General features: G+C 48.6%; 3 protein-coding genes across 9 annotated transcripts in view; 2 read left to right on the top strand and 1 right to left on the bottom strand.

Moving 5' to 3' along the window:
- The window catches only part of ANXA6 (annexin A6), a 66,895-nt gene extending 18,479 nt beyond the window's left edge, over positions 1-48,416 (top strand). Inside the window, exons 2-27 of one of the 3 annotated variants that reach the window (XM_049874092.1) lie at positions 554-598; positions 1,739-1,782; positions 10,113-10,203; positions 10,965-11,059; positions 11,542-11,655; positions 12,525-12,615; positions 13,592-13,671; positions 14,419-14,475; positions 15,247-15,340; positions 16,097-16,192; positions 17,466-17,524; positions 18,745-18,867; positions 20,013-20,071; positions 21,922-22,000; positions 23,720-23,801; positions 25,057-25,151; positions 25,858-25,971; positions 29,180-29,270; positions 30,116-30,195; positions 30,780-30,833; positions 38,040-38,057; positions 38,826-38,919; positions 40,087-40,182; positions 44,112-44,170; positions 45,190-45,312; positions 48,000-48,416. In XM_049874092.1, coding sequence (XP_049730049.1) covers positions 592-598; positions 1,739-1,782; positions 10,113-10,203; positions 10,965-11,059; positions 11,542-11,655; positions 12,525-12,615; positions 13,592-13,671; positions 14,419-14,475; positions 15,247-15,340; positions 16,097-16,192; positions 17,466-17,524; positions 18,745-18,867; positions 20,013-20,071; positions 21,922-22,000; positions 23,720-23,801; positions 25,057-25,151; positions 25,858-25,971; positions 29,180-29,270; positions 30,116-30,195; positions 30,780-30,833; positions 38,040-38,057; positions 38,826-38,919; positions 40,087-40,182; positions 44,112-44,170; positions 45,190-45,312; positions 48,000-48,059 — 2,055 coding nt within the window. In that variant the 5' untranslated portion in view covers positions 554-591 and the 3' untranslated portion in view covers positions 48,060-48,416. The remainder of the gene's footprint in view (positions 1-553; positions 599-1,738; positions 1,783-10,112; positions 10,204-10,964; positions 11,060-11,541; positions 11,656-12,524; positions 12,616-13,591; positions 13,672-14,418; positions 14,476-15,246; positions 15,341-16,096; positions 16,193-17,465; positions 17,525-18,744; positions 18,868-20,012; positions 20,072-21,921; positions 22,001-23,719; positions 23,802-25,056; positions 25,152-25,857; positions 25,972-29,179; positions 29,271-30,115; positions 30,196-30,779; positions 30,834-38,039; positions 38,058-38,825; positions 38,920-40,086; positions 40,183-44,111; positions 44,171-45,189; positions 45,313-47,999) is intronic. The other 2 variants (XM_049874093.1, XM_049874094.1) reach the window with 2 other exon arrangements.
- A 13,267-nt stretch (positions 48,417-61,683) lies between these two features.
- On the top strand, positions 61,684-124,141 carry TNIP1 (TNFAIP3 interacting protein 1). 5 transcript variants are annotated; one of them, XM_049874096.1, is made up of 18 exons: positions 61,684-61,750; positions 84,643-84,814; positions 86,123-86,257; positions 87,578-87,663; positions 89,556-89,639; positions 91,716-91,907; positions 97,800-97,894; positions 99,760-99,883; positions 104,859-104,948; positions 106,862-106,927; positions 107,148-107,279; positions 110,090-110,218; positions 114,867-114,998; positions 115,907-116,032; positions 116,510-116,575; positions 117,065-117,256; positions 118,473-118,563; positions 123,360-124,141. In XM_049874096.1, exons 2-18 carry the CDS (start codon positions 84,679-84,681, stop codon positions 123,392-123,394), a joined length of 1,911 nt encoding a protein of 636 aa, XP_049730053.1. In that variant the 5' UTR covers positions 61,684-61,750; positions 84,643-84,678; the 3' UTR covers positions 123,395-124,141. The 5 variants fall into 5 exon arrangements, with proteins under 5 accessions (XP_049730053.1, XP_049730056.1, XP_049730054.1 ...); XM_049874097.1 differs by lacking the exon at positions 61,684-61,750 and adding an exon at positions 69,293-69,686 and having other exon boundaries at positions 118,477-118,563; XM_049874095.1 differs by lacking the exon at positions 61,684-61,750 and adding an exon at positions 69,293-69,686.
- A 494-nt stretch (positions 124,142-124,635) lies between these two features.
- On the bottom strand, positions 124,636-133,420 carry GPX3 (glutathione peroxidase 3). The gene is made up of 5 exons (XM_049874143.1): positions 133,229-133,420; positions 128,307-128,460; positions 126,666-126,783; positions 126,107-126,206; positions 124,636-125,726 (listed from the first exon to the last, which is right to left on the bottom strand). Exons 1-5 carry the CDS (start codon positions 133,313-133,315, stop codon positions 125,508-125,510), a joined length of 678 nt encoding a protein of 225 aa, XP_049730100.1. The 5' UTR covers positions 133,316-133,420; the 3' UTR covers positions 124,636-125,507.
- Positions 133,421-141,148: the final 7,728 nt, after the last annotated feature.

Raw genomic sequence — 141,148 nt, 5'->3', positions numbered from 1 at the left:
CCACTGCCACCAAGGCTCCTTAATCACAAGTATAGGGGTTAGGATTTATAACACATTTTAGGGGGACACAATTCAACCCATACAAACCTCAAAGGCCAGCAAGACCGTGGATTGAGATCAGGGGCTGATTTCCCTAGGAGTGGCAGGGGTCGGATTTAGGGGAGGGATAGAGAACTGGGAGCTTGAGCTGAAAAGTCTCCTTGGTTCTGCTGTCTCTTCTGGTTCTGTTCCTTGAAGACCTCACTGAATAAGTCCAATTGAGTTTTTTATTTTTATTTATTTTTATTATTTTTACTTTTTAAAAGTAATATGTGACATGGTTTTTTAAAAGGTTAAACTGCACAGGCCAGCTTCAAATAGAAAGCAGTGGTCCTTGGTTTCTGCCCCTCTTAGCCCCAGAGACAATCCCTTTTGACTCTGTTGCCCTCCTGCTGAGCGTGCTGCAGAGCCTCAGCCCCTTTCCCCACTCCCTTCCCCTTTCCAGATCAGTTACATCCCCTTTGGCCTTTCCTTTTTAGGTAATATACCTTTGTTTCTTCTTTCTTTACTGTAGGCCCCATTTCCTGTGACCCACAGGCACATCCGTTTTCTATGAGATGTAAGTCGATCATGTGTCCTGTTTGTTCAAACCCCTGCAGTGACCTTTTGTCCCATCAGAAAAATCCAAAGTTTTTACAGGGGCCTTCAGGCACTGGCCCCTGCTGCCCCCTCCCCACATCCTACCAATGCCCCCCCACCCCCGACATTGTGCACCTCAGCCACGCGGGGCTCTGTGGTGGTCCTCAATCCTGCCAAGCACGCTTCTGCCTCAGGGGCCTTTGCACTTACTGTTCCCATCCTAGATCACACTGTCCTCAGGTGTCCATGTGGCTTGTCATCTCAGAAAGACCCTCTGACCACTCTACCTTATTAGATAGCACCCTCAGCACTCTGCCTTCACCAAACCTTATCTTTTCTCCTTAGTTCTTATTACAGCTTGATGTGTGCATTTAAAAAAAGTATTCTCACGTTATAGAGTAAACTTCAGGAAAACAGGGATTTATCTTTTATTTATTGCTGCATCTTCAGTGCCTAGAATTGTGCCTCACATGGAGTAGGTGCTAAATAAATGTTTATTGACTGAAACAGGAAGGAGAGCCCTTCCAATGTTTGTAGCAGATGACTGCGATCTCCTTGAATCTTCTCATCTGCAGACCATTAAGCCGTAGGTTCTGAAACCACTCTTAGTGACTTGGAGAGAGCATGTGCGTGGTATAAATAGTGTGGACTCTGAAATCTGGAAATAGTTTAATTTAATTCTGAACTGTGTGACCTTGGGCAAGTTACTTAACTTCCCTGAGCCCACACCCTTAATCTCCTCATCTACGAAAAAGGGGAATCTGATGCCCAGAAGGACTGCTGTGAGGGCTCAGTGAGGCCAGGTCCTGGAAAGTGTGTGCACAGCCTGTGTGATCAGTGGCTGGGCCCTCTCTCCCTCTTGGCTTCAAGTTCCTTTCCCACCCTGGTTGCTAGTGTTTGGACGCTGTCTTGTCTGTGATGCCTTGTCCTCTGAAAAATGCACCTGGCCCTGAGTCAGGTCTTTGGGCATGATTTAACCTAGAGGGCTGGAAGCAGCTGGAAAATGGCAGGGGAAGGACACTTTTGCTTGGGAGGAAGGAAGGGTGGGGAAAGTTGGGGGAAAGAATGAAGGGGAGCACAATGTGGGGGAATCTCATGGGTTTCTCTTTTTTCTCCACAGTGTTTTCTGTTAAAGAATCTGAGACCATGGCCAAACCAGCACAGGTAAGGAAGCTCTCCCCTCCTGAAGGCCGTGCTTTGCTTTCCTGGGCCCTAGGCTCCCTCTGGAGTTGCCAGATCTGCTATAGAGATCCCTGGTACCTTCAGCTTGAAAGAAGCAGGAGAAGTTCTTAGGCCTAGCTTGCTCCCATTATAAGTTACAGTTTTTTCAGATGCAAGTGACTGTTGACAACATACAACATCTTAAGCAGAAAGGGATGTGTATTGGCTCACATGATCGAGAAGCCGAGGGCTTCAGGTCTGGCTTGATCCAGGATGCCAAATGATATTGTCAGGGTTCTGCCTCTGTGAACTGGGCTTCCTCTGCATGGCTCCATTTTGGATAAGCCCTTCCCTTCTTTGGCAGACTAGCCACCAGCACTTCCAGACTTCCAATCCACTACCTTGGCAGTCCCAGGGGAAACAACATACCCTGTTTCCAACAATTCCAAAGGAAGTCCTAGGTTTGGTTCTCATTGGCTGAGTCTGGGTAACATGCCCTGTCATGGAACCAGGTGGTGAATCAGCCCCATCTGAACTGCATGGTCCAAGAGTGGTTCCCCCAGGAAGCCGAATGGATATAAGACATACAAAAGCCAGAGAGGGTCCTCTCGGCTCTGGAGGTAGCAGTGTTACTTGTCAACCATTTGGGATTAAATTTCCCCAAGAAGCCTTGGGAGACACTAACTTCAATCTTTTGTGGTGTATGACCAGTTTGGTAAGCAATAAAATTTGAGGCATATCAGAGCTTTTACTTCTGTGTGTGGCCAGGATTGAATTCTATCCATGGTCAGAGTTCGGGAGTCCCTCTGTGCCAGTGTTTGCCTGAGAGTGATCCTTGTTGGCCAGTGTCCTCCCACAATATGTATTATAAATCCTAACACGTATAAACCCAACCAAACCCATGGCTGTCTATTCCAACTCGTAGTGACCCTATAAGATAGAGTAGAACTGCCCCATAGGGTTTCCAAGGCTATGATCTTTTACAAAAGCAGACTGCTACTACATCTTTCTCCCACAGAGTGGCCGGCGAGTTCGAACTGTGCCACCAGGGCTCCTTCCTAACCCCTATACCTGTGGTTGGAGCCCTGGTGGTGTAGTGGTTAATAGCTATGGCTACTAACCAAAAGGTCAGCAGTTCAAATCCACCAGTTGCTTCTTGAAAACCCTATGGGACAGTTCTACTCTGTCCTAGAGGGTCGCTGTGAGTCGAAATCGACTTGAGGGCTATACCTGTGGTTATAATTCCATTTGGGAATGGGTTTTTTATTATGTTAATGAGACAGTATTAGTGTAGGGTGTGTCTTAAGTCAATCTCTTTAGAGATACAATAGAGATAAAACAAGTGAAAGAGCAAGCAGAGATGGGGGAAGAGAGAGAGAGATGCAAACCCACATGAAGATCGCCCAGGAGCAAAAGCTCAAAAGAGACAGGGACCTTTTTCCAGAACAAACAGTGAGAGAGAAAGCCGTCCTCTGAGAGCTGGTACCCAGAATTCAAACTTCTAGCCTCCTAACTATGATAAAATAAATTTCTGTTTGTTAAAGCCGCCCACTTGTGGTATTTCTGTTCTAGCAGCACTGATGACTAAGACAGCTGGCCTTAAAGAAAGAGAAGTGGTCGGTGGGATGGTGGGACAGGGAGAGAAAGAGTAAGCTAAGGGACGCCTGACTTAGCTCCTCTTGTCTCTCACTCCAGCCATGGAGATGCTGGCCACAGAATAGTAATACAGGGGCTATGTGATCTTGCATGAGTCCTTTACCCCCTCTGTGCCTTAGTTTCTCTTACTAGGTGGTTGAGCTCAGTGATAACTAAATTTCTTTCCTGTCTTTAAGACCTGCCATCCAATGAACCTGGGCCTAAAGGATATTTATTTTCATTTTTGAATAGTGTGGTGTGTTCTGTGAGAAAGGATCCATACTCTTAAAAAAGTCCTAGCCTGTCCACTCAGAAAGTCTTGGGCCCCTTTCATCCACTGAACAGAGTACTTTGCACGAGAGGCCACTCTGACCAGGAGGAGAGAGTGTTAGTGGTTATGGGCAAAAGTCCAAAGCGGAACTCATCTGTTCCCCGTTTCCTTCATGCAGTCATCCCAGAGCTACTTCTTGAGAGACATTCAGATTGCAGAATTCTAGATGACCCAAGTGGAAAGAGCAAGGCCCCGGAGATCAAAGAGGCCAGGACCTAGGTACAGATAGGTCTTTGGACTCCTGGCCCAGTGGTGTCTGGCCATGCCATCTGCCTGGCTGACCTGTGGTTTCTTGTTGCCATGAGCAGGGAGCCTGTAGAGGCCCTGTAAGCAAAAGTCCCAGGGTGTGAGGGCCTTAGGGCCCCTCCTCCCATTTCTTGGGTTGAAATTCCAGTGCACAATGATAAGTGCTCTGATGGGGAAGGATACCCTGTCCAGGTGGATGGAATGAGGAAAGTTGCCTGAATAGAGTGACCTAGAGGGCAAATAGAGCTACTAGGGTAAGAGCTAGGGGGCCAAGAGTAGTCTAGGTAGAGGGACCGGGGAACACGGCAGAAGGGAGTGAGGGAGTGAGAGGGTATAATGTGTTTAGTAATTTAGTGTGCAAGCCCTAGGGGCATCAGTGGTTAAGTGCTATGGCTGTCTGCTAACCAAATGGTCAGCAGTTCAAATCCACGAGCTGCTCTTTGGAAACTCTATGGGGCAGTTCTACTCTATCCCATAGGGTCACTATGAGTTGGAATCAACTAAACAGCAGTGGGTTTTTTGGAGTAGAAGGATTTGGGGGAGGGGAGGGAGGTTGCAGAGAGGAGTGCAGAAAAGTCTTCCGTTGAGCTGGTTTGTATCTATGCTTTCAGTTATTGGCATCCTAGCTCTGCTTCTAGGGTCCTTGCATTCCCTCCCTGTCCCCAAAACACGCACACAGAGCAAGCCACTCTTCTCTCTTCTCTAGTTCTGTCATCCCAGTTCCTTCCACTGTGATAATTGTGGTGTTTTCCCTATTTTTACCTCCAGAAAATGGGAACTTGAGGCCCAAAGAAGTGATGAAATAATGCGGTTGTCATAGAAAGGTCCTGGGAGACCGTTCTGGGGCCTGAGTCCCAGGGATGTTTTGGGATTTGAACACAAAAACCAGTTGCTGTCAAGTTGTCCAACTTTTGGTGGCCCCATGTCTGTCAGAGTAGAGCTGTACTCCATATGGTTTTCAATGGCTGATTTTTGAGGAAGTAGATTGCCAGGCCTTTATTCTGAGGCACCTCTGGGTGGATCAAACCCACCAGCCTTTTGGTTAGCAGGCAAGCGTTTAACGGTTTGCACCATCGTAGACATGAAAACATTTTGAGAACAGTGTGAGAGCTGTGGAGATGGGGCCTGCATCAGGGCCAGTCAGAGTGGCTCTTGCGGGAGTCCTGACCCGGCAGCCCTCTCTCTGGGTGACTTCTGCACCACGAGAGTCAGGGCCTGGGCTCCTGTTGCCAGCAGCAGTGGGGTGGGGCCCAAACCCTCCCAAGCCCCAGGGCCCAGGCTGCTCACCAGCTGGCACCAGGACCTGCTGAATATTTCAGGGTGGAGAGTACCTTCTCCTCTCTTCTCCCCTCCCTTTACCCCTCCCCTTGCTCCTGGGTACCTGAGGCCAGGAACCTGTCTGCCAGATAGCACAGCTGTGTAGGTGAGGTGGGGGAGGAGAAGCCTGGGAAGCTACACAGGTGGCACTTGGAGATGGCAAAACTCATGAGTTTATATGAGAATGACTGATAGTGGGAATCCTGGATTGGATGATGTTAAGGACTTGCCCCTCTGTCTAAAAGGGAACCTGTGCTAAGATACCGCACCCCTCCCACCCCTTCTGGTGGCTGTGGTCCTCTCTGGGGTCCTGGGATAACCTGGCAGGACTGGTGCCCATTCCCTCTGACTAATCCTCTGTTAGCTGGAGGATTTTATTACCTTTTTTTATCATCTCTATTATCCATAGAGAACCCCATAGGAGACCAGCATCGCTGCTTGCTAAGCTTGCTGCCTCTAAGTGAATGTTTTGGTCCATAAAGGGCATTAAACTCCCTTTCCCCCAGCATGGCATTGCCTCATCTTCCACCAGCTTCAGCCCCTTCCCAGAACACTGTCCCACCTGCACTGTATGAGGGGGAGAAGCATGGAAGTGGGGAGCAGAGATAAGAAAGAGGGTGGTCAGCTTGCTGTCAAAATCTTTGCCTTCATCCTGGGGAACACTCTTTTGTCTTCTCGTTCCCTCCTGGCAACTTACACTTTCATGATCTAAGCGACCTTGAGTCCGCCCATGAGCACTGAAGAACCAGGACGCTTGTCACCACCAATATACGTGTCCCAGCAGAAAAGTGAAAACATTCTCTAGATCCCACAGCTCAACCTTGGGAAAGGTATTAGTTTGAACCATATAAATTTGCTGCTACTCAACTGTTTATGACCTACACAAAAAGGCAAGTTAGTAACCTGGTAAAAAATGTCAAAACACTGGTGATGAGATTAGGAGTGGAGAGCTCTGTTTCATGGATAAGAAAAATAATGCCAGGGTGCTAGAGCCTTGCTGTACCCTGGAAAACCATGATCTCAGGCCCCCTGTGCTTAAATGGTATGTTTAGAGCACCACCAACTACGACTATTGCTGCCCTCCTCCTCCCCAGGAGTCTTTAACTGTTTAATCACCCTCCAATCCAACCTCATTTCTCCACTTGCTTCCCTTTTATCCCACCTGATCTGTCTTCCAGGACTTCCAGTCCCTGGAATGTCCCGGCTTGCCCTTGTCTCCAGGCCTTTGCCAAGCTGCCACCTCTGCAGGGACACCTTTCCCTCACTACCTTTTCCCTCCCTCCCCTACCTAAGGGGACCAGCTGTTATTCATCCTTATGACTCAGCTTAGACTATACCTCCAGGAAGGCTTTGAACTGCTCAGAATACACACACAGCCATTCATGCATCCATGCATCTATGAAACACATACTTAGTGAGTGCCTCGTTGTGCCAGGCCCTGCACAAGGTGCTGGAAATACAACAGCGAACAAGGCAGACACTGTCCCTGCCCTCATAGCACTTTTTAGAGGAAGTATCTCTTCTCTGGTTCCAGCGTTACTTTTAGCATGTCTACCACACCGTAACAAGTAATAAGTTGTCTTCGACTCATGGCAACTCCATGTGTGTCAGAGTAGAACTGTGCTCCACAGAGTTTTCAATGAGTGATTTTCAGGAAGTAAATCACCATAGGTTTCTTTCAAGGTGCCCTTGGGTGGACTCAAACCTCCAACCTTTCCGTTAGTGGCTGAGCATATTAACTGTTTGCACCACCTAGAGACTCCTGCCACACTGTATTATAATTGGAATTGTTATACATCTCCCCTACCTGACTATGAGCTCTTAGGGGTCCCTCGTCCTAGCACTTACTAGGTGCTCAATAAATGTTGTCTGAATGAATGAATGAATACTTGGAAAGGCTGCAGGTGGCATCAGTTGCACTGCAAGAGCGAGTGTCTAAGAGTGTGAGAAGCTCTTTTGGTCTCATGGGTTGGACAAGCATGCCCACTTATAGCCTTGAAACAGGGTCCAAATGGCACAGAGAGGACACAGACCTGCATAACAGCAGCTGTGTTCCGACGGAGGAGGCAGCGGTGGAGTGAAATAACTCGAGTGTTTTGGTTTTCAAGGGGAGGGGCACTGGACCTCTCTGGCAAGGGGAGAAACTGGGCTGGGTGAGAGGCTGGGTGGCGGTTGTCCCTTCCTTATCTCAAGTCCCTGCCCTGTATGGAATCTGGAGGGAAAGGAGAGAGCTTGGTCCATTGGAGCCTTGGATGCCCTTCCCAGCAGGGCTGCTGACTTGCCTTGTATCTTGGATAAGTCATCTTCCCTCTCTGTTTCAGGGGGGTCTCCTGGGATACAGGTGGCAATGTGAAAAGCAGCCACCCTCATTTGGTTCTCACTACATGGTTCTCATTGAATCCTGTTGGCGCAGTGGTTAAGTGCTTGGCCACTAGTTGGCAATGCAAACCTACCAGCAGCTTCTCAGGAGAAAAGACCTGGCGATCTGCTCCTGTAAAAATTGCAGCCTATGAAACCCTACAGGGCAGTTATACCCTGTCATAACAGGGTCACTGGGAGTCGGAATCAGCTTGAGGGCACACAACAACATGTGATTCTCAGGGTGGCCCCAGCATTGGAGAGACCACTGCTAGGAGGCCAGTGCCTGGAAAGGGCCCCTTCCACCACCTTCCCTTTAGCATCCTCCATCTCAGAGCCCAAGCTGTCACGGAGCCTTCATTCCTTCAACCAACCCAGTCACAGTTACTGTCCCTCTGGTCTCTGAGCCAAGCACTACACTGGATGCTGGAGATATGTGGCTATTCTTCTTATTCATGGTTATTTGTCTTTTCATCACACAGTCTCTGTCCCCCATGGAGTTGAGTATCAAGCGGAGGCTTGAACTAAGCGGTCTTTAGGGCTATAGCAAAGCAGTAACTATAATTATAACAAGGCCTCTTGCATCTCCATCCCACGAAGCTAATATTGTCCGCTCTATTTTTCTGATATTGCTGGGCTGAGGATGACCTGAGAGAAACACAGAGGCTTTGGAAAGTCAGATTTCTGTAGGACACCCATTTGTTCATTCATCCATCCCTCCTTCAGTCGCTGTTTATGCTAAGAACTGGGAATATTGCAGGGCAGACCTGGTACCTGCCTTCCCAGGTCTTGGGTGGTGTGGTCAGCAGGGATCCCTGGGGCTGCAGAGAGAAGTTGTGGTGGTAAAGCCGCCATGTGGCGGGGGTGGGGGAGGACTCAGGACACCCCTGGTTCTGGTGTTAACTCCTGTTTCACTGCCCAGGGGTGGGATCAGGTTGCAGGGGATTACTGGTGGCAGGAAGAGGGCTGTGTCCCTTTCTGGTCACCTGACCCGCCAGAGCTTTAAATAGCAGCCCTGCACCCACCTGCATACCTCCAAGGAGTCAGCCTCTGCAGACCAGTCCTAAGAGGATCCAGATTCCTGGCCCAGGTCTTGTGAGCTCTGGGAGGTGGGCTTTGCCTTGGGAAGTACAGGCCATGGCTATAAGCCCACTCTTTGCCTGTCCCATCCCTAATCATTTAAGACTTGTGGGGGCCACCCCCCCAACCTCTTCTTCCATGAAGCGTCTCCTGGTTCCCTCCCCCAGCTGGAATCAGCCTCCGCTGTTTTCACATTACCTTGCCTTTGTCTTAGCTTATTTATCACAAGCTTAAGGGTAATGTGTATGCTTGTCTTTCTCCTACACTGGGCCAGAGCTCTGGCAGAACAGGGATCAGTCCTGTTTCTCCGAATCTTCAGCCCTGCCCTGGGTCTGGCCCAGATTAAGTACTCTGTCACCTTGCTGTGTGCCCAGCAACTTGGGCTCTGGCATCCTCAGCTGTCCCGCACCCGATACTCATCAGTGTCGTCTAGCTGACCCACATCTGACTTCTCTGTCAACCAGCCCCATTGTGCATTCAGGCTTGATGTCGAAGACCCCCTGGCTTCCTCCACTCCCCTCAGGACCCAGTCAGCTTGTCCTCAGAGGCCGGTTCACAGCTCAGTTTGCTGCGCCCACAGGGGCAGCGGTGTATCTTTGCACTGAACCCGAGGGTGGCTGTGAGCCCGAGACCCCACTCTCCCTAGCTGGCAGCCACAAGGTTTCCGGAGCTGGAGGACAGAGATCTGGGCTCTGTGTGACCTCCAGCAAGTAGCTTCCCTTCTTTGGTCTTGATTTCTTGGTCTCTGTGATAGAGGTAATCTGAAGTGTTTTTCCAAGTTGTTAAAGCCGTCACAGTAATGGAGGCGGGAGGGCTTTGTAAACTCCGAACTAGGAACACACCAGTTACCTTGGAGCCAACTCATGGCGGCCGTGTGTGTATCAGAGTAGAATTGTGCTCCATAGTGTTTTCAGTGGCTGGTTTTTTGGAAGTAGATCACCAGGCCTTTCTCCTGAGGTGCCCCTGGGTAGACTCAAACCTCTAGCCTTTCGGTTAGCAACCAAGTACGTTAACCATTTGTATTGCCCAGGGGCCTCTTGTGAACTGTAAAGTGCCATAAAAATGTGAGGGGCTTTTGTTACTCTTGCAGGAATAATTTCCACCCTCTGTACTCAGCCACCCTTTCTTACCCCTCTCCTGCGTCCTGCAGAAATTGGTGTAAGGCCGTGGGCCTCGGCTGAGCCACCCTCCCTTGGGGAAGTGGCACCATCCTTTGAGCAGATTTCAATAGGTAGTATGGGAAGTTGTCTGCACCCTTACTCAGGGTATGTGTAGTCAGCTGCTTGATTTTGCAGGGGAAGGGAACTCAGCCCTGACTCCACCCAGGCCAGGGTTAGCAGCTCAGCCTCTGTTCTTCTCTCCACAGGGTGCCAAGTATCGGGGCTCCATCCATGACTTCCCGAACTTTGACCCCAGCCAGGATGCCGAGGCTCTGTACACCGCCATGAAGGGCTTTGGTAGGTGCTGGGAAACCACAGGGGGTGGGGCCTGCAAAAAGGACGATTCATTGAGGGTGTGGGGTGCTCCCCAAATGGGAGTATAGCCCAGAACCTTTAAGTGCTCATGGAGGAACGAGATGTACTCACTCATTCTTTTGTCTCCTCTTTTTATTAATTTTTCACTTGATCTTAGCCAAAAGGCCAAGAAGCAATTATTTTTAATAATTTTATAAAAATTTCAGACAAATAAAAAGTATAAAGAATAATAGAAGGACCCATAGACTTACCACCTAACTTAAGAAATAGAGCTTCTTCAGTGTAGCTGAAGCCTGCCTGGTAGGTACCCCTCCGGATAACGTCACCCACCCAGTCCCTCCTTTCCTCTTGGAAGTAACCACTACACTGAATTTGGTGCTCATTATTCCTTTTATCACTCTGGAGTTGAAAGAACCCTGTGCTGGGTGTTAGAACAACTGGTTTTCTCTCAGCCAGACTCACTGTGAGATCTTGCTCCTCACTGGGCCTCAGGTTCATTGTTTGTACAACGAGGAGCTGGGTCAGGGCCTTCGGAGCTCAGACAGTCTGTGTTCCTTGATCCCTCTCAGTACAGACCTGATAAGTCCTCATAGGCTCCCCCCTTCCTCACACCACAGCTTCACGAGCAGAAGGCTCATGCCAGGACTGCAGAGAGCTGTGAGGCCTGTGTCCAGGACAGGGGCAGCCCTAGTGGGCTTCCTGGAGGCAGGTTAGTAGGGTGATGTGTGCCCTCCCTCTTCCAGGCAGTGACAAGGAGGCCATACTGGAGCTGATCACCTCCCGGAGCAACAGGCAGAGGCAGGAGATCTCCCAGAGCTACAAGTCCCTTTATGGCAAGGTAACCATGGCAACGGGAGGGCAGATGGGATAGGGGAGTGGTTTTACCCACTCATGTGTTCATTCAGGTTTTTTCCTTAGCCCTTGACTCCGGGTCTGTCCCTGGGTTGACACTCCCGCCCTCTGCTCTGTGTCTTCTCTCAGCCTGGCATCATTTAGCCACAGATAGGTCCAGAGCACGCGCTGTCGGCTGGGCGACATTGGTAACAAGACCAATGAGGTCTCAGCCCTATGGACCCAGATAGTGGGGGGACAGATGGTGCACAAGTGGACAAGCAGACAGTGGTGGTGAGAGGTGCAGTGCTGTGCACTTGAACCTGCACGGCCACTTACAGCTGTGTGACTTCAGACATGCCTCTGTGTCTTAGCACTGATGGTAGGACACACCTCCGAGAGTGATGATTCATGAGATGGAGCCGGTGCCTGTGCAAAGTTATCCTATAACTACTGTCCCCCTTTCTTCTCCACCCCCTCCCTCCCCAGGACCTCATCGCTGACTTGAAGTATGAGCTGACAGGGAAGTTTGAACGACTGATTGTGGGCCTCATGAGGCCACTTGCCTATTGTGATGCCAAAGAAATTAAAGACGCCATCTCAGTAAGAAGCCTGGGGGGTGGGGAGTGCGGGCAGGGGGTGGTTAATGGGAAGATTCCTGGCTCTGTGGCAAGCATTCAATGAGCCCTGCATCTACCCAGCTGAGGCACCCTGCTTCATGAGGCATCATGCTAAACCCTGCCCTGAAAGGGCACCATAGTCTCCTCCAGGTGGACAGATGTGGGACAAGTGTTGGTGTGAAGCTGACCCCATGCAAGGCGGCTTTTGGCCCACACTCCCACATCAGGAGCTTACAGTCCTGAGGAAGCAAGATGTAGGGATGTGGAGACAAATAGTGTTGAAATATCCAAGGCCAAGGGCATTGTAAAGGAAGCCAGGAGGGTGAGACGTGGGCCTGGGATGGATTGAGAAGGTTTCTTAGAAGATGGGGGATCAAGTTAAACTCAAAATCCTGGAGAGGATTTGGTTGATAGGCGTGGGAAGATCGTTAAAGACTTGGGGGAAAATGGCAGGAGAGGTTGTGGCAGTGTGTCCAGGAGTAGCTCAGTCTGCCTAAGGTAGAGGGTTGCCCTCTCGGAAGCATGGAAAAAAATAGCCCTTAAATGTACCGAGCACTTCACAGTTTACAAAGTTCCATGACCTTTGCCTCAGATGAGCTACTCAGCAAGAATTGATTTCATAATCTGATACACTTGGCAGTGGTAGAGATTAGTATGTCCCCAGTATTCTCGTGGGTTTGGCAGAGGCACTAGTATCATCTCCATTTTACAGACGAGAAAATTGAGGCCCAGAAAATAAAGGTTTTTCATGCGAGGTCAGAAAGCAAGCTGGTGGCAGAGGCGGAACTAGAACCCATGTCTTTTATTCTCAGTGCAGGTCTTGATTCACATGTGCTCCTTCTCATCTTCCAGGGCATTGGTACCGATGAGAAGTGCCTCATTGAGATCTTGGCTTCCCGGACCAATGAGCAGATCCACCAACTGGTTCAAGCATACAAAGATGGTGAGATGGGCAAGAGGGGCCATTCAGGTGCTTCAGATATAAAATGAAGGCAATTGCAAAGTGTGGAACCTAAGACTATCCATCTGTTTTTCCTTTTCATTGTCTCTCATCCATCCATTATTCCATCCATCCATCCACCCGCCCGCGCGTCCATCTGTCCATCCATCCATCTGTCCGTCCATCCATCCAATAAGCACCGGCTCTGTGCTGGGCACTAAACTATGTTCTGGGGATATGGGGGTGGATAAACCAGTGCAATCCCTAGAGCTTATACAATAATGAAAGAGACAGACAAAAAACAGATAAACATGATGATGCATTGTGCTAAGTATTATGGAGCAAGCAAACAAGATAAGGAGAGACGGTGTTTAACTAGAGAGGACCTACTTCAGACAGGTAGTAAGGGAAAGCCCGTCTTGGGAGAAGACAGGAAGCAGCCAACTGTATAAAGAGTGGGGAGAAAATTCCTCCAGGCAGAGGGAACAGCAGGTCCAGAACCCTGAGGCTGGTATAAGCCTATTAGCCAATATGAGGCTAGAGAGGTAGAAGACGGGGCAGGACAACACGGAGCCTTGTAGGCCAAGGTAAAGAGACAATGTTTTATTCTAAGTCCTATGGGAAGTAGGGAAATATTATGATCAGATATAGGCTATAAGACAGTCACCCCTATTGCTGTGGATTGGAGTGGGACCAAGAACAGAAGTAGAACAGTTAGAAGGTTGTAGCCATACTGTTCAGGTGAGAACAAATGGTGTCCAGATCAGGAAGGTACAGAAAGCAGTAGAGAGAAGGGGAGCAATTCCATTTCTTCACGTCATGGGTCAGTACAAAACAACTGAAGATACACCCTGGGTCTTGTCATTAGGTGGTGTCGACTGGGTCTTGGGCTTTGTAACATATACCTCATCATTTTGTGGGGCAGCAGGCTCTTTTCCCTCCTGGGGATGGGATCGGAGCTTGTCTTTCTTCCCTGCAGCCTATGAACGGGACCTGGAAGCCGACATCATTGGCGACACCTCTGGTCACTTCCAGAAGATGCTCGTGGTCCTGCTGCAGGTTGGTCCACCCTGGAGCTCTGAGAAACACCCTGGAGCCCACTTTCCTCCGCATTTTACACCAAACCTCCCAATTCTTCTCCTCCCATCACCGTAACAACCCACATCCCATATTAAGCAACTGAGGAATTAGCAGGAGAGACTTCAGGAGTGGGAAAATGTGACCTTTGCCCCCATTTTCAAAGCAGTTTGTTCTGGAGAGGAGAGTTCCATCCTGTGATCTTTTTCTCTTATGGGCTCTTGGCACCTTATGGCTGCCCATGACCACCGGAAAAGCGCTAATTGCCGTGCAGGTCCTCTTAGCATCTTTTGTGTGTGTGTGCTTTAGGTGAAAGTTTACAGAGCAAACTAGTTTCCCATTTGGTATCATTCTTGGGGAGTGTCATGAACAATGCCAGGATCTGAGGCAGGGGCCATGCAGAGCACAGGGCCCTGTCCACCAGTATGTCCTCAGTACAAGGCTCTGACTTCCTTTGGGATGAGGGCACATGGAGGGACCTTGGTTATTCTCAGGACTCCCCTATTGGATCCCAGCACTAAGGATGAAGGGAGAGGCCAGCAGGGGGACGCTTAGAGTCCCTCCAAAACAGGTGCTGAGGTCTTGATCCAACGGCAGCTGTATGTCATTGTTCCTGGACACCTCTGGGCCACCAGGGTTTTCCCAGCCCTTCCTGTCTCCACCGCTGGCATGCAGACCTTGCCCCTTGCTCTGCTGGTGGAAGCATGTATCCCTTGTCTCTCTGCCCAGGGCACCAGGGAAAATGACGATGTGGTGAGCGAGGACTTGGTCCAGCAGGACGTCCAGGTAAGCGAGCTCCACTGCAAGTCACCCAGCACAGCAAGGGAGCCTGGAGAGACGGGAAAGGTTGGGGGCCCTGGGAAGGGCTGGAGGTGAAGTAATTTGTATCATATAGCGGAAGTAACTGACCCATGGTGCTTTGTTGAGGAAAGGGTTTAAGTTATCTTTCAAAGTTATATAGCATATATAGAATTTGCAAGATGTGTATTCTGGAGCTTTCATCATTTGTTCATTTATTCATTCAGTTAGAAAATGTTTATTGAGCACTTACTGTGTGCCAGGCACTCTGCTCAGCAGTGTAGAATCACTAATGAACGAAATTAAACAGTACTGGGAGAGCCAGGCATAGATTAACCACACAAACATATTCTCTATTGATAAACTGTCCATTCCAGATGTTTTCAGCACCCATATATGTGCAGGGAAAGATATAGAGGGTACTAAAATATAGCCCCTGTCCTTGAGGAGTCCACATAATAGTGGGGAGACAGACATATAAAGAAATTATTATAATGTATATGGGAGCCTAGAAGAGGGAGGGAGGGAAAGACTCCGGAAGGGCTTCAAGAAAAGGGGAAACATTTAATCTGGGCCTTGAAGGTTGAATAAGAGTTTCCCCAGAAAGGGAGAAAGGCATACTGGTGTGTGCAGAAGTTTGGAGGCTAGCAGTTGCTGGTCTGTGTAGGGATCAGGCAGCAGTTCTGAGTGGCTTGGCCGGTATGTCCTGTCTCTACCGAGATTTCCTCCTTTAGTAAAGTCCCATCTCTTCCTCTTCAGGACCTGTACGAGGCAGGAGAACTGAAATGGGGAACAGATGAGGCCCAGTTCATTTACATCTTGGGAAATCGCAGCAAGCAGCATCTTCGGTTGGGTAAGCTCCATGGAAGACCTACAGCTTGCCCCCTTGTGTTGTGCCAAGAATTCTTTTCTCTTTTCCTTTTCTTTTCCCCTAAGGGAACATGATAGCTACTTCATCCTCAACCCAAATACTAGCCCTGATTTTTTTTTCCCCCTTTTTAAAATAAATAGACCTTATTGTTTAGAGGGAAACTCTGGTGGCGTAGTGGCTAAGTGCTACGGCTGCTAACCAAAGGGTCGGCAGTTTGAATCTGCTAGGCGCTCCTTGGAAACTCTATGGGGCAGTTCTACTCTGTCCTCTAGGGTCACTATGAGTTGGAATTGACTCGACAGCAATGGGTTTTATTGTTTAGAGCAGTTTGGGGTTTATAGAAAAATTGAACCAGGTAATTGGGTATATCCATATACCCTACAATTTCTTCTTTTAACGTCTTGCATGTGGTACATTTGTTACAGTTGATGAACTGGTTTATATAGTCCTTCCCCAAGTCCTAGTTCCATTTATTAGCAGTATGCTCAGCCCTGCCATCTAAGTACCTGTCCCATCTTCCTGTTGGAGAGTGGGGTGCACAGTCCCCCACCAGCTCCCCCCGCCCCCAGGGTGTTCCATGTGGCTGGTGATATGTGTGGACCACCATTCCACACGTACCAGCCTTAGCTAAATGTTAGGCAGTCAGGTCCTGGCCAATGCACCCTCCCCTTTAGCAAACTTTGTTTCTGCTCACTGTTGGGACACTTCTGGACATCCCTGTCTCCCTGCCCAACTCAGTGTTTGATGAGTATCTGAAGACCACGGGGAAGCCTATCGAAGCCAGCATCCGAGGGGAGCTGTCCGGGGACTTTGAGAAGCTTATGCTGGCTGTGGGTATGTCCTGACACTGCATTCCCAGGGGCTCTGAGGGGTTCTGGGAAGACTAGTCCAGGACCCAGGGGCTGAGAAAGGAAAGGGGGAGTTGTGTGGAGACAGGAAGAGAAAACCAGATGGGCAGTGAATTCTCAAGGTGGAGCCAGGGCAGGTTGGCTGAGGCTGGGGAAGGGAAGAGAGTTGGGCCTCAGATACAGCTGTCCTCCCATTCCTGTCCCCAGTGTGTTAGGGAGAGGAAAAGCACTGAACTTGAGTCAGCATAGTAATGACCAAGAGAGTAGACTTTGCCGGGCATCTCCTGTGTGCCAAGCACTGTCCTGAGTGCTTTCCCGCATTGCCTTGTTTAATTTTTTAAAGACCCAGGAAGGGCCACAGTCTTTATCCATTTCACAGAACACGATACTGAATTCCAGGGAGACTGAGTCACTTGCCCCAGGGGTTGTTTTGTAATGAGTCAGAGGTACTCTGAGCATGAGGGATGCCAGAAACCAGCTGGTCAATGGTGGATTCAAGATTCAAACCCAGGGCTGCCTGATTCCAAAGTTAGCATGCTCGGCCCCAGTAGGACATAGCCCTCCATTAGTCCTTCTCCCAGATCTCTTGTTGACTTTGGAGCAAATCAGTTACCCTCATGGACCCTCAGTTTTCTCATCTGTTAAATGGAGTGGGGAGGAGGAGGATGGACTCCCTAACCCAGAGGCCCTTGTAAGTCTGGCATTCCTTGTAAGTCAGGTTGTCTAAGCCTGGAGTAGGTTGTGTGGCTGGATGTCTTGGGGGTGACTTAAGTTGCAGGCAGAGTGAAGTTATAGTCTAGGCCTTACCTACATGCCCTGAGCTGTCCCCCCACCAACCATATTTTAATTAGTTGGGTTCTGGCCCACTCTGCCAGTAGGTTCCAGAGAGATTCAGCTAGTCACCTCTCTGGTGTAGCAGAATCTAAAACACTTTTCCCACCTCCACCCTCCACCCTCCACCCACCCACAATCTGGCTCAGTTCTTTGTAAAATCCAAAAGACGCTGAAAAGATGGATTGAGTCTTTGAGATCCACTACCCAGATTTCAGTGGGTCCATTTCCAGATTTCTTTATCCCCTGGTCTTATGGTAAAAGGGGTGCAGTTCTGGGGTGCTCTGGGACTGCAGGCTATAAGGAGCCAGGGTTCTTCCTGTGCTTGAACTGGATGACCTCCGAGAAATAGAAACAAAAAGGGGTCAGGCCACCCGTTCCCCTTCTGAGGCCATGGAATAATTCCATCTCTCCATCTCTCTTTTCAGTGAAATGCATCCGGAGCACCCCAGAGTATTTTGCCGAAAGACTCTTCAAAGCCATGAAGGTGAGTGGCGGGGTTGATGTGGACAAGGTTGGAGAAGAGCATCTCTGCCCACTGCCACAGGACTATTGAGGCTCTTTGGCAAGACCTTGGGGTCCACTGGCCAAGAGAGTCTTCAGGCATTGGCTACAGAACTAACTGTGGTGATGGCACCATGTCCCACGTGGGCTCCAGAGCCTGGGATGCTGCCTGGTCACATGCCCTCCCATCCAAATACCTGCCCTTAACCTATAATAGGTCAGAGGGTGCTGTGACAGCCTGCACACCATCCATCCAGCCTATTGGACTTTCAGCCCACACTTTTAAAAAATATTTATTAACCGGAATGCCTATACGTAGCGTAGGTAGGTACAACCACTTTGGAAAACATTTTGGCATTATCTGATGTAAGACTGACAGTGCACATCTATAGCCTAGTAATTCCACTCTGGATGTGTACACAAGAACTGTGCTTCTCAGTATTGTACACATATGGCGCCCATAAATTGGTATTTCAGTGGCACACTAGGGAAAACAAGTGTAGTCATTTGCTGCCAGCACCTACACGCCTAGGAACTCAGGCCTTCCTGGTCCTGTTTGGCCCTCCCAATGGGACAAAGTAGACTGTAGCCCATTCTCGGTCCACCAGCATGCCATCGTGAGGTTAGCTAGCTCTGCCCCAGGGAGATGTGTGCACATATTTACAAGAATGCTCCTAGCAGTATTGTCTATGTTAGGGGAAAAAACTAGAAACGACACAAAGCCCATCAAGAGTCGCATGGAATAATAAATAGGAAGTGGTATGTTTACAAAGTTCCAAAATGTGCAAACTGAAACAATGTATTGCCTAGGGATACAAACTTAGAATAAAATTATGAAGAAAATCAAAGAGAGGAATGGTGCATGAGGGGAAGAAGGGAATAAAAGCAGGCAGGGCCACACAAGGAGCTTCTGAGGGAATGGCAGTGTTCTGCTTTTTTTGTTTCTTTTTTTCATTGCTTTATTGTGATAAGGTATATATAACAAAACATTGGCCAATTGAACATTTTTTTAAGTACGTTTCAATGACAGTGGTTACGTGCATCATGTTATACAACTGTCACTACTCTCTGTTGCCAAATTATTCCACCACCATTTCCTATTGTTCTGAATTTAAGCTTTTTGCTATGAAAATAGTATTTCCAACTAAGCTTGGGGTTGTCAGCACTCTGGCCTCCTCAAACCCAAACCCACTTCTCTTCCAGGGCCTGGGGACCCGGGACAACACCCTGATCCGCATCATGGTCTCCCGTAGTGAGCTGGACATGCTGGACATCCGGGAGATATTCCGGACCAAGTATGAGAAGTCCCTCTACAGCATGATCAAGGTGAGCGGAGCTAAAGGGGGTAAAGAGAGGGACAGAGAGCTTTCTTCCAAGACACAAGGCTTGGGAACCACCCATAGTAGAAGAGTAACAGTCCTAGAAAGCTGGAGTCTCTTAGAAATTCCAGGAGCCCCTGCCTTGTGGCACATCCGGGGAACCTGAGGAGACTCAACAGAGATACAAGCATTAGGGGGTGGGGGTGCCTGTGAGAGGTGAAGCGAATGAGGAAGGCAGAGCTAGATCAGGAAGGGCGTCCAAGCTGAATTAAGAATGAGAACCCGCCCTGAGGGCAGTGAGATGCCAGTCTCCTGGAGGAAGGGGGAAGTCTGAGGAACACCAGTGAAAGTTCATTTGGGGTCCCTCAGCCCTGGGGTTGGTGATGGCTCTAGGACTTCCAGCCCTTGAGGCTTTGCCAAGCAATAGATACAGAGTTGGTTTTCCTCACTTTTATAAAGCTTTACGAGGGTGATGGCAGAAGAGTTTCAATCTGTGTTCCCCGAAGTGTGTTTCCAAGGAGGAATATTAATAGGTATTACAAGCAGAAATGTCATATGGGAAAATAAGTTTGGAAAAAACTAGAATAAATAAAGATAAATTGATTTGTTTACTTCAGAGGATTTTGAAGATATTATGAAGCTTCGAGAAGAATTAGAATATGCCACATCTATCAAATGTACATTTGTTTGATTTTGACATTCCCCAATGTTTTTGCTTTGGATCCCTGTTTCCTGGAATATTTCACTTGGAAGCTGGACTGGGGATCATCTGGTCATAGTGTGCTGAGGCCAGCTCCCACAGGCTGGGGGAGGTAGGGGGGCAGCGAGCATCTCTTCTCTTCTCAACTCTGTGTTCAGTGCAGTCACGTTGGTAACACGAAATTGTCCGTGGTTGGAGTATTTACACCACAGAAATTGGCAAATGCTACACAGCAACACTCCCACACCGCTGCCCCCAAGCCAGTTGTTAAATATTTACCAGCACACCACTGTCTGGCGGTCTCAGAACTTCCAGGCAGGAGGAGAGTCCAGGCTGCTCTGAGTAAGTGGTCAGTCTTCCCCTAGTTTGGGCTCTGTAGAACTGTCTCTCTCTGTGTGAGTGGGGCCCAGGGCTGGGTGACAGGTAACCTTTCCCCCCGTCTTTCTTCCCAGAATGACACCTCTGGCGAGTATAAGAAGGCCCTGCTGAAGCTGTGTGGGGGTGATGATGAGTAAGTGGCTTCTTAGCCCCGGGCCTGGGAAGGGGGCTAGGGGTAGCATGCTAGGGCTCTCCTGGCCCTCATCCCAATGGATGGATTGAATGAGCTTGGGAGTCATCTGACCCAGGAGCACTGCACAGGTAAAAGGTGGCCTTTCTGATGTCTGTGGTTCTTACAGGCCTATGTGCCTGAATGTCTATGTCTGAACATGAGTGTGGTCTCCTATACATGGAAATGTCTGCTGTCATGAACTTGGAAAGTCTGGGGTTGTGGATCAGGAATCAAAATGTGAGGGTCCAGACCCTTCTGTGTCATAGCTGTTCCATCCTGTCAAAGGAGAAAAATAAAAACTCCTGCTACTCGTTTATTGCACACGTTTGTATTAAGTGCTTTCTGTGTGCAGGCACGGGGAACAGTCTGAAAGGGTATAAAGGTCATTGCAGGGCAGTGCTGTGATGGGGAAAAGTACACGTGCTTATGAAAGCGCATATGGGGCCACTGACACAGACAGGGGAGGCTCTTTGGAAACAATGAGGTGGAGACCCAAGGAGGAAGATGAGGAGGAACCAGGTGAAGAGAGGGTCTGGGGAAGAATGTCCTGGATGGAGGAAACGGCCTAGTGATGAGAAGGAGCAGCCTGAGTTTTTTTATGTGACTAAGGTCACACTTTCAGACTGCTGGAGAGAGAGATGAGACGGGCAGGTGGGCAGGGTCTGGTAGCCTCATCCCTGAACGTGGACCTCTGCTGTGGGTAGTGGAGAGCCAGAGCCATTGAAGAGATTAAATTGGTACATGATTTCACAAATTTCTGTCTAGGGAGGGAACTGTGGGTGCTCTGATTCCCTCCTCTGGGGCTTTAAGGGACCCAGTTAGGTAAGGAATATGACAGTCTTCTGTTACCCTTTATTAAGTGCCATATTAAGTGCCATAGGGGCTGATTAAGTCAGCATTTACCCAGCACCTTAGGTATTCAGGAAACCCTGGTGGCACAGTGGTTAAGTGCTGCAGCTGCTAACCAAAAAGTCAGCAGTTTGAATCCACCAGATGCTCCTTGGAAACCCTGTGGGGCAGTTCTACTCTGCCCTGTAGGGTCACTGAGTCAGAATTGACTTGACAGCAGTGGGTTTTTTGGTTTTTAGGTACTTTGGAGGAGGAAATGTGGAGATGACATGGCTGTAGTCTACTTATTGGCTTGTTTGAATAGGGAGAGTTGGGCAGAAATGACTCAGATTATAAGGAATAAAGGGGAGGTTGAAGGATTGGAGAAATCCTGTCCTGTTCAGGCCCTGGAGCCAGGAAGGGTACTGAGAGGATAGGTTTTCAGGAGGGCTCGGGATGAATGGATGAGGCAGAGACTGGAGAGAAGGCAAAGCTAGATAGATTTACTTAGAGTGGGGCCCTCCGAATGGCCATGTATTTGTGTGTGTGTGTGTGTGTGTGTGTGTGTGTGTGTGTGTGTGCGTGTGTGTATTGATCGCGCTCTTTGCCCCCCAAGTCCTACCCTCAAGTTGTCCCACTCTTCTCTGAATCCCAGTTCCCCGACCTCCCACCCCTTCATTTACAGAAATATTATTTGCATCTCCTTTCTTTGTATGTTGGGAAGCACACCCATTTGTCCGTCTGTCTGTCAGGATGCATGAACATGTGCGTCTGGGAGAATTTTTATCCATTTACGCGTTTTCCTTGTCTGCCTGGGTATGCATGTCTTGGTTGGGGCACTGTTCATCTCTCCCTGGCATGACTGTAGATTTGGGTGGGTCTCAGGGTGGTTGTGTGTGTGTGTGTGTTGGGGACATGCTAGATGGGCATGTTGCCCACCATGATGTTCCCTCCTATCCTCTCCCCAACCCCCTCCATTCCAGTGCTGCTGGCCAGTTCTTCCCGGAGGCAGCGCAGGTGGCCTATCAGATGTGGGAGCTTAGTGCAGTCTCCCGAGTAGAGGTCAGACCCTCCCCACCTCCTGCTTGACCTCTTGACCACAAGCTTCCACTCCTTTGCTAAACCTTGCTGCTCCTCTGGTTGGCACATGGCTGCCCCCTGGTGGCGAACCTGAGACATCGATTCTCACACCTGAAGCTTCCTTTTCTTCTCTGGAGTGATGAATATCGGGGTGGGAGCTCCATGGGGGCATCTGATTCCTGCACTAACTTCTAACACGCTGGGAAGTGTTCTGGCCTATTACCGCTTAACTGAGCTTGCTGAAGTGGAGACCTGCTTGGTCCAGTGGAGGGATCTATCCCATCCTGGGTCCAACAGTTGGGTTTTGGAGGCATGAAAACTGAGAACAGCGGGCACTCCAGGGTGCACTAGAGGGCTCGTGGGTCTCCTCCTGAGCATCCTCAGACTCTGGGTCCACAAGGTGGGAACAAAAGTCTTCGCGGAAGTATTTGGGGCAAACCGTTCCAGGGACTGGTAGCACTTAGTCCATGGAAAAGCATTTGGGACCTTGGATTCTCTGTTACTCACTTCCTGTGCAACCTTTGCAAGTCCCCACCTCTCTCTGGGCCTCTGTGTCTCCTCTTCAAAATGAGGGTGTTAGACATGATGATTTCAGCGGCCTGTGAGGGTTCTTGAGCTCTGATGTTCTATGACAGCGTTTCCCAAATTATGTGGCAGGAACCATCACTGCAGGTGATCTTAAGCTGTACAAGAACTGAATTTAATTTAGGGGGGACCGACATGGCATTAAGTAACATTGAATCTCACATAATGAGGAAGTCACTCCTTTTGCAGTTTCATCAACTTTTCTGGATTACGTCAGAGTCCTGGTTTGGTGCCATGCCACCATTCTTCTAACATGTCTGCCACACTTGCTAGTTTTCCTTTTTCACAAAGCGAGAGCCAACTTTCAAGTTCAGAGTTTTTGGCAGGCAGTGGCATCATGCTGAATTTAGCGATGTTTAACAACATCGTTTTGTTTTTACTACGTTTCTTTACATGGGTTATTATCTGTTCATGGCACATGATACAGATTTTTGATTCATGGTAGTGACATGAAATTATTTTCATTGATCAGGCCATTTAACAAATACTTTTCGAGTGCCTGCTACGTGTCAGGCACTATTGTAGGTACTTGGGGTACGTTAATGGACAAAACAGAAAAAAAGATTCTTTAGGAGTATTTAAATACATTTCAAAATGAATGCATTTAAATAAAACAAGTCGAATTAAATAAAAATATTAAGAAATAACATTATAGGGTATATGCGAATATGGAAGTCATTGCTAATGTCATTCAGGGGTGTCTAAAACTTGGAAAACTCTGTCTAGCATTTCAGAACATTTCTGTTGGCTTTTCTGGGGGAGTGGCTCTTTAAGAGGCAGAGGGTGCTGGGGGCAGGTCAGGATTCGGAGGGACTAGGGAGGCTCCAGTGGATAAGCAGCCACAGGGGAGCCGGACAGAGCTGACTTCTGGGGCAGGAGCCAGTCCACCTTTCCCTTGACTGTCACTTGCCCTGCTCCCAGGCCCTGGGTGTGTGTGCGTCTCTCTCTCAGCTCTAGGGCAGGGATCTGTCTGCTGTGCCTTCACCCCTGCCTCTTTCCCTCAAGCTGCTTGGTTTGGGGCTTGCTGGGAAAGCACTCCCCCATGCGCATGCACCTCTCCCAGCCTGGCCCCTGGGGGCCTCCAGACACCTGCTGAGTCTGTCTGCTTTCTCACAGCTGAAGGGAACTGTGCGCCCGGCCGGTGACTTCAACCCAGACGCAGATGCCAAAGCACTGCGGAAGGCCATGAAGGGGCTTGGTAAGGGGGGGTGAAAGGGGCAGAGGGTGGCAGGTTTGACAGTGGGCTGGGCAGGAGGGGAGGGGAGAGGCCTCTAACTACAGTCTGTAGGATGAGGATGACTTTCCCTGAGTCTTCCTGAATATAGGGAAGAGGGGAGTGAGGGTTTGTAAGACTTAGCACAAGCTGTTCTGGGAGACCACAGTGCCCCAGCCCCTCAGAAACATCATCCTGGTGTGAAAGAAGATGCTAGGTCATAAGACTTGGGTTTTTACCTTGACTTTGCCACTGACTCACAGTGTGACCTTGGGCAAGTCCTTCAACCCTTCTGGGTCTCAATTTCCCCATGCATAAAATGAGGCTGATGGACCCTATAATCTGAAAGCCCTACTTCTGGGCGGGAGCGCTTTCATTCAGCAGCCCCCCTACGCCTCCACTGGGCAACCGTGGGAAGAACTCCTCAGCAGGCGACTCCTCTGTGGGTGGCGGGGTGGTCTTGACCACTGCCCCCAGCTGGACCTGTCCTCAGAAAGGCTAGCTGAGGACAGAACATTGAGAGTTTGGCTCCATTGCAATCTCTTCTCCCACAATTTGTCCAACACCAACTCCCAGGGTCATAGGTTAAGTCCTTCCCTTCCTGGGCCCCATTTTCCACATTTCTCTCATGGGAGTAATAATACCTGCCAAGCATATCTAGGGCTATAAGGTGATAGATGTCAACATGCTTTGAAAGATAGAGTCCGGTGCCGGCTCTGGGGTTGATGGTGGTAATCTGAGAGGCAGGAAGTAGGATCCTAATACCTCTAAGAGTCAGCCTGCTGTGATTAGAGGGACTTGTGGTCCAGCTTTTAGGGCATAGGGTCCCTAAAAGGACTTAGATTGTCCAGGCGGGAAGGATTCCTTAGTAGGTAACTACTCCAGCCTTTTCATGTTGTGATATGGAAACAGAGTCCCAGAGATGGGAAAGGACTTGGCCAAGGGCAGCAGCCATTGCCAGAGCCAGGACTAGAACTCAGAGACCCTGACTCCCAACCCAGTGTTCTCTGCTCCCCAGGGGTCCCCTTTTCTCAACCAGCAACATGCCAGAAGGAAGGGCAAGGAGGGATCCAGGGGGAGTTAGTGGCTTGAGTGGAGGCAGGTTCCCAAGGGGCTTGGGCACACCTGGCTGTTCAGCCAGGCTTCCGCCCTGGGACAAGGCCTGACAGGTAGCCTTTAGGGGCACTTGAGCAAGCCGACCTGTGGCCTTCCTCTGAGGTGTGTGGCTTTGTTGATTCAGGAACTGATGAGGGAACCATCATCGACATCATCACACACCGCAGCAATGCTCAGCGGCAGCAGATCCGGCAGACCTTCAAGTCTCACTTTGGCCGGGTAAGAGCCTCAGCCTGGGCTCATGTCCACACTCTTTCTCTGATGGAGCTCAGCTGGTCACAGCCAGTTCTGCCCAGCTGGGCACCAGGGTCTTCTTGGCAGTGGGGCCCCATGTGCTCACCTTGGAGTGTCTCTAGCATTGGGTTAGGGCTGCATGCAAACACCTCTCTCTGCTCCCCCAGCTCCTTGTGGTCAACAACACCATGTGAGCTGGCTCATTGGAGTAGGAGGCTCAGCTCCGGGCCATGATCAGGGATAGGAGTTATTTTGATGCAATAGAGCTGAGCCCCCCACGGGCTGGATTGCTGCGTTGGGCTTCTCACAGTTCCCTCCACACAGAGAACTGGACTCAAGGTTCCAAAGCTGAGTTGGTGATCGCTGTGGCTTACTGGCATCTGCCTGAAACTAGTGAGCTTTCCCAAGGATGGAACCATTGCCCTTCAGTGCCACCCCTTCCCTGTCTCTTGCCTCCAAGGAGAACAGATCTTCCTCCTGGTTGGTTCCCCCCACCTGCTGCTTCTTTAGCTTCATCATGATTTTTAAGCAATAAATCGAACATCAGCAAAGTCAGACTTAGGCTCCCACCATCCCCTGTATCCACAATCCTGTTGTGGAGCCTGTTTCCTCAATCTATAACTACTCCGTGTCCCGGGTCATGTGTGGGCAAGTGCTGATGTTGGCATCACCTCGGCTCTGCCCTTTGCAGGACCTAATGGCTGATCTGAAGTCTGAGCTCTCCGGAGACCTGGAGAGGCTGATTCTGGGGCTCATGATGCCACCCGCCCACTACGATGCCAAGCAGTTGAAGAAGGCCATGGAGGTATGGCTAAAGGGGTGCTGGGAGGTGCTCCTCATAAGCCCAGGTTTGTTGATTCTAACTTTGTAATAGAACCCCTTGCCCACCCAGTTCAAACTAGTGAAACACAAAAGAGAATTTTAGATCTGGTTTTATAATAATGTTGTGTGAACTCTTGTCTGTCTCCCATTCTTGGCTCTGCTTTCCTTGTGTTGGCTTCAGTCTCAGGCGGCCTTTCTCCTCGTGGTGGCAGAATGGCTTACATGTATTCTATCAGCTGGCAGCCCCAACAGAAAGAGTTCCTTCTTTCTAGGGGTTCCAGCAAAAGTCTCAGAATTTCTCTGGTTAATTTAACTTGGGCCACATGTCCTATAACCAGAGGGGTCTCACAGAGCAAACAGAGGAAGCAGGATGGATCTGGAAGGAAAACAGTAACTGTCAGAATCTGTATTCTGATTCCATCCCTGTCACTTACTCGCTGTGTGAAGTTGGGCCATTTACTTAGGCTTTCTAAGCCTGTGTGTCTTCATCTTTGGTATGGGAACAATCATCCCTGCCCTTCAGGCAGGGGCAGGGTCATGATTATAAGGTACACTGTTAACTCTAAAGATCTAACCCCATGACTAACAAAGAAAGAGCATTATGCCCTGACCCAGCTGATACCGGAGCTGCTTTTCTTCCTCAGGCACTAATTGTAATAGAGGCTACTCTTTATTAAGAACGTAGAGTACCAGAACTACTAGACGGTGCCCAGCTACCACCACCAGCTGCTCTGACAGGGATCACAATAGAGGGTCCCAGATAGAGCAAGAGAAAAACGTAGAACAAAATTCAAATTCACAAAAAAAGAACAGACTTACTGGTCTGATAGAGACTAGAGAAACCCTGAGAATATGGCCCCTCCTGAAGTTACCCTTCAGCCAAAGATTAGACAGGCCTATAAAACAAACAATAACATACATATTTCAAACAAGTATATGTGACTAAATGGGCACACCAGCCCGAAAGCAAAGGCGAGAAGGAAGGAAGGGACAGGAAAACTGGTCGAGTGGAAATGGGGAACCGGAGGTTGAGAAGGGGAGAATGTTGACACATCATGGGGTTGGCAACCAATATCACAAAACAATTTGTGTATTAATTGTTGAATGAGAAACTTACTTGCTCAGCAAACTGTCACCTAAAGCACACAAAAAAAAGAACATGCAGTACCCTAGACCTGTGCTCAGTATATTAGCTCAATTAGTTGTCTCATCACCTCCTGAGGGAAAGTTCTTACTTTTCCCGAGTTTACAGATGAGGAAATGGAGACTTGGAGGTTAAGTAATGTGATCAAGGTCACAAAGCTATGAAGTAGCTGAGGTGGGATTCGGACAAGTCTGTCTGACTCTAGAGCCTGCAGTCTTGACAAACACATGAACCACAAGGGCGTTTGTCCCCCAGAGGATTAAGAGAACAGCAAAAGGAAGTAGAGGATGTTAAAAAAAAAATTTCTTAGGCAAAGCAAATTGAGATTATTGTTCTTTTGAACTTCCTAAACACAAAAGCAAATGACCTTAACGCATGGAGTTCAGATGTAGAATTAACCTGACCAACGCTTTCCATTACTCCAGTTTACAAATGGGAAATTGAGGGAGGCTCAGAGAGTGAGTTAGGGAAGGACGGGGCTGGACCCTGGTTCTCAGGACTCTCCCATTTCCTCACCACATTTTATGAAGAGACTGTTGGGAATCTCAGTCAGGCCTCAGGTCAGAGAATCCAGGGAGTAGTTGAGCACTAGGCAGTAAACTCTGTGAGGGCAGGGGATGTGGCTGTCTTTTTTCTTATCATTGTAGTCCTAGCACCTTGAACACTGATTTGCACATAGTATTTGAATGAATAAATGAATCTTGCACCCCTCTACCCTTGCCCACAGCCTCTCCACCTTACCTCCATGTGGAGCTCTTTAGAGTAGTTGGCTCCCCAGCCTAACTCAGTCCAGAGGACCTAATGTCCATGTTATTGTTGTTAGATGCCCTTGAGTCAATTTCAATTCCTGGCAACCCCATGTGACAGAGTAGAACTACCCCATAGGGTTATCTAGGCTGTAATCTTTATGGGAACAGATCCCCAGGTCGTTCTCCCATGAAGCCACTGGGTGGGTTTGAACCTTTCAGTTAGCAACCAAACATTTAATTGTTGTCCCGCCAAGGTTCCTTATCAGTCCGTATATCACTCATCAAATGCAAATATAAATAAATCTAATACGTTTTTCCCTTAAAACACAAAACTCTTTTCTCCTGATGCAATAATATATGTTAACTGTGAAAACTCGAGAAAATATAGACCGAAACAAAAAAAGAAAGTAGAAATCATCTGTGATCCGGCACCCACCCAGAGGCCACAATCACTGTTAACACTGTGATGCATGTCCCTTTGTTCTTTTTATATACTTACATATAAAAAGTTATATTCAGATACATATGTGCTCAAGAAAAATAATCAACATAAGTGAAAATCCTCACTTTTCACTTCTCTGACTGCTGCACTCTGTCTCTCTGACCCTAGCCGGCCAGAGCTAGGTCAGATCTCACAAGTTAGAAGGACACCATCCTTCAGACCGCCAAATAGGCAGACACCAGTCTCAAGTTTGAGAGTCCACACAACGTCCTCACTTCTGACCTGCTGGCTACAGATTCAGGGGTTTCCGTCTGCCCCTTCAGGGTGCCAGCCACAAGCTTGGGAGCCCCCCCTGGACTCCCTAACTTCTAACCTGCTGCTGCCCACTACTCCTTTGGGCTCAATAATTTGCTGGAATGACTTCACAGAATTCATGGAAAGCACTATACTTATGATTACAGCTTTATTATACCCGTAAAGGATAGAAACACTTAAATTACAAGGTGTTTTTTTTAGTTACCTCGCAGGAAACAAGGGCAAAGAGCAAAAATTAAATTCTTTATCTCACATGGTATATATGCATTTTTATAGACATAAACCTATATGTTCATGTGTATATATATATGTGTTCATATATATATGACCTCAAAGTAGTTCTCATGGAACAATCTGATTGTGCCAGCATCTCTGGTCTGGGGGCTGTGTCTGGGGATGAGGAGAATGTCTAGGAAGGCGTGGTTTGCATTTCAGCCTCCTGAGTGGTTTCTTGGAGCAGGAGACTCCTTGCCTGGGCCCCTTGGGCTTCTGCACAGGGGTCAGGACTGTGGCTGAGATCCTCTTTGCCTTGACATTCTAGGGAGCTGGCACAGATGAAAAGGCTGTCATCGAAATCCTGACCACTCGGACCAATGCAGAAATCCGGGCCATCAATGAAGCCTACAAGGAGGGTGAGTGTGGGAGGTAGGGGGGAGAAGAGTCTGATTCCCGTTCCCGACCTCACCCTGCAGCTCTGCCATGGCTCTGCTGCGTCTCCCTTCTCGCAGTCCACAAGGCTTTGATAAGTCTCTTGGGTGTGCCCACCCTGTGTCTGGGGGCAGACTGCTCCAGGCAGAGGAGTCCCAGCAGGATGAAGTCCTGGAGGTAGAAAAGAGTTTGGCCAGGAGTGGGAAGAGAGAGAGCTCTAGCTGGCTGAAGAGGGCAGGGCAGCTCCATGGACCGGCAACCTGCGCAGTCGCCCAGGGCTCTGTGCTCAGCCCAGGCTTGTTTTAATGCTCTGCTGGCTCTGTCTTGAAATTTTCAGTACTGTTTGAACGTGCGGCCTCACGTTTTCATTCTGAAGGGCCTTGAGCACTGGTCAAACATGTTTACACTTTGTCTCTTGCAAGCAGCTTAGAAATGGTAGAATTTTTGAGCAGCAGGGTAACATGGTCATACTTTAGGGTCCAGCATCTGCCATGCAGGAGGGAAGGTGGAAGCAAGAGCGAAGCCAGGGAGGCTGCTTTTGCGGTTACTAAAAAAAAAAATTTTTTTTTTTTTTAAGTGGTAGAGGCAAGATGGGACCAGACCTCCACTGGAGTAGTAGCAGAGGGGATGGCAGGAGGTGATGGATTGATGGGGTTATCAGTCTTCTTACAAAGTCAGCAAGAGGATGACTAGACACCCTCAAGAACCAACTACATACTCCTTCATTGCCCCCATTCCCAGCAATACTGCTCTGGCTCAAATCTGAGCTTCTAGGGACTCCCTTGCCCCGCAGTCCAGCAGCTGCCCACACCCTCTTTCTCTGTCTCAGACTATCGCAAGTCCCTGGAAGATGCTCTGAGCTCAGATACATCTGGCCATTTCAGGAGGATCCTCATTTCTCTGGCAACGGTGAGTGAGTTCTGCTTGCCCCTCCAGAGCGCTGGGAGGAAGGGAAGGATCACTGAGTGGAAGGGGCAGGGCAGTTAGGAGCCCACTCCTGATGAAGAGAAGGTGTCCTCCCCAGTTGCCTCCTCAGAATTCCACTGCTGAGGCCATCACTGCCTCGTGCAGTGCCCTTCCTCCATTGTTCACGTTTCAGAATTGGCATTGGTGCCACCTCCAGGCAGCCCTCCCTGATAACCCTCAGCTTAGCCTTTGGCGCTCCCCAGTTACAGTACAAGGCCATGTGCGTGACCTTTTCCTGAGTTGTTACCTGGGAGCTCCCTTCTCCGTCTCTTGAATTCCCACAGCCCAGATCCCAGGCCCTAACTCACAGTGTCAGGTGTTACTGTGTGTCAGGCATTGGGCTGAATGCCTTGTGGATTTTCTCATTTAGTCCTCATGATGGCCTCCCTGTGAGGACAAGTTTATTTTCCCCGTGTTACGGGTGAGTAAAGGGGTTTAGAGAGAAAGCAACTGAGCAAGGTGCTGGGGCTGCTAAGTGGACAGGGTGGGTGTTTGAGCACTGACTTTTCTCACTGGTCCTGCTGCAGGGGAACCGTGAGGAAGGTGGAGAAGACCGGGATCAGGCCCGGGAAGACGCACAGGTGAGATCCCCACCCCACCCACCTCTCCCGGGCTTCCAAGAGAAACGGCCCAGTGGATGTCTGTCCATGCCAGGCCCTGGCTGTCTGAAAGCGGGGAGGGCTCCTGACAAGGGCCTGGCTGGTTTAACAGGCTGACACAGAGACTTTGTGGGCCCTTAGGCCCCTCTGCCTTTGGAAGTAAGACCTTAGGGTTTTCAGTGCTTTCAGAATGAGACTTGGGAGTGTTTAAGCTGGTCTTATGGGTATTTTCCTGGGCAAAGAATAGGCCTAGAGCCCTTGACCTTCAGAGCTGGAAGGGACTTCACATACTAAGTCAGACCCCTCATATTTCAGTGGGAAAATTGAGGCCCAGAGAGGATGAATGACTTTTGAAAGATTACACAGCAAGTCAGCGGCCCAGGTGAAATTGACCAGACAGGTCAGGTCTGGAGACTTGCTAAGAAGGGGGCCTTCTTGCTTAAGGTCTCAGTTTTACTATCTATAGAATGGGAACAAAGCCGAAAGGAGTATCCTGGGAGAGGCCTAAAAAATTTACTTCTTTGAGGGCAAGGATCTTTGTTTTGCTTGCTGGTGTATCCACCGTGGCACATGGTCAGTACTCCATAACGGTTTGTTGTTGAGAGACTTAATGGGGCAGGGGTTTACGAGGGTCTCCTGGCTACTCTGCTTCTGCCCTGTTCCTTAGCTGGTCTTATGGATATTTTCCTGGGCAAAGAATAGGCCTAGAGCCCTTGACCTTCAGAGCTGGAAGGGACTTCACATACTAAGTCAGACCCCTCATATTTCATTGGGAACTTGAGTTCTGAAAGTAGCTTTTAATGGAGACTGGACAACTCCAAATCCACATTCCCTGAGGGTTCCTATGCCTGGGTGGTCCCTGCTGAGGAGATCTGCACTGTCCCCATTGACCTGTGCCTGGCTCCTAGCACCCTCTGGCCTCTGCTAGTCCTATTTAATATCCCCCAGGACCCAGTACAGTAGTTTTTCCTGCAGCTTCCAAATCAGGTGGTAGTTGAACATTCCCTACTTTGGAATAGGTTGTCAGGAATAGCTGCAGGGTTCCATTCAAATGTATGGGATTTTACCTGCATTGTGGGCTAGCCTGGGAACCCAGCCACCAGATGGCACAATTCACTCATTAATTCGACAGATATTTATTAACTATTACTATGAGCAGCCTCATTGTGCTGTTGAGGGTCAGTAAACCTGGATTCCTCCTGAGATCTCACCCCAGATACATCCTCCACCCCCAAATTCATCTTTCAGGGTCTGCTTCAGCTTGATGCCTGGTCTGTGCTTCCACTTGCCGCTAGAGGGGGGACAGTGGTGGGTCGCACAGGCAGCTGCTCTGCAAGAGAGAGAAGGGGAGAGAGAGAACGGGGTGGAAACAACTAAGGGACCCTTGAGCCAGAGCCCTGCCCAACTCAGATGCTTCTCTGGGTTTATAGATGCTAGACTTGATCCTGGTGTGGATCCATTTTCTTAAAACTATTTTGTTTCACAAGTAATACGTATTCTGATACAGAAACTTTAGAAAATAATAACAAGCAAAAAAAAAAAAAAAATCCACAACCTACTAGTAATAGCTGTTGTTAATGTTTTGGTATATTTTATCCTAGTTGCTTTTCTATGTATATATAAAAATAGGTTCCTATTTATAATATTTAAAAAATATATATACTGTAAATATTGTTGCATATTATTTTTCAGAATCAATAACATCATTTAACACCTATATACTATTCCGTATATGAATTTACCATAGTTTATTTAACCAGCCCTCTTCCGTGCAGCCAACCCTTTTATCACATTCATGATTACTTCCTTAGGATAGATTCCTAGAGGTAGATTATGAATATTGGGTCAAAATGCGTACAAAAATCCAACGCGTTTGATATGCAGAGTCAAGTTGCCCTGTCAGAAGAACAATACAAAACTGTTCTTGGCCATGTTTGTTTGTTTTACACCACCTTATTTGCAGACCGTCACCTTGGACATCTGGGACAGCCTCAAGCTCATGGAAATCTGGATCTGTTACTAATAAGCTAAAAAACTAACTCATTGCTGTCAAGTTGATTCCAACTCATAATGACCCTATAAGACAGAGTAGAACTGCTCCATAGAGTTGCCAAGGAGCGCCTGGTGGATTTGAACTGCCAACATTTTGGTTAGCAGCCGTAGCACTTAACCACTATGCCACCAGGGTTTCCCTGTTATTAATAGGGCTGAATATATGCCCCTATCGACTGACAGTCCTGGTTTTCACCTGTTGCCCCAGGATAATTGTTAGTAGCTTCTCCTTTAACTTTTAGCGTTCCAGTCTGAGCAATAAATAATATAGACATCTTAGTTATTACAGATAGTCCCTGGGGGGTGCAAATGGTTAACACACTCGGTTACTAACCGAGTCCCTCTAGATTTGCCTCTTCTGGACATTTCAAATGAGTGGAATCATACAATATGTGGTCTTTTGTGACTGTGCTTCACTTACCATATTGTTTTCAAGGGTCATCCATGTTGTTGCATGCATCAGTATGTCATTCCTTTTTATTGCCCGATAATATTCCATTGTACGGATACACTACATTTTTTTTATCCGTTTATCAGTTGATGGACATTTAAGTGCTTTACACTTTTTTTGCTCTTGTGAATATTGTGCTATGAACATCCGTATACAACTTTTTGTGATGATGTATGTTTTCATTTCTCTTCGGAATACACATAGGAGTGGAATTTCTGGGTCATATGGTAACCCTTATAGTTTAATGTTTTGAGGAATTGCCCAGATTAATTTTTTTTTATTGTGTTTTAGATGAAAGTTTACAGAACAAACTAGCTTCTCATTAAAGAGTTAGTACACATATTGTTTTACAACATTGCTTAACAACCCCACGACATGTCAACACTCTCGTCTTGACCTTGGATTCCCCATTACCAGCTCTCCTGTCCATTCCCGCCTTCAGTCCTCGCCCCTGGGCTGGTGTGCCCATTTAGTCTCATTTTGTTTTATGGGCCTGTCTAATCTTTGGCTGAAGGGTGAACCTCGGGAGTGACTTCATCACTGAGTGAAAAGGGTGTCTAGGGGCCATATTCTTGGGGTTTCTCCAGTTTCTGTCAGGCCAGTAAGTCCAGTCTTTTTTTGTGAGTAAGAATTTTGTTCTACATTTTTTCCAGGTCTATCCAGCATATCAGTGGTGGCAGCCAGGCACCATCTGGTTATACTGGAATCAACCTGGCGGAGACCGTGGTAGTTGTGGTCCATTAGTCCTTTGGATTAATCTTTTCCTTGTATCTTTAGTTTTCTTCATTCTCCCCTGCTCCCAAAGGGGTGAGAACAGTGGAGTATCACAGACTTTTAAGACCCCAGATGCTACTCACCAAAGTAGAATGTAGAACATTTTCTTTGTAAACTATGTTGTGCCAATTGAGCTAGATGTTCCCCGAGACCATGGTCCCCGCAGCCCTCAGCCCAGCAATTCGGTCCCTCAGGGAGTTTGGATGTGTCTATGGAGCTTCCATGACCTTTCCTTGTACAAGTTGTGCCGGCTTCCCCAGTATTGTGTACTGTCTTACCCTTCACCAAAGTTACCACTTATCTATTGTCTAATTAGTGGTTTTCCACTCCCATCCCCTCCCATCCTTCGTAATCATCAAAGATTGTTTCTTTTGTGTGTAAGCTTTTTCATAAGTTTTTATAGTAGTGGTCTCATACAGTGTTTGCCCTTTCGTGACTGACTTATTTCACCCAGCATGATGCCCTCCAGATTCATCCATGTTGTGAGATGTTTTGCAGATTCATCGTTGCTCTTCACTGCTGCGTAGCACTCCATTGTGTGTTATGTACCATTGTCTGTTTATCCATTCATCTAGGTTGTTTCCATCTTTTTGCTATCGTGAACAGTGCTACAGTGACCATGGGTGTGCATATGTCTATTAACGTGACTCTTTTTTCTCTAGGATATATTCCTAGGAGTGGGATTGCTGGATCATACGGTAGTTCTATTTCTAGCTTTCTGAGGAAGCACCATATCCTTTTCCAAAATGGTCGTATCATTTTGCATTCCCACCAGCAGTGCATAAGAGTACTAATCTCCTCGAAACCTCTCCAACATTTATTATTTTCTGTTTTTTTGATTTGTGCCAGTAATGCCGGGGTGAGATTTTATCTCCTTGTGGCTTCGATTTACATTTCTCTACCGGCTAGTCATCGTGAGCATTTCCTCATGTGTCTTTTAGCAGCTTCGGTGTCTTCTTTGGTGAAGTGTCTGTTCATTTCCTTTGTCCAGTTTTTAATTGGATTATTTGTCTTTTTGTTGTAGAGGTGTTGGATTTTCCTGTAGGTTTTAGAGATTAGATCTTTGTCTAATTTGTAATAACCAAAATTTTTTCCCAGTCTGTAGGTTCTTTTTTTTTAATCTTTTGGCGAAGTCTTTGTATGAGCCTAAGTGTTTAATTTTTGAAGATCTCGGTTATCTAGCTTATATTCTGGAGTTTGTGTGTTGTTAGTTATGGTTTGTATCCTGTTAATGCCATGTATTAGGGTCTCTAGCATTGATCCTATTTTTTTCTTCTATGATCTTTATAGTTTTTGGCTTTGTATTCAAGTCATTGATCCATTTTTAATTAGTTTTTGTATATGGTGTGAGGTATGGGTCCTGTTTCATTTTTTTGCAGCTGGACGTCCAGTTTTGCCAGCACCATTTGTTAAAAAGACTGTCTTTTCCCCGTTTGATGGACTTTGGGCCCTTGTTGAAGATCAGGTGACCATAGATGGATGGATTTACATCTCAGTTCTCAATTTTGTTCCATTGATCAGTGTATCTGTCGTACCAGCACCAGGCTGCTTTGACTACTGTAGCTGTATAGTAGGTCCAGATTAATTTTTGCATGGAGTAGCTAGACTACTAAGGAAGAGCTTCTGAATATTTTAGTACCCCACTTTTTTTTTAATGTTACAGATATTATTGTCCTAAAGATGCTTTGAAAAAACAAATATGTCTGGGGTCCTCTGCTCCAAATCAATGAATAATGTTTGGCACTTTAGGTTTTTTTTTTTTTTTTTTAAAGAAAAAAAAAAAAATGTTTTAACCTTTTTTATTTTGGTGGTAAATATTTAGGTAACAAAACATTTGCCATTTCAACAGTCTTCACGTGTACAGTTCAGTGACGTGAAATACCATGTTCTTACACAAATAAAATGTACCTTCTACATCTGTTTGCCAACCTTGCCCTCTCTCCATGAGGTATTTTCATAAGTGGGCTACGCTAAGTTTTTTGTTTTTTTTTTTTACAGCAACATGTAAAAAAATAGGCAAGCAATGCTTATGAAAATTCCTCGCAGGGTGAAGGCATCCTCCTCCAATGAACGTAGAAGGTGTGCATTATTTGCATAAAAATGTGACATATTCATTATGTTGTTCAACCATCACTGTTAGCCATTCCCAGATTTTTCCATCACCATTAACAGAAACCCAGTATCTCCCAAGCGTTGGGTCTTCCCTTCCTGTTTTATTTTTTAAACATCTCCCCTCATTTTTTTTTTTCAAATAATGCTAGGTTGTTTTTAAGATAGAAAAGTGTAAATAAAAACCAAAAGCAGCCCATAATTTTAATAGCCCTGAATGCTATTTGACATTAACGTAAAAAGTGAAAAATAAAATAATGCATTCGCATGTTAAGAAAATGTAAACAAAATCTTTTGGATAAAATAAAATACAAATGTTTTTCCTCACAGTCTCTCTCCCCAAAGGTAACAACTGTCAATGATTTCTTGACTATCCCTCTAGAAAATTCTTTATGAGTTTCCCAATAAGCATGTAACAGTGAGTGTATGTTCATCTTTTTTTTTTCTTTTTAATCTAAATAAAAGGGACTCTCTTACACATGAAAACCTTATGGCGCACAGCTCTACTCTGAAACACTTGAGGTTGCCATGAGTCAGAATCAACGGCAACTGGCTTAGCTTGCCTATATATAACATATTATACTTTTTTACTTAAACAGAATCTGTCTCCATATCAGCACATGTAGATCGAGCTCATTGTCTTTAACAGCTGCATGGATTTCCATTGATAGGGTGAACCACAGTCTTTTTACAAGTCGTCTACCAGTAGTGGGTCCCAATTTTTTGCTATTACACAAAGTGCGGCAGTGAACACCTTGTATATATCTTGGAACACTTTTGCCAGTATATCGCTAGGGCATATTCTTAGCAATACAACTGCTTGATCAAACAGTATATGCATTTAAAATTTTAATAGACATTGCCAGTTGACACAGTACAAAGCAGAAGGTTTCCACACAGAAGGTGGTCGTGATATTTACAAAGAGATTGGTTTCAGTCTGTCTGGTAGAAAATGTAGTCAGCAGAGGTTCTGGAAGAAGGGCAAAGGCAAAACTCAGCCTGTGGTACGTCAGGGCTGGCTCCATTTTCTTCCCAAGCACCCCAAGCCACAGCTGCCTGCCTAACAATACTGTCCTAACAGAATTTCGTGCTCTGCATAATGCAACAATTAAAATTAAACCTTGGAAAATGATTCTGCTTAGCTGTGCGACCCCAGGCGGGTCACCTTCTCTCCAGACTTCAGCTTTCCCGTCTGTGACACGAGGGGTCAGATGACAGTCTCCTGAGGACCCTCCCAGCTCTGAACACGCTAGTGGGTATACAGAATTTCACACTTGTTGCGTTTTAACTTCTCAGTAACTCTGTAGGGAAGTGAGAGGGATGATTTCTCCTAGTGTTGCTGGTGTGGGGTAGATTTCCTGGTTCCTGTATCCTTCCCTCATCCCTCAGGTCAGTACCTTTGTAGGCACTCTCAGACCTGTCCTCCATTATGACCTCTGACCCAAAAGATTGGGGAAGGTGTTTTTCCCTCTTCCCTGTCCCACATGATGGTCTCGAGTTTTCTCCAGGGCCTCTTGGTGGTGCAATGGTTAAGAGTTCAGCTGCTAACCAAAGGATCTGCAGTTCAAATCCACCAGCTGCTCCTTGGAAAGCCTATGGGGCAGTTTTACTCTGTCCTATAGGGTCGCTATGAGTTGGAATCAATTTGATGGCTATGGGTTTGGCTTTTTTGGTTTCTTGGGGTCTCTGCCACCCTGAGCCAGGCCCCCTCGCCCTGCACCCCAGCCCCCACAGCCAACCTTGCCAGGCCTCTTCTGACTCTTGCCTTCCCCTCTCTCCTCCTCTCTCTGCCCTACTCTCAGGTGGCTGCTGAGATCTTGGTGAGTGTCCTCTTCATGTGGATTTTAACTCTTCCTCTGAGGGAAGTCTAGCTGTGCCTCTGGGCTGAGTGGGGCAGAATCAGGCAGTGATTTGGGGGTTTGCTCTGTGTGTTCTCTCTCTTCCCTTCAGAGCCCTGTAAGGACCCTGCTGGGTAAGAAATGGGCTTGGCAAGTGTTTCTTAAACGTAATCCTTTCACCTTTGGTGCGAATTGTACTACAAACTACCAGCTACTTAATATTTCTCTTTAAATTGACTCACTTTCTTTTTAAACTTAAAATAAGTTTATTTTAAAGGGAAATTTATTATCAGTGTAAACAGAACTAATAGCTGGCTAGAAGATAATGGAATAGATAGATAGATTAGATCAGATTGATAGAGAGATAGATAGATGACAGAGAGATAGAGAAATATATGTGGTGTGTTAAGGCATGTCTGCCTATTTTCCGCACTTGGGAAAACACTGGCTAAGCCAATTTTCCTTCCATACGTGCGTATACACACTTCCCGGGGGGCATTCAGAGAAGTTTGAGCATGGAAGGAGCACTCCAGGTCTCATACCCGGTGTCTCTTGGGCCTGAGCCCAGGGTGGAAGTGCCCAGGGCTGAGCTCGTCTGTGTCAGTCCACAGGGCCCCGGGAATGGAGAGGGGAATGTGGGGGCTAGGCAAGGAAGAAGGGGCCAGTCTCAGCCCAGGCAAAGATACTAGAGTGAGTAATAACCATGGCTTTCTTGTATCTTCCCTTCCAAATCCTAACCTGGCTCTACAGGAAATAGCAGACACGTCCAGTGGAGACAAAACTTCATTGGAGACGCGTTTCATGACCATTTTGTGCACCCGTAGCTATTCGCACCTCCGGAGAGGTGAGGCCTGGCCCCTTCCCCTTCCCAGTTCAGCAGAAAGATCTCCAGATTGGATGAGACCCTCTCAACTCTGGACAAGAGGAGCCAAGTGCCCACACACCTACCCTTGCCCAACAGTGGAGTATTGTGGCTGGTGGGGACTCAGGGGCCCTGGGTTCAAGTCCTGGCTCCAACTCATCACGTGGCCTCTGCCAACTACCTTCACCTCAAAGGCCAATCTTACATGCTGAGAGCGGCTGCCTAGAGTGCTGTGTTAAGACAACTCTAAGTTCTGTGTCATAATCCGTTAGTGATGTCTGCCAGGGGCAAGGAAATGAGGGGCGGAGATAGCATCAGGATCACATACACAGGCTACCACATGTACAGTCACACCTGCATGTAGTGGCCTTGACATGAGATGATCATGAAGTGCCCTTTCCACTAAGACATTGACATTTTAACACGCACTTACCTGGCACTTTTCAGTAAAATGCTTAAGATGCTTTAGCATAAAGTGGCTAAAAGCGTGGACTTAGGAGCTGGATGGTTTGATTCGAATCCCTCACTTACAAGGTGTGCAATCTTGGGCACCTTACTGTACCTCTCTGCCTTAATTCCTTTATCTGTAAATTGGAATTTTAGTTCCTACCTCACAAGGTTGTGAGGATACAAAATATGTAACACACATGAAGCACTTAGCACCGTGCCTGACACATAGTAAGTTCTTCCTCAGTGCTATCGTTATGATTATTTACATTAACCTCTATCCCCACTTGACAAAGAGGAGGAGGAGGTCTAGACAGGGATAGGGGTTCCCCCAAGGTCACTCAGTGAGCTGGGCAGAGCTGTGACTGGGACCCATGCTCCTTCTGCTGCCCCAGCCTGGGTTCCTAGAGCATGTCCAAGGCTCCGGGGCAGGTGGCCAGGCTGGGTTGGAGGTGGGGATCTCTGTCTTGGTACAGATTTGGCCCTGAGCCTGAGGCAGCCTTAAGGTCAGGACTTCCCCCTCATAATGACCCCACTCAGTGCAAGTAGACCTGGGCTGAGGCCATACCTGCTGCCCCTTTCCACTTTTCAGGGGCACAGCCCATGGGTGGAGCTGGGTGGAATATGGGAGGAGTGATCTTCCCCCCACCACACCCCTGAGCTGGAGCTCACCCCCCAAATCTGGGGCTTCTCTTGGGCTAGTCTTCCAGGAGTTCGTCAAGATGACCAACTATGATATAGAGCACACCATCAAGAAGGAGATGTCTGGGGACGTTAGGGACGCGTTTGTGGCCATTGGTAAGTAACAGGACCAAGGGGGAGGGGCTTGGAGGCCAAGGGAAAGGGCTGGGGCACTGGGAACTTGGCCAGACTTCCTGGAAGAGTGTAGCATCAGTAGCTTCCTAAGCTAGTAAGTAGTCCTGGGGAATGAATACTGCCACAGACAGTTCCAGGCGTCCTGCCAAAAGTGTGATTATCAGAGAGTATCCTGAGAACTTGTTCCAGGCTACAAAACGTAGTCAGAAAATGGCTATTCCAGGGAAAGTAACAAGAAAGGTGGTGGCACGCAGGGTAGGGGGTATAGTGTCGTCAGCAACCAGAGTGTGTACACACACACACACACACACACACACACACACACACACATGCACGTACGCAGTCTCCACCTCCCAGAACCTGGATCTCTTTGGTTACTCTTTTCTTGCATAATTTGGGTTCTTGAATTTAAGAAAGTCTTTTCCCTTTTGGATCTCTATTTCCCCATGTGTAAAAAGGGCTCAGCCAATGGGAGCAAGGTTAAACTTGTTGTTTTTATTAGTATTAATTATTATCCATATCTTACTGTAAAATACAGCTTTTACATTGATTTTTTAAAAAATCTTACCAGGGTGTGATAATGGAAGATGGAAGGTTTTTACCTAACTGCCATCAGTTATAAGATGCATCCTGATTTTAAAGATGTTAAAATATTACGAAAGGTGTTTTAAAATAGATGAACCCAAACCCCCTGCTGTCAAGTGATTCTAACTCGTAGTAACCTTATAAGATAGAGTAGAACCACCACAGAGGGTTTTCAAGACTGTAAATCTTTATGGAAGCAGACCGCCACATCTTTCTCCTGTGGAGCGGCTCTTGGGTTCGAACTGCAGATCTTTCAGTCAGCAGCCAAGCGCTTAGCCACTGTGCCACCAGAGCTCCGTCCATTAAATGGTAAATAATCATAATAATAATACCTCTCTTTCATCTAATAAGGAACCCAGGAAAAGATTTATAGTCTTGGAAACTTATGGACAGATCTACTCTGTCCTATAGGGTTGCTATGAGTTGGAATCAACTTGATGGCCGTGGGTTTGGTTGGTTTTAGTTACCATCTAGGAGGCAATGTGTATAGTGGTAAAAAGTACAGAATCTGGGTTGAATCCCTGCTCTTCACTTACTAGCTATATGTCCTTAGGGCAGTTACAAAAACCATGTGCCTCAGTTTCCCCTTCTGTAAAAACGGAGATAATAATTGTGTCCATACCATGGGGTGGTTTTTGTAAGGTCTACATGAGTTAATTATACATAAATCACTTAGAACAGTCCTGGCGTATGGTGCGCACTAGATAAATGTTAGCTTTCATTATCCCGTCCCGTCAGGCCTTGTGGTAAGTTATTTGCATGCAGCTTTGGTTGACTCCTCACCTGATGCTATTATTCTCACATTTTACAAAGGAGGGCACTGAAGTTCAGGGAGATGAAGTACCAGTGGTGGAGCCAAGACTCACACCAGAGGCTGAGAGTCCAAAGTTCATGCTTTTGATCACTAGCGTAATGACTAGAGTAATCAGTAATCACTAGAGTAACTCAGATCTTACCCGCTTTGTGTTTCTCCCGCTTCCTTCTCTCCTGACTTGAATGTGTACACAAACACGCACTAACACACACATGCACACCCTTCACCACCATCACACCATGCCATCCATGGAAGATGGAAGGTTTTCACATAATTGCCATCAATTATAAGATGCATCCTGATTTCAAAGATGTTAAAATGTAGGAAAAAGTGTTCTAGATTAGATGAACCCATCTAATCTAAGTGTGTGTGTGTGTGTGTGTGGGATGGATGGGCTCCAATTTCTTGGAAGGCTTGTAGGGTTGGTTACAAAGGAGGGACATTTTTTTTGCTGTCTGCTCCTTAACTGTCTGGTTAAGCCCCAGGCTTGGAGTCAGAAGAGGCTTCCTGGAGGAGGTGGCCTGACTGGATACATGAACATCAAACACAGCCTTGCAGGATGGGATGGGATTTGTGAGTAAAGTAGTAGAGGGGGCATAGGAAACACATCCATGGTGGGAGGACAAAAGGCACAAAGGGACTTGCAGTATATTGGGAGAACAGGGAGTAAGGGAGATGAGGTAGCAGAGGGAGGCAGGAGCCTTGACTTTCAGGCTAAGGAGGTTGGGATGTATTTGGGGAGGTAGTAAGAAGCTACATAAGGAGCTAGGGAAGGGAGATGCATGATGTGGTCTCTCCTGTGGGGTTCCCGAGCCTGTCACAGGCCACCACAGTGTCTCCTACATGACCGTGTCCTCAGGATGAGCAGCCCTGGCCTCATCCTCTGCCCTCCTCATGGAAATACTTTTATATCCAGAGTCAGTCTGCCTTTCTTATAGCTGTGCCTGGCCGCTCCTTCCTGAGCTGCCTGAGATGCCCTCATCTGTGCTTTGGAGCCTTGAAATCAAGCACCTGATGAGGGCTAGAGAGCCCTAGGCCTGGAGAAAGCCTGGGGTTGGTACATCCAGGTAGACATTACCTGGGGCAGGGGGCCAGGGGCTGCCAGTATGACAGGAAACCCTATGAGGCAGTTCTGCTCTGTCCTATAGGATCTCTGTGAGTCTTTGCCCTCCTCCTAGAAATACTTTTGTATCCTTCACCCTTCACCACCATCACACCATGCCGTCCAGTCTACCTTTCTTTTAGTTGTGCCTGGCCGCTCCTCCCTGAGCTGCCTGAGACACTCTCATCTGTGCTTTGTAGGCTTGAAATCAAGCACCTGATGAGGGCTGGAGAACTCCAGGCCTGGAAAAAGGCTGGGGTTGGTACAACCAGGTAGACATTACCTGGGGCAGGGGGCCAGGGACTGCCAGTATGTCAGGAGTGTACAGGAAACCCTATGGGGCAGTTCCGCTCTGTCCTATAGGATCTCTGTGAGTCTTTGCCCTCCTCCTAGAAATACTTTTGTATCCTTCACCCTTCACCACCATCACACCATGCCATCCAGTCTACCTTTCTTATAGTTGTGCCTGGCCGCTCCTCCCTGAGCTGCCTGAGACACCCTCATCTGTGCTTTGTAGCCTTGAAATCAAGCACCTGATGAGGGCTAGAGAACTCCAGGCCTGGAGAAAGGCTGGGGTTGGTACAACGAGGTAGACATTACCTGGGGCAGAGGGCCAGGGGCTGCCAGTGTGACAGGAGTGTACAGGAAACCCTATGGGGCAGTTCCGCTCTGTCCTGTAGGATCTCTGTGAGTCGAAATCAACTTGATGGCAGTGAGTTTGGATTTTTGGTTTTTGGTACAGGTCCTGGGGCGACACTCAGCCCCAGCGGTTGTTGTGGTGCTTTAAATGACGCCAAACCAGTGGTTCGGATTTGGTTCCCTTAGGTGATCAACCGCCTTGGCTTGCATGGGGCTTTTAGTTCTAAAATCAGGAAAGCCCCAGGCAAACTGGGAGAAATTGGTCATCTACCACCAGAGTTCCCTGGAGGGCAAGTTAAAACACCGATGCAGCACTTCTGGGGTGAGGTGTGAGAATGTGCGCGTTTCTAACAAGTGCCCAGGTGATGCTGATGCTGCTGGTCCGGGGACCACACTTTGAGAACCACTGCTCTAAGTAGCTCTTGAATCTGAGCCTTTAGGGTGGAGCCGAAGAACCTGCATTTCAAACAAGCTTCTCCAGTGATTCTGATGCACTTTGAACTTGAGTTCCTGAGGGGTTTATTCCTTTTGAATCCACTACTAATCTTGGTCAGCTGCAAGCACCTTGCAGGTGCAACCAAGTGAGAGCCAGGCCTTCAAGGGAGGAGGCCTTGGAAGGGGGAGGGAAGATGTAGCCCCTGAGGATGACCCTGGAGTTGACAGTGATTCGTGGGCCCCGGTTAGGGGAGAGGAGATTGGGGGTGGGATAGCCCAGCGTCTGGGTGCTTATCCTCTGACAAGTTCCCTGCACCTTCTTCCTCTTTCTGCCAGTTCAAAGTGTCAAGAACAAGCCTCTCTTCTTTGCTGACAAACTTTACAAATCCATGAAGGTAAGAAAACTCACTTGTTTTTTCCTTTCCCTTCAAACGCTTCCGTACACACAGACACAGATGCCTCCACCCCCAGATCAGCACAGTGGTTGTTGTTTCCACTCACTTGATACTAATCAGTACCTGGCCTGTGTCTGGTCAGGATGATTCTGCCTCCAGGGGACATTTAACAATATCTGGACACATTTTTGGTTGTCACGACTTGGGGTTGCTACTGGCATCTGGTAGGTAGAGGCCAGGGATGCTGCTAAACATCCTACGATACACACGGGACAGCCTCCTACAACAAAGAATTATCTGGCCCCAAATTCCAAGGCTAAGAAACATTGCCCAGGGACCCAGGGCTGAGTAGGACAGCCCCTGCCCTCTCAGAGCTCACATTCTGGCAAGGACACAGTGTCTTCTATGACAAAAAATCATAAAAGGCAGCAGGTGCTCAGCTCTGGGACCAGCTCTGCTCTTATTGAAAACTGGGGCCACATTGGCCACCCACTCAGCCCAGCAACCAGAGTCTCAGCTGCTGACAGAGCCCAGGCTGGCTGTTTGGTGGAAATAAGCCTGAGACCTCAAATATGACAACCATTTGTAAATCACTCATCAGGTGCCAAGCCCTGTGCTGATGGCTTCACTTCTCTGAACACAGTTGACCTGTGGCAATCCTTTGAAGTAGTTGTAGTGTCCTCATTTTATAAAGGAAGAGACTGAGGGCTAGGTACATTAGAAATTTGCCCACGCTCACATGGTTCTTAAGTGCCAGAGCTGGGACTTGAACCCAGCTCTCATTCCAAAGCTGGTGTTCCTAACTCCCCAGGGCAGAGATGGGCCCTTCCTGCTTTTCTGTCTGGCCAGTCCTAAGCCCTGGGGAGTTTTGGTCAGGACTGCTTGTGAAAAACAGAGGTGGAACATCCAACCCTAGTTTTAAAGGACAAAGGGAAGAGAGCCAGATGGACACCCACTATTTCTGGCCTGACTGGGCTCTGTCTCCCTGCCCATCTCTCTCTCACATCCTGCTCCACCAGGGCGCCGGCACGGATGAGAAGACCCTCACCAGGATCATGGTCTCCCGGAGTGAGATTGACCTGCTGAACATCCGGCGGGAGTTCATTGAGAAATATGACAAATCTCTTCACCAAGCCATCGAGGTAAGGGGAGTGCTGGGCTGGGGAGGAGCTAGAGGGCAGTGGGTAGGAGGTGAGTGTCAGGTCCCTGACATAAGATTAGAAACCTTTTTCATTCACATATTCTTTTTCTCAATGGGAGTTTCCTCTTAGAATAGCCAGGATATTGCCAAATGATAGGAGACTTGCCTGTTTACCAAAGTAAATTTGGACCAAAGGTTTAAACCTAAGATTTGAACTTACAACAGGGGCAAGATAAAAATTTGAGAATGGTTTTTTAATAAGCTGGGAATGTGGCAGGCTTTTTTACTCAAGACACAAAATCATAAAAAGATTGACTATAATTAAAAAATTTCTAATAGACAAATTAAAAATTTCTGCAAGGTAATTCTGTAAACAAAGCCAAAAGATACAATAAGTTAGCAAAAAACATGCAAAGGGCTAGCTTCCTTGCTATATGGTATTATTGGTTGCCATGGAGACCAACTGGCGCTGACACCATGTGACTCCAGATTAGAGGGCCCCCATGTGACCCCAAATTGGAGGATATGAATGTATCCTTCACACACACAAAAAAGAAGTACAAGTGTGGGGTTTTTTTTTTTTTTAACATAAAACATGACTTACTCTTATTTATAGTTAAAGATAAAAATCCAAAACCAAACCCAGTGCTGTCGAGTCGATTCCCACTCATAGCAACCTATAGGACAGAGTAGAACTGCCCTACAAAGTTTCCAAGGAGCACCTGGCGGATTCCAACTGCTGACCTCTTGGTTAGCAGCCGTAGCACTCAACCACTACACCACCAGGGCTTCCCATAGTTAAAGATACATAGATTAAAACAAAAGCCCCCCCTCCTTTTGAAAATAACTTCATTGGAGTATAATTTATAAATTTTGCCTTTTTGAAATAACTGCATGGAATATAGTTCCATGAAATTCACCTGCTTTCAAATCATAACATTACATTTACATATCTTAAAATTTATGTAAGGTATATGATAATTTTTAGTACATTTACCAGGTTGTGCAACTATCATCACGTTCCAGTTTTAGCCTATTTTCATCACCCCTCTAAGGTCCCTCATGTTCATTTATCTGTTCCCACTCCCACCCCCAGCAACCACTAATCTATTTGCCTATTCTGGACATTTCACAGAAATGGAATCATACAATATGTGACCTGTATGCTTGACTTCCACTTATGGAGCCCTCTTTTTTTTGGTCTGTGAGATTGGTCAGGATCTAAAAGTGTAATACTATGCTTGGCTGGCAAGACAATAGGGAAACAGGCAACGTCACCCAGACTTGGTGATAATGTATATTGGTAGCCCATCTTCACGGGGTAATTCAACAGTTTTGAAAACTGAAAGTGCATTCATTTTGACTTACGGTTCTACTTGTAGGAACTTATTCTACAGACATAGCCATACGTGTTCCCAAAGACATGTAAGAGAACATTTATGCCAGCATTGTTTGTAGTAGCAAAAGATTGGAAATCCTCCATACAGAGCCAATTAAATAAATTGTAGTTCCTCCATATGATAGAATATTATGCATCCATGAAAAAAGTATGAGTCTCTGTGTGCTGATTTAGACTCTTCTCTAAGTCCAAAAAGTATAACCCAGTGCAGTATGAATGATATGTGTCCATACATGTAGAGAAGGAACACAACATACACATGTGTATTTGTCTGTGCACAGAATATCACCAGAAAACCATGTAAGAAACTAGGTACCATGGCTAACTCTTGATTTGAGGAACTAGGAGCCAGGAATGGGAAGGAAATTTTTACAGTGTAATCTTCCCTTTGGTTTGAATTGTTTATAATGAACATTTATTATAAAAAAAAAAATTATGTATGTATAAATTATAGGGGAAACCCTGGTGGTGTAGTGGTTAAGTGCTACCGCTGCTAACCAAAAGGTCAGCAGTTCGAATCCTCCAGGTACTCCTTGGAAACTCTACGGGGCAGTTCTACTCTGCCCTATAGGGTCGCTATGAGTTGGAATTGACTCGATGGCAGTGGGTTTGGTTTTTTGGTTTATAAATTATAGGATCCCCTCCAAAGGGAGGGAACATACCATATGGGAGTAAGTCTGGCCTCTTCCAGCCCTATATGTTGTGATAGACCATGAACACAGTGATGTTCATATAAATTCTTAGCAAGGGCCTGGTACCCGGTAAGCGCTCCATATGTGTACTCTAATAGGGAACCCTATAATACAATGTCGTAAAAGCCATGAGGGGTGTTAATAGAGTAGAAGGGGGACCAAGGGAGGTAGGAATTGACTCTGTTTGAGGCAAGAAGGAGGGCAGGAGCTGCACAGAGGAGAGAACATCTAATGGCACGTGGGATTTGGGGAGGTGCAGGAGGGCATGCTGGGCAGAAGACCTGGTAGGTATAAGGGTAGAGAGAGAAGCAAGATGCTCTGGGAAAGCAAGGGGGAAGGTGAAACTGCAGAGGTCTGCAGGGCCCAGATCACAAAAGGCCTTGAATGACAGGCTGAGAACTTAGACATTTTCCTGAGGGTAGTGAGGAGCCACAGAAGGGACATGGTGTTAGGAAGATCCCTGTGGCCTTTGTGTGACAGCTATGTTGGTGACTGAAGAAGCCCAAGGAGACATGCAGGCTGACAGGCAGCTGAGAAGAGTTGGCGTTAGGGCCATGCGATTGCTTTAACTCACTCTGCTCTCCCTGCCCCTGCCAGAGCGACACCTCCGGAGACTTCCTGAAAGCTTTGCTGGCTATCTGTGGCGGTGAGGACTAAGACCTCCAGCTTTGGTGGGCATCTCTGCTGAGAACAGTCAGCAGCCCCAGCCGCCATGACCAAGACTGATTGCTCCAGCTCCAGAGACTACGGAAGGGGCAGGGTTGGAGGGAAGGGGTTAGGGCTGGGTTCTCGTCTTCAGTTGGGGCTTAGGAAAGGCTCCCACCCCCACGGGCCACAGAGGGCCCAGCACGGTCACAATCCTGTCCATGTCTGATCGGCAGAAGAGCCGTAGCCACAGATACCGTCCACCCCCACTCCCCATCTGCTTCCTCAGCCTTTTCCCAGCTTCTGTCCCTCACCGCAGCCTTTGCCCTGGTTTAGGCTTTATGAAATCCAAAAACATATTGAGCCTTTCTCTGTAAAATGAGTGATGTGTGTGCTTTAAATGGTGAAGTGGCCAATGGTGGTAGGTTCCAGTTGAGTGTGCTGGGTGGGATGGGAGGAGTAAATGCCTTCAGGCAAACTGACAATTACCCCCACCCCCATTTTACCACCCACATCCATCTAGGTTGTGCCAGAGCACAGACTGGGAGTCAGGATACCTGAGTGCCAATTTGCATCTGCTACTCACTCATTCTTTGACCTTGGGACAGTCCCTCTCCCTCCCTGAGTCTATTTTCTTATCTATAAAATGAGAGAGTTGGACTAAAAGATCTTAGCTTTCCATTCCAGCATTGACATTCTAGGGTTTACCTTTAACTCATCCCCTTTTACACCTCTTCTCTCTTTAAAATTAAATAATAAAAAATAGACAGACACATAAACACATTTCCAGTGAGGGCCTCTGTCTTCCACTTAGAACCTGCAGCCTGGATTTTCTCCATTAGAGTGTGAGGTTGTTAAATCTGCCCAGGACTGAGTTGTAGCTTTAAACCCTTCCCGGGTGTTTCCTGGGAATCCTTAGCAGAGGCCAAGCTTGCAACAAGCCTGGGAAGGTGTACCCAGCCCTGCGCTGTGTCTCGGGGCCCCCTCTCCCCTCCAGCTGCTTGGACATTTCTGTGTGCCTTTTATCCATTACAACCCAACCCAAACTTCCTCTTTTGAACTCTTCAAGGGCACCAGATGCAATTGTGATCTGGGGAGGCCCCTGGAAAGTTTCCACTTCATGAAGGTCACTGATAAGCAAGTAGACTCAACTGAAATTTCTCTGTCTTCCCTTCCTCCAATTCTGCTTCTGGCTTGTGACTTGGGCCTAAAATTGTCCAGTGACTATGAGAAAGAGGGTGCCCGTTGGCTAAAAGTCTCTGCTTCCTGCTTGACTAAACAGTGCGTCGCAGTTGAGTGCGTGTTTCTTGCAGTAGCTGGGCAGAGAGCAGTGCCCAAGGAGTTGGAAGATTGCTAGTTCTGGTCTTGTGCTTCCCTCACTATGACCTGGGACAAGCCCTTGTCCTTGTTGGGTATAAATTTCTCCATTTGCACAGTGAGAGGTTGGACTCAACAATTTTGAAGAGACCTCTTTCCTCTCTGACATAATGAGTCTGAAGCTAAGAAAATTTACCTTGTCATGTCTTCTCCACTTCCTTCTCTCCTCCAGGCTGTGAGCCCAAACCCCCATGAAGGTCATCTGAGGGCTTTTTTGAGTACTTGCTCGATTCAATTTAACCATTACCAAAACATATTAACAAAATAGAAAAAAGCTTTGGAGCTGGACTCTTGCCACTAATTGTTTGACCATGAACATGTTAACCTCTCTAAGCCTCAGTTTCCTTATCTGGAAAATGGGTCTTCTAATTCTATCCACCTCATAGCCTTGTGGCACCCTGGTGGCATGGCAGTTAAGAGCTCTCCTGCTAACCAAAAGGTCAGCAATATGAATCCACCAACCACTCCTTGGAAACCCCATGGAGCAGTTCTACTCTGTCCTATAGGGTCACCATGAGTCGGAATCAACTGGGCGGCATACCACAACAAAAACATAGCCTTGTGGGGTAAAAATGAGAGGATGCGTGAAAGTACTTAGCACAATACCTGGCTGGGAGTCAGCTGTCGTCATCACCAGTAATACCCGACAGGTGATTCCCAAGATGACTTGTGAACTTTGTTTTCAAGAAGCCACTTGGCTGCCAAAAATGAGAGAGCCTTAAGGATGTGTAGCCAAGGGGAAAATGTTGGGCTGGGGGTAGAAAGGAAAGAGAGATGGATTCTGAAGGGATGGAAGTGGGAGGCTCCATGAGGCTGAGGGAGGCACACAGCACAGGACTAGAAACCAGGAATAATCATAGCTAAAATTGAGTACCTACGAAGTACCAGATGCTGTTCTAAACTCTCAGTGCATTTTCCACTAAATTTTCAGTTAAGGTGGGTCGTGTTCTGAGATTGGCCAATAGTAAGAGGGGAATCCTAAAGGCTTATGGATTGATTAAAAAGAGTTGACATCCAATTAGAGAGAACCTCTAATACCATGATTTTATCTTTAAACCCAGGGACAAGCCTTAGGAGGCTCTTGAGCAGGAGAGGCATGCATCTAGTGAGCTGTAAGAAAAACATGGAGGAAGGGTGGCCAATTGGGAGCCATTGCAACAATCTTAAGACCCAGCCTACAGGACAAACCACATTCCATCTGAGTGTCTCTCCTGCCAAGCTCTCTCCAAAACACCTTGTTAAAGGACACTGGAGATAGCTTCTGTGGCCAGAGTTCAACAGGGAGAAGTGGCAGGGGCTAAATTAAAACTAAAAGGAAAGAGAAAGCAGAAGCCCAAACCACTGCCGTCTCAAACTGGGAGAAAAGGAGGGCGGTTGTGATGTTCTGAATGTGGAAGGGGCCCTCAAAAATTCTCACCTCCCTCCCTCAGTTACAACTGTCACTTCCACAGAGGAAGCAACTGCCCCGGAGTCATAGCTAGTTAGTGGCAGAGATGAGTGGAGCCTAGAACTCTTGGATGGGGTCCAGTGCTCTGATGAGCACCCTGTACTGTCTCCTACATTGGTCTTTATTTCTCTCCCCCTTGAGGGTAGGCTTTGACCCCAGAGTCATCCTCTGGCTCCTCACTGCCTCCCCCCCCCACACACACACCGCCCCCTCGACATTAGCCATACATTTTCCCTTCAGGAAACCCTTTCCAGAAGCTCTGGGACTGTGATGAACCAGTCCTGGTCTTTGTGGTCACAAGGGAAATACCTGAAGGAAGTGGCCGGTTGGGAGGGGGGTTGCCCTTTTATCCAAGCAGAAAGCAGGTAGTTGGGAATCACTCTTGCCACGTTTCCTGCTGGTAGAGGGCAGTGTGGGAACTTTCGTCTTTTTAAAAATCCCTAGCATTTACTGTGTACCCAGTTGTGAGGGCAGTGAGTTGCCACCAGAGTAATCCCACAGGGGAGAAGCTTTGTCAGGGGTGGTGGCCTCCATTTTAATGAAGAAATTGAATCTCCTGGTGGTGAAATAAATTGCCTGAAGATAGAACCAACAGAGTGTGAATCGACTGAGCTGGAAATGACCTTAGAGATTATCCAAAACCAATGCTCTTGCTGATTTCTAGGCCTGTGCTATATGTCTCTCTTGGTCTCATGGAGCTTCCCCACTTCAATTCCTTCAGGATCCGTAGAGCTTTCCTTTCCACCAGAGAGCAGGATTGTGACCATGGGTATTAGCAAGTGCTAGATCCGGGGCTAGAATGCGCGTCTTCTGATTCCAGGCCTGTTCTCTCTGCTGATACTTCCTCCTCTACCTCCTGATGGCGGAAGCCAGACTGAGCTGAGAATGGGAGGGAGAAGTGTCAAGTTGCCCAACCCGAATTTCAGAACCTAGTAGCGGTAACTCAGCACTCTTAACTTGCCCCTCCACTCCCCACCAGACCTCGGGTTTCCCAGGGAGACTTCCCCCACTTGACAGTTGCAGTAGGCATTGGGAAATTCTGTTTACATAACCCAGCCTTTTACTCAGTTGTTAGATCTATGGAGTCAGACAGACCTGGATTTGAATCCCAGTCACCCACTTAGGAGTAGACAAGTCACTTGACCTCTCTCTGCCTCGATTTCTTCATCTGTAAGATGGAGATGACAATAATTTCTGCCTCACAGGGCTGTTGAGAAGATTAAATAAGCTCATGCATGTAAAGCTCAGAGCACACTGTCCAGAACATAGTACGGGCTCAACAAATACCAACTATTTATTATTAATAATAGGCTTGATTCCATTTTGTAGAGGAGAAAACTGTGTCTGAGAAGGGGGAGTCTCTTTCAGCAAGCTCTGATAGCTGCTGAGTCTTTATGCCCCCTACCCTTAGAAAGTTAAGTGAGGAAAGAAGATAATTAAAAAAAAAGTCAACCAAGCACACGGTATCAAGGAGCAAGCAAGAGTGGAGGCCATAGATCAACCACAGAGAGAACTAGAAAATGGGCATTTGAGAGGCACTTCAAAAGACGGATAGAAAAACTTTCAACAGTAAAAACTACTGAAGGAGGAAGGAAAATCCAGGCAGAGGCAACAACTTGGGCAAAGGCACAGAGGTGGGAAAGTCGAGGCCATGGGGAGTAGTTGCCGACCTTGAGCACCCCACCCAGTGTGAGAGGAGGTCTATAGGGGAGGTCATGTAGAGTACTGAGTCCAGTCTAGAGTGTGGATGTAATCCTGCATGCAATGGTGAGCTCCTGAATGTGTTAGGGGTGGGGAGTAGCATGATTAGAGGTGTCCTTTCAAAAAATGGCTGTGATAGCCAACATGGAGGAGGAGTCAGGATCAGCAGCTGGGAGACCAGTTGTTAGATTTCAAAGTGTGGAGAGATGGGGACATGAGCCCGGGTAGAGGAAGCAGAGGTGGAGAAAAGAGGAGATAGTGAGAAGCAAGAAACCAAAGAATGGCCCTGACCTGCTAGGAGAAGGGGATGTGGGGGAGATAGATGTGAAGCCAGGCGTCTAGAAGGGTGAGGCATCATTACCTGGGAACTGAAAGGCAGGAAGTGCTTTTAAAAGCAGGACATGAGGCCAAAGGTCCTTGAAATAGGCTACCCCACTGCCTTTCTCTCAGCTTGGTTAGGCAATGAAGCCCTAAGCCAGAGCCATCTGAGAATGGGCCCTACCCTGAGGCCCGGCAGTTCTAGGAGTTTCCACAATAAGCATTTCCTTCTATGGGATGCTCCCACTCCATCCTCCCAACCACCACCATCTATCTGATACTTTCTCTCTTGCCTATTGTGCTGCCAGCTATAGCCAGAAGCACCACCACCCCAGCTACCCCATCAGGGCAGCCATGGACCTCTACCTGGAGATAGTAATGGGCAGGCGTAGGAAGGCCTGGTGGGAAAGCAGGAGGGTGAGGGGTTGGGAGTTGACATGGAGACCTTAAACCTGTGCTGGGCCAGCAATTTCCATTCCCGTTTCCCACATACCCAGCATCCACTCAAAGTATGTAAATACTGCTTGTTACTCACACAAAATTCCGAATCACCACCAGTCATACCCACAGGGATGCACACCGTGTATACACAGAATCAGAAACACACTGCTGGTAATACAAAGGCACACACTGTTGCTAACACACACACATGCAGAAATGTACATTGTTTGCCACCTAGAGAAAACTGAAGTTATTAGACTCACAAGGACATTGTCGTCCATATGCACACTACTGGCCACACAGGAAACATCTCACACAAGTACCCAGATTAGTTCTTTGCACACAACGAGGCACGTCCACACTCACACTTTACTGGGCACGTTTTTGTGTTGGTTTCTCAATAGGAGAAACAATCAGACCCTATCAAGAGCAGACTTTGGGCCTAACTGCCCTGGCTTGAGCTCTAGTCCTATTTGCTGTCCTGCTCTAGAGGGACAGGATCAACTCCCTGGAAAACCAGCAATAAGTGGGAGCAAGGCTTCCCAGTGGTAGTGAGGCTCAAGGTGAGTAAAACTTAAAGAGGCAGGAGAGAGAGAATCTCCTTCAAAAGCATGGACCTCGTTCCACTTACTTTTCCAGGAGTGTTCTAGAAGCTGGCAGCTGCCACACCCCTTCCTGTTGGGCCCCGGGAAACCAGAGTGATGGGATTTGCCCAAGGTGAGTCAGGGTCACTATCTTCCCGATGCCTTTTGGCTATTCCTAGGGTAAGACTCCCCCTCTGAGTGAGATGGAAACCTAAAATGAAACTTTGCTAGACTTCCCGGATTGAAGCCTCATCACCATCACCCTCAGCAGCAGGAGCAGCACCAAATCCATCATCATCATCACCCCTCCTGAGGCCTGGTTTCCCCTTGAGGTTGGAATGCACGGCTTTCTCATGGGCAACTCACCTTCTCCTCACTGGGCCTCAGGCTCCCAATTTACCTACCTTGGAGGCTGTTTAGGGGCAAAATGAGATTAAGCATCTACAAACCCTGGCATGATGCCTGGCACACGGGACGCTCAGTCCCTGCTACTCGCCTTGCCCCTTCCCCATCTTTCCGAGTATCCTCTCCTCTTGTCCCTCTCCCATCCTGGGGTCCAGGTTAATTGGAGTGCAATATTTGCATAGACATGAGATCTCACCCCGGGGAAATTCCCCCTGGTGACCAGGCTTCCTTTCTGAGGTCAGGCCGCGTCATCAGACACTGCTTCTTCCTCTGGAGTGCGTTCCAGCCGCCTGCTGGTCTCAGCCCCTGTCATCTAGCAGGTGTAGATCCAGGCTCACAGATCTAGTTCCATCCTTTCACCTTGGGTGCTGTTGAGGAAGGTGGGGGTATAGAGGGTGGGCTGGGGCTGGGGACCAAACACTGTGAGGTGGTACATGACTGAGGAGTGGAGGAAAGCGCAGCAATCGAGAGGTGGTCAGGAAGCCTGAATTGTAGCATTGGTGCAGTCAGCAGCTCCCCGCCCAATCTTACACACTTGCCTTCCCCTCCCTGGGCCTTAGTTTACCCATCTGTTAAGTGAGGCGGTTGGCCAAGATCATCTCTAAGATTTGTTCCAGCTCTGATGGGGCTAAGAAGTCACTTCCTTTGCACAATCTTGCAACATTTGTCTTGGATCCTTTTCCTTTGACAAGAGTCTTGCAACATCCCGCCCCGTGTCTGCTTCCTTGGAAAGCACAATTTTGCAAAACGCATCCTTGAATTCCATTTTTCAAATGCTGATAGAAGCACATGGACCTCTTCTCCCCATATTGACTTACTTCCAGTTTTAATTTTTCCTTTTGCATCCACTACGTATGATATTCTGTGACCCACAAAAAGTGGGATAGAGCTCTCTTCTCTCCAGATTCTAGAAGATTTGTTGACCTCACGGTCTTTGCCCCTGGAGCTGAGAAAACACCCTTCCTGGTACAAAAAGAGGAACGAATGGACAGGACCACAGTGGCACACGAACAGTGAGGTTATGGAACTATCTGCATTAAAACCAACTGTGAAAAGAGCAGCATCTCTGGCAGTGGTCCCCACTTTGCCCATTTGAATCACCTGGGCAGCTTTTTAAAAATACCAATGCCCAGGCCACACCCCTGGAGATTCACAGGGTTTCTCGACCTTGGCCCTATTGACATTTGGGACCAGAAAAGTCTTTGTCGCAGGGATCTTTCCTATGCATCATAGGATGTTTAGCAGCATCCCTAGCCTCTCCCCACTAGATGCCAGTAGCACCCCACCCCCGAGTTGTGACAACCAAGAATGTCTCCAGACATTGACAGATGCCTTCGGATATTGTCAAATGTCCCCTGGGAAGCACAATGGCCCCTGGTTGAGAAGCACTGCTCTAGCAGGAGAGTCAGGCATTAAACTGCACCAATCATCATTTTATTACAGTTGCTGTGAGAGAGAAAGAGAGGAGGCCTTGAAAGTGCAAAACAAGGGATCTGTCATAGCCTGGAGAGGGGCCATAGGGTTGGTGAAAGTCAGAAAAACTTCCCAGAAAAGGTACATTCAGGTTGAGATATGAAAAATAAGTAGACATTGGTGAAATGCATAGTGGAGGGGAGAACATTGCAGCCAGAGGCCAAGGCAGGTGCAAAGCCCCTGTGGCAGAAAGGAGCTGGCACACTTGAGGAACAGAAAGCTGTCAAGTGTGATTGGTTGAAGTGGAGTTGGGAAGGGGTGATGAATAGAGGCCAGACCACGCAGGGCCTTGTAAGAGTTTGTCCAAGGAGCAACCAGCAGCCATTGAAAGGGGGCAGATCTGAGCTTTATGTAAGGGAGAGCTGACTGACAATGCAATGGACCACCTGTGAGGTAGTGAGATCCCCCTCACTGGAATTATATCAGCAGAACTTGGGTGACCACCAGCGAATGGGGAGGACACACTTGCTCTGGGTGGGCTATTAAGCCAGTGGACATTTGAAAATCGATGATTCTATGACCTCTTCTAGCTGCCTGCCCTCAAAGTTTAGATAAGAAGTTTACTTCACTGGCTTGAGTGGGTCTTTGCAAAAGTCATGAATTTGATGTCTGGGTGACCGGGAAAGTACAAGCACAACCATTACCTCCCACTGGTTCATGGCAGTGAGTTCTCATTGGCTGCCTAAATGTAAGCATGTAGTTCTCACTTTGGAGTTGGAAGACCCAGCTCAGGGAGCTGCAGCTTCTCAAACTCCACTGAATACCAGGGTCACCCAGGGAACTTGTTAAAAATATAGCCTCTAAGAAAATGTTCTGCATTCTACTTCTGTGAGTGGGTTCTGGGGTCTTAAAAGCTAGCAAGCGGCCATCTAGGATGCATCAGTTGGTCCCAACCCACCTGGAGCAAAGAAGAACAAAGAATACTAAAGACAGAAGGAAAATATTCCAAGAGACAATGAGGGCCACATAAACAAAAGGCTCCATTAGCCTGAGACCAGAAGAACTAGATGGTGCCCAGCTACCATCAATGACCGCCCTTGACAGAGAACACAACAGAGAGTCCCTGACGGAGCAGGAGAAATGTGGGGTACAGAATGCAAATTCTAGTAAAAAGGCCAGACTTAATGGTCTGACTGAGACTGGACAAACCCCAGAAGACATGGCCCCAGGACTCTCTGCTAACCCAGAACTAAAACCATTCCCAAAGCCCACTCTTCGGACAAAGACTAGACTGGACTATAAGACATAAAATGTTATGAAGAGTGTACGTCTTAGTACAAGGAAATACACGAGACTAAAGAGGCAGCTCCTGTCCAGAAGTGAGATGAGATGGCAGAAAGGGATAGGAGCTGGTTGAACGGACACAGGAAATCCGGTGTGGAACGGGGAGCATGCTGTCACGTTATAGGGATAGCAACTAGGGTCACATATCAATGTATGTATAAATTTTTGTATGAGAAACTAACTCAAGCTATAAACTTTCACCTAAAGCACTGCACACACACACGCACACGCGCACACACACACACACACACACACACACAACCCTCTAGGGTCCCACTCCCAGAGAGTCTTATTTCTTAGGTCTCTTGTGGAGCCCTGCAGAGTACTTGAGCTAGGTCCTAATGGTGGGAGGAGTTCTTGCCCTTGGGGAGGTTTCAACAGAACTGGTGAATCAAGAAACCCACAGAGTCCAATTCATTCATTCACTAAATAAATACTGAATGGCTGTTGAGAGACCAGCCCAATGCTTTTTCTGCAACATCAACAGCAATCCAGAGATACCGAGGTAGGAGAGGTGCGACTGGATAATTAAGTATCAAAGGAATGGTCCTGCGAGAGTTTCCCTGGGTGTATCTAAATTTCATCCATCTTTTAAGGTCCAGCATAGGTCTCATCTCCTCCAGGTGAGCACTGGAGGTGTTACCTGAGTTTGAACTCCAGTTGTGCCACTTATTAGCTGTTGACTTAAACCACTATGACCCACAGTTTCCTCGTCTGTTAAATGGCAGTATCAGTCTTGTAGAGTTCTTATAAGAAATGCATGAGGTAATGCATTTAAGAGCTTTAAAATTAACTGTTAGTGTTACTATTTCCTGACCACCTTGGCCCGCCTTGATTTCTCCTTCATCTGAAATTTTGGATTTCATTACAGTGTCAGAATGGAAGGCCCCTTGGTGATTATCTAGTCTGATTTCTCCATATTATAGAAGAAGCTGAGGACCAGAGAGGGGAAGAGACTTGCCTAGCGTCACACAGCGCAGTAACCCTAAACGCAGCTTTTTTTTAAATATAATTTTTATTGTGCTTTAAGTGAAAGTTTACAAATCAAGTCAGTCTCTCACACAAAAACCCATATACACCTTGCTACACACTCCCAATTGCTCTCCCCCTAATGAGTCAGCCTGCTGTCTCCCTCCACTCTCTCTTTTCGTGTCCATTTCACCAGCTTCTAACCCCCTCTACCCTCTCATCTCCCCTCCAGGTAGGAGATGCCAACAGTCTCAAGTGTCCACCTGATCCAAGAAGCTCATTCCTCACCAGCATCCCTCTCCAACCCATTGTCCAGTCCAATCCATGTCTGTAGAGTTGGCTTCAGAAATGGTTCCTGTCCTAGGTCAACAGAAGGTCTGGGGGCCATGACCACTGGGGTCCTTCTAGTCTCAGTCAGACCATTAAGTCTGGTATTTTTATGAGAATTTGGGGTCTGCATCCCACTGTTCTCCTGCTCCCTCAGGGGTTCTCTGCTGTGTTCCCTGTCAGGGCAGTCATCGGTTGTAGCCGGGCACCATCTAGTTCTTCTGGTCTCAGGCTGATGTAGTCACTGGTTCATGTGGCCCCTTCTGTCTCTTCGGCTCATAATTACCTTGTGTCCTTGGTGTTCTTCATTCTCCTTTGATCCAGGTGGGTTGAGACCAATTGATGCATCTTAGATGGCTGCTTGCTAGTAAACACAGCTCTTTTGAGGCCCAATCCATGGCCTCTTCTTTCTTGATGTCTATCACATGGCCTGAGTAGGGAAGGCAATTTCAGGGGACCCATAGCTGGAAGAGAGGAGAGGTGAGAAAGAAGGTAGAAGAAGCTGATTGCTCTTGGCATTTCAGTGGGGAAAGCCCAGAGCTAATCCCTCAGGATGTACAAGTGTTCCTAACTGGAGATTCTTGTCATGTTGGTCTGGCTCCTTGAACCTCCTTAGCCCTTTGAGGTCCCTCACTATTTAAGACTCTTTGGGCAAGAATGCGAGCCCTGGTGGTGCCATGGTTAAGCGCTATAGCTAGCTACGGCTGCTAACCAAAAGGTCAGCAATTCAAATCCACCAGCAGCTCCTTGGAAACCCTGTGGAGCAATTCTACTCTGTTCTATAGGGTCGCTATGAGTTGAATCAGTTCAAAAGCAATAGGTTTTGGTTTTTGGACAGGAACCAGTCCAAGCCAGGTACCCTGATTTCACAGGGGGTCTATGATGACTATGGCCTCTAGAGAGAAAACACCACATTTAGAGAGGCAATAGTAATCCAGGAACATCAGGGCTGAACTATACCTATGAAGAATCTGAAACTATATTTCCTCAAGGAAGGGACAGTCTTAAATTTCATGGAAGGCTCTGGCTGACTCCGGGGCTGATACCAGGCCACCAAGAGGCTTCACTGAGGGAGCCAGGGACCAGGTCTCTCTCCCTAACTGCTGTCTCCTGCCCCCATTCCAAATGCTTGTTTCTAAGCTGTTGGGGAGGGGAGAGGAGTCAGGGAGGCTTTGGGACTTGGAATTAGAGGGCAGAGAGGGGAACGTGTGGACTGTGTAGTTGTGTGAAGGCGTGCTTTTACTCCCTGGGGAGAAAAAGGTCCATGTGCAGTGAGGGGATCATGCTTTCCCCTCATCTAGCTCAAGGGTTTGTGTCATTTGTCCAGCAGAACTTTTTGCAATGATGGAAATATCTGTGCAGTCTGATACGTTAACCACCACATATGTGGCTACTGAACACTTGAAGAGTGGTCAGTGTGACTGAGGGAGTGAGCACTGGACCTGGAGTCGGGAAGTCCCTCCATTTACTCACTTGATAAGTCACTTTCCTGCCTGGCCTTCACTTCCTTGTCTGTGAAGTGAGGCCTTTCGACCAAGTGGTCTCCCTAGCATTCCCTTGCAATCCCAGTCTGAGGTACAGAAGCAACTGAGTAAAGGCTGAAGTCACTGGACACCTCCTCTCCAGGGCTGAATGTAGCCCCCAGCAACCTGGCCCTGCTTTTAGCTTCAGGCCCACCTCTATTACTGTTCCCTCACCCCTCTTCAAGCCCCATGCTCCACTCAGAGTGAACAATTTTCGGTTCCCTGAATGTACTCTCTCTTCTCTTGCATATTCTATTCCCTTTACTGAGAGAATCCTTCTTTATACTCTTTCTTGGCGACTCTCAGGTCTCCGCTGAGGTGTCACTTCCTCCAGGAAGACTTCACGGGTCCCCAGATGCTGACCAGATACCCCCTTGTCCAGGCTCCCGTAGTTCCTTGTGTTTCTCCTGTCAAAGCACATTTCTACCACACTTTATTGTAATTACCTATTCATTTCCCTACAGCTCCCAGAGCAATGCTGTCCAATGGAACTTTCTGTGATGTTGGAAATGTTCTGTATCTTTACAGTCCCAGGTGGCTACTGAGCCCTTGAAATGTGGCTAGTGCTATTGAAGAACTGAATTGTTAGTTTTACTCAATTTCAACTAACTTATATCTATGCAGCGACATGTGGCTGATGGCTACTGTATCTGGATAGTGCAGCCTCACAGTCTGTGAGCTGAGAGGGAGGAAGCAGGTCTGACTTGTACATTCCTGGATCCTCATATGTTGTTTGTTGCAGTTGAGTCAATTCTGACTCATGGTGACCCCATATGTTCGGAGTGGAACTACTCCATAGGATTTTCAAGGCTGTGACCTTTTGGAAGTCTGTCTTCTGAAGTGCCTCTGGATGAGTTCAAACTACCAACTTTTTGGTTAGTAGTCAAGTGCTTAACCATTTGCACCACCCAGGGACTTCCCTGTATCCTCAATGGTTTATAAACGTTGCTATAAGAATGAGGGAACTCTGGGTACCAAGGATGGTAAAGAAAGACCAGCTCAGCCAGATAGCTCCCACCCCAACCCCTTCCCAGGCATCTTCACAAAGGATGACGACCTGAGGCCATATGTTTGTTTGTGAAGTAGTCAATAGTTTACAAAGAACATCGCAAACCATCATTTAATTGCCATCAGAGGAGGCAGGCAAGGCAGGACTCTGTCCCCATTTTACAGCAGGGGATCGCTGAGGCTCAGGATAGGGAAATGACTTGCTCAGGATCACCCCCTGCTAAATACAGACTTGGGCCTGCTCCCAGACCCGTTGGTCTCTAAGGTGTCACCCAACCTCCAAATAAGACCAGGCACAGAGGGAAGGAGTAAGTTCTTCCTTCCCTGCACAGAATCCACAAGAATAAATGGAAGTAGAAGGAATAGGGATGGGGGCAGGAGGATGTGGTCTGAGCATCTGGGGCGATTTCCTCTGGGCTCTGAGGACTGGAATCCCCCACCTTAGGCAAAAGAGGAAACAGAGGTCTTTGGAAGAACCCAGGGAAGCAGGCCAGTTGCCCCTGACTCTGGTCCCAGTTCCTAGTCCTGCCAGGGATCTTCAGGCTTCCAGCTCTTCCCCAGAGCCCCCTCCCCTCCCTAGAATTCACGGAGAGTGACAGCCAGTCTGGGAGGTGACAGGTGGAGAACTGACAAAGGGCCCTGTGCTCTGCCAGGGGGCGGGATGGGGCCTCAGCTGGGCCTTGTGGGGCTGCCTGGCGGCTGGCTCCTCTATCTCGGGGAATTCCCCTCCTGCCTAAAAGTCAGCCCAGCCCAGCCCTCCTTCCTGCAGAAGCGCAGCGGGCAGAGGAGCCTTCACAGGGACAACAGCCCCCTCTACACACACCCGCCATCTCCGTTCTTCCCCAGGTGAGTGACCCAGACGGACAGGTGGGCCAGGACTACGGAAAAGTCCTGCTTGCACAGGGATTTCTGGCTACCCAACCCTCCCAGCTCTGTGCCAAGAGCCACCTGGTCTCCTTCTTTCCTGCCAGCTGGGGTCAGTTGCTCCCCCAGCCCAGCTTATTCTTCCCCACTCGGGTCTTGGGCTCGGGCCCCCTGTCTCCTTGCCCGGCCTCCTTCTCCTGGTCTCTCCTTCCATCTCTCGCTTCCTCTTCCTGCTCTCCTCTTCTTGTCCTGTCTTCTCGGCCAATCTTTTTCTCTCCAGTTGCTACTGGTTTTCCCAAAGGGGAGGAAGTGAAAGGTCTATTTTTGTCTTATCCTTCCCTTAAGAGAAGACAGCAGGTTTGCAAGTGTAATCATGGATGTGTGTGTGAGAAAGCGTGCCTCTGTCAGATTGAGGTGTACACGTGTATGTCTGTGTGAGTGTAAGTTCGTCTGTGAGCATGTTTATGTGTTGTGTGTGAGAGTGTGTCTGTGTATAGAATCTGTGGGTGTGTGAGTGTCTGGGTCATTATGTGAATACATGGGTGTTTGAGTTTTTGAGGGTGTGGGTGTATGTTGGGCATTTAAGAGGTCTAAAGTAAGACAGGAAGAGACCAGGTGGGTATCCACCCCTGCCCACCTTGGGAACAAGTTGCACTGCTTTACTCCTGGCACCGGCTTGGCTGGACTCAGTGGCTGAACCTTTAACAGTGAGTCCAAGGCCATGGAAGTGGGAGAAGGGCTGGCAGACTGTGGTGATGCGGCCTCCTTTTTGATCAAAAAGAGTCCCGATTTCCCAAAGCTGGCCAGAGGGCCTGCCCAGGGAAGTCCCTGGCTAGGAGGGGTGAGGAGTGGAGGCCAAGCCTGCGGCTTCTGGGCTGGAGAAGAATGGAGGGAGAGCCGGGAGGGGCCCCAGAAGAGGATTCCCGGAGACAGGTGGGAGGGGCTGAGAAGATTTCTCTCTGTGCCCTGTTAGGGCTTCCCAGGATTGGGAAATGCCCTGGATCCTTTGGGTCTGCCTCCCACAGTGTCCAAGCTGGGCCTGGCTGACCTTTTTCAACCTCCATAAGGATGACAAGGGGTGTGCTTGGAACCAAACCCAGGTCCAGGGTTGATACCCCCACCTGGGGACAGGGAGGCCAGAGGGAGAGAAGCTGGAGCAGGGGAGGCCCAGGGCTCCTAGGAACTGTGGGAGGGGCCTGGCTAGGCCACGTAGTCAAGAAGGCCGGGAATTTCCCCCAGTGTCACTCTGCCCTTTCCTCTCCTACAGCAGTGCCCTAGAAACCCCAGAGTAACAGGCAGGCCCAAGGACCTAGGGGGAAAGAGTTGGGATGGAGAAAGAGGAAAACAGGAAAGAAAGACACTGGAGAATAAATAAGGAGGAATACATCCTAGGTCTGGTTCTGCCAAGTATAGTCTGGGAGGTCTTGGATAATTTGCTCCACAGCTCCGGCATCATCGTGATCCTCACTGGACAAAGGAGATAAACAGCGCCTGCCCACCTCATAGGGTTGATGATCATAATTATCATTTTTTTTTTTTTTTTTTACCTTTCCCTGAGCTCTTATTACGGGCCAGGCCCTGTGGCATTTAATTCTCACTACCCCATGAAGGGAAATCCTGGTGGTATAGTGGTTGAGAGTTATGGCTGCTAACCAAAATTTCGGTGGTTCACATCTACGAAGCGCTCCTTGGAAGCTCTATGGGGCAGTTCTACTCTGTCCTATAGGGTCGCTATGAGTCTGAGCTCAATGGGGTTTTTTTTGTTTGGTTACCCTGTGAAGGGAAACCCTGCGGGTGGGGAGGGGGTGTGGCCAGTGGTAGTTCAGCAGCAGCATTCTCACTGTCCCCGAGGGAGAACTAGGCTCGATTTCCAGCCAGTGTACCTCATGTGTAGTCACTACCTACCTGTCAGCGGAGGCTTGCTGTGATGCTGAACAGGTTTCAGCAGAGCTTCCAGACTATGACAGACTGGAAAGAATGGCCTGGCTAATGAAGACCCTGTGGATCAAAACGGCGTGATCCCATTGTACCCCGGTTGCCATGAGTTGGGCGCTGGCACCAAGGCAGCTAACAACAACGGTGGCAACACCCTGGGGACCCGGCACTGCTGTAAGCTTCATGTTATTAACGAGGAGACTGAGCTGCAGAGCTGTCACAGGTGTGTCAGGGACGGGATCTAAACCCAGGTCTGTCTGCGGGACAGAGTGAGATTGTGGATGTAAAATGGTTTAATTGGCCATAAGGTGGTAAGGTACTGAATGATGTTAATCTTGGTGTTGTAACTAGTTATTCAAGGTGTGAGTAACCCAATTGCCGTCTAGTTGATTCCGACTCTTGGCGAACTAAAAATGCTTTCCCAGGCTGAGGGAGGGAAGCTGGGGCCAAAGACTCTAATCACTTACTATGTACAAAAAACACCGTGATTACCTAGTACAATTTCAGTCAAAACCATGCACTTGAGATATATTATCTCATTTAACTATCACCAAAACATCTCTTTCATACACATACACACCCAAAACCAAAAAGCACCTAGAATCCACTCTAGGTTTTACATTCCTGAGACTGTCTCAGGCTGTGGAGAGGTGGGACTAGATCTGAGGAAAGGATCCAGGAGTGCCCTTTCCCTAGTTCATTAAAGGAGTTGTCCTGAGTTTCATCAACCCCTACCAAACCAAACCCGCTGCCGTTGAGTCGATTCCTCATAGCGACCCTATAAGACAGAGTAGAACTGCCTCATAGAGTTTCCAAGGAGCACCTGGTGGATTCGAACTCCCAACCTTTTGGTCAGCAGCTGTAGCTCTTAAGCACTACACCATCAGGGTTTCCCATCAACCCCTAGCCACCCAAAAAAGCCACTGCTGCTGAGTTGATTGCGACTCATAACGACCCTATCGCACAGAGTAGAACTGCCCCCATAGAGTTTCCAACGCTGTAAATCTTTACGGGAGCAGACTGCCACATCTTTCTGCCCTGGAGCGCCTGGTGGGTCTGAACTGCCAACTTTTCTGTGTGCAGCTGAGTGCTTTAACCACTGCACCATAAAGTCTCTTTTCCCCTAGCTATAACCAAAAAAAAACAAAACAAAACCAAGCCTGTTGGTGTAGAGTTGATTCCAATTCATAGTGACTCTATAAAAAAAAAAATTTTCTTTTTTTTTATAGCCCTGTAAAAATGGTTGCATGGCGATATCTGACCTCCTCTAACTTCACAAGGGGGAGACCGAATCAGTATCAACATCAACAGCCCAAAGCTAATTCCCCGGAGGTGGAGGTCAGACATCCCTCCTCTCTCTAGCCTTTTAACCAATCCTGACACCAGCCCTCCCTCCCACGCACTCTCTACTTCTCTGCTGGTTCGATAATTCGTCATTGCAATGGGCACACAAAACTCACAGACCATACTCAGAGTTATGGGATTTATTAAGGAAGTAACAGGTAACAATTTCGGTCAAAAACAACTCCAGATACAGTTCTTTGATCAGGATAGCCCTCTCTGTGGGCCTCTGAGCCTCTTGGCCCTCTACCCCAAGGGCCCCGGGGCCAGCCCAGCCTCTGCCCTGCTTGGGCAAGTGTTACAAAGCTTTTTAGCTCCACCGATAAGTACCCAGGGGTACCCTACTCTGCCAGCAATCCTCCTGCCCGAAGGCACTCAGCTTTCTCATTCCGTGGGCCATGAAGCCCATAGCACCATTTCCTACGAGTTTCCTGGTTCTGCTGCCTCTGCTGCCGCCATTTCTCTGCTGCTGCTTCTTGCTGTATCTCGCCACCTCCCATGTTACAGCCATCTCCAGTGTTACAGCTGTCTCTTTCTCTTTGTCTCCTGAGTCTAGGTGGTTCTCAGCATAGAGACCCTGGGTCCAAAGAACACACTCCACTCCTAGCTCTTCTTTCTTGGTAGTAATGAGGCCCTCCTCTCCACCTCTGGGATGCTCATTTTTAGCCTGTCGGGATGGCAAAACTGACCAATCTCCTCATTAGGGTTCCATACAACTTATTTGCATGGTCCCATTCCCACAAGGGTGCCACGCACCTTATTTATATTATTAGCAAGCTGTCCAATCCCGTTGGTGGGCCACAAACCTCTTATTTTCATAGTCACACCCAATCTTTTGGGAGTTACAAGACCATGGCTAGAAAGGCCATGTATAATCGATTCATCGCACTGTAGCCCCATTCACTAATTCCCTTAATGGAACAAGGAATGTAAGCATTTTAATTAAGAAGCTCCCTTTCTAATTACTGGGGTGTGTGGAAATGGCATGGCTCTGGGAGCAGGTAATTTGGGTTCTAGTCCTGAATATTAACCATAAACTCCCAGGAACACCTCCTGTAAGCTCTGCCCCTCTCTGGCATTTGGAGGCTCCATTCCCAAAAGGAAAAGGCTGCCTTTGGTAATTTCTAAGGACCCTTTCAGGACTGACATTCTGAATTCTCAGTCTTGCTAGCTGGCAAGATTCCATAGTATAATGCTTCAAAGCATTAAGAGTTTAAGAGACTGGATCTTCATGCTCCAGTTCCCTGCTGGCTGTAGACCTTGGGCAAGTCACCTAATACCTCAAAGGTCCATCTGTGAAATGGGGCTATTAATGGTACCAACCTCATAGGGTTGTTGGGAAATAGGTTGTACAAAAGCGCAGGCTTGGCACACAGTAAATGCTCTATAAATGTTATCTTTTAATGTTTTTATCACATACTTGGTTTATGGCTTTTTTTTTTTTTTTGGTATTTTAAAAATTTCCCTCCAATGTGGATTTGGGTCTGACTTTGGAGCAGCCTCCGTGAAGGTGGTAGAGGGGGAGGGAGTGAGTGGCAGGAAGGAGACTGGGAATTTGCGTGCTTTAAAACAGAACAAAATAAAACAAAACCCAGGCAGTTTGGTTCTCCTCCCAGGATGGGCTTTGTGAGGGTGCTTGTCGTCATGCTGGAAGAGCAAGAGGTTCCCAGCTGCTTGAGTCACTCAACTCCTAGTGTCAGGCTCTGCTTCCTGATTTGGAAATCCCCTGCCAGGGCTGGGGTGGCGGGGGTGCCAGGCTAGGGGCCTATCTCCCACCCCTGCCCCCAAGGCTTGAGTCTAGGGTTCCATAGGGAATGGGAATGCTGGGGGGTCGAACCTGGTGTGGTTGCTTTCTGGGTTTAACAATGAAGTTCTGCCCAGTGCATGCAACCCAGGTCTATGTACCATTAAGTGTCATTTCTCCTGTGTCTACTGTGTGCCAAGCCTTGAACTTCACTTGTATATCTCATGATGACCTGAAGGTCAGGTACAATTGTTATTCCCATTTTCCAGAGAGGAACCTAAGGCTTAGAGAGGCCTCCCAAGTTACGAGCAGGGCTTGGAACCCAGTTAGTGCTCGTCATGACTAAAGGTGTTGAGTTTCTGGATGAAAATGAGAAATATCGTGACAATGTAAAGACAACACAGTGCAGTAGCAAGAGTGTACAGGACTGGGAGCCAAGGTTCTGGGTTCAGATCCTAGTTGTGTCACTCAATGTGTGTGGCCTTGGGGAAGTCTTTTTCTACATTAAGGTCTCAGTTTACCTACCTGTCAAACAACGGATTGTGATCAATGGTCTCCATAATCTCTAACATGGTGGGATGGTCTTAAAACCAAACCAAGACTTAAAATAATGGAAGGGGTAGCACTGCTCCTGACTCTGAAGAGAGAGATTTTCACACGAATGGTAACTGTTAAGAAAAAATTACCCAAAACTAGGAAATGAGGCAAAAAGATGACTGCAAAACCTTTTTATGTTATGCTAGAACATTGTCTAACAAGCCCACCTAGGAGTCATCTGACATATGGGGGAATGAAACTATTTGTCCAATTCTCTTAGGTCAGATATTTTACCAAAATGGTTGAACTAGTTTGAAGACAAAATGCAAGTAATTGGAGACCCTTCATTTTTAAAATTTCAGTGTTGGTGGGCAGGGGTGAGGGTGGAAAAGATTTGGGTTGTAATTAGGATGAAACCATCCTAGGAAGAGGCAAATGAGGATAGAGGCAAAGAGCTGAAAGACAACCAGCATCTGGGCTCTAAGGTGTGGAGGTGATAAGGAGAGCAGCTGTGTGAACCCAGTCCAAGATTCCCAAACTTCCTCTACCCTCCCCCTCTGCTGATGCTCAACGGTGCTTTGTCTGGTGTTTGCATTCCTTCCTCTCTTCCTCCCTTCAGACTGTGGAGTATATGTGTACTTATTTTCATAATTAAAATGAACTAGGATTAATACTGTTTTGAGAATCTGACAATGCCCTGAAGAAACTAAAGGTACTCTAAACCCGTTGCTGTTGAGTCCATTCTGACTCAGCACAACCCCATGTGTGTCCGAGTAGAACTGTGCTCCACAGAAGTTTCAATGGCTGGTTTTTCCAAGGATGAGGGCCTGTCAATGACTAAGTTTTCAACAGTTCCAGTGAAATGAGTCTTTTGCAATAGGTTTTTCATAAAGTTAAATTTACCTAGTTTACAGGGCTGTCCTTTATTCCAAGGTTATGTACGCCCTTCACATTTTAGAATTAAAACTTATCTTTCTTTTAAATAAAATGATGGGCTAAAAAAAGGAAAAGTGTTCCCAACCTTAAAGCGAGTTATTGCTGCTTACCTGTCCATGAATTCCCATAACCTATTGGGATCTTCTAGCCCATAAATACCGTAGGTACGGTGGGCAGCAGACTTTAGATTTCTCCACTTGGGTTTGACTCTTGGCACAGCCACTTACTGAGGTTACCTAACCCTTCTGTGCCTCCTATATTGATTACTTATCCTAACAAAGAGGATAAAACTCATCTCATTAGGGCAGTTGTGTGAATTAAATAGGGCAATGAATACAAAGCGCTTATGTTTAGAGCAGTAAGTTCGCAAAAAATGTTAGCAGTTAACAGCAATAGACCCTGAATGAGATGGTACTGACAGTGGCTGCAACAATACGCTGAAACCTAGCAACGACTCTGAGGACTGAGAGGACTGCACAGTGTTTCCACCTGTTGTACATAGGGTCGCTGTGAGGCGGAATGGAATCCACAGCCCCTAATAACAACAACAGCAATAATGAGTCTCTGGGTGGTGTTGATGGTAAACAGGCTGGGCTGCTAACCTCGGCGGCTAACCAAAAGGCTGGTAGCTCCAGTCTACTCAGAGACACCTCAGAAGAAAGGCCTGGGAATCTACTTTTGAAAAATCAGTCATCGAAAACCCTATGGAGAACAGCTTTACTCTGACACACGTGGGGTCACCAAGAGTTGGACTCAACTACGTGGTAACTGGTATTAACAGCAATATGATTCATCAAGTGTTCGTTCAGCTCGGAATTTCTTTGGGCCCTGCTAAAAAGAATCCAGGAGAGCCCCCGAAGGGACCCTGGGGATCCGAGCTCTAGTTCTGCTTTAGCTCAAACGCTTACGTGCTTTTCGGCTAGTCCCCTCCCCTCTCTGGCCAGTACCCCCCCGAGGAACAGGAAGGGGTTGGGTGGTCCTCTCCGCTCGGAAAATCAGGCTTCCAAGTTGGCCCCAGGGGCGAGGGATTTCCGGCGCGGGGAGTGCCGTGAGGGGCTGCCCCGGCCCGGCGGCGGCGCCAGAGCTGGGGAGGCTGCTACCTGACGTAAAGGTCGCCGAGGGGCTAGGCTGCGAGGTGGGGAGCCCAGCCGCCACTAGGCCGGCTCTCAGGTCCCCCTACAACCTCTGGCGGCCGCTGTTTACCCGGTTCAGCCCCACCTCAGCGGCTGCGGGCCCGCCCGGGGGCTGCGGCGTGATTGGGCGCGCGGCCTGTCAATCGCCGGGGACTTTCCCAGAGGTGGGGCGGCCTGGCCCCCGGCACTTCCTCGTCCACGGCCCACCCCTCCCCCGGCCGGGAGCGCGATAGGTGCTGCGGGGTCGGAGTTTGGCCCAGGCTGCTCTCCTCCGGAGCTCCACCACCCTCTGGTAAGCTGGCCTGGCCGGAGCGGGGACGAAGGAGGAGCTCGGGACCGGGGCCATTCAGAGCCGCGGCAGTGGCCGGGCGTGGGGTGGGGTGGGGTGGGGAGGTCAGGCCCGGGGAAGGTAGCCTGGGCCCTGGTGGCTCCGACGCGCGAGGCCCGTTGGGCGGTTGCCTCCCTAGGGCCGGGCTGCACTGGGGATCCCTGCCCCGCGGGAGGTGGTGGGGGGCGCGCGTGCGCACTGAGTGGGCGAGCGCGGCTGGGAACGGCGTGGGGGCGGTGTGCGCGGCGTCCGGACTAGCAGGGTAGGCAACCGCTGTGGGCGTGTGTCTGTTTACAGTGTGGGACCCTCGTTTACACGGCGTTTGTGAGCGTTGTACACATGTAATAATGAGGAAAACAGTAACCCTTATTAGGCGCTTTCCAAATGCTGATTTAAACGCTTTACATGTACTAAGTTCATTTGATTGTCACATCAGTCCTAAAAACAGGAATTATTATTATCCATATTTTACAGTTTAGGAAAGGCACTTGGAGATTGGGATCACACAGCTAGTGAGGATTTGAACCGAAGCATTTGGCTCCAGCATCCCTGCTGTTCTGTTTCTGTTGAATGTACCTCACACGTCGTTGGAGAAGAAATTTGTGTGCTTGTGCAGGAAAGATGTAGTGAACTTCTGGGAGCAATTTTAGGGGTGGGGTTTCTACCGTAGGACATTTTTGTGTGTGTGTGTGTGTGTGTTGTAGTGATTGCTTTATATGTTAATTAAGTGGGAGTGAGTGGGAATTTTCTGCAGCTGGGTGAGAGATTGCTGATGGGGGTGGCTTTTGTGGATGATGCAGAAGGATTAGCAGCGTCAGTCCCTGCCCCTCTTGCAGAATGACAGTGCAGGAAAATCTCTGGATTCCTAACCAGGGCTTCAGTCGGATCATTGTGGTTGGACCCCCTGCAGAGAATTTGCATTTCCACCCCAGATATACTGAGTCAGTATCTACATTTTAACAGGATCCCCAGGTGATCCACCCCAGATTCAGAATCTTGTTAAAATGTAGATTCTGATTCAGATTCTGGGGTGGAAATGCAAATCTCACATAAGAATCATCTGGGGAGCTTGTTAAAATGTAGATTCTGGTTCAGTATATCTGGGGTGGAAATGGAAACCCTGGTGATGTAGTGGTTAAGTACTATGGCTGGTAACCCAAAGGTCAGCAGTTTGAATCCACCAGGTGCTCCTTGAAAACTCTATGAGGGTGGTTCTACTCTGTCCTATAGGGTTGCTGAGTTGGAATCGACAGCAACGGGTTTGGTTTTTGGTTTGGGGTGGAAATGCAGATTCTCCACAGGGGATCGAACCAGAATGAACCCTTTCGAAGTCCTATTCCTAATGCATCCCTTTTATTTCACACACACAAAAAAAGTATCATCAAAATGGGATGTAATCAGCACTTACTCATTTTCCAAACAATGGGACGTGGTGGTGGTGTTAGGTGCCATCAAGTTGCTTCTGACTCACAGCAACCTTTTGTACAAGAGAATGAAAGACTATCCCATCCTGTGCCATCCTCACAGTCCTTGCTATGTTTCAGCCCATTGTTGTAGCCACTGTGTCAATACAATGGGTAAAGTAGAGGGGAATTCAGCAGCTGATGAGATGTCAGAAAAAGGGGACTCTAAACATTTTTTTACCCCTGACAATGAATGTTGCGTTAGGAGGGGGTGGTAGTTATTAAAACAAAGTCATAGCAACTGTGATGTTGTATTAGTATCCGTATTTTATAGGAGAGAAAACTGAGGCAACGAGAAAAACAATAATGGGGAAAATAACAGCTTACATTTATGAACATATACCATGGTGCTTAGGGAGCCCTAGTGGCACAGTAGTTAAGCACTCAGCTGGTAACCAAAAGGTTGGTGGTTTAAACTCACCAGCCGAACCCGCCAGCTGCTCCAGGAGAGAAAGATGTGACAGTCTGCTTGCCTAAAGCCTTAGAAACCCTATGGGGCAGTTCTCTGTCCTACAGCGTTTGCTATGAGTCGGAATCAACGGAAATGGGTAACCATGGTGCTTTACATTCAGTGTTTCATTTAATGTTTCCAACAACCCTAGGAGGTAGGCACTATAACTAGCCCTAATTTTCAGATGAGGAAACTGAGGCCCAAAGAGATTAAGTAAGGCATAGTGGTTGTCCAGTAAGGCTTGGACCTTGGGGCCTGTGCCCTTTCTGCTGACCAAGGTAGCCCTCCTGGCTGTGTCCTCGGGAAATAATGTGATTGGGAACTGCTACTTCATGGAACCACTTGGTATGTCCCTCCAGAAGCTGCAACAGTGAATGTCTTGTGTTATACATATGTCTGTGCTCGTGTTTTCCCCCTACTCTAGTGATCATTTTCTGGGTGTCCCATGGGTACAGTGTGGCACTCATGCTGAGGGTTGGTGCTTGCCTCTAGGTGCCCACACTAGTCACTCAGGTCCCCAGGAAGCCATGGGGTCAGATTCGTCCCTTACCCCCAGTGCTGCCTGTGACATGGGGCCCAGAAGTCCTGGGTTGGGTAGGGCCAACCTGATTCGAGCACCACAGAATTATAGGAGGTCTTCTGCCGCCTCTCGGACCCGACCCGCTGGTTCTACTTTTACTCCTGGGCTCACTGTGATTTAGCCACGCCCCTTCCAGCATTCCAAGCTTGTTCTCATCTCACGGCCTTTGTATGTGCTGTTCCCTCTGCCAGGAACACCTTTCCCCAGTGCTTCCCATGTCTGGTTCCTCCTTATCTGTCAAGTCTCAGCTCAAATGTCACCTCTTCAGAGGGGCCTTCCCTGACCTTCCTATGCAAAGTAGCCCCTTTTTTCACTTTCTGTCACATTACTGTTTTATTTTTTTGCATAGTATTTATCATACTCTGAAATAATCTTGCTTATTTGTGAATGACAAAATATACGTAAAGAATTCGGAACCTGGCACACTGTTATCAGAGTGCATTTGTTTATTGTCTGTCTTTTCCTAGAATCTAACAGTGAGAGCGTGGACCTCTTTAGTCCTCTTGCGTGTACCCTGAAAATAGAGATGAGTGTCTGGAGCAAGGCTCAGGGTTTGTTAATTGAATGAGTAGAATAAAAGAACCTAGAACAATGGTGCATTTAACAGATGTGGAAACCGAGGCCTAGGGATGAAGAGGCTTGTCCCAGGGTGTCTTGAGAGTCAGCATGAGAACCAGACCCTGCTCTCTCTCCCCAGATGGCTCCTGACAGGTTGCTGTGCCTGGCGCTGTGCTGTGCAGAGGGTGTGTGGTACTTAGGTGCAGAGGGAATCTGCTGTGCTCTCCAGGAACTTGCCGCCAAGTGTGGAGAAATGTGCTGTGAGCCCTGCCTGGAAGGCATTGATGTCCAGCGGGTGCCAGATGAGTCTGAATGGCAGTAACTCTGGCAGGAGGGCAGAGTGATCGGGAGGCATGAGGTGGTGGTGTTGGTGAGGACTTCTGGAGGGGTGAGTTCAAGGCCAGACCCCAGAAAGATAATGAGATGTTGAGTGGAGCCTGGAGGTCTTCTAGAATTTAGTAGACTGGGCAGAGGATTTGGGGTGAGGCTCCCCTGGGCAGGGGAAGCTGATCAGCTGGGCTGGGAAAGGCTCTAGCAGGCATAGAATTGTCAGGGCTTCCCTGTTGACAGCAGTGGGAAATTGTTAGAGCAGTGGTCTCAAGCTTGAGCATGCATCAGAATCACCTGGGGGCCCTTGGTAAACAGAGCTTGCTGGGCTGTGACCCTGGGATGGCTAATCCAGGGGGTCGAGGTGATGCTGATGCTGCTGGTTCGGAGGCTACTTCTTTGAAAACTGCTAGTGTGGTACTTTGGGCAGACCTGGGTGGGTGCTGCCTTTGCTGCTCTCCAGGCCTCTGGTTCCTCAGCTGTAAGCTCAATATGACGTCAGTGCCACCTTCTAGAGTGGTGCAGGTAACAAGACAGTGAGCATCAAGTACTGAGCGCAGGACCAGCACGGTGTAAGCGCTCAGTAATTGTCAGCCGCTGCTGTTGTTAGTGATAATACTAAGGAGGACAGCGAAGGGTTTTCAGCAGGAGATGGTGTGGATGACCCAGTTTTTGATGCTTCTGGAGAACTTGCCTTCAACCCTCTACCACCCTCCAGTGCTGCATTATCTCTGGATTAGTTGTCCTTTCCTTTGTCTCAAGTAACTTTCTGTCCTTGTTTGGAATAGTGGAAGCTCAGATGAGGGAGGGCCTCAGGGGGCATTTGGCCCCAATACCCTCAATGGCACCCAGCCCCTGAGCAAGCGATCATCTAGCCTCTGGTTGCCCTCCTCGCCCCAGGCTTAGAGGGCTTCCTACATCATCTGCAGCCCCTTCCAGTTTGTAAGAAATGTCTTCATTTGTGGTCCCACGTCAGTACAGGTCCCTCTTTTCTTACCTCATTCTTTTTCCCTCAGCTGCTTTGGGGGAAAGGGTGTGGTGAAAAGAGTGCATGTTGGCCTTCAGAAGACCTGGGTTTGCGTCCCCTGTGTCACTACTATCCATGGGACCCTGGGCAAGCCCCTTCCCTTTGCCAGCTTTGGTTTTCCAGCAGCAAAATGAAGGCATTGCACTAGCTAGCATCTTAGGGCGTTCTCTGCCAGCTCTAAAGTCTCTGTAATTCAGTGACTGGCTGCCCCCTCTTTGGCTCCAGCGGTTCCTGAGCTCTTTCCTCTGGGCCAGGCCTTTGTGTGTCCACTCTCCTGGCTCCTCGCTGCTGCTGCACCCAGTCTCCCTGAGACATCTCCCTGCACTGTCTGCCCCTCCTGTCCATGAACCAGTTTGCCGGGGGGTAGCTAGGGGCCCTCAGAGAGTTGCCAGAAGGAAGGCGCTGGGAAGCAGGGAGCAGTTGCCCTTGTTCTGTGGGAGTAGCTAGCTCCACAACCCCCAGAGTCAGGCCTTGGCAGTAACCATGGCCAATTGCAGGAAGTTCTGATGTTTTTCCCCGTGACTGACCTGGGACAGTCACTCCTCCGATAGGAACGGATGACTGGCCTGAGGAGAAGCTGGCTCTTTGTCTAAGGCTGCCTCCTTCCAAGGACCTCACCCTGAGGCTCTTCTTGAGAGGCAGGAGCTCTGTATCTTCGAGCACTTACGAGGTGGATGAACCTGAGAGCAGACTGGGCATCCCAGGCAGATATGTGTGTATGACGTGTGTGTGTATGTGTGTGTGTGCATGCGTATGATGTGTATATATGTGTGTAGGGGTACTGTTGGAGTTGTGTCTCAAGGAGTCATGCTCAGGGGCCAGGGCTGTTGTTTTTAGGGCTGTGTGGGCATGCCCTATGAGTCAGGGCCCTTTGGTTTGGTCTCCACCCTCTCTGGAGGGTGCTTGCTCAGCTTTCTGCTGCCCTTCAGACCGTTCACCGGCCTGCCTTTGCCCTCACCCAGCATTGTTGGTGCTTCCTGCACACGTCCTCTTCTGCCTCTGCATGTGCAGTCCTTGGCCCATCCTGACCCCTGGGAAGAGGAGGGCAGCATGGACCCTCACCAAATATTAGGGAATCTTTCGGACACTGAGGGTAATGCACAGATGCCTAGGCACCCTCCCATCTGGTTTAAGAAATCGTACATTTTTGGTACACCTGAAATTTTTCCCTGATCACTCCCGCCCCTCCAGAAGTAATAAGTGTTCTGAATGTAGCATTTATTATCCTCTTGCGTTTCTTTAAATAAATGTGGGTATCCCTAAATAATATATGGTCTTGCTTTGTATGTTTTTAAATGTTATTTAAGTGCTGTCATTACTGTCAGTATTCTTCTGCAATCTGCTTGCTTTGCTTAATATTATGTTTGTGAAATTTATCCATGTTTTTGTCTGTAACTCTGGTTCATTCATTTTCAAGGCAGTGTGATATTCTTTGGAATGAACTTGCTGCAATGTATTTATTCATTTATTTAGGAAGTGTCTAGACCTTTGCTGTTAGAAACAAGGCATATTTCTGGCTTTCATCTGAATAGTCTCCCACCCTCCAGCTGGACCTTTCCTAGTCCTTTAATCACTACCATCTCTCCTGTTTGGGTAGCACCTTAAGGTTTATAAAGAGCTCTGTGGTTCCTTTTACCAACATTTCTATGAGGAGAAACAAGGAACGCGAGACCTGCCCAGGATCACCGGTGAGGGAACAGAGCCAGGATTTGAATCCGTTAAAGCCTCTTTTCACCATATGTGGTATAAGGGGGGGGGGGGGGTTCTCAAAACTTGGCGTCTTTCCCATTGGAGGGGGTAGTTACAGGGACCAATGTTGGATAAACCAGATCTGGGTGTGTTGGGGACTGTGGGAAACAGGACAGTCAGTTCCCTATCCCTTGCCTCACAAAGTTGGGCCAAGCAGCCTTCGTCCTGCCCTGCAACTGACAGTTGAGGCAGCTCCTCCTGTGCTAAGTGGGGACCAGCTGCTGGGAGAGAAGCTGGCTTTTAAGCATGGAGTGGATTCTGCCTCTGAATCCTGGGAGCTGAGAGGACATGTGCATGGGGTAAAGGAAAGTGGGTTGGGGGTTGCTGGGGATGGCTTCTCAGCTCTTCTTAGGGGGCTGTTATCAGCAGGGGAGTTCAGGGATGGGACTGGTGTTGTGACACCCAGATTTGGGTACCACTTTGTGGATTTGGGAACTGTGTGAACTAGAGCCACATTCTCCCCTCTTAGGTGTGGCTTCCTCATCAGCAAAGCAGGTGTACTGCTGGGTGTGGGGGCCCTGGAGGCAGTGGGGTGGAGGTGCTTGCTTTCCCTTGCTTACATATGAGGGTGATCATCCAGGGTCTGGCATTTCTGTTCCTGGCTTCCTAAGCTAGATCCTTTCTGGCAGGTTCCAGGTTGAAACTCTTCTCCACACTTGCTAACCTTCCACCCACCAAATTCTTGAACACTTGCCCCTGGACTTTACCTTGTATACATACATATTTTTTAAGTCAAATCCTGATAGGTACATAGTAAGGAAGTTCCCAGCCCTTCCCACAGCCCTCTAGCTGTGTTTGGTGCCAGGCTGTCTTGTCCTCCTATTCTTTTGATCTTGTCAAGCCACTTGAGTTTTTTCTTTTTTTTTTTTTTAATCTGTCTTTTAAAAAATCACAGAATGCTCCTTTTGACCTGTACAAGCACAGGACTGAGCTACCCCTGAGCTTCCTCACAGTCTGAGATCTTAGCCCGGGGGACTTCTGTTGATAAGGGGCATCCCGGGGCCTGGTTTCAAACAAAGTCAGAGACACTAAAGGCTGGGGCTGGAAACTTGAGGGGATGTTCTGATAGCAGAGCAGCAGGAGTGATTTCCTCCCACAGGTACAGCCACTTGCTTGGCAGGGCCGGGCAGGGCAGTGGAAAGAGTACCGGTGTTAGAGTCCGCCAGATCTAGGCTGGATTTTTTGTTCTGCTACTGACCAGGTGTGTGTCCTTAGGCAAGTGACTTAACCTCTCAGAGCCTGTTTCCTCATCTCAACAATAGGGATAGTGCTGTCTAGCTGAGAGGGTTGGTTTTCTCTCTGGAAAGCGGGGGTGATAGTTTTCATCTCAGGGAGGTAAGAAGATGAGGTATGGTGCACGATGATGCGCCCAGTGCCTGGCGGACAGTAGTGCTGAACACTGGTTGGCTCCTCTCTGGCTTTAGTTAGATGCTCCTTCGTCTTTTTTTTTTTCCCCCAAATCAACTGGATGACAGTGGGTTTGGTAGTCTTCTTTTGCAGAGGTTTTAGCCAGCCTATACCCCTTTTATACCCCAGGTCCACCCTCCACCCCACCCAAGATGAATTCTGGCTCTGGAGTTTGGCATATGGAGTGTAGCCTGCTTCTTGGAGACTACTTGGCTTGGCAGTGGGGCTCCCACTGTGGGTGAGTGAGGGGAGGGGGAAGGAGAAAGGGCACAGGGAAGGCGTGTCCTATGTTTCAGGGACACAGAGTCCTCAGGCTTGGCTGGAGGAGGCAAGGACTGGGCAGAGGGCTGGTTTGTCCGCCGATGGTCTGTGACTGCTCTCCAGGAGGCAACAGCAGCACTAGTGGTACTTGTGGGAGGATTGATGGTCAGGCAAGCTCACCTGGGTGTTAGGATGGATTGTAGCCTTCTTAAGGTCAGAAGGTTACAGAGGGAAGTGATGATAAATTGCAAATTCTAGAGTATTTGAACTAGAAGGGACCTTAAAGATGATCTAGTCCAACCCTTATGTTATAGTATTATTATTGTTATAACCCCCACATTTTAGAAAACTGAGGCCTAGCGAGGGGAGGACGCTGGTGTACCTTGTGGGTCAGGGTCAAGAGTAGAAACCAGGATTCCTGAGCCCCAGTTCTTTATGCCAAACCCTGTACCTGCAGCCTCTTTGTTGATGATCTAATTGCAGTGACTGTTAAGTCCTTGGCTCCTCCTTGGCAAGGCTGCCTGAGGTGGACTCCTTTACTACTAATTTGTCTAGAGTAGGTGCTGTGTTCTCATGTCCTCCCTGATGTGTGAGCCCAGTGGCCATCAAGAGGGTACAATCTGGTCTTTGATGCTTCCTCTTATCCTTGAGTGGAATCACAGTGGTCCTGTTTTGTAGTTGAGGAAAACGAGGCTCAGATGATTCCAGGTCTTTCATGAGCATGGTGCCTTGGTTCATGGGTTTCTTGTGCTACATCTCCGCTAGCTATAGGTTGTACCCAGTGACCCTGCTTAACTGGGCCAGCAGTCAAATGGTTATTTGCAGGCTACCAGAAATTAAGTGGAAGCCACAAGCTAGCATACTGAGCTGACAGAAGAATGAAGTACTCCATTAAAAGGGAATTGATGAAGGAGAAGCCTTGGCCTTTAAATCAACTGGGCACAGTTGTGGGGGCACCTCAGCCTTTTACTAACACGTATTATGTGTCAGGTCCTGAGCTAGGTATAATACTCGTTACCATTATTTTGGAGACTCTATTATAACACTAATACAGGTTTCTTGTTAAATCAAATGTTGTTAGCTGTTGTCACGATGGCCCCCAACTTATGGCATTGCTGTGCACAACTGAACAAAACACTGCCCGATCCTGAGCCAACCTCATGATCAGTTGTGTATAAAGCTGTCGTGATCCACGGGGTTTTTATTTGGCTGATTTTAGGAAGTAGATCACCAGACCTTTCTTCCTAGTCTGTCTTAGTCTGGAAGCTCTGCTGAAACTTGTTCAGCATCATGGTAACACACAAGCCTCCACTGACAGATGGGTGGTGGCTGTGCGTGAGCATTGGCTGGGAATTGAACCCAGGTCTCCCTCATGGAAGGCAAGAATTCTACCACTGAACCAATGCCCATCAAATCAAATAAGGAAATATAAAGTAGAAGGTGAGAACTCCCTTCTAACACGTGCGCATATCGTTTCATTTAAGCTGTTTAATCTTACACCAGGCCTATCAGGTAGGTTCTATTACCATTATTTCTATTTTACAAAGGAGACCACTGAGGCTCAGAAAAGAAGAGTGCCTAGCCCAGTGTCACCCGGCCTACAGGTGTTGGTCAAGGCTGATACTAGGGTGAGGCAAGTAGTGGCGAGACTCCAGGCACAGCATTGAAGGAGGTACTCATCTCAGGGCCGCACGCTTATACTCTGGGCGTTGTTTGCCCCTCCGTAGTCCTCCTTCCTGGTGGGACCCTTTCCTTCTGCCTTCTGGCTGTATTATCTCCAGTATGTTGGGTCTCTTCTCTTGACCTGCTGCTAGCTCTCAAGGCGTGGGTCTACTTCGAACCTTCCACCGGTATAAGGCATCACCCAGTTTCTATCTAGTCCAGGCTCCTCTCTGTACATATGGGGAAACTGAGATTCAGCTCACAGCTACCTATGGACAGCAGGCAAGAGTAGATGCTAGGACAGACCCCTCTGGCCTCCTCTTCTGTGCACTTTCCTGGCGATCCCTTCCCTTCATGCCTCTGCCACCCCACCCACCAGGATCCTTGGCAATCCCTGCTGTTGCCAGGGGAGGTAGATGGCAGCTGCTGTGGTTTGCCAATTCCCAGCATCAGAGATCTGTCACAGCTTCCCCACTAAGGCAGGGAGAATGTCACTGCCTCTAGGGTCACAGGCCCCAAGATGACCAGCAGCATTAAATCGTGCTGATCAGGTCCCTGAGTGGGCCTCAGTTTCCTCATCTGTCAAACACATCAGCCCTGCCTGCCTTCCAGGCAGTGTTGATTAACCAGTAAACATGGTACAAACAGGCTCAATTGTGTTTACTTAGTAACCTGGAGTGAGCAATTTCACGTCATCAAAGACGTGGTAAAAAAACAGGTGAAACTGTGCACTACGGATTGATAAATAAGCACAATTAAGCCCCTACATACCTGTCCAGGGCTGTTGTGACAGTCCGATGGAAAAACAGTGCTTGGGAAACTAAGAATTTTGCAAATTGTTATCATTTCTGGGTCCTGGGAAGCCTCCTCCTCCCCACCAGCACATGGCTTATGGCGTGACAATATTAGATGGGTCAAGTATTTCAGTGTGGAAGCTGGAATTTAAATTTATTTCTGAATCTGGCTCTTTTCAACCCTATCCTTGGACAGATGCTGTGATTTGGGTCCCCGTTCCGCCCCCTCACCTGCCTTAGCTGCTCCCCAGCCACCGCCTCCTCTCTGGGCTCGTGGCCCCTTCAGTTTCAATAGCATCACTTCCATCTTCACGCCCTGTGGTCGCCGCCTGACCTGCTGTCTGCCCAGGCCTGTTTCTGCCCCCAGACAGGCCTTTCTGGTTCCGGCGGGCAGCCCCAGGGCCCCTCCGGGGCGGACTGTGGGAGGTTCCCCCCACTCAGCTGAGGTCTTGTTTTGGAAGAAGATCTGAGCTGGCTGCCTCTTCACCGTCTGTTTGTTTTTGACAAGGGAGGTGGTGTCCCACAGCTGGTAGATCACCTGCTGATTTGTAGCTTCTGGACCTGGCCCCAGGTGGATCTGGAGTCTGGAGCCAGACCCCATAAAGAAGTGGAAAGGGGCCCCCCTGTTTCGAAATGGCATTACAGAAACAGAGGGTGAGGGCAGTGGGGAGAGTGGAGAGAGAAGAGGGCACTCCTGGCCCAGCTCCAGCCTGACTTTTTGTGTGACCCTGCCCTACTCATGCTGGTGAGAGGGATCAGATGAGCTAATGCCAAAGGCTCCTGGGCTCTGAACTCCAGATCCCATACCATGTGAGGGCTAGGGCCAAGGCCTCTTGCCCCTTTCCACGCACACCGAGGGAGGAGGACAGGTTGTGACTAGCTCTTGTGCATGTGGTATAGGGGGATAGATGCTGCTGGCTGGCAGGCGGGAGGGTGGGGCTCCATGGCTGATGCAGCCCTGGTGCACTATGTGGCTCTGGGCAAGTCTCTCCCACTCGGTGATGTGGGACCTGCTCGTATCCTTGGAGAGTCCCTTCCAGCCCTATCATCCTGGGAATGAGTTCCCTCTCCAGGAGAGGATGAAAAAGCTACACTGACCAGGAAGAGAGTTCTGTCCGCCCTTCAGTCATCCTGGAACTGCTGTCTCTGGTCATCTGGGCTTGAGGTCAGCGGCCATGGAAATTCCCTGTTTCTCTTTGTGTCTCTTTCCCCCCCAAGTCTGAGCCCTCCATTGGGCAGCGCTTCTGACCTCCAGATAGGGTTTTCTCATGGTATACTATTCCCTCTACCCATTGTCTGGCAGCCTGTGCCTCCTCCCAGCTCTGCCCATCAAGGCTGGAGTAGGGGGAGAACACCCCTGCCTACCCCCTTTTCTGCTCCCACAAGCCCCTACTGGCTCCCCAGTGCTGAGGCCCACTGAGTGTGGCATAGCTAGGGGACGTGGAGGTCAGGCTTCTGTTCCTGGGTCCTACCTCCTGCTGTGTGGCTTGGCCTTAAGTCTGGGCATCTCTGAGAGCATGGCTCTCCAGCCCTGATCCTAGAAGTACATGGCTTTCCTCAGCACCTCTGGTCTGGGTCATGGTCAGGCTCTCTGTCCCTGATACTTGAACATGGCCTCCGGGAGGCAGAGGCAGAGCCAAGGGCCCTTCTGGTTCTTTGAGTCTTTCTGCTCTGAACTAGAGGTTTGTTGGCCGACTCTCTAAAGGTACCCCAGAAAATAAGATGGACTCTGTCGCTGCTCCCATGGAGCTTCTAAACCAGTGGGTAAGTCAGACACAGGGTGAAAGAATGACCCAAATCACCGTGTAGTGTGAATTATGAGTTCCATTCAGCGGGAGTGTAGAGCAGTGAACAAATCCCTGGGTGGCACAGATGGTTAAGTGCTTAGCTGCTAACTGAAATGTTGACGGTTTAAGCCCATCCAGAGGTACCTCGGAAGAAAGACGGGGCGATCTACTCCCAAAACACCAGCCATTGAAAATCCTATGGAGCACAGTTCTACTCTAACACATGTGGGGCTGCCCTGAGTCAGTATCAACTCGATGCCACCTTGTTCATTTTAGAGCAGTGAACGGTAACCAGACTGCTTGCTACCACTTGATCACTAAAGGAGGCTACAGCCCTTCCCAGCTCTAAGTCTCCCTCCATTTGTGAAATTCATTCAGCTTTCGATGACAGCTCACCTTCCAAGTGTCAGACCTCTGCTGGTGACAGGAACCAAGAGATGAGTCAAGCATGCTCCTGCCTGCAGAAAGCTCACAGTCAATGGGAAAATGCTTGCATCAGTCAGATATATCCCATGCAGGGTGGGAGGTGCTGTGACGACCTGAAGGGGGAGCAGCAGGAAGCTCCCCCCAAGTCTACAAACATTTACGAGCACCTTACTGTATGCCAGGCATTGTGCTAAGTGCTTTGCCCACACTGCCTCTTTTAATTCAGTGAACACACCAAGGCTTTATTGCTCTGCTGTATAACATTGACCTTTCAAGTTCAAAACAAGGCACTCCTAAGCTGAGTGATGACTTTTCTGTTGGGCATGTGGGCAGCTGTCCTTTGCCTCAGCAGGGCCCAGCAGTGTGTGGGTGCCTCCCGAAGTGTGTGTTCATCTTGTCTTTGCAGTTCTAGCACTCCATTTGCTAGAACTTTGTTTTTCTTTCTGGTCCGTGTTGTCCCATGGTAACGTAAACTGCCTTGTTATCATGGGACAACACGGATTTTGATAATCAAAATCCTTGTTGTTATGCTGCAGGGCAGGGGAAACATAGCCCAGAAATTACCTGGTAACATAACTCCGTGTTTACTGTACCCATGGACTTGAACGCTTTCTCTGTGCACATCTGGCCTGAGTGAGGGTGCTCTGTGTCATGGTGTGTGAGTGTAGCCGGGGTTAAAGTCTGTCTTCATAGGCAGAGCCAAGATTGCGTCTCGTCCCTCACTTGCTGGTTGTGTAAATAGTTGTGACTGAGTGACTTAACCTCTCTGAGCCTCAGTTTCCTCCCCTATAAATTGGAACGGTATCAGTATGTTTCTCAGTCATTGCACAGCTTAGCTGAGAGAATGCATCTGAAGTGTTTAGTGCCTAGCACATGGAAGACTAATGAATGATGGCTGTTACTATTAAACCTTCTTAGCCCTTTTCTTTCATCAAGGCACTGTAGGAGTTTGGGGCCTTTGGGGATTCCAGACGGTTTGCGCCTCAAAGGAGGTTTCCGTCCCCAAGTCCTGAGGGCCCCGGGTAGAGGCCTTTGGAGCTCTTTAATGTTGGTGAGCTGTTGGTAGGGCTGAAAGCTGGGCCAGTTTTTCAGCCTCAGGGCCTTTGCATTTACTGTTCTCTCTTCCTGGAATATTCTTCCTCCAGAGGTCCACGTGGCTAGCTCCCTCACCTCTCAGGTTTTTAATAAAATTGCTCCTTGTCCTTAAGGCCTGTCCTGACAGGGCTATTTAAAATTTAAGTCGTCACCTCTCTCTGGTACTACTTATTCTCCATGGACATTTTTTGTCCATAGACATTTTCACCACGTGAAATACTATCGTCTCCTCTCCTTGTCCATCCTTCTATCTGTCCATCCATTCATCTGTCCTTCCATCTTCTTATGGCCTGTCTCCCCATTAGAATGTCAGCTCCATTGGGGATTTCTGTCTGTTTTGTATGCTGATAATTCCCCAGAACCCAGACTAGTAACCGGCACAGAATAGATAATAAATAATTGTTGGATGGGTGAATGAAAAAATGATAGGAAAGAGAGTTGCTGTACTGGGTCACAGAACTAGGATTCTGAAATCCATTTGCAGGGTGGTTTCAAATGAAATCAAGCAATGATGGTGAACAGATTAATGTGAATAACCTGCTGCATGCGTAGGCAGGAGTTAGATGGAAAAACCTCCTGCTCATTAGCACTGGAAAGGACAGACCATCCGTGATACGAAGTTGAAGGAGAGTGATGTGTCAATTCATGTATCAAATATCAGGCTTTTCTTGTCTTTTTTTTTTTTTTTTTTAAGAGAATAATGTAAATGTAGATGGAACTTTGGATTGGATCGATTTGCTTATTCCATAGAGGGCAAGCATTTCACTTCAGAGATCATTGATTTAGTTTAAGACTTTCATTTTACAAATGCGAAGACTGAATCCTCAGATAGAGGAAGGGGCTGTCCAATATCTCTCACTGAGTTAATGGCTAGGTCATTCTTTCATTTGATAAGTGTTTGTTGGCCATCCTCTTCATAGCTAATTCTGAGCTGGGCACTGGAGATTCAGTGATGAGCAAAATAGACAGGGTCTCTGTCCTTCTGGACCTCACAGGCAGGACTTGAGCTCTGATGTTTTGACTCCAACCCAGTGTTCTTTATTGTACCCCACATTGCACCCACAGTTGGTTGCTGTTCCAAGTGAACCAGCAGTGTAGTGAGGCTGCTAAAACAAACTGGTGCCATCTTAGGTTGCATTAATAGAGACAGTGTCCAGATCAATGGAGGTGACTGTCCTGCTCTGTTGTGCTGTGATCAGGCCAGCCTGGTCTGCTGTGTTCTATCCTGGGTTATGCAGACTGCCATCTGAAGCACTAACAGACTAGAGCTTGCCCAGAGAGGATGCCTGAATGGCCAGGCCAGCCCCATGATATACTGCTGTTGTCCTTACAGCCAGGCGGGCACCACGGCAGGGGCTGAGCCACCCCCATGGAAGGGAGAGGACCCTACCGGATCTACGACCCTGGGGGCAGCGTGCCTCCAGGAGAGGCATCCACAGCTTTTGAGCGCCTAGTGGAGGAGAATTCCCGGCTGAAGGAAAAAATGCAAGGGATAAAGATGTTAGGTAAAGCAGACCCTGCACCCTCCCTGCGAGTCTCCCCCTGCGGCCTGGGCTGGCATACCTCCCCGAGCCATCCTCTGTCCCTCTTGCCCATCGTTGGTGACAGTATTCCCCAGAACCAGGATGACAGGACACAGGGTGCCCTGCGGGACTGAGGGGTGGGAGAGAAGTGGGGGAGAGGGAACTAGAAGGCCTGGTTTGCAGACATGGAACCAGAAGGGCCTCATCTTACAGAGGCATCAAGAAATGGTGAGAACTGGTGTCACTAGGGGAGCCAGAGCACAGGTCCCCAGGCAGTAGAGTAGGGAGTAGAGCCTGGCTTGAAGCAAGGTGGGAGTAGGCCCCTTGATCTCTCCTCTGGCTTTTGCTTGAGCTCTTCCCACTGCCTAGCACAGCCTCACACACCTCCTCACAGCTGCATCGTCCCCACCTATCAGCCCCCAGCTCAGAGGCTGTCTCCTTCTCATACAGGGTCTTTGATTTCCCATCCAGACAGCATCTCTCTTTTGTCCAAACTCCTAACACTCTTTGCCTTGCCTCCACCTTCTCTGATCTCAGGCTTTGGGGCTAGCATAGTTCCCTGATTTTAAAAATGCTTTCTCCTTGCTTGGCAGATCCCTGCTTGGGACCGCAGACTGTGGGGGGTGGGGGGAGAGGGTAGGGTGGTGAGATTTCTCCTCCACTGGCTGGAGAAGGAAAATTGAGGCCAAGAGCGGGTGGAAGCAATTTGCCCCTGGGTGGCTGGCATTATTCAGGGTTTCCACCCCTTAGACTGCCTCTGACTCTTGGGGCTTAGACTGTGGGTAGCCCCCAGGTTCCCTGGTGGTAGGCCCAAGACAGCCCCTGGTTTTCCCTGGAGCTCCATGACTAGGTATGGAACGAGTGGGGCAGGGAAAGGGTGCTGGGGGCCAGTTTCCCTAGATTACCACCAATCCTGTTTTTCTCAATTGCTGGGCCCTCTTCCTTCCTCTGGAAACTCTGATGGCATAGTGGTTAAGAGCTATGGCTGCTAACCAAAAGGTCGGCGGTTCGAATCCAACAGGCTCCTTGGAAACCCTATGAGGCAGTTCTACTCTGTCCTACAGGGTCGCTATGAGTTGGAATCGACGACAACAAGTTTTTAGGTTTTTTCTTTCTCTGGCTTGCTTCTGGTGGTGGGTGGGAATGGTACTTACCCACTCAGCCCTTGAAGTGATGCTGGGAGTGAAATCCAGGGTCCAGAGCCTCTGAAGCTGGGCAGAAGCAGGCTTTGGGCCATGGTAGAGTTAAGAAAATCCTTTTTGCTCCTTCCTTCCCCCAATGTCTCTCCAGGAGAGCTTTTGGAAGAGTCCCAGATGGAAGCATCCAGACTCCGGCAGAAGGCAGAAGAGCTGGTCAAGGACAGTGAGCTGCTCCAGCCACCCTCTTCCTCCTTGGCCTCGTTTGACCACCTAGCCGAGCTGACAGGTACAAGGGGTACCTTTCCCTATGCCGTAAACTATCTAAACTGTTAACAGTGAACCCCATTCCCATTCTGAAACCCACAGTCCTCTTATTTACCCCTAAGCCACAGACTTCCTCCCATTCATTTTTTTTTGCCTACAGCATCCCTCAGAAAGTCAAATTTGGAAGGGACTTCAAAATAATCTTGCCCAGAAGTGGCTGGTGACTTGCCACCCCTGAGGCCCTGGCTGACATAAGTAACGGATCACAATCTGCTGCATCCCGACATGGCTGCAGGACCATTAGCAGCATAGTTATTCAATAGATAGTTAATGAGCAACTACTGTGTGCCAGGTATAGCGCTCTAGGCATGTTCTTTCAGCCACTCAGTTGAAAGCTTTCTTGTCCAGCCCCCTGCCTTCCATTTTACAAGTGGGGAAGCTGAGGACTAGGGAAGAATCTGGACTTACCTATTATCCTGCCACAGTGTATTTCAGATGTAATGTCATATACACTTCATAGTAAAAGAAAGCATTGGCTGTGACTGAGGGTTAAAGTCCTATGTGTGGCCACCATGCATTTACTCTGGCATGTCCTCAAATCTAGGGCAAGGTCTGGGACTAGGAAGAAAGAGGTCCCCACACATGAGGTTCAGGTGCCTCCTGCTCTAGCCCTACATACATACGGTCTTGGCCCAGGCCAGATGGTGAATAGCCTTACATTCAGCTAGTGCTTACTTTTGCTCAAAGGACAGATGGAGGCCAGTAATGACCTCAGAGTCTGCTGTGCTACAGTTGACGGGCATGTCTGGCCTCTACTTGTCCATTCAGCAGTGTCCCTGCTGGGTGTCAGGCCCACCCTGAGAGTGAGACGTGGAGCTCCCACTAGGGAATCCCTGTGACAAGAGCCCCAGGAGATCAGGGAGGGAGAACTGAGTTTGAGTCTTGATTTTGCAGTTGCTGGTGGTATAACTGTGGGCAAGTTGGTGACCTTCCCAAGCCTCATTTTCTTACCTTTAAAATGGGGTGCAGGGCTGCCATGAGAGTTGGCTGAGATAAGAGATGAAAAACGCTTTGTAAATTGTAAATCAGCATCCTTACCATTGTGGCAGGTCCAAAGTAGCAAGGAACAGTGGTCATTTTGGATTTTCCCAGTAAGTCCTGGGAAGAAGTCTGTCTGTCCCCATCATTCCAGGGCCAGTCATCCTTCCAGGCCTTGGTGGGCCCACCTCCCATTTTCCCAGACTCGCATGGGGAACTCTTTCTGGCCAAGGCTGTCCTGAGAGGCGATATCTGGGCTTCTCCACGTAGCCTGCCGCTCATCCTTGCTCTCTTGATTCTCCAGGAAAGGACCCAAATATCCTGGCACCTCCCACTGACCCTGCAGACCCCAGTGACAAGCCAGAGCCAGTCCCAAAACCTCCATCCAGTGTAAGTTGCATCTGGAGTCATGGCTGCAGGCTTCCTGGACCTCAGGGTCCTCTTGACCTACAAGAATGTGGAGGATGAGGGTTGGGGTCAAGCAACCTGGGTTCTAACTTGCTGGGTGTTGTTGGGCAAGTCAGTCTCAATCTTTCTAGGGGCTCAGCTTCCCTACTTTCAGATGAAGGTCATAGTTAAAGCTTACCAGGAAGACCCTGGTATGCACAAGGGATTCCCCCCTCCACCCCATTTATTAAGATGCATAATGTTAAGTATGTAGTGACTGTGCACAGTGCTGGGAAAACAGATGGGCCTGACACGGAACTCATGTTCTCAAAGCGGCTCAGAACAGTCTTCTTTAGATGTGGCTTGAGAAGTTTTGCTTGGAATCCTAGGTGTCCTAGTTATCTAGTGCTGCAGTAACAGAAATACCCCAAAATGGGTGGCTTTAACAAACAAATTTATTTTCTCACAGTTTAGGAGGCTAGTAGTCCAAATTCAGGGTACCAGCTCTAGGGGAAGGCGTTTTCTCTCTGTCAGCTCTGGGGGAAGGTCCTTGTCTCTTTTGAGCTTCTGCCCCTGGGTGTATCTTCATGTAGTTTGGAGTCTTTCTTTCCCCCATCTCTGCTTCCTTGTTTAATCTTTTTGTATCTTAAAAGAGATTGACTCAAGACACACCCTGCACAGTTACTGACTCATTAACATAATAACCCATTTCCAAATGGGATTATAACCACAGGTATAGGGGTTAGGATTTACAACACATAATTTGGGGAGACACAATTCAATCTGTAACACTAGGGTTGGACAAGGGATTATCTAGTTTAGCATCTTCAATCTACAGATAGGGTCCAGAGAGAGAAGGGCATTTTCCAAAGTCATGCAGATTACTGGGGGAATGTGGAGGTGAAAGGCAGACTTTCCAGGGTCCAAAGGCTTAGTTTCTTGGAGGTCATAAGGCTCAACCAGAAACCGAACACAGATTTCCTCCCATTCATCCTGCCTCTTTCTGGGATTAGGGAAGGCTGAAATGGTCTTTCTAGAGCAGGTTTAATAGGAATCGCAGAGCCAACTGCCGGCTCAGTGGACCATTGGCCTACCAATTGGTTGTGCGATTAGTGGCTTCTACTTGGAGTGGTAGAGATGTGAAAAATCTGGGATTCCTTGGCCACTCAGGATTTGGGTGAACCCTGAAAAAGTCTCTCCAAATTCGTTGAAGCATCTTTGGGATTTTTCTCAGATCAGTTCAGTTATCTGGGATCTTTGGGGCTGGGAGATGGCAGGGCCAGCACCAAGACCATATTTGGTTGTGGCCATCATAACTGCTGTCTAGGCAACCAGTTGGAGGTGTGGGCCTGTGAGATACTCTGGTGCAATTGCAGGAATGCTAGCTTACAGTCCTTGGGTTTAGCCCCTGCTTGCGTATTAGCTAACTGTATGACCTCAGTTTTCTCATTTGTCCAACGGAGACAAAACCCTCTGACCCACCCCATGGGTTGCTTTGGGAAATAATGGAATTGGTGAAAACGCTAAGTAAAGGTCTTTTTAAAGAAAATACAATCCTAAAGTGTTAGGGATTTCAAGGTCAGTTAGTCCAACATCATGTTTAACAGATGAAGAAACTGGGCAGAGAGGGGATGTGACCTTAGATCGGGCAGTAGGTTATAGCAGGTTGTGGGGACCTTGCTTTGTGGTCTCACATGAAGTGGTGTGTAAGGTCCCCTGCGAGCTCAGCCTGGGCTGGCTTCCCTTTGCACAGAGCGGGTCACAGAGACAAAGTGAGGGTGAGAAGAGGTTCTCTGTCCTTCTGTACTCTGCCCCTCCCTGCTCCCAGCTTCAATCCTCTGAGGAGGGACTGAAGTGTTTAGTCTCAGGCAGCCCCTAACTCCCTTTCTGCACAGGGCACCTCCTCTGAATTTGAAGTGGTCCCTGCTGAGGAACAGAATTCTCCACCGGAGAGTGGTGGTGGCGCCAGGAACACGATGGTGAGTGGATGGACAGGGCCCCGGCTCCCACCTCTCCCATTTCCATCCCTGCCCCTGCATGAGATTCACAGGACCCACTCAGATCCCTTGGGGACCCTGGGGTCATTGGGGACACATGAGGGGCTGGAACGGGGCAGAGGGGTACTTCTCACTCTCGTATGCAAATCCCTGGACTGGTGACTTCCCTGACTCAGGCCACACGGCTGTCCAACCATTGTGAAAGCCTGGGCACTCTGCCAGCCCTATTGGCCTCTGCCGAGCCCCGGGCACCTCCACACACACTGTGACTCAGCCCTGTAGGCCTCGGGGCTTCTGGCCTGAGTGAAGTAGAAGAGATCAGAAAGGCCCAGGGTGGTTTAAGGCAGGTGATTTATTGTTTTGCACAAACTTTCAGTTCCTCCCAGGTTCCCCTCCAGGGCACGCAGGTAGGAGGTCAAACCTTCCACTTATATACAGGTTCACATGCACACACAGACACACACTCTCCATCAGCTTTGGGTGTCCACCCAGCATCCTCATTCCACACCTTACCACACTCGCCGCGTTTATCTCAACTACAACTTCCTTCTGCTGTTGACTTTAAAATGGCAAGCTTATTGGAGAACCGTTCTAAGGTCTTAAAGTCTGCTTTTCCTTCTTCTCCCTCCCCTCTTGGAGATATTTTGTTGTTGTTAGCCAAGCAGTACATGGTTTAGCCCTATTTTGATGCCTTGGGCTTCTGCTCCCTCATCCCACAGAGGATTTGGGTGATAAGCACTGCTCTTTTACTTACTGATGGCTTCTTGTAGCTCTGAATCCCCAGAGCAGTGTCCCTGTCAGATAGCTGTTGAGCTTATGCTAGCATGCCTTCAGTGACGCCTAGCATGCCTTCACCTCACCAGGCAGCTCAGAGTATTAGAAAGGTTTTCTGCGTTTTGTATTCTGAGATCTTCTGTCCCTGAGGGCTTTGAGAAGCTGGCTGAGGAGGCAGGACCCCTGCTAGAAGGTGTTCTCTCTGCAGCCTTGGACCAGTAACTTTATCTGGTTAATACATTCCTGCTTAGCTTCTCCAATGTGCCTAGCCTAGGCTGAGCAAAGAGAAGACAGCATCCCTACCCTCCAGGAGCTTATAGACCAGTGGGAGAAATCAGACGCACGAAGCAATTCGTGAGTCTTACAGAGCAGCATTGGCCACCTCGGCTCCTGTGCAGAAAGAGGCAGCAGGAGAATGAATGCAGAGTTGAATAAGTAGCATCATTTCCTGCTAGAATGAGGCGATAACAATATTAAGTGAGCACTAGCTAAATGCCAGGTGGGGCTTCAGATGCTAGGCAGGGGAGCTGGACTCGACACGGTCAGTGTGAGGCGCCACCATGGGTCCTTGGGCACAGTGTTGGTGCAACAAAGGCAGTGTCTTCAGGAGGAGTGGTCTGGGCAGAGGAGAGAGATTGTACTACCTTGCCCCCACTGTGTCTCATTTCTTTACTTATATGTTTACTAGACGGGGATTTTTTGAAATCTCTAGAGCCGTGATTCTTAACCTGTTTTGAGTCTTGGGCCCTCTGAGAAGCTGATGAATGCATGGGCCATTCCCCAGAAGACACCCACTTACACATAAAATTCAGAGTTTTGGTCCCTGCATGGCTTTCCGGTTAAGACTCCCCGAGCTGAAGAAGTAGTACTGTGTATATAGTGCTGTGCCTTTTCTGGGCTTGCCGCTTTCCTGTGTTTATTCATCCCCATAAGAACCCTGTGAAGCAGAAGGGAGAGAAGGGGGGTATGTACATGTAATAGATGAGGACACTGAGGCCCAGGGGATGAGTGATTTACCCACAGGCCCTGAGCGAGGCCCAGAGCGTGGGAAGATGGTGGCTCCCACTGCTGTTAAGCCAGACAGTGGCCTGGAAGCCCTGGGTCCTGCCCTGTGAGTCAGCTCAGACAGGAAACCTGTGTAACTGGAGAATTTCCCTGGGCTGAGCTGGGACCAGAGGGGGAAACTGAGTCATGAGGAATGGGGAAGCAGAGGGAGAAGGGACTGGTATTGCCTACCCAGGCCTTGGTGAAGAGTAACCTGTGCCCCCCACCCCCCACGAGCAGGAGCTGGGCCCCCTGCCCCATGAGGACAGCAACCTGATGCTGCACCTGCAGCGGCTGGAGACCACCCTGAGTGTGTGTGCTGAGGAGCCAGACCACAGCCAGCTCTTCACCCACCTGGGCCGCATGGCCCTCGAGTTCAACCGGCTGGCCTCCAAGGTGCACAAGAATGAGCAGCGCACCTCCGTCCTGCAGGTGAGGCCAGGGCCCGAGGAGTCTGTCGGGAGAGGCTTTTCTTGGAAATCCAGAGGTAGCCACGGGACTGCCAAGGATGATGTTGTGGGCAGACTCTGGGCCTCCTGCTCAGGGCGGTGAACAAGATAAGGAAGTGGTGAGAAGAGGAAGGAATTAGGAAATGGGGGAGCAGTGCAAATGTCATGGTCAGGGATACTCTCAGGGCTCACTGATGTGGGCAAATGGGGAGCAGTCCTTCTGCCTTTGTCGTCCACCTACAGGATGGGGAAAAGAAAAGGAACAGAGGTCAGCTCCTTATAGTTACTGCCACCGGCTCCTTAAGGTGGGAAGCACCATTATCCCCACTTTACTCGTGGGCAAATAGCCCTTAAGAGACTGTATTTTTTTGCCCAAAGTTATCCAGCTAGTACATGGTGGTGTTGGGATTTGAACCTAGATCTGTCATATTCTGAAGCCTGTGCTCTTTTTGTTGTACTTCAGATGAAGGTTTACAGAACAAACTAGTTTCTCATTAAACAATTAGTACACATACTGTTTTGTGTCATTGGTTGTCTACCCCATGACATGTCAACACTCTGCCCATCTCAGCCTTGGATTCCCCATTACCAGCTTTCCTGTCTGCTCCTGCTTTCTCGTCCTTGCCCCTGGGCTGGTGTGCTCCTTTAGTCTCCTTCTGCTTTATGGGCCTGTCTAATCTTTGGCTGAAGGATGAACCTCAGGAGTGGCTTCAGTACTGAGTTAAAAGGGTGTCCGGGAGCCATATACTTGGGGTTTCTCCAGTCTCTGTCAGACCAATAAGTCTCATCTTTTTCTGTGAGTTAAAATTTTGTTCCACATTTTTCTCCAGCTCTGTCCAGGACCCTCTATTGTGATTCCTGTCAGAACAGTTGGTGGTGGTAGCCAGGTACCATCTGGTTGTGCTGGACTCAGTCTGGTGGAGGCTATGGTAGTTGTGGTCCATTAGTCCTTTGGACTAATCTTTTCCTTGTGTCTTTGGTTTTCTTCATTCTCTCTTGCTCCAGATGAGGTGGGACCAGTGGTGTATCTTAGATGCAAAGACCATGCTCTTAGCCATCATTCCACCCTGCCTCCCTGATTGAATTTCCTTTTAAAAATCTTCCCTATGCCATTGGAATAAAGTCAGATGTCCTTCCTAGACCAGATCAGGCTTTGGAGTTATATGGTTTTTGGTTCTAGTGGTGACTTTATTGCTGTATGACCTTGGACAAGTCATTTAACATCTCTGCCCCTCACTGTCCTTATCAGTAACATGGAGCTAGGAATACCTCCCTCTTGGGATTGCTGTGAGTGTTAAGTAAGACAACATACATGAAGTACCATGTACAGTGCCTAGAACATAGTAAATGTGTGAAAAGTGGTGACTGGTATGATTCTCTGATAAAGGTCACCTATACTGGTCAGGGCATCTTAGCCTTGAAGGATTTGGGGGTAGGGAAAGATTCACATATAACTAGTGACCATTCTGCAGATGGAGAAACTGAGGCTTCTAGAGGACCTGCTCAGGATCTGAGCACTATTGCCTGTTAAACAACTAGAAGTCTCCTTACTCCCTCCTAGGCCCTCCTTATATGCCAGTCATTCATGTCTGCGCACATTCAAGCGACCACTGATACAAGGAGGGAGTCCACCTTAAGTGACTTTGAGAAGGACTTGGGTTGACAAAAGCATTCAGGCTGACGACATAGCAAGAGGAGAAATGTGGGGAGTAGGCACAGAGTACAGAGGACTCCAGAGAGTGCTATGCTCTCCTCCCACCTGGAGTGAAGGGGCATGTTGGGAGGAGAGGTTGGAGCAACCCTGTTGTCTTAGTTATCTAGTGCTGCTATAACAGAAATACAACAAGTGGATGGTTTTAACAAAGAGAAATTTATTCTCTTACAGTTTAGGAGGCTAGAAGCCTGAATTCAAGGTGCCAGCTCCAGGGGAAGGCTTTATCTCTCTCTCAGTTCTAGGGGAAGGTTCTTGCCATCAATTTTCCCCTGGTCTAGGAGTTTCTCAGCACAGGCACCCCAGGTCCAAAAGGACCTGTTCTGTTCCCAGCTTTTGTTTCTTGGTGGTATAAGGTCTCCTTCTTTCTCTGCTGGCTTCTTTTGTATGTCTCAAAAGAGGTTAACTCAAGATATGACCTAATCTTGTAGATTGAGCCCTGTCCATTAACTTAACTGCCTAAAATCCTGTCTCATTAACATCATAGAGGTAGGATTTACAACACACAGGAATCACATCAGATGGCAAAATGGTGGACAGTCACACAATACTGGGAATCATGGCCTAGCCAAGTTGACACACAGTTTTGGGGGACACAATTCAATCCGTAACAACCACGGAGGGCCTGAGAACCAGGCCGAGGGAGAGGACTTCATTCAGAAGATGTCAGCAAGCCTTTGAGGTGTCAAAGCTGAGCGTTGGGAAGGTGAACCTGATGAGATCACGGGGTGCCATGACACCGAGCATTGGCTTTTTGGCTTTGAAATGAGGATCAGTATCAGGCCTTGAAAAAAGGGGTCCCGCCAACCTCTGTTATTTTCATGCCAGGACCCTGTTTGTTTCCTTCTTAGCTCCTATCGTAGTTTGTAATAATTTTTATTTTTAGGTGGTTTATTGTTTTTTTCTTCTTGTGCTCCTTGCTAGAATGTAAGCTTCACGAGAGGGGTAGGTACCTTGTCTGTCTTACTCACCACTGTATCCTGCTACCTGGCACTTAGTAGGTGCTCATTACATATTTGGTGAATGAATGAATGAACACATGAACTCACAGGTGAGCCCCATTAGCACTTCTGGTGGGAGGTGTCAGTGATCTTGGTGACGTCTGAAGACCTCTACCCATTGGCCAGGTTGCGCCCAGACTCTGCCCAGGATCTCTGAGGAAACAGACTGGAAGGGCAGGACGGAAGGTGAGGCCTCATGCCGGCCTTCCCTTAGTGACCAGGAACAGGACATTTTGTTCCCTGGAGGCTCCGCCCACGGCCATGGCGTCCTGGGTACTTAGCCAGCCTGTGGGTGGAGGTGGAATAATCCTGTTCCTGTTCATTCATTTATTTGCTTCTTGGTTCCCTCAGCAAACAAGGCCAGGTATGGCGCAAGTCCCACCGTGAGGCCTGAGGGAACCAACAACAATAGTAGCTCATGCTGCTACAACCTCTGTGCATTTGTGCATTGTGTTTTCTCAGACTGGGATCCCTTGTGTCCAGCCACCCTCCAGTTCAAGGCTATCCGTTCCATTCAGCCTTCCCAAGACTCTCCTGCATTACTCAGAAAGGACTAGGTTTTGCTGTGGAAACAAACAGTTGTGAAATCCCACTATATAACAAAAGTGTTAACTTCATAGTCTGTGTTGGCAGGGGCTTGCTTCTGCTCCACAGTTATTTAGGGACCCAGGCTGACAGAGGCCCCACCATCTAGTACCCTTTGGAATATAAGGCATCCATTTAGCCATAGTGGGGAAAAAGATAATTGTGCATAAAACAAAACAAATAATAAAAAAAAAAACTTCCATCTGTCGATTCCAGCTCACGGCGACCGCATGTATTTCAGAGTAGAACTGTACTCCACAGGGCTCAAGGCTGTGACTTTTTGGAAAGGAACCCTGGTGACACAGTGATTAAGCACTCAGCTGCTAACCAAAAGGTCAGCGGTTTGAACCCCCCAGCCACTCTGCAGGAGAAAGATGTAGTCTTCTCCGGTAAAGATTACAGCCTTGGAAACCCTACATGGCAGTTCTCCTCTGTCCTGTAGGGTCACTATGAGTCAGAATCAACTCAGTCCAATGGGTTTGGTTTTTTTGCTTGGACCTTTTGGAAGAAGAGCTCCAGACCTTTTTTCCGAGTTGCCTTTGAGTTGGTTCAAATCGCCAGCTTTCCTGTTAGTAGTTGAGCACTTAACCATTTGTGCCACCCAGTTGTTGGCCAGTACTAGTCATGTGATCACCTAACTGCAAGGAACCTGGGAAATGGGAGGGCACAGGGAAGTGTTTAGTAAATACCACTGGCTCTGCCCCACGTGCACTCCTTTGTGTAGGCTCCCCCGTGTCTTCTGTCTCTGGCTTGTCATCACAGGGAGAGACACTGGTAAAGGGTCTGCCAGATGGAGTTTACTCTTAGTTAGGGTTCTTAACAGCTGTGTGACTTTTGCAAATTATTTTTCCTCAGCTTTCCTACCTTTAGAATAGAGATAAATTACTTAGCTTTGGGGAAGTTGTGAGGCTCCAATGAGACAGTGTCTGGGAAAGCACCTAGCCACGTACCTGGCACATGTTAGGTGCTCAGTACGCACTTGTTGAAAGATAAAATAACTTAGTCCTGGTAACATCGCAATAATGTCATCAGCACCTTATCTTCCCTGCTCATCTGGGAGGCACTGAGTCTGGCTGGTCCATCTTCCATGTCCCCTACCTCGCAGCTCTTCTGATGGAAGTCCTGAGATATTATCCAGTGACTGACAGTTCACAAGGATGTTCACCTTCAATGTCTTATTTGACCCTCACAGCAACCCTGTGAAGGAGGCAGAGAAGGGAAAATTGTCCCCATTTTGTAGAGGAGGGAACTCGGCCTGAGAAGTGCAGCCTAAGCCACACAGCAAAGACCTGGTGATGCCATCTGACATTGCATTTGACAACACGTGAAGCCTCCACACTCCACACTCTACAAATTGGCTAACCTTGTAGGCCTTCAAGGACTCACTTGTTCATTTGTTCATTCATTTATTCAGCATTCATTGTTTTGTGTTTCTTCAACTAAGTTCAACTGACCCTGTGCTAGCTCCTGAGCTAAGGTCTGGGGATCCTGGGAATGTATGTGTGTGGGGGCGGGGAGGGGGTGGTCGTAGTCCTCTGGGAGCTCACAGACTACACAGATGTGAGGGGATCGGACATGAAGGAAATCATGACACAATTATATAGCTTTAACTGTCACAGAGATGTCACTTTGAGGACTAAAGTGTGCCTCACTCAAACCATGGTACTTTCAATTGCCTCATATGCTTGCGAAAGCTGGACAATGAATAAGCAAGACCGAAGAATTGATGCTTTTGAATTATGGTGTTGGCAAAGAATATTGAATCTACCATGGACTGCCAGAAGAACGAACAAATCTGCCTTGGAAGAAGTACAGCCAGAATGCTCCTTAGAAATGAGAATGGCGAGACTTTTTCTCACGTACTTTGGACAGTTATCAGGAGGGACAGTCCTTGGAAAAGGACATCATGCTTGGTAAAGGAGAGCATCAGTGAAGAAGAGGAAGACCCTGAACGAGATGGATTGACACAGTGGCTGCAGCAATGTGCTGAAGCATAACAACAATTGTGAGGATGGCCCAGGACTGGACAGTGTTTTGTTCTGTTCTATATAGGGTCACTGTCAGTTGGAATGGGCTCAGTGGCACCTAAAAACAATTGTCATAAGTACCAAGAAAGGTAAGGGCAGAGTGCTATGAGTGAAGAGAATGGAAATGACCTAACTTAGCTGAGGTGTGGGAATCAGGGAAGACTTCTCTGAGGAGTTGGCATTTAAGCTACAACTTGAAGGAGGAGTAGACATTAGCCAGAGGAAGGCTGGAGGGAAGAGCATTCTGGGCAGTAGGAATAGCCCTGAAGGGGAATGCTCACTCTTATTTGGAGGACCATAGGGCTCTGTGGCAGATTCTTGGTCAGGCATCCTCACAGCTAATCCCCAAGGGAGAAGACATCTAGAGGGCCTGGATGGCCTATTGGCCTGGCTCCTACCTGTCCCAAAAGGGGCCCAAGGAGGGCCAGGCCAAGGGGATCAGAGTTGGGACCTGGAATTGCTGCAGCCCCTCCTCTGTCCTCCAGTGTCTACTTCATTTGGGATGTACACCCACCCTCACTCTTGCCCCCATCTACCTGTCTGTCCTGTAGACCCTGTGTGAGCAGCTTCGGAAGGAGAATGAGGTCCTGAAGGCCAAGCTGGACAAGGGCCTGGAACAAAGGGATCAGGCTGCTGAAAGACTTCGGTAAGTCCAGGCTTCAGAAGTGGGGATGGCAGAAGGAGGATGGGTGGTGCACAGCACTGATTTCTGGTCTCGGAAGCCTAGATGCGAGCTGAAAGCTCTGCAGCCTTTTGCCAGAGCCCTGCTTTGGATGCTAGGCATCTTGGTCTTTCTCCCGGGGTGTTGGTATTTCCTATTTATTGGACAGAATAAACTCTGGCCTATTTTATACCTTGGGGAGTGTCTGTAAAGTGCCTTGAGAACTTCAGAAGAAAGCCTGTACAAATTGTACTCTTTCCTTGGGAACTCTTTTCCCTCAGCCTATTAACAGCCATCCAACTGTTTGAAAAGGCTGTCAGGACTTTGCTGCCCCCTGCTGGTCACCATTCTGTTCTGCTCTGTCTTCCAGGGAACAGCCAGGGCTCCTTCCTCTGAGCTAGTGAGTCTTGAATTCAATTGTGCATCAGAATCATGGAGGGTGGGGCATTAGAAGTTTCTACACCTGCCGCTCCCTCCACTGTCAAGATTCTGATTCAGCAGGTCTGAGGTGAGACCTAGGAGTTTGCCCTGTACCAAGGGCCTCTATGTTTCTGATGTAGGTGGCCCCAGGTCTTGGCTGTCAGAGCGGGAGGAACCCTTGGAGATGGTGTAGAGCAAACCCCCTATTTTGCAGATAGGAGACCGAGGACCAGAAAGGGTCAGGGACTTGCTTCAGGTCTCAACGAGAGCATGGTCTCCTTGCTCCCATTCACTAGAAGGGCCGTAATCCCTGCCTGCACTGTGGTCCTGGATGATTCTGGTGATGAATTGTCTGGTGGGTACCAGCTGGACTCAGATACATGAGGAGGCCTGGGTTAAAGCCAGGACTTAGCCCTCCAGGTTTCCCCCCTCCTCTTGCTGATTGGAATCAACAGGAAAGGGAAAGAATATAAACATCTTGAGTGTGGCCACAGTAATCCTTAACTACCTGAGCTCCTGTGCCATTTTCAATCAGCGTGTGTTTATTTATTTTTGGATGGCCAAGTAGCTGGGGGTTTTATAGCCATAATGACTCAATTCAGGAATCTGAAAGCCCCAGGCTAGAGGAAAGACCCATGGATTGGAAAGCAAGAGCACAAGTCCCTGCTGTGTGACCTTGGGAAAGCCACTTTACTTCTCTGTTTTTCTGTTAAAGCATAACACCAAACCAAATCCATTGCCATCAAGTTGATTCCAACTTGCAGTGGTGACCCTTTAGGGCAGAATAGACAGAGTAGAACTGCCACATAGTGTTTCCATGGAGCAGCTGGTGGATTCGAACTGCCCACCTTTTCGTTAGCAGCTGTAGCTCTTAACCACTGTGCCACCAGGGCTCCTGTTTTTGTGTTATTAAGGGGAAACCCAGCTGGCAAATAGAACCTAAAGAAATGGTTTCCGTATTTCAGTTAGACCTGAATCCACTTAACCACTTTTATTATGTCCTATATCGCTTTTCTTATTTTCTTCAGGTTTTACTTCAATGTGACTCGTGTTTTTACTTACAATTATTATAAAGGCAACTTTGACTAGAGTAAACGGAAAACAGCATCACCTGTCGTACATAGACGATAACTCTAAAAATACAGTGACAATGAAACCACATTAATAAATCCTGGCTAAGGCAGATCTCGTGTATACAGACATCCTGTAGCTGGGGAAACTCTGCTGTTGAGGATCCAAGACCCCTAGGGAAGCCGGCTTGCCGGTAAGGCAGCCTACAGATGCCTTTTTTAGTTCTACTTGAGTCAGATTTCAGGATTTTCCTTAATCCCGAAGATTCAGCTGCAGCTCATGTGAGTAGTGGATCTGAGGCCCCACAGCCTGGGTAACTGAGGGCGGCATTGTGACTTCTCTGTTTGTCTCTAACCCAGGGAGGAAAATGTGGAGCTCAAGAAGTTGTTGATGAGCGGCAGCAACAAAGATGGTGCCTCCAGGCAGCCAGACTCCCCAAAGATGGAAGGCACAGGGAAGAAGGTGATGACCGGCCAGCAGCAGGTACGTGGTCAGAAATTCCTTCTACAGTATCCTTGATGCTGGTACCTAGCTTCTATTTGCTCATTCTGGGAAGTTTCTAGCTGTTAGATGGCCAGACATCCACCTCTCTGGAGCTTCCACTCTTCAGCCTTTATTCTGCATTCAGCCCCAGGGAGCATCCCATTCCCTGGCACCCACGCTCAGAGGCCGCTGGCAATGACTGGCCCCCACATTCTGTGGCCCCCACAAGCCTCCTCTTCTCTAGACTGAACAGCTCCAGTTCCTTCAGCCATTGCTCAGAGAAGGTAGCATAGCATCCTTTGCTCTGTCTTGGCACATTCCCTGAACACATTCCAGTTCATCGAGGTCTCTCTTAAAGCGTGACTTCCAAGATTAAGTTCACCATCTCAGGTGTTTCCGGCAGGGTTAGGGTGGTAGCTTGAGGAAGTGCCGTAGGGGATCTGCGCAGCACCTGTGATTAAAACCACTCATCACCCAGCCCTCTTACTGCACCCTGGAGCCTCTGAAATGCAGAGGGAAACGGCCAAGCCGACACCAGCATGGCCCTCGTCCCCCTTTTCCCTACCTCCTGTCCCAGCCCTGGCTCCTACTTAGTCCCCAAGCAGGAGCCTGACTCTGTGTTCCTTCCCTGTTTTTTCCTTTTTCTTTGCTCCGAGCTGAATCTCAGCTCCTTCAAACATGTCTTTCCCCTTTAATGAGATGCAGCATCTGCATAGCAGGGCTCAGTGTCTCTCAGGAAACTGGTACCTATGTAATGGTAGTAATTTTCTCAATAACTTAATTCCTTATTGCTTTGTGGCAATGCAGTTTACTGAGGACTTGGAAATTCAGTATCTTATTTGGGCCCCAACTCTGTGTCACATAGGCAGGGCTGGGACTATTATTCCATTTCATAGCTCTGGAAGTAGGTTTGAAACAGGCAGGTGACATCATGTAATCAAGGTTCATGCTCTCAGGCACACATGGGAGGTGGCCAGGGAACACTTTGGTATCTGGCCAGAGTGGGCTCACCCCAGTCCTCCTGAACCCCAGCTCACAGGCCTCTTCGGCCCTTGAGCCCTCACATTGAACCCTGCCTGTCTGCCCTCTCATGGCTGTGGACTCTGCTGATCCCTGTCGTGTTCTGAGTTGCTCGGGTGTGGCATTCTCTGGGCAGGCCTCTGTGCTCATCCAGGGTCCTTTAACGTCAGCTCACCTCCTCTGACTCCCACAAAAGCAAGGCGCTCCTACCTCCTATCAGAGAGTGGAAACGACTTGCCCATCTACCCCGGGAACATAGGAGGCGTGTTACACAGAGCAGGGAAGTGTGTGCCCTGGAATCAGTTCCACCATTTACCAGTGTGGCGACCTTGGACAAGTCACATAAGCTCTCTGGGCCGTAGTTTCCTTCTCTGCAAAGTGGAAATAAATCTTACCTAAAAGCATTGTTGTGAGGATTCAGTGATGTGATGCGTGTAAAGTGGGCTTAGCTCCCAGCATGTGGTAAACAGTGAGCACTAACTGTTGCTTTTAACGGCAGACCTGGTGCTGGCAGACAGAGCTCTTTGCACTGCCTTTACTCCTCCACGCTGACTCTTCTCTTCTTTATGGAGGTTAAGGGTACACCACCCAGGAGCTCAGCAGCCCCCCGGCTCTCCTTTCCCCAGTACCCCATTGATGCCCACGGCTGAACAGAGCTCCTGTCCAGGAGGCAGCAGGTTTCAAGGGGCAGGCCCGGCTCTCACCTTTCTCAAAGGAGGTGATCACACGTGGAAGCCTTCCCCAGCCCAGTCCCCCATTCTTGGTATTATGGTGTACTTCTAGACCTTAGCCCATAGGGGGCACTGGAGCTTCACAAATTCTACCTACATGTTCTGCCCAAGCAGCAGGGAAGTGTAGAGGGGAACTTGGAAGGCAGGTGAGGGAATAGAGAGAACGTGGGCAGTGGCCCCAGGACAAACTGGAGTCAGACTGTAGACTCCAAGCCAGTGCTCAGGGGAACATAGGATATCAGAGGTCCAGGTGGGGTTTTCAGAGACCATCTTCTGTTTGATCTTCTCATTGTACGAGGCCCAGAGAGGGCTTGGTCTTGGCCTACACCACACAGGGGCTTGGAGGTAGAGCCAGCACTCAATTTCTGGACCCCTGGCCTTGTTCTGCTGTTTGCTCGGCACTTTCTGTCTTTTTTATAAAACTTTTTATTTTGAGATAATTTTAGACTTCTAGAGGAGTTACACAAGTAGTCCAGAGAATTCCCATATACCCTTTACCTAGCGTCTCATGTTAACATTTTATACAAACTAGTTTTCAAAACTAGTTTTAAGTCATCTCATAGGCATGCAAAAGCTGGACAATGAATAAGGAAGACCGAAGAAGAATAGATGCTTTTGAATGATGGTATTGGCGAAGAATACTGAATGTACCATGGACTGCCAAAAGAACGAACAAATCTGTCTTGAAAGAAATACAGCCAGAGTGCTCTGTGGAAGTGAGGATGGTGAGACTTCATCTCACATGCTTTGAACATGTTATCAGGAAGGACCAGTTCCTGGAGAAGGGCATCATGCTTGGTAAAATAGAGGGTCAGTGAAAAAAGAGGAAGACCCTCGATGAGATGAATTGACACAGCGGCTCCAGCAATAGGCTCAAATATAGCAATGATTGTGAGGATGGCGCAGGGCCGGGTAGTGTTTTATTCTGTCGTACATAGGGTTGCTATGAGTTGGAATCAACTCGGTGGCACCTAACAACAACATTTTTCAGAACTAGGAAATTAACATTAGTACAATACTGTTAACTAAACTTCGTCAGTTTTTCGCTCTTTTTTTTTTTCATACCAGGACACAATCCAGAATTCCACACTATATTTAGTTACTAGGTCTTCTTAGTCTCTTCTCCAACCTGTGGTAGAGTTCCCCAGCCTCTCCTTATCTTTCGTGACCTTGATACTTTTGAGTTGTACTGGCCAGTTATTTTGTAGGATGTTCCTCAATTTGGGATGGAGGTTGTCTTATCATTTAGTGCTGCTATAATGGAAAGGGAAATACCACGAGGGGATGGCTTTAACAAAGAGAAATTTATTTCCTCACAGTAAAGTAGGCTAAAAGTCCAAATTCAGGGCATCAACTCCAGTAGAAGGCTTCTCTCTCTGTTGGGCTTCTTATCAATCTTCCCCTGGACTAGGAGCTTCTCTGCGCAGGAACCCAGGTCTAAAGGATACACTCTTCAAATGAGCATCCCAGAGGTGGACAGGAGGGGACCTCACTACAACCAAAAAAGAAGAGCTAGGAGTGGAGTATGTCCTTTAAACCCAGGATCCCTACACTGAGAACCTCCTAGACCCAGGAGACAGAGAGAGAGAGAGAGAGAGCTGTAACACTGGAGACAGTGCAAGACGTCGAGAAGCAGCAGCGGAATAAGATGTCGAGAAGCAGCAGCGGAATAACTAAGGCAGAAACAGAATAACGGAGGCAGCAGAACCGGGACTGCTGTCTTGGTGGTATGAGGTCCCCATTTTCTGCTTGCTTCTCTTTCCTTTTATCTCTTGTAAGATAAACGGTGGTGCAGGCCACACCCCAGGGAAACTCCCTTTACGTTGGATCAGGGATGTGACCTGAGCAAGAGTGTTACATCCCACTCTAATCTTCTTTAACCACAGGCAGAAATTATGATTTATAATACATAGGAAAACCACAAGATGGAGGACAACCAAACAACAATGGGAATCATGGCCTAAGCAGGTTGATACATATTTGGGGGACACAGTTCAATCCATGACAGAGGTTATACATTTTTGGCAGGAATGTTACAGGAGTGACATTGTGCCCTTCCCAGGATATCATATTAGGGGTATATGGTGTTGATAGGTTGTATTACTGGTATTGGCTAACCGTGTCACTTGGTTAAGGTGGCTTCTGTCAGGTTTCTTCACAGTAAAGTTACTATTTTTCCGTTTTTGATTAATAATTTTTGGGGGGAAGAAACTGAGACTACAAAAATATCCTAAATTTCCATCAATGTCGATTCACTAAGTTTAGCATCCATGAGTGGATTTCACCCATAGCAGTTGTTACCATGTGGTTCTAAGGGTGATTTTTCTACTCCCCTCACTCCCACCGGTAAGTGCCCAGAGGCGCCCCACTCTGCCAGTAAGCCTTGGCCCAAAGGGGCTTCGCTTTCTCGCTCCGTACCCTGAGGCACCCTGCTCCGCCAGTAAGTCTCTTGTCTGAAGGTGCTCAGCTCTCTTGCTGTGGGCCAGGAAGCCCACTGTGCCATCTTGAGCCAGTCTCCTGGTTCTGCTGCGTCCATTAATCTGCTGCTGCTTATCGACATCTTGCACTGCCTCCAGTGTTACAGCTCTCTCTCTGTCTCCTGGGTCTAGGAGGTTCTCAGCGCAGGAATCCTGGGTCCAAAGGATGTACTCTGCTCCTAGCTCTTCTTTCTTTGTGGTAGTGAGGTCTCCTCCTCTCTGCCTCTGGGATGGCTCATTTAAGCCTAATGGGGTGGAAAACTGAGCAGACCCTTGTTGGGGTTCCATACATCTTATTTGCATGGCCCCACTCCCACAAGGGTGCCATGCACCTTATTTACATTATTAGCAAGCTGTCCAAGCCTCTTGGTGGGCTATAAGCACCTTATTTGCATAGTCCCACCCAATCACTTGGTAGAGGGGTTACAAGACCATGGCAAGAAAAGCTATTTAAAAGCGATCTACTGTACCACAGAGATGGAGCAGAAGCAGGGAAAGAAGTGGTTGTGGGAAGACGAGGGGATGGTAGAGGGTACACCAGTGGCTGTGGGCCAGGGATGGGGGTTGATTACCTTGATGGACTCATGGAAGGGGAACTTAGTCATGGCTGGGATATGTAGCCGCATCTTGGGGGCGGAAGTAGCAGGGAGATGGGAGACGGAGGGATGGGGCCTTAGAAGAACACTGAGTTAGTGAGAGGATTTTTATTTTGAGGCTTTGATAAAGGCCCTTCCATGTTTCTCCTAGGCTGGTGTGACAGCAGGCAAGGTACCAGAAGTGGGTGTCTTGGGCGCAGCTGAGAAGAAAGTGAAGATGCTGGAGCAGCAGCGCGCTGAGGTAGGTGGCCGGGAGGGAGTTGAGGGAAGACCCTTCTCTCTGGGATCAGCAGGACAAAGGCCCTCCCTCACCGCTTAGCCCTGGCTGGCCCCAGGTCACTGTGGTGAGTTGCCATGGTGACCGCTGAAACATCTGCCCAAGGAAATGATTTGCTGCCTTGCCCTGGGCTGTCCTATCTTGATCCCACGCCACCCTGAGGAGGCAGTGTTTGGGGAATGTCCAAAAGACTCCCATGATAAACCCTGGATGGTAGAGAGAGGTTGTTATAAGTTAGGCAGGTCTCGGCATTAGGGATGCGGAGCCAAGGGTTCACCTGCTGCCTTACAGCTGGGTCTGAGAGGGGCTGTCTCCCAACCCCACCCCCAAGGAGGGGATCCAAAGCCCTTTTGTGGGAGTGCTTCCAGCCAACTAAGTCTCCGTAAGTTCAGGTTACTCCTTTGGATCCCATGCATATTTCTCCCCACCCACCACCCCAGTGCTGTCCAGTCTTTCCAGACCTGAGGTGCAAGCCCACTTCCCTTTTGATGGGCATTTGTTTGTTTACACTGGAGTGGAGCGCACACCCGCTCGGCCTGTCCTCTCTATTTCCTTTTCTCCAGGAAGCTACGTCCTCCTCCAGACCCTGAGCCTCTGCCCTTCCTGGACCTGTAGCCCATTTGAAAGCCAGGCTGCCATCATTCTTTTATTTATGTACATATCCATTTTAGAATTCCTCTTTGGCGTTACTATGAGTTTGTTTTCTGATTATAAAAATAATATAATGCTCGTTATGAGAAGATTAGGGACTTTTACCTCCTAGAGATAACCACAGGTGGTAGCAGTTCATTGCGTATTCCTCAGATTTTTTCCTGTATACTTTCTGATGTATAATAAGCAGAAAAATAAGATTGTATCCTACATGCACTGCTACAGATTGCATTTTTCTTTTCTTTTTTTTTTTTTACTTTATCTTTGGGGGCATCTATTCGTATCTATAATACTTCCTCAATTCTGAATACTTTTTATCATATCTTAATGCTTTTAAAAATTGGGATGCTCTTTTTCCCATTGTTTTATTTATTTAATAACGTAGGGTTGTCTTTGTCTTTTGAGAAGCTATTGTTATATCTAGAGTATGGCAGATAATTAGTGTCATCTTAGAACTGAGGAAATATATCGGATGCCTTATTCTTCTTAATAATTTTACAATGTTTATACTGAAATTTACACTGTAATTTTATACTATAGTTTATTTAATCTATTGCATATACTTAGGTTGGCCCCTAGATTTGTCTGTAGTACAAACACTGCTAAGTTGATCAGCCTTGTGGGTACATATGTTTTTTGCACACTTGTGCAAATGTTTCTGTCGGTTAAAATCTACACAGATTGCATTTTTCCTTTTTTTTTTTCTTAACTATATCTTTGAGGGCATCTATTCATATCTATACCATACGGTACCTCCTCAAGATTTGTCTGTAGTACAAACACTGCTAAGTTGATCAGCCTTGTGGATACATATCTTTTTTGCACGCTTGTGCAAGTGTTTCTGTCAGTCAAAATCTTCAGAGTGGAATTATCGGGTTAAAGAAAATGAAAACATTTTGATGTATGAATTTTAATGCATAGTCCCAAAATTGCCTTCCCAAGAAGTGTGTGTTCCATAATTGTACACCTTAATTTTATGCTGTTTCCGTGTCTTAGTGTTAGTCTTGCTCCCTGGCAAGGGTAGAAAGAGGCAGTTGATAAAGGCGAATTGCGCTGAGGGAGGATGGGTTTGAGAAGTGAGGGTTTGAGACACAGTGTCTGTAGCCACCATTTGTGTACGCTCTCAGGGAACTGGTGTGTGTGGGAGGGGGTGGGGGGACAGGGGGCGATAGCTCTTTTTGTTCTTTCTCTGTTTGTCTCCTGCTTACCCCAGTCTCTCTCCACAGCTGCTTGAAGTGAACAAGCAATGGGACCAGCATTTCCGGTCCATGAAGCAGCAGTATGAGCAGAAGGTAAGGCAGGGGCCGACAGGACTGACTTCAGGCTGAAATGGTCCCTGGCTCAGTTCTCAGGGCCTTCAGCCTCCATCTTGCTGCTTCCCGGCAGCAGCTCCAAGCCTTGGAGCTGGCAGTGTTGGAGGGCCCAATGGGGCAGAGCCTTGCCTGTGTCCCGGTGCATCCTGCACCTCTGCCCTCACACCCCCCTGGCCCTCCCCACCACCTCTGCACCCAGATCACTGAGCTGCGCCAGAAGCTGACCGATCTGCAGAAGCAGGTGACTGACCTGGAGGCTGAGCGTGAGCAGAAACAGCGCGACTTTGACCGCAAGCTCCTCCTGGCCAAGTCCAAGATTGAAATGGAGGAGGCAAGTGTGACTGCCAGTCCCTGCAGTGTCTGCTCTGGCAAACCATTCGTGGGGAGCTTAGTGGAGTGAGCAAGCGAGGGCCAGGGAGTGAGGAGGCCTGGGGGTTCTAGCTCTGGCTCTGGTGCTGAAGGGCAGTGTGACCATAGGCAAAAACATTTTCTTTTCTGTGCCTCAGTTTCCCATCTGGAAATTTAGGAAGTTGGATTAGGTATTGCTTTTCAGACTTTCCTGTTTTCGTATAGAGAAACTTTTTGCTCAGTTAAAATCTTCTAGTCAGGGGAACCTTTTGGGGAAGCACAAAATGTGAAGGAGGTCCAGTCAGGTCCACTCTCTTGCACTTGGTGGGGATGGGTGCTGCTAAGTGTTTAAGGTAGCAGGGGCTGCTTGTGAGGGGGGCTAGCACATTAGACAAAGCTTCATGCATTCATTTACCTGGTCATTATTCCTTAGAGCGTGCCCCAGAGATTCAGTGATGAGCAGCCCAGTCGTACCCTTGTGGGGGAAAAAGATGCTAAGCAACTAATTACATAAGCAAATAAGTTAGTGACAATGTGGTAAGTGCCACAAAGGAAAAGTCACAGGGATCAGAGGGCATGAAGGGGGACCAGACTCAGCCTGGGGGACAGGCGCAGGTGCCCTGAGGAAATGGTGGTGAGTCTGCAGTGTGTGTGGCTGACACTAGCCAGGGCCCTTCGGGACCCTAGGGCAGCTTAAAGAAGAATGGCCATTTGGCTCTAGACTCTCAAAAAAACAAAATTAACCCGTTGCCATCTAGCTGATTTTGACTCATAGTGATACTATACAGGACAGAGTGGAAATGCCCCATAGGGTTCCCAAGGAGTGGCTGGTGGATTCCAACTGCCAACTTTTGGTTAACTCCTAACCACTGCGCCTCGAGGAGGTCACTATGAGTCGGAAGCAGCTCTGTGGCAACGGGTTTCTGGACTCGGGTGATTGTATTTGTCTGGATCCTTTCTCCATCACGGGAGCTGGGCATGGACTTCTGTTGAACTTAAGAAGGGACATTCCACACACACATTCCATTTCAGAGTCCCCTCCCATCAGCATGTGATACCGGCCTTATCTGTGCGGCCTGAGCCTGCCTCTGTGACCACCCCCTCGCCTTAAAGAAGGGTGTGTGTGAGGGAGGACGCTTCTGTCTCTTCCCCTGAGTGCATGGGCACATCTTGTGACTCGGAGCCAGACGGCCTGGCTCGTTCGCCCCTCCCCTCGCACACATCAGTGGGTGAGACAAATCCCTGGTATCTCACAGCTCTGCGCTATCGCTCAGGGGGTAAGGTGGGACACACAGGGCTAGAGGCCATGCTTAATCCTGGCGCCTCTTAGGCGTGGAGTCCAGATAACTCCAGCAGGTCCTGACCAAGGCTGCCGTCAGCAATTCCTTGCTGGAAATAGATCACCAACCTGATTGTAGAGTATTGAGTAAGGTCACACAGAGGAGAAATAGTACTTCCGGAATGAAAACTAACCCCTGTGGCCTATTTCCTAATCCATCTTATATGAATGTTGTTGTTATTAGCGGCTGTTGGGTCATGGTGACCCCATGCACAGTGGGATCAGACAATTGTAATCTCAGAGGGTTTCCTCTGGCTGATTTTCAGAAGTAGGTCGCAAGGCCTTTCTTCCTAGTCCACCTTAGTCTGAAAGTGCCACTAAAACCTGCTCAGCATCATAGCAGCACACACACCTCCACTGACAGGTGGCTGCGCATGAGGTGCGTTGGCCAGGAGTCAAACCTGGGTCTCCCGAACGGAAGGCGAGAATTTTCCTCCTGATGCCCCCCTTGTATGAATACTTAGTTGTAAAATGTTTAAACGGTACAGATAAAATGGAAGTATCCCTGGACCACTTTTCACCCCCAACTCCGGGCCTTTCCCAGATATAGCTACTGTTACAGAGTTACCACTTGTCTTAGGGATCTAGTGCTGTTGTAACAGAAATACCACAAGTGGATGGCTTTATCAAGCAACTTTTCTCACCGTTTAGGAGGCTAGAAGTCTGAATTCAGGGCACTGGCTCTAGGGGAAGGCGTTTTCTCTCTGTCAGCTCTGGGGGAAGGTTGTTGTCACTTCAGCTTGTTTCCTGGTTCCTTGGAGATCTCCATGTGGCTTTGCATCAGGCTTCCTCCATCTCTGCTTCTTAGCTTGCTTGTTTAATCTCTTTTATATCTCAGAAGAGATGGACTCAAGATAACACCCTACACTAATCCTGCCTCATTCTCTGAGAAGGAACACTTTCTGCCTTACATTTATGTTTGTTCCTGTAAGTGGAATTTCTATACTCAGAAACTCTAAGAGCTGAATGTTCCTTTAGAGATTATCAAGTGGTTCCTAGCTTCCTGTGGGTCACAGGCCCCTGTGAGAAGCTAATGAAGCCTATGGCTTTTCTTCGTAGAAAACTGCACGCAAACAAAATTTTGCATTCCGTTTTGGGGCTCACAGACCCCCTGCACCCACCTGGGACCCATGTAAGAACCTCTTACCTATGGCAGAGGGATGATAGAGCTGAAACATTAGAGGGCTGTAATGGTGCCCAAGGTCTCTGAGTTGGTGGCAGAGCTAGTGTTAGAATCCAGGGCCTTTTACTCAACCGAGCCTTCTTCCTCGAGGGTTGGGACCATAGGGGCATTGTCCCTCTGACCCCATCTGCCTGGCATGGCACTTGGCACGTGACCAGCAGGATGGCTGCTGGATGAGGAGTGAGAGGGAAGGTATGTGTGAACTAGGGGCAAGGCACGTAGTGCAGGCCTCCTGGAGAAGCCCCCTGCCTTACCCCTGTCTTCCCTGCAGGCCGACAAGGAGAAGCTGACAACGGAGGCCAAGGAGCTGCGCCAGAAGGTCAAGTACTTGCAGGACCAGCTGAGCCCCCTCACTCGGCAAAGGGAGTACCAAGAAAAGGAGATCCAGCGGCTCAACAAGGTGAGCAGCGTGGCCCTGGTCCCTGTGGAGGGTCTTAGCGCAGTCCCACAGCTCCAGCCCCTTCTGCTGCTGCCTCCTTCTACCCACTCAGTTCAAGCCCCTCGGGTGAGGCTGTGCTGGCTATGACCTCCAGGCCTTTGCCTACACTGTGTCCTCTAACAGTGCCACTCTGCCCCTTATACTTCACTTGCCTCACCCCTGCTTGATAATTCAGGTTTAGCTTTCACATCACGTCCTGAGGAGACTGTCCCTGACTCTCATCCAGGTCCCTTGTCACATACTCGTAAAGCACCAGGACCTTCTCCTTCCACACCCCTGCTCATATTATCTGGTTGTTATGGACTTACTTGTCTGCCTTCCTGTGCCATGGTGGGCCGGTGCTCCTCTTCACCAGCATGTGTCTGCAGTGCCTGGCACCAAGCTGATGTCCAGCAAACCCTTGCTGAAGGGAGTGGTTGAGCACAGGCCCTAGGGTTCCTGCCCTTGTGGGATCCAGGGAGACAGGGCACCCCGGGGTAGAGGCTGGGTAAGGCAGAAATCCTTTGGTCTGAGCCTGTGGGTTGGGTCAGGGATGGGTTTTGGTTCTAGCCCCGGCCTGGCCACCTTAACCTCTCTGAGACTTAGTTTTGCCATCTGAACCCTGGGTGGAATCACTCCAGCGCTGCCTGGCTTCCAGCACAGGGGCTAAAGAGAACACGCTACAGGAGGGAGCTTTGAAAGGGAGTGTTCTCTGAAGGCATGGAGGAGTTACTAAGTTTGTGGAGCAGTTTTTCCGTTTGTCCTGTCTGTTTTCTCTTCCTCTCTGCCACCTGGCACTGGTCACATGGGCTCTGAAGAGAGTTTGGTGTTCACTGGTCTCAGCCCTACTGGGAGTAAATAACCCTCTCTGTTTAGTGTATTGTTTTACAAGCATTGATTATGCTGAGTCTGGAACTCTTATGGCCTGTTCTCTGAGAGGGAAAAATGATCTATCATATGCTAGGGGGGTTGGAGCCCTAGATCTAGGCAGAATATTTTACATGGCACTGACCGTAGAGATGACCATGGCAAGATCCCTGCCTTCCACTTATTACTGGAGTTGCTGTTGGGGACAGAGATACTATGACTGCTGTGAGCCAGGTGGCCCGCTTTGCTTGTGCCCTCAGGCAAGTCCCTGCCATTCCTCAGTCTTATCTAAAAAATGGGCAGAGTAGGAAAATGAAGTGGAGCCATAACTTTCCCTCAGACCATCTTGACTTCACTCTGGGTTCAGCAGTTTCCTTCATTGCTGGGGAAGCCAAGGGGGGGCCAAGGGGTCCAAGCTGAGAAGGGTCTCTTGAGCCTCCCTATGGTTGGTTCCAGAGCAGCAGGCAGTCCGCCAGCCTCTGTCTGTGGGGCTCTGTGCCCTGCCCCATTTTAGGCATGCGTGCAGTGCTGACACATGGCAACCCAAGTCCCTACTGACCAGAGGGTGAAAGTCCAGATGGCGATTATTATGGGTTGAATTGTGTCCCCGCAAAATATGTGTTGTAAACCCTAACCTCTATGCTTGTGGCTATAATCCCATTTGGGAATTGGTTGTCCTTGTGATGGTAATGAAACAGGATTAGCGTAGGGTGTGTTTTGAGTCAGTCTCTTACAAGGTATAAAAAGAGCAGATTAGGACAAGCAAGCAAGCAGAGATGGGGGAAGAGAGATGCCAAGCCACATGAAGATCGCCTGGGAGCAAAAGCTCAGAAGAATCAAGGACCTTCCTTCAGAGCTGACAGAGAGAGAAAGCCTTCCCCTTTATGCAGTGGCAAAGAACTTGGCTGAATTATGTCCAAATGTTTGTTAGAAGGTAGAACTTGTAAGTGATGAACTTGGATATTTAGCTGAGGAGATTTCTAAGCAGTATCTTTAAGCGGCCACATGGTTTCTCCTTGCTGATTATAGTAAAATGGAAGAGGAAAGAGATGGACTTAAAAATGAGCTGTGTAAAATGAAAACAGAACTTAAAGATTGGAAAATTCTGTCCTACAAACTAAGGACATGTGCCCTAGAATTTTCACCAAGGATGTGGCTACACGATCTTTTGTTCAAGAGATTAAGCCTGTGACTGATGGATCTAACCAACTACCACAGCAGAAAACCCATCAGCTTAGACTGAAGGAGTCAGAGACAGGACAAAAGGAAACTGTCTGCCTCTTGGAATTCTATAAGCAGGAAACCTGCCAAAGGAGCTACATCGGTTGTCCTCTGAGAAAAGAAAAGGACCATTACTAGAGCAGCTCAGAGATCAGCAGAACTGTTGGAAGGGGTATAGGAAGCAGAGCCTTCTTGGATTCAATGAGTGGGGCCATAGTCTCCTGGATCTCGAAGGATGAGGCCACAGTGTCCTAGGTTTCAAAGAGTCAGATCTTTGCCAACTCAGTTTTCGGAGTATGGGATTGCTGTTAAGGTGTGTCAGGAGAATGGGGCAGCTGCCCAAAGCTGAGGGTGTGGGGCTGCCATGCCCAAGGGGCAGAAGAACAGGGCCTGCTGGGGCCAAGGGGGTGGGGCCGCCACTCAGATGGACTAGGAGAATGGGCCACCCAAGACTGAGGGAGCAAAGTTGCCATCCCAGAGGGCCTGGAAGCCAAAGCTGAAGCCCAGAGCCAGGAGACCTCCGCCCAGAATCCAGAGGGCATGGCCAACACCTAGAGTCTGGAGAGTGGGACCATTGCCCAGATGGTTCCAAAGAGCAGAAGATTATTTAGAAGCCTTGAGAGCTAACGTAGATTGTTCTGCTGGGCTTCTCTCATTCGTAATGGAAATGTCTTCCTTGTGCCTGTTCAACCATTGTGTTTTTGAAAAAGACAACTTGTAGTCTAGATTTCACAGGTTCACAGATGAAGAGGAATTTTGCCCCAGGACGGAATATGCCTAAAGTCTCACCCATGTTTTATTCTGATGATTCAGAAGATGAGATTTTGGACCTGGAGTAGATTTAAGACTTTTGGGATGATGTAATGGGGTGAATGTGTTTTGTATGTGGGAAGTACATGGATTTTGGGGGACCAAAGGATAGAATGTTATGGATTGAATTGTACACCCCAAAAATATGTGTTGTAAATCCTAACCTCTGTGCCTGTGGTTTTATTTCCATTTGGGAGGGTTTTGTCTTTGTTATGTTGATAAAGCAGAATTAGTGTAGGGTGCATCTGTAGTGGAAACCCTGGTGGCGTAGTGGTTTAAGTGCTATGGCTGCCGACCAAAGGGTTGGAAGGTCGAATCTACCAGGCACTCCTTGGAAACTCTTTGGGGCAGTTCTACTCTGTCCTAGAGGGTTGTTATGACTCAGAATCGACTTGACGGCACTGCGTTTGGTTTCGGTTTGGTTTGGTATCTGGAGTCAGTCTCTTTTGAGATATAAAAGAGATTTAACAAGCAAGCCAAGAAGCAGAGATGGGGAAGATTGATACAAAGCCGCATGGAGACCTGGCTTTGAAACAGAAGCTGAACAGACGAGGACCTCCCTCCAGAGCTGACAGAAAGAGAAAGCCTTCCGCTAGAACTTGGACTTCTAGCCTCCTAAACTGTGAGAAAATAAATTTCTGTTAAAGCTAACCACGTGTGTTATTTCTGCTGTAGCAGCACTGGATAACTAAGACAGTGATAAAGGGTGACCTGTTGTGAAAGTCTTGAGGGGCATTCCAAAGTAACGTGTTAACAGTGTCGAAGGAGAAAACAACAGTTAATAGAAACCTCTCAGAAGATGTGAGTAAACTGCTAGCAAGAAGGACAAGATTTTGTTTGCCTGGTAGATTAAGGGTACTTTTCCTTTAAAAAAAAAAAAAAGTTATTGTGTTTCAACCAATTATTAGAATTAGAAAGGTAAAATAATAAATAAGTAGAAATTAATACCAAGTGTAATCTTACTGAATCCCTGGTGGTACAGTGGTTAAGCACTTGGCTGCTAACTAAAAGGTCAGTGGTTTGAATTTGCCAGCTGATCAGTGGGAGAAAGATGTGGCAGTCTGCTTCTGTAAAGATTTACGGTCTTAGAAACCCTGTGGGGCAGGTCTGCTCCGTCCTGTAGAGTCGCTATGAGTCCGAATCGACTCTCTGGCAATGGGTTTGGTTTTTTTTGTTTGTTTATAATCTGGCTACACAGGAGTTGAGGATGGAAATGTTGGTTGAGTAGAATGGGTCACTGAAGCTGAAGAATCCAAAGGAATTTGAAGAATCTTAGGTCAGGGCCTTCCCAAATGAGGGCTTATTCTTTCTAGCTGCAAGTGCTAAGAATTGAGCCACAGCTGTTTAAGGAAGGGGAGACTCCCTTCTACATGAGAGCCCCCCCGGGTAGCCTGGTGGTTAAGAGCATCCTCTGGATTTGAATCTTGGCTTTGGCACTTAATAGCTGTGTGTTCTTGGACTAGTCATTTCAGGTCTCTGAGCCCCAGTTTTCACATCTGTACGATGGGGATGGTAATTATAGTCTTGTCTTCAGAGGGTTGTGGAGAGGATCCAATGACATGTTGTGTTAGAGTGTTAATAAATAGGACAACACTTATTCAGAAGTAGTGGTGGGGAGTGATTATTATTATGATTAGTATCAGGAGGGGGTCCATGAGGATGACCACTCCAATGGGACCCGACTTCCTGGGGCTTCTGCTAATGGTCCTGTCCCCTCTCTCCCCGATTTTAGGCACTGGAGGAGGTCCTGAGCCTCCAGACTGCTCCATCATCTCCACCAGCAGCATTTGGGAGCCCAGAAGGAGCGGGGGTCCTCCTAAGGAAGCAGGAGCTGATCACGCAGAACGAATTGCTGAAACAGCAGGTGAGCCTGGGGGAGGAGGTCAGGTAGAAGGGCCTGATGGGAGCTGGAGCATTCCTGAGGGCCAGTATGGGGCTGGGAGTCACATGAAAGTTGGAATTAGTAGACCGTTGCTGGCCATCAGCCAGGACCTCTGCCTGGTTATGGGTTTCTCCTTTCTGGAAATGTATCCCTGACTTATGTCATTGCTCTACCACTTTCATGATTTGGTCATCTTGATGCCCCACCTGTGCTGTTATTTACCTAGTATTTTTTTTTTTAATTAAGGTGGAATTCACCTAACATAAAATCAGCTTTTAAAAGTGAGCAGTTCAGTGGCATTTTGGGCATTTGCAGTAGAGGTGGTGCAGCTGCCAACCTTGGTCTAGTTCCCAAACCTTTCCATCACCCCAATGGGAGCCCTGTTTAACGCCTCCTAAGTCGTCTCTCACCAGGTCAGCATCACACTGGTTGCAGGAGGCTGGGAACGACAGGCTCGGGCAGTGCGGTGCACGCAGAGGCAGGCTTATTCCAGCCCTTCTGCCCGGACAGCCCTGCAGTCTGCTCCCAGAGCCAGGAGACCTGAACTCCAGTCTTCCACCCACACTCGGTTCTGTTGACCTCTGTCTGCCTGTCTCTCTTAGCAGAATGAAAGGGCTGGATTGGTGGATGGCTCTCAGCCTTTCTTTTTCAGTCATGAATTCTTTATTCAAATAAAGTCCTACTTCAAAGGCCAGAATATAAAACAGAGTAATGCAGAACTGCACTTACTGAAGTTGGGGATGGGCGCTGGAGGTACACCCATTCCACTTTCCACAATCACCCCGAGACCTGGTGAAACCAGCCCGATGTCTGGGCCCCCCCGCAGGACGCACGGGTTCTGGGCCTGAGTGGGTCTGAGCCTTCACGCCCACCCTCTCCACTCCCTCCAGGTGAAGATCTTTGAGGAGGACTTCCAGAGGGAGCGCAGTGATCGAGAGCGCATGAATGAGGAGAAGGAAGAGCTGAAGAAGCAGGTGGAGAAACTACAGGCCCAGGTCACCCTGTCGAATGCCCAGGTGAGACCCACTGGATGCAGGAAAGGGCAGTCGCCCTGTCCTCATGGGGAGGGCGTGGTCCCTGGCAAGGCTGGGATACTCACTCACTGGGTCCTTTCCCAGCTCTGCTGCCAGAGTTCTGTGTGATCTTGGCAGACCCTTCCATTGTCTGACCTTTTGTACCATGACGAGATTTAACTCCACTGGTTCAAGATACCTTCTAGCTCCATAATCCATGTTGATGTCTTAAAAGAGCAATTTAGAAGTTTTCCCTAATCTAACCACTCTCTCCCACGATGAAACTAAAAGACGCTAGGTACTGAAGCACCGACAGCAGCAAGGCTTACCTGGGCCCTCTTGCCGTGTAGGCAGATCACCCAAGATGAGCAGAGCTCACCTGCAGCCAACAGCTGGGCCTTGCCTGGGGCTGACCAACCTCTCATGCTAGGCCCTGCCAGGCACCACCTTTGCCAACAGTCTTCTCCCTCCTTCTCTCAGATAAAAGCATTCAAAGATGAGGAAAAGGCGAAAGAAGCCCTCAAACAGCAGAAGAGAAAAGCAAAGGTGAGGCTTGAGGGAGGAAGCAGCACTGCCTCATCTTACCTTCTTCAGAGAGCTACAGTGTGTGCTCAGAGAGATAGTGTGTGCTCAGCTGTCCCACACTCTGTGCCACCGACTAATGAGTCGTGAGTACAGGTATGGTACTTAGAACAGTACTTAGCACAGAGTGAGTGCTGTCATCATTGATATTCTTTGCCTGTGTGCCAACCTCCCATGCCCATGGACCAGCCTTCTGTGCTCATGTATCCCACTTTCCATACCCATGTACCAGCCTTCCCTACCCATGTACCCAGCCTCCTGGGCCTGTGTACGAGCCTTCTGTCCTCACGTACCAGGCTTCTGTGCCCACTTACTGTGTACCTAGCCTTCTGTGTCCAGGTATCAGCCTTCAAAGTGTTGAGATTCTAAATAGAGGGGGATGACATGGGTGTCTCCAGGGATGGCCTGTGCAATCTGTTGCAAGCTGGAGTTAGACATTGGCCTTTTTTGCAGTCCTCGGGAGAGCGCTACCACATGGAGCCCCACCCGGAGCACCTGTGCGGGGCCTACCCCTACGCCTACCCACCCATGCCAGCCATGGTACCACACCACGGCTATGAAGAGTGGTCCCAGATCCGTTACCCTCCGCCCCCCGTGGCCATGGAGCACCCACCCCCACTTCCGAACTCTCGCTTCTTCCACCTGGTGAGTCTCTGCCTCCTTCACTCCAGGACGCACAAAAGCCACCCCCTGGCACTTTCCAGAGGGGAAGGGCACGTGAGAGGTCGGAAACTGCATTCTCAGTGCCTTCCTGAGGCGCGCTGGTGTGCAGACCAGCAGCCAGGGCTCAGTTCTGGCCTGCCATCCCGGGTGAGGGTTCTCCAGGCCAGAGCCGGCCAGGATTACTGGTGAGGGACAGAAAAGGCTGAGTACAGAGCAGGACAGAAAGGAGGGGTCCCTCCAACCTCCCAGGTCAGGGATACCAGCTTGGGTTTGAGTTTTTCTTATAACCTCCACACGTAACCAGGTACTAGAGAGCCTTACCATTCTTTCTCTCTTATTCCTTTTCTTTTTTGCTCTCTGCCCCCACTCCCTTTTCCCCTTCCTTCCTCTCCTCTTTCTTTCCCCCTTTCTTCACTTCCCTTCTCTTTTCCTTTCTTGTGATCTTTTTCCAAAGAGCTGCTGTTGCCTGCCCCTTCTCCAGCCCCTTGCCACAGCCCCAACTCAGGTATTCACCCGCTCTCACCTGGACAAGCACAGCAGCCACCTATCTGGCCCCCTTTCTTCATTCTCCCTGTATAACTGTTCTTTATACTGGACGATAATGTGGTGCTTAAGTGACTGGCTCTGGGATTATAGAGACCTGGATTCAAATCCAGGCTTTGCTACTTGACTAACCAGATGACCATCGGCAAGTTAATTAACCCCTCTGAGCCTCAGTTTCCTAACCTATAAAATGGGGATGATAACCTGGGTTGTTGTAAGGATGATGACCACATGTATAACAGAATGAAATGCCATCTGGTCCTGTGCCATTTTCAAGATTATTGGTATGCTTGAGTCCGTTGTTGCAGCCTCTTTATATGTTGAGCGCCTACTAATTTAGGGGGCTCATCTTCCAGTGCCGTATCAGACAATATTCTGTTGTGATCCATAAGGTTTTCATTGGCTAATTTTTGGAAGTAGATCACCAGGCTTTTCTTCCTAGTCTGTCATAGTCTGAAAGCTCCACTGAAACCTGTCCACCACTGAGTGACCCATGCTGGTGCAGCATCATAGCAACATGCAGGCCCCCACAGTACAACAGACAGGTGGTGGAAATTATACTTGCTAATATCTATTTAATATCATTTTTTGCATGGTAGCTGCTATTGTGATTGCCAGTATAATTATTGATTTCTAAGCATCAACTTTGTTCCAGCCAGAGTACACCTGGCGTTCACCTCGTGGAGGGATGCGGAATCAGAGTTCCCAAGTGATGGACACGCCTGCAGCCAGGCCTGTGGAGCCAGGTGAGCTCGCTCCCCCGAGTACTGGGTGGTCCCCACACACCCTGAAGAGAGAACTTCTGTCAGGGTTGCCCCCGTTTGGGAATGATATTGTTACCTTATGATCTTGATGGAGAGGAGGCTTAGCTTTCCAAAATCCTGTTGAAAGAAGAGTGATGGTGACTGTGGGATGAGGGGATTCGAACTATATATTCATTTGTTCATCATAGCTGATTGTCTGAATGCTAGGCCCTGTGCTAGGTGCTAGGGATGCCAGAAGAGAGCAGAAACAGGTACGATCCCTACCCTGTGGAGATGACTGTCTAGTGAGGAGGAAAGAGGTGAATTAAAAAGTCACGCAAACGAACATGTGATCACACTCCGGCAAGTGCTCTGAGGGAGGAAGAGCAGGTTTGTATGAAAGCAGATAACAAAGGGACCTGATCTAGACTGGGGCTGGGAAAGCTTCCGGGAGGAAGTGACGCTTGAGCTGAGACTGACAGAACCAGCGGCATGAACTAGGTGAAGAGGTAGGGGTGGAGGCATGTTTTCAGAGGACATGACAAGTGCAAAGGCCTTGGTGGGAGGGAGTGAAGGAAGGTGGCCGACCTGAGGACCTGAGAGAAGGCCAGTGTGGTTGGAGCAGAGAAGAAGGCGAGGAAGGAAAGAGGGGCCAGGCCATGCAGGGCCTTATAGGGCAGGGAAGGGGTTGGTCTTCTCCTAAGAATGACGTAGAGCCCTTGGAAGGTCTTAAAGCAAGGTGGCATGACCAGACTGGCATTGTGAAAAGCTCCCTCTCACTGCACTGTCTGCCATAGAAGTTTTAGGGACTGGGGCTGTGTTCTCTAGTCAAGAGAAGACCCTGGGCCCTTGCTCACTGCCTTCACGCTCTGAAAGGCTCTGGTGGGCAGAAGGCACTGCCTTGCCTGTGGGGCTTCTGGAAGCAGAAGCACAACTAGTGGGTGGGAGCTACAGGGAGACTAAGTCTATCTCAGCAGGAAGAGCAACTTTCTGAGAGTCATGTCTGTGCAGAAATGGAGTCAGCGCTGCCAAGAGTTAGCAAGTGCCACTCTACAGGAACTGTGTAGGCAGTGGCTACAGGACAACTAGGAGGGAGTGTGGTTTGGAGGATTTAGTGAGATTGGAAGGAGGGTTCAGCCTGGTCTGCCATTTTCTAATACTTCCCCACATAGCCTAGAGGTTCTGTGGAACCCCTGGGAAGCTGCTTTGATGAGGGGCAGAGGGCAGTTGTCTTAGAGGTCTCTAGAGAAACAGAACCAGTGAGTTGCTGTTGTTGTTAGGTGCCGTTGAGTCATTTCTGACTCATAGCAACTCTGTGTACAACAGAATAAAACACTGCTCCGTCCTCTACCATCCTTGAAATCATTGCTATGTATGAGCCCCTTGTTGCAGCCATTGTGTCAGTCCATCTCATTGAGGGTCTTCTTCTTTTTTGCTGACCCTGTACTTTACCAAGCACGATGTCCTTCTTTGGGGACTGATCCCTCCTGATAACATGTCTTAAGTGAGAAGTCTCGCCATTCTCGATTGTAAGGAGCATTGTGGCTGTACTTCTTCAAAGACAGACTTGTTCATTTTTCTGGCAGTCCATGGTATATTCAGTATTCTTTGCCAATACCAGACTTCAAAGGCATCGTTTCTTCTTTGGTCTTCTTGTTCACTGTCCAGCTTTCACATGCATGTAAGGCGATTGAAAATACCATGGCTTGGGTCAGGTGCACCTTAGTCCTCAAAGTGACATTTTTGCTTTTGAACACTTCAGAGAGGTCTTTTGCAGCAGATTTGCCCAATGCAATACGTCATTTGATTTCTTAACTGCTGCTTACGTGGACACTGATTGTGGATCCAAGTTAAATGAAGTCCTTGACACCTTCAGTATTTTCTCTGTTTATCATGATGATGTTTATTGGTCCAATTGTGAGGATTTTTGTTTTCATTATGTTGAGGTACAATCCATACTGAAGGCTGTACTCTTTGATCTTCACTCGTAAGTGCTTCAAATCCTCTTCCCTTTTAGCAAGCAAGGTTGTGTCATATGCATATTGCAGGTTGTTAATGAGTCTTCCTCCAATCCTGATGCCCCATTCTTCTTCATATAATCCAGTTTCTTGCCTTATTTGCTCAGTATTCAGGTTGAATAAGTATGGTGAAAGAGTATAACCCTGATAAATACCTTCCCTGATTTTAAATCACACAGTATCCCCTTGCTCTGTTTGAATGACTGCCTCTTGGTCTGTGTACAGGTTCCACATGAGCACAACAATTAAGTGTGCTGAATTCCCCTTCTTCGAAATGTTGGTCATAATTTATTATGATCCACACAGTCAAACGCCTCTGCATAGTCAATAAAACACAGGTAAACATCTTTCTGGTATTCTCTGCTTTCAGCCGGGATCTGTCAGACATCAGCAATGATATCCCTCACTCTATGTCATTTTCTGAATCCAGCTTGAATTTCTGGAATTTCCCTGTCCATGTAGCGCTGCAACCGCTTTTGAATTATCTTCAGCAAAATTTTACTTGCGTGTGATATTAATGATATTGTTTGATAATGTCTGCTTTCTGTTGGATCGCCTTTCTTTGGATTGGGCACAAACGTGGATCTCTTCCAGTTGGTTGGTCAGGTGGCTGTCTTCCGAATCTCTTGGCACAGATGGAGTGCTTGCTTCCAGTGTTGCATCCATTTGTTGAAACATCTAAATTGGTATTCCGTCAATTCCCGTAGCCTTGTTTTTTGCCAATGCCTTCAGTGCAGCTTGGACATTTTCCTTTAGTACTATCGGTTCTTGATGATATGCTTCTCCCTGGAATGGTTGAATGTTGACCAATTCTTTTTATTACCAAAACCAAACCTATTTCCGTTGAGTCAATTCTGACTCATAGCAACCCTATAGGACAGAGTAGAACTGCCCAATAGGGTTTCCAAGGAGCACCTGGTGGATTCGAACTGCTGACCTTTTGGTAAGCAGCCAAACTCTTAGCCACTAGACCACCAGGGTTTCCTCTTTTTGGTACAGTGACTCTGTATTCCTTCCATCTTCTTTTGATGCTTCCTGCCTTGTTCAGCATTTTGCCCATAGAATCTTTCACTACCACAACTCGAGGCTTATTTTTCATCAGTTCTTTCAGCTTCAAAAATGCTGAGTGTGGTGTTCCCTTTTGGTTTTCTAACTCCTGGTCTTTGAACGTTTAATTATAATACTTTGTCTTCCCAAGCTGTCCTTTGAAATCTTCCATTCAGTTCTTTTACTTCATTTTTTCCATTCCCTTTAGCTGCTCTGTGTTCAAGAGCAAGTTTCAGAATCTCTTCTGACATCCATTTTGGTCTTTTCTTTCTTTCCAGTCTTTTTAAATGACATTTTGCTTTTTTCATGTGTGATATCCTTGATGTCATCCCACAACCCATCTGGTCTTTGGTCATTAGTGTTCAGTGTGTCAAATCTATTCTTGAGATGGTGTCTAAATTCAGGCGGGATATACTCAAGGTAGCGCTTTGGCTCTCCTGGACTTGTTCTGATTTTCTCCGGTTTCAACTTGAACTTGCATATGAGCAATTGATGGTCTGTTCTGCATTCGGCCCCTGGCCTCGTTCTGACTGATGATACTGAGCTGCACATCGTCCCTTTCCGTGTATTGTGGTCTATTTGATTCCTGTGTGTTCCATCTGGCAAAGTCTGTGTATATAGTTGCTCTTTATGTTCTTGAAAAAGGTATTTGCAGTGAAGAAGTTGTTGGTCTTGCAAAATTCTATCATGTGGTCTCCAGTGTCATTTCTATCACTAAGGCCACATTTTCCAACTACCAATCCTTCTTTGTTTCCAATTTTTGCATTCCAATCAGTAATCATCAGTGCATCTTGATTGTATGTTTGATCAATTTCGGATTGCAGAAGTTGGTAAAAACTCTTCAGTGTCTTCACCTTTGACTTAATGGTTGGTGTGTAAATTTGAATGATAGTCATATTTCTAATAGTTCCCTCACACAGCATAGAGGTTCTTTGGAACCTCTGGGAAGCTGGTTTGGTGAGGGGCAGAGTATGGCTATCTTAGAGCTCTCTAGAGAAACAGAACCAGTGATAGGTGTATGTATGTGTGTGTATGTAGCTATAGATTTACTTCAATGAATTGGCTCACACAGTTGTAGGGGACTGGTAAGTCTAAGAGCCATAGCTTAGATGGCAGGCTGGAGACTCCTGCAGGCTTGTGTTCCAAGATCCGTAGAGCAGGAGATGGGAAAAGTACAGAGAAAAGTTCTGCCAAAATATTTATTTATATTCTGAAGGCAGACCATACCCTAGGGAAACTGCCTTTTTCGTTGATTGATTGATTGCATTAGATTATGGAAGGTGATTATATTACAATTATATTATGAAACAGCAGTTGACTAGTGTTGGGCCAAACAGCTGAGAACTATAGCCTAGCCAAATGGACACGTAAAATTAACCATCACGGTGGCCAAGTGCACAGGGCTCTAGGTCCCCATCTCTGCCCCCTTCCCCCAGAACTGCTCTACTTCTAGATTCTGGAGCCAGACTGACAGTGTTCAAATCCTGGCTCCATCACTTCCAAGATGTGTGAGTTTGGGCCCTCTCATTTTTCTAAACCTCTCCGAGCCCCAGTTGCCTCCTGTATAAAGGGATAATAATATGCCCACTCCGCAGGGCTGTAAATCAGTGCTTTATGTCCACCTGGAGGCAATAAACTCTGTTATTTGCACTGTTACTGTATTGGTGTCCATATAAGATTTTGAAGCCTACGCACCACATAATCTTCAAGTCCTCAAAATTTTTTTTTATGTAGAATCCACAAAAAGCGATCGAGAGGGCCCTCAGTGAGACCAGAGTGTATCCTTGGCTCCACCCTCGTCTTGCAGAGCCAGCTGACCTCAGATCACCAAAAAACTAGAGACGATGGGCTCCATGCGAACAGAGCCTCAGCTGGACGGGCAGCTGGAGTGGGGGTCAGTTTACAGACTCGGGAGGCTCCACCCGGAGGGCTCCGTTTGGGCCCTGCTTTTGGAGTGACCTTTGGAAGAACTCCCTACCCCACCTCCGTGTGGAGAGAGGAGGCCTCATCTGGCTGTGACCTGCCATCCTTTGCCAACACCTCCAGGAGAGTCAGTTTCAAGAGTGGGGTGCAGACACGACCCCATCCTTTCAAAACTTTCTCCCAAGTGCTTCTGGCCCCTCCAGGTGCCACTTCAGTTCATGTGTGTGTTTCATTTTTGCTTCAAGTCATAGCAGGGTGTTGCCCTGCACCCATCCCTTCCCCTCTGTGAGGAGCTGCGGGAAGAGCGATCTGCCTCCAGTAGCAGAAGAGAATAACAGGATGTTTTGATGCCGGGGCCCTCTACACCTCCACCCACAGTCGCCTCTGCCAGTGCCACCCACAGCCTGGGATGAAGGTCACCCCAGCCACATCCGCCGAGGCTACAGCCTGAAATTGCCAGGCCCTGACGTTCAGCCCTAGGCCCCGCAGCTGGAGGCTTGTGGCACCCGGGGGCCCAGATTGGGGTGGCTGTCCATCCCTGGGTGGCTGTTTGCACGTTTTTCTTGAACATAAATACAAGTTGAAGGTCTGTATTCCATGACTGGTGTTCTTTTATGCCCTAACTAATATTCCCCTCCCAGACAGCCCAAGTGCCATTTTCAGGCCCTCTTCCTCTGTGTTCCACTCCCCCCACTCCCTGGAGAAGGTCGCCATTACTTTAAACTGACAGCCCCTTGGGCTCTGCTCACAGCCACCAAATGAGGGTGGGGCATCCAGGGCAGTGGAAAGGCTGTGAGTCAGGGGCCTGGGTTTAAGTTCCAGCCCTGCTTCTCACTCATTAGGTGACTCTGGGCAAGGTCTGGGCCTTCTGTGTGCCTTAGTTTCCTCATCTGTCAAATGGAGCACCTCCCACCCACCCCAGCCTCCTTGGAGAATGGTGGGAGGGAATGAGAGTAGATATGAACCAGTTTTATAAACTCCAAATGCTGAGAAGGTGAGCAGGTCTAGGGAGAAACCCTAAACCACACCCTTCATTTCTTTGCCTCCCTCTTGCCCCTGCCCCCACGGCTGGGGCAGCCATCACTGAAGAACCACAGTAAACTCAGCTGCTGCAGAAAGGCCTTTACTGGGCAGACAGGGGCATGAGTCTAGCGCCAATGGACCAGGGTGAGGGTGAGGGCACGTGCCCTGAAAGAGCGGGGATGGCATCCCTGTCCAGGGCCTTGCCTGAATGCACTAAGGGCTGGCCCATGGGACAGGCTCTGGGGAGGTCCGCCACAGGGGCTTCGGGCCCCACCATCATGGAGATGCCGCCCTTGACACGGGGACGTAGCCTTTGCTCTCACCTCTGCCGTGGCTGATGTCAGGGAGCACTACCGGGTGGGGACAGGGGCTTGGGAGGGCCCTTCAGGAAGGAGAAGGGGCTGGGACAAAATCTGCCTATATGATGGAGGGGCGGTTGGACGGTATGGTAGAACCAGAGGCTTCTGGGGACCCCAGTGGGGGGCTGTACTTGGAGGCAGTGGGAGATAATTAGCTTCAACATTGAGGTCCAGGTTTGAGCAGGACAAATGGACCTCGTAGCTCCTTTAGGCTCAGGTGAAAGTGAATGGTTATCATTGGAACAGAACTGGTGAGGAAGAACTGTTACTCCCCAGCACTCTACCAAGCACACAGCTGTGGGCACACACGTGGGTACACATTTCCTGGATATTCACTCACTAGGCACACATGGTGGTACACCTTGCACACGTGGTTACACACACCTGTGGGTATGTGTGCAAAAACTGCACACACAGCAGTGCACATTATAGTCGGATGCACATATCTGTGTCAGGCAGGGGCCTTGTATAATAGGAGGGGTCCATGGTGGGTGTGTAGTGTGGTAGGAGATGGATTCCTTCCTGGACAGAGCCTCCCAGCCCCTGCACGGTGGACATGGGGTGGGGCGGGCAACAGTTACTTCTTGGCCCCCAGGGCCACCTGCCGCCTCATGTAGTTCAGGATGTCTATCTTGACGGTGTTGACTGTGGTCCGGTGGTACCAGCGCATGACAGGCAGACCATCTGGCCCCACCAGGAACTTCTCAAAGTTCCAGCGGATGTCATGGACCTTCATGGGATCCCAGAAAAGGCGGCCAGGTGAGCCCATGAGCTCTGAGGTGGGTGGACAGGAGTTCTGGAACAGGGATGAGAGGGTAGTGTCAACCCTGCTTGGAGTGAAGGCGGTAGAGTGGATGGGGCGTGGCCCTGGCCCCTCCCATCCTCCTCCCCAGGCCTCCCTGTGGGGAGCAGAACAGCCTGGAACTGGGAAAAGAGCACCTGTTGGAAGTCAGAAGACTGACTCCCAGCCCTGGCTCTGGCTTTCATTGTGAGATGCTTGGCATGTCCCTTTCCCTGAGTGGGCCTCATCTGCAAAGCCATCTGGTTGGAAGAGTAGTCAATGCCAAGGGGAAGGTGGCACGGCCTTGTCTTCGCAGGGGGCTGGCTCCAGGAGCAGATCTGCATCACTGTCCACCAGAACGCAGCCCGAGGCTGCTCTGAGCTTTGCTCGCTCACCTTCAGGAAAGTGTAGAACTTCTGCTCTTTCTCCCCGTTCACATCCCCTTTCTCGAAGAGCTGGAAGTTGGGGACAAAGCCTCCACCTGGGCGGACATATCTGCGAGGAATACCCTCATGTGGGTCCCAAGGAGGTGGGCACAGGGATGAGGATTTGGGGACTAGAGGGAGTCTGGATTTTATTCCATAGGAGACAGTGGGAGCTATTGAATGTTGAGAAGACACAGGGGTAATGTGTAATCTGCAGTCTTCTGGCTTGCTCCTTTGAGAGTACCCCCGCTTCCTGTCCTCTGCACCCCTCCACCACCACCCCCACCATACACTTTACAACCAGTCATTCCTGTCCCTCTTCCTCTGTCCTCTCCCTTCCCCTCATTGCACTGAACAGGGATCCTGGAAGGGGAGAGTAGCTCTTGGTGGCTGATGAATGTCCATCATGAGTAGGGGAAACACAGAAGCTGCCTGAGGCTGGTGGGCAGGGGACAGGCTGGGCTGGTAGGCAGGGGACAGGCTGGGCTGTGCTAGAGGAGCTTTCCCAGGACGCTGAGTGAGCACTCACTTGAGGGAGGCTAGGATCTCGGAGTTCTCTCCTGGTTCCTGTTTTCCAAATTGGTTGCAAGGGAAGCCCAGAATGACCAGACCAAATGGTGCAAGCTCTTCCTGTAGTGCATTCAGTTCTGTGTCAGGGAGAGAAGGCAGAGATGGCGCCTGGCGATGAGCCCTGCCTCATTCACGCCACTCCATCTGCTCACCCACTACACAGTTGAGGACACGGAGGCCCGGAGAGGGGGAAGGACTTGCCCAAGATCACCCTGTGAGTCCATGGTGGAGCTGGAGTTCAAGCCCTGTCCTTCTGACTCCAGTCCGACTGCAGTCTGAAGGGATCAGAGGTTTTGACGAAAAGAGAAAAATATCCTTCCTCAAATAGCAAAGCCACCCACTGGGGCCAGTGGGTTGAGGGCTCATGCCTGTTGTGCCCAGCCCAGCCCAGACTCTCAGGATTTAGTTTCCTGAGTGGGAGTCATCACTCCCTGGGTAGAAGGCAGAAGCTTCCTTGGTGTGGGGTGGGACCCTCATGACCCTCCTGTGCCCTTTGGTACCTCAGGACCCTAAGGATGGCCCTGGCCCAGCCCTTCCACTTCTGGGGGTACCTCAGGCCTCTGGTGCAGTGCCAGCTTCCAGCCCATCTGTTGCATAAACATACTCCAAGGGCTGGACAGAAGCATTCTGTCCCAGAGCACTCACTGCCCACTGGGCCCTGCAGCCCACTGCCATTCCACTTCCAGGAACTGTGCCTGCTGTTGCCAGCTGATGGCAAAGTGGGTAAGGGCTCAGGCTCCCAACCAAAAGGTCAGCAAATCCACCAGCTGCTCCTTGGAAACCCTGTGGGTTAGTTCCACACTGTCCTATAGGGGGTCTCTATGAGTCAGTTCACTCGTTGGCAACGGTTTTTTTTATTGCCAGCTGATGGCTCAGGGTTAGGTTGCCCCTGCCTCCCCTGCCAGCCAGCCTGCACCAGCCTGCAGGCTGTGCGTAGCCAAAGCCTCGCCCTGGGGGTGCAGTCAGATGCCCTGGGCCTGCCTGTTCCCTCATGCTCTTTACTCTGCCCCATCTATGAAGACAGGAGTGAGGGAGGACACTGGGGGTCAGGAGACCTGGGTTAAACACCTGGCTCAGCCACTAATAGCTTTGTGATCCTAGTTAACTTGTTTCTTCACCCCGACCCTTCTTTTTCTTATCTGTAAGTTGGGGAGAGGGGAAGGCTGAACCGATCATCTTTAACGCTTATTTTAGAATGGTCTTGAGAAATATAACCCACCGCCCTCCCACCCCCACTTCCCCTGCCGCACACACGGGGCCTCCAGCCAATTGCCTGTTTCCCAGAGAAGCCCTATGGCAGACGGGCTGAGGGAAGATAAGAAATTCTCAGCAAGATGGAGCACAAACCCAATCTCCTTTATCCCTCTGCTTTTAGTGTAGTTGAGGTACCCAGGAAAGAAGGATAACTGGGAATCTCCTAGAATACAGCAAAAGGCTATCAGATTTCAGGCGTAATCATTTTCACAAAACGAATACAGGGTTTGGAATCATGATCACTGTCACCCCTTCCCCGCTTGACAGCAGAAAAGCTCCTGTGATAGTACTATATCTAACTGGCAAACAGTTCCAAATGAAGCAGGGAGGCAGGGTAGATTCTTACCAATGTACTGGCCTGTCAGGCCTCAGTAGCTGGCCACGTTGACAAAGAGGATGTATTTGCCAGCATACTGCTTAAAGGGGATGTACTCCTCCCCATCAATGGTGAGGGCTCCGTACTCATAGATGGTGCCGCTCATGCCGCCATGACAGTCAGTCTGGAACAGAAGAAGATCAGTGCCAGCAAACGGTTAGAGCTGGAAAGTAACTTGGACATCTCCATATCCAACATAATAAAAGATCCCAAAAGGGACAGTGACTTACCCAAGACCACACTGAGCGTTGGAACTGCACTAGAACCCAGGTCTCCCAATTCCTTGTACGTGATAACAATTATGAAAGCACTTAATTGCCTGATGAGTGCTACAGAGAATTACTGTAGTAATTACTTCCACATCACTTTGCCAATTTATAATCATTTACCAGGTGGTTGGGTTGTTGGATGGACCGGACACATTGCGATTGGTTGGGTGGCAATAGTTCAGGCAAATGATGAGGAAGGCCTGAGCTAGGCCATTGTGAAGGGAGAATTGAACAGGAAGGAGGAAGCAGCAGTATGGCCAGTGGTGATTCAGAGACTACAAATCTGGAGGATTGGAAAGATGAGACTGTTGTTATAAACTAAGAAAGTAGAATGGGAGCCAGGTACGGGGAAATGCTGCGTGAGGATTAAGGGTAAAGCAACAGCGCCTCCCATATGGTAGATGGTCTGTGTAAACAAGCAGTTACTATGATGACCATTATACCTCCCTCTCTCCCCAACCACTGCTCCACAGTCAACTTCCAGAACAAGGAGGCACAGTGTGCAGTGAACTGTGAGTTGAAAGACCTGGGTTCCACTTCCAGCTGGGCCACCAACTCCTTGTGTTGTCTTGGGCAAGCCCTTTCTCGTCTCCAGGCCTTGGTTTCCTCAATTTATAAAGTGAGAACCTTGAACTGGATCACCTGTTGTCAACCACAATGGCTTGACAATGTCACTGTTGATAGGGAGTGGAGGGAATGGGGTTGCTGCTAGCAGGTGGGGTACTGCACACGGCCCACTGCCTTCCTCATCTCTGCAACAGACGACAGAGATCTGGGACTACTCCTGAAAGTGTGTCAGTACGGAAGGTGGGTTGTGGTGGGAAAGGAAAATGTTCAAAGCCATTGCATTAGGTGGCCTACAAGGTCCTTTCTGGCCCTGACATTCCTATGAGAGATGAACAGATAATAAACGGAGTCCAAACTAGCAGGCCAGGAGAGGACTGGGCAGGGTTGCAGTGAGAGAAGCAAATTCACTCCACCTCTTCCCATCAGCCCCGGAAGACTTGCTGGTGAGGCAAGGTACCTGAGCCTAACTGGGTGAAGGGAGTGATCTAGGCATGGCAACAGTCCAGTGCAGAAGAGTTGCCTAAATCAGGGACAGATAACCCAATAAGCAAGGTACTCACAGGCTTACTTGTGCTTACTTTCTAATCTATAGGGCACAATTTCACCTGTTTTTCACCACGTCTTTTGTGAAACCCATGTGAAATTGTGTACTACAGATTAGTAAGTAAACGATGAAGCCCCTGCATACTTTGCTTACTGGTTAATCCACCTCTGGCTGTCTTTGTCACCAAGGTGCCTCAGGCCTGCTGAACCAGGCTAGGCTGGGCTCCCTCCACCAGGCCAGTCCCTGACAGCGGGACTCTTGTTGGCTCTGGTGCAAATCCTGGTGCTTTACATGAGCCTAGTTTTCCACACCCGCAGGACTTTCGGTGGATGCTGGAAGCAGGCCCCAGACCTAAGCTCAACACTCCTGCTCCCACCAGGGCCTCTTACGGCCCAGCTGGGGTCAGTTCCACCACAAAATGCAAACAAGCTTAGACACGATAAACACATCCAGCTGGCCGCGGAGACCCAGCAGCCAGCCGGAATGGAGGCCTCCCTACACGCCCCTCCTCCCCCCTCTCCTTATTCCTCCCTGCTCCAAAAATAAACTCCGGGAAATGGAGAGAAAAATAGCCAAGAAGTTGTCCAAGTCCTCATAACTTGTAAACACAGGAGGACCAGCTTCTGGGCACAGTATGAGGGTGGGATAACGGGAGCCGATTCTCAGGAGGTTTAAATTCTTGCCTTTGCTGGCTGTGTGGCCCTGGGCACATCATTTTCACTCTCTCTGGGCCTCAGCCTGCTGACGGATGAGGACACTATTACCTGCCTTTGTCAGATCAAAACAGGCTTGAAAGCCTCTTTGAAATACAATTTCACAAGGCAAGGAATAGTGATTATCCTGCCTGTACCTAGAGTACATGGCCCTGATGTTCCTGCATCACTGTGAAGACGCCTGTGATGTTCCTCTCAGTAAGATGATGGAGACAATGTACTGGGCAGGGTGTCTCCGGGAGGAGGCATGAGTGCTGAAGCTTTCATGCTTTCTACTGGGACCAGTGAGGCTAGTGCTGTGGGTTGGGGTTAGCGGGGGTCAGAGGGTGACCTCTAGTGGGGAAGCTACCCCTCGGTCACCACTAAGCACTGCAACTCAGTCCTTACAGGAGCCCCCTCCCCTCCTCTGGGCTCATGGAGTCAGAGGAGACAGGGGAGAGGGAGCAGGGGTGTCTCAATCCTCCCACAGTTGGACCAAACGGAAGAGTTCTGATGGCTTGAGATTTGGAGGGTGGGACTCAAGCAGGACCCCGTGGCCTGGACTGCTGATCTGGGATCTTTCTCCTCCCTTCTACCACCTCACTGATGTGATGCTGTGAAAGGAGAGCTGGACTGGGAGGCAGGGACCTGAGTTATGGGCCTGGCAGAACCACTGACTCTGTGTGACTGCTCCTTTCCCTTCTCTGCAGCTCAGTCTCCTGGATTGTATAATGGAGTCAGAGTCAACACTGTCATAAGGGTCCTTCAGCTCTGATTGTCAGCCTGTGGTTCCGAGATCCTCTCTGACTAGTTTAGTCACCTAGAAACCGGTGGTTACTAGGATCCCATGCACGTCAGCAGTTGTTACTCTCTCCAGCTTCTGCAACGTCCTTTTGTAGAGCGAGGACAGGGGGCCTGAGCAGCCTTGAGATGTACTGCGGAGGGGACATAGCAAGGAAAGGAAGATTCTCTTTGTTCACCAGCTCCTCCCTTTGAACCAGGAGGAGGCAGACATCCCTCAGGGCTGAGTCAGCTTTTGCCTATTGAATTCTCTACATGCTGCACCCCCATCCCTTTGCCCTGGGGCTGGGGGGAGGGGAGTGGTTGGGTCCTAGAACCCAGGGATATGACATCTGAACTCTCTAAGGACCTCGGAGGAGAAATGGGCTTGCCTAGGCTGCCAGCAAGTCCTGGCTGGTAGCATCTGAGATGATTAAACCTTATCTCACCCTTTTTTGCTAAAATTTTTCTAGACCATATCTATCCTGTTTTTTTCTGACTCCAACTATCACTCCACAGAGTCCTGCAGAGAACATAGGGCTATGATGAGTTGTTCACAGGACCCACGTTCTGACCTCCAACCTTCCTGAGGCAGGGCCCAAATCCTCCCTTCTCTGGCTCTCCAAACTGAGAAGATAGGACTGACTCCATGGTGCTGGCCTGGCGGTGATCCACCCCTACCTGTACCCCACACTCCAGTGTTGAAACTCAGCCCCATCCCTGCCCTGGGGCGGAAGCGACCCAACTGCCTTCTGAGTTGGGGATTATGAACAGAACTGGATAAAACAGAGGAAGCTTGAAGAGAGTGGCTTCTCAGCCATCCAGTCTCTAGGCTGACTCCAAGGAGGGGCAGACAGAGTGGGATTTAGGCTGAGGCTAGAAAGGGGGTTAGAAACGAATGGAAAGAACCCCATGCTGGGGATGGATTTCCTGAGCAATGGATAGAATTTTGGTAACAGAATCATAGACTCAAAACCTTAGAATAAAGACCCAGAGGATTATAGAAAAACAGAAGCTCAAAGCTTGAGGAGCTTACTTGTGTGCAGGTTGTGGTATATGTGTGTGTGTGTATGTTTTAAGAGGTTGGATCTATTCCTCCCACTGGTTTCTACCTGCCTACCCTGGGAGAGAGGAGAGGTCTACAGACCCACCCCGGAGCATACTGTCCAAAGAGATAAGCATGCTGGGTCATCCCCTCTCCTCGCCAGCATCCCCACTCTGCCCCATTCAAAGCTGGCAGTCCCCAAACTGTCTCCAGCTGCCAGGTTTGCCCAGGCCAACGTGGGCAGTAGGTGGGTGGTGGGTAGTGAGGCTGCCCAGGGCAGGAAACTCTTCAGAAAATAGCTTGTGAATTGTTCAGCTTCTCCAAGTGTCCCCTCTGAAGCCTTCAGCTTCCTTGTACCCCCCACTTCAACCCTCCTGTAGATGGTGAAAGAGAAAAGAGTTAAGGACCTCGCCAGGGTCCAGGGGGTTCTGCACTGCCAGCTCAGAGCTCCTTCTGTCACAGGTCGTTTCCTCTTTTACCAACGCCCTGGAATCCAAGCGACATTTACACCTGCGTTTATTGTTCTTGGACTAGAAGTGCCCCCATCGCAATTCTACCCAACTGCTTTCTCCTTTCCTTTCGTCGTCTAGTCTGGCAGTCTCCCTGGGAATCTGCGCAGCCAATCCAGACGCCAAGCCTCCACGCCCTTTTCTGTGCCCCCGTCCACCTTCAAACCCCACAGGCAGGGAGAAACTCGGGTACAGACGTGGCATGGATGTAGCAAGGCGCCCCCAGGTAGCTGTGGGGAGAAAGCGCGAACTCGAGAGACCTTACTCCCTTATCCATTCTGCCCACCCCGAGCAACCACGTCTCCAATAGATGGAATTGCGCGAAGACTGAGAGAGGAGGGTGGGGGTCCCGGAGGAGACAAGCACAGTTAAAGGCGTCGTCCTTCTGGAGGGGAGCCCGGGAAGGGAGGGTGCCTCGCCATGGAGAGATGGACACCTAGGGGCTATGTTCGTTCTCCCGGTCCCCCACTCCGCACACTCACTAACCTTCGACTTCTCCTGACCCCAGCTCGGCGGGACGAAGCCAGCCAGGAGCAGGGAGAGAAGGCAGGATGCCCGCAGCAGCCGGGCCATGGCTGGCTGGGGGCGCGCCTCAGGCTTACGCGTGAAGCTGTCTGAGCGCGGGCCAAGGTCCGTCTGAGGTCTCCGCGGCTCTCAGCCACCCTTCAAGCCCGCGGTGATGACCAATCTGCGGCCAGGCCAGAGCCCTTGTAGCCAATCGCAGGGCTGCTGGGATTTCAGGGGCGGGCACAACTCACCCTCCGTCTCTCCCCCTTCTCAGGCCCAGGGCGACAGTGACATAAGCAAGTCTGGGCAGAGAGATGGGAGTCAGGTCCTTGTGAACAAGTGAGGCCACCCCTTTCTCTTTCGGCTTTAAAAGGGTGGGGGGAAGGGGGCAGGCGCAGCGAGGGCAAGGAGTTAAATAGCACTAAGAGCTGATGGAAGACTCGATTCGTAGAACCGTTTCTAATTCCTCGGGTTTAAAAACATCCCGTTGTGGCGTTCCCTCATCCCTACTGCCTCTGTTCCGGTTGAAAGGAATGAGAATTTTAAAATTTCAGCAAGGTCTGAAGTCGGACTTCCAGGAACATTTACTATATGTAGGTTTCCTGCTTAAGAAGTAAACTGTGGGTGTCTTAGAATTTAGAATGCAGTCTTCTCTTGGGAAAGGCCTAGGGACACCTCATCTGTTCTGGGAGCAGAAAGTCCATTTGATCAGTCATTTGCCCCCTCCGGGGTCTTGAACACGTTGCTTTCCTTATCTGGGCCTCAGTTTCCTCAACTGTGTAATGATGGGATTGGTCGATGATCTCTATGGCCCTTCTGGCTCTAGCTGGGTGACTTGCTTCTAAAATAAGTGGCATACCTAGATCGGGAGTCCCTTGAGGGCAGGAACCATGATCACCACCTGGCACAGGGCCTACCACACAACAGGTGCTTAATAGTTGCTGAATTAATCAATCAGTGAATTCTTTTTTCTGCTCGAAGATATACTTAGGATCAGGGTAGGCAGCTCAGGTGTGGGCTGTCTGGGTGTGATCCTGACCACAGGTAGGGAATGCTTTGGAATCAATGGCTCCCGAATCTGCCTGACCACCATAATCACCTGGGAAGCTTTTAATACAGATTCCTGGGCTTCACTTCAGAATCATTCTATTAGAATCTCTAGGGGCAGAGCCTGAGAATCTGCCGTCAGACAGGTTCCAAAGATGATTCTGAAGCAGCCGGCCTGGGTAGAGTCTTGGTGATGGGAGTCCCAGAATGAAGTAGCTTCTAGAAATTGCTTCCAACCCAGCAGTGCCTTGAGATACCATGTCTTTAGAGTATGTGGGTGTTCGGAAGATCCACCCCAATTTCTACATTCTCCACAAAGCCTTCCCTACCTCATTCCACAGCCTGTTAGATGTAAAAGGAAACCTGGAGGCCAGGAAGTCTTTAAATGAGTTAAAATACAGAAGCCTTTGAGCAGTGGCTGGCACAGAATATATGTTCAACTAATGTTAGCTAGTTCGATTAATGTTAGCTAGTCCAATTAATGGAAACCCTGGTGGCATAGTGGTTAAGTGCTACAGCTGCTAACCAAGAGGTCGGCAGTTCAAATCTGCCAGGCGCTCCTTGGAAACTCTATGGGGCAGTTCTACTCTGTCCTATAGGGTCGCTATGAGTCGGAATCGACTCGACAGCAGTGGGTTTGGTTTTTTGGCTTAGTCCAATTAATCACCTCATGTCACTGAAGCCTAAAGATGGGGACAAATAGCAAATCATTGACAAAGAAGGAGCCAGAATCCAGGTTTTTAGACTCTTGTCTAAGGAGCTTTCCACTTTGTTCTCTTGTCTTCTGAGGGTCACATTTACCCAAAGATACAAACATCTGTATAAACATCAGTTCGTTAGAAATCCATTGTTCATTAGTAAAAGGCATCTAAACAAAACCAAACCCATTGACACTGAGTCAATTCCGACTCATAGCGACCCCCAGAGTAGAACTGCCCCATAGAGTTTCTAAGCATCGCCTGGTGGATCCGAACTGCCAGCCTTTTGGTTAGCAGACATAGCTCTTAACCAATATGCCACCAAGGCATCTAGTGACCCTCAAAATATATGCCTAACATCATGAAGGATGTCGAAGAGTTTTCTAGAAGCTACAGTTCCTATCTTCAAAGGTGTGCCCAGCACCTAGGTGTGAGGCCCTGGGGTCGTGCAAGTATAGGGCTGGTGCCTCCTGATATTTTGTACCCTATGTGCCTCATTTACCTCATCCTAGTCCCAGTCCTGGTGTCCAGATTCTTTGGGAGACACCTGAGGTGCTACCCCTGGCTCTGCCAGTGACTTGCTGTGGGACCACAGACCAGTTACCTTCCTTCTCTGGTCCTCAGTTGGTCCATCTGTAAAACAAAGGTCTTTGCCAGTCTCCCAGTGGTGGTCTCTGTGGCTCTACAGTTCCAAGGGTCTGAGGAAGGACTGTGCTGCAGAAAACTCAGGAGCACCTGACTGACATGGGCTGGGGGCGCTAGGGGAGCATGACCTGGCATTGAGCGTGCTGTAGTCCACTGTCAAAGGAGGTCTGAACACTGGTGCAAAGAACCTGAAGAAGACAATTAAAACAGTGCTTGCCAGTCTTTTCACTATCTGCCTTTCTAGCACTTTTGGTTGACTTGTTCTCAGGGACCCTATGTTTTGAAAGATGTTGTCCTCTGCCGAGCTGCTTCCTCTTGCCCTCAGGATAAAGTCCAAATTCCTTAGTGCTTTAGACAATGCCCTCAAAATCCAACCTCTTTCCTCACCTTTGGCCATGTTGCCTCTTGTTTTCTCTCCCCTCAGCTGTGCTGGACTTTTTTCTGTTTTTCCAACATGCTCTCCTTTCTCACCTTTAGGTTTTGCCTATAGCTACTCCCTCGGCCGGGAGCACTCCACATGCTCTCCCTGTAATTGGTTCTCACCTACTCATTTGTTATTTCTCAACTTAAACGTCACTTCTTCAGGACAGAGTTGCGTTCAGGTACCCTTGCTTTATTATACTTCCTAGAATATTTGACACCTCCTACATTAAACCTTAAACCCAAACCAAACCCATTGCCGTCAAGTTAATTTCGATTCACGGTGACCCTACAGAGTAGAACTTCCCCATAGGGTTTCCAAGGATGTCGTATTTATGGAAGCAGACCACCACATCTTTCTCCTATGGAGTGGCTAATGGGTTCAAGCCACCAACCTTTCGGTTAGCAGCCAAGCGCTTAACCACTGCGTTACCAGGGCTCCTCATTAAACCTTAATTGTACTTTATCATCATTTCTTGTTTGTCTGTTTTCTGCACTAAGAATGAAGTCCACAAAAGCTTCATTCTCAGCACCTAGCACAGGGCTTAATACATAACAGATGCTCAGTAAATACCTGTGAAATAAATTAATGTCAAATAGAATACTATTAGGCAGATAGAATCAGCAGAGCTTTGGGTTGGCATGTGCTAAGAATTTTGAGCTCACGCAACTGGTCTGATTCCAGTAAGACTCAAGATGTGTAAGTTAGACTGGATAAGCTCGTTAGAGGCAAACAGTTGATCAGGGCTTCAGGAGGGGTGGTGTGGAGACAGACGCTTTGTAGGGATCATAAGCTAGTTTTGCTCCCAACCTGAGAAAGCTCTTTACCTGACAAGTGGGCACCCAGTACCTTTTCCCCTTCTTTCTTTTGAGACATATATAGGGAGGTCACCACCTACTTGGTTGATGGGTGAATGCAGGCTGCAGATGACTAAAATGAGGTTTTTAAAAGAAAGTGCTGATACTCTGTGTCTTCAGGATAAGACAGGACATTAGTTAATAAACAGGAAGGAACTGTGAAAGCCCAAAACAAGAAAAGCTGGCCCTATCATTGCTGATTACGTGCTTCAGGACCTGGACTCAGTGATGGGGTCAACCAGTTCAAATGAGGTGCTGTGGTCTCTAGTTGGAATTCCAGTGTGGACTGACTCATCCTTCCAGCAACAACTTGGCTAGTGCTCATTCTCTTCCTTTGGAGGCACCAGAGTGGGCAAACTCTGGAGGGGATTGGGGTCTATGGGAGCAAGGAGAGGAATGCCTGATGCAGCTTCTTCTGGGTAGGCCCCCATGGGGCAGCAGAGGAAAGGTTCAGCACCCATTATTTCAGTGCCAATTTCAAACAGTGGCCTCATTTTGCAATTAAGAAGGAATCGCAAAACCCAGGTGAGGGTCCTGGGGCTGCTGCGGAGCCCAGCAAGGGGAGAGGTGGCTACAGCCTTTGCTTCTGAAGCTAGTGTCTTCAAAACTCTGGGCCTCATCTATGGAATGAGGAGTTAGATGAGTTTATCCTTAAGGCCCAAGCTTTAGGATAATAGGAGTAACAGTTAACATTCACCAAACATCCTGTGTGTACCAGGTCCTGCCTTAGATTTATTAACGCCTTAAAAAATCCTGCAACTTCATGATGTAGCTAACAATGTTATCCGCATTTTCCACATGAAGAAACTAATATATAAAGGGGTTACAGTCAGTAAGTGATAGACCTGGATTCTAACTGGGATGTTCTGTCTCCAAAGCTCTTGACCCCAGTACACTAGTTCCTTTTTATTATTAGATATTGTTTCACAAACAAATTTATATACTGAGTTTCCTTAGGAAGACACATCTTTGTAGAAATGACCTTATTCCCTGACCCTTATGGTGGGTTAAACGGCTTTCACACTCACTCCCAAAGCCCCTGTGAATTACCACGGCATTTCTCAGTGTGAGGTAGCTGTTGGTTTCCTTGCCCATTGCCCACTCTGTCAACACTGTCTCTCTGCTCTGAAAAGCTAGCACCTAATACAGTGTTTGACCCATGGCAGTAGTTACTGTGTGTGTTGTTGGATCAATGGGTGACGAAATAGAAAAAGACACTACATTCACATGTCCCCTTACAAGTAATGTATAGGTAAGTAGCTCTCATTCCAGAGCAGAGATTCTCACAATTCGATGTGTGTAAGAACTGCCTGGTGAGTATGTTTAAAACATGGATGTCCAAGACCCAGCCCAGAAACTCTAATTTAAGAGCTTCCCAGTGGGGCCCAGGATTTAGCCCTTCCAGCCAGCACCACACACAAACCATCCCTATGCAGACATCCCTCTCCGATGGGATAGAAGCATTCCAGCAATGTGGTTGGTAAAGATAATGCTGCTTGTCTGTGGATTTGCAGCTTCTTGGTGAGGAAGGGCACAGAGTCAGGTGGGAGCCAGGAGAAGCTTTCTTATCCTCATTACACACTCAGTCTGTGATGTCCAACATGGCAGCCACTAGCCACATGTGGTTATGAGCACTTGGAATGTGGCTAGTAGAATTGAGAGGTGCTATGAGTGTAAACCCTGGTGGCATGGTAGTTAAGAGCTATGAGTGTAAACCCTGGTGGCATGGTAGTTAAGAGCTATATAGCTGCTAACCAAAAGGTCTGCAGTTCAAATCCACCAGCCACTCCTTGGAAACTCTATGGGTCAGTTCTACTCTGTCCTATAGGATTGTTGTGAGTTGGAATCAACTCGACGGCAGTGGGTTTGGTTTTTTAGTTTGGTGAGTGTAAAATACACACTAGTTTCTGAAGATTTAGTATGAAAAAGAACGTAAAATATCTCAATAGTTTTTACATCATTACAAGTTGAAATGATACTATTTTGGATATATTGGGTTAATAGAATATATTGAAATTAATTTCACCTGTTTCTTTGTATTCTTTAAAATGTGGCTACTAGAAAATTTAAAATTACATGTGTGACTTGCATGATATTTCTATTGGACAGATCCTCATAAGGGATTGGTGTAGGACTATGATTGTCCCTTTGAAATCTAGGCTTATCTCCTGTTGGGGGCCCACACCACCACACCCAGGATCAGTCATTTGCTAGGAAGATTCACAAGACTCAGCATATCATCATACTCATGCTATAATCTATTCTATAGAAAAGATACAAAACAAAGTCAGCAAAGGGAAACGACACACAGGGTGAAGCCCAGAGGAAGCCAGGCACAAGCTTCTAAGAGTTCCCTCCCAGTGAAGTTGCACAGGACACGATTCCTCCAGCATTGAATTGTGACAACACGTGTGAAGTATTATCTACCAGGGAAGCTCATCAGGTACTCAGTGCCCATGGTTTATTGGGAACTGGTCACGTACCAAAATTCCAGATTCCTGGAAGGAAAGCAGGTGTTCAGCAGGTGTACAACCACATTGTACAAATAACTTAGGCACAGCGAGCCTCTCTTATCAGTTCTGGGGAAGGTGGGAATTCTCCTGAAATCCAAGTTCTCAGCTACCAGTCAAGAGCCAACCTTGCAAGCAGGTAGGTCTTTCCAAAAATATCAGCCTCAAGCCTGCTATGTTAACTCTTTTTTTTTTCTTTCTTTTTGTTGTTGTTCTTGTTCTACATGTGCAATTTAGTGACATTGACTATGTTTTTCCAATTGTGCAACCATTCTCACCCTCCTTTTCTAAGTTGTTCCTCCCTCATTAACACAAACTCACTGCCCCCTAGGGTTTCTATCTAATCTTACGAGTTCTGTTGTCAATTTGATTCCATATAGCTAGTTCTTAATGATCAAGGCAAACACTTTTTACCAGTTAAGCTAGACTATTGCTTGGTTTTAAGATTTCAGCGAATGTTTTTGGTTTAAGGTTTAAAGATTGTCTCATGCCGTGTTAACTCTTTTCTTCTGTCCGTCTTCCAGTTAAACTTCAATAGGACCTGGCCTCGCAAGACTAGGTTTGTTGAGTTTACCTGAAATGGAGTTAATGACTCTCACCCTTTGTCCCATCACTTAGTAACAGGGAGCCCTACCTATGTCTCTGCTAGCCTCATCAAATACTCTCCCCATTTACTCTTCATCCTTTCTAGGTTATTGGTCAGCTGCAAGACTAAAGTGTTGGAGTAGCAACAACAATCTTCATAAACAGTCACTGAACAGTGAACTACCCTTATCCTACTTCCTGTGATCTGTAACTACAAGCACCCCAAATGCACAAAACAAATGAGGACTACAGGGAACTATCAAACTCTAGAGTAGAACAACCAGATGGGGTGGGTAGCTTATCACAACCCTGCCTCTCTTCTCCCTACCTGACCACAACTAAAAAAAGGCCAGGTGAAGTCCATATGCTTTCCCAACTCAGAAGGTTCATCTTAAAGGGACTTGTGAGGTATACTTGAGAAAGCTCTGGACTGAGAGTGAGGAGTCCTGATTCTAACTCAATAGATGTCATAGACTAGTCCCTTTTTGTCTTTAAGCATTAGATTCCCCCAGTTGTAGGCTGAATTATGTCCCCCTCAAAGGAAAAAAAAAAAAAGATATTTTGAAGTCCTAACGCTAGGTACGTTGAATGTGACCTTTTTTTTAAAAAAATGGGGTCTTCAAAGATGTAATCAAGTTAAGATGAGGTCATACTGAGTTAGGGTAGATCCTAAATCCATTAACTGGTATCCTTATAAGGAGAAGGAGATTTGGAAATACAGATACCCAGAGGAGACACAAAGAGGGAAAACAGCCATGGAAAGACAGAAGAAGCCATAAGCCAAGGAACATCAAGGATTGCTGCCAACCACCAGAAGTTAGGAAGAGAGGAGGGAGGATTCAGAGTGAGCATAGCCCTGCTGCCATCTTGATTCCTGACTTCTAGTCTCCAGAACTGTGAGAGAATAAATTCATTGTTTTAAACCACCCAATTTGTGGTAATTTATTTCGGCAGCTCTAGGAACCTAGTACACCTCTAACTGTGGAAAAAAAAGAAAGTAAAATTCTAAGGTGTCAGCCCTAGTCAGTCAGGAAACAGTTTCTCATGAAATGGCTCCAGGGATGGAGTCCCTGAGGACAAATGGGATAGTGTCCTGGAGAGCCTGCCCAGTAGGAGTTTGAGTCAGAGGGTGAGGA

This window comes from Elephas maximus, chromosome 2, assembly GCF_024166365.1.
Source record: "Elephas maximus indicus isolate mEleMax1 chromosome 2, mEleMax1 primary haplotype, whole genome shotgun sequence".
Taxonomy (NCBI): domain Eukaryota; kingdom Metazoa; phylum Chordata; class Mammalia; order Proboscidea; family Elephantidae; genus Elephas; species Elephas maximus.
This window is presented reverse-complemented; position numbering and strand designations above follow the sequence as displayed.

What these genes read in the sequence shown, in the direction of transcription:
- TNIP1 (XM_049874096.1), top strand. Translation starts at nt 84,679, where the DNA reads ATGGAAGGGAGAGGACCCTACCGGATCTACGACCCTGGGGGCAGCGTG. An exon ending in AGCGCACCTCCGTCCTGCAG is followed by an intron (nt 91,908 to 97,799) that starts GTGAGGCCAGGG and finishes TCTGTCCTGTAG; the next exon opens with ACCCTGTGTGAGCAGCTTCG. An exon ending in ACTCTCGCTTCTTCCACCTG is followed by an intron (nt 117,257 to 118,472) that starts GTGAGTCTCTGC and finishes ACTTTGTTCCAG; the next exon opens with CCAGAGTACACCTGGCGTTC.